This window comes from Lactuca serriola, chromosome 9, assembly GCF_051521515.1.
Source record: "Lactuca serriola cultivar US96UC23 chromosome 9, Lser_US96UC23_V15, whole genome shotgun sequence".
NCBI lineage: Eukaryota > Viridiplantae > Streptophyta > Magnoliopsida > Asterales > Asteraceae > Lactuca > Lactuca serriola.
The window spans coordinates 86,399,763-86,543,941 of record NC_136416.1 but is presented as its reverse complement, the minus strand read 5'-3'; the positions used below and the strand labels follow the sequence as shown (position 1 = coordinate 86,543,941).

The window sequence follows — 144,179 nt, the reverse complement described above, 5'->3', positions numbered from 1 at the left end:
ATCCCAAAATAACAATCACACACATAAAAGCACAAAGCCACCCAAGGTGGCGGCTGGTGGTAGCAAAATGGCGGTGTGAGGTGGCAACCACCACCTCACGGCGTTGATGGTTTGTTTTCTTTGATTATTCTGGCCATACAATGATACAACAACCATACAAAAATATCCAAAATAAACACTTAAAATAAATTACACACACAGCCGCCCTGTGGCGGCAGACGGTGGTCAGGGGTGCTTGCCACCACCATATGGTGGTGGTGGTGGCCCTCTTGTGATTCCATCCAAGTAACCACACCCACACACGTTGTCTTGTTCGTAAATGAGTCCAGCCACCCACATGGTGGCGTACGACGGCGGTGATGGAACGAAATGATGGCAACAACGACAGTCGATTTGCAACAACATCATCATCGATGAAACACCGCATGGCAGCGACGGCAACGTTGAAACCCAACAGCAGCAGGTTTGACTGGTCCTTCCCACGACCACTACGGCCACCACTGTCGTCTGCCTTAGATCTCCAAAGCTGAATGATGATGGGTGGTGGCTTTCGTCTTCGTCAGCAGCAACCACGACGGCATCAGCTATAGGTCGGGAAGGAACGTCAGCCGCAACAGTTGCTCGGAATGGCAACGATGGTGATCGTGCAACGGAAGAAGAAGATAGAGAAGAGTAATGTTGTTTTTCCGGTTAATGGGGCAACGGTGTTCGCCGGTCCCTGCGGTTCATAGCTTTGATGGCAGCGGACAGCGGCGGCAATGCACGGATCAGCTGGAAGCTTACTATGTCGATTAGGAGGTGGCAATGGTGACTAACGGTTAGAGGGGTGAAAGGGTGGCAGCACATGAAATAGGCGGAAGGAAGGTGGTGGCTGGTGTATGATGCTAAGGTTAGGGTTACGGACGGATCGACGGGTTATATACCATGTTCATACAAACTTCAACCTATAATGATGGAAATGGTCCTTCCTTCTCCATTTTCTTTCAAAACGGATCCTTAATTTACCCTTTTAACCCCAACCATCCAAAATCCTTTCAACTGAAGTCCTTATGTTACCAAATGGCCCCTCCTTTACAAAAACCTTTTTCAGCTTAGGTCCATAATTTACTCTTTAACCCCTGCTTCCATAAATCCTTTCATATTAAGTCCAAATGATACCAAATACCCCCTTACTGCTGAAACTCTTTACAAAATTAGTCTTGAAATTACACTTTAACCCCCAAAACTCCAAATCATGTCATTTGGTTTCGTGAAACCAACACCCCGCTAATTATTATTTGATTTTGGGTTGTATTAATATAAAATAATAATAAAAATTACCTCTTCGGGTTTTGGGTTTATTATTTACTTATTCTGTTTTAAACGAAATATTACAACTCTCCCCCACTTAAATTAGATTTCGTCCTCGAAATCATTTCTTAACATTCCTGACATGCGAAATAACTTGAGCAACATGACCACAGCTACAGGCATACCCCAGCCTTTCCAAGGCAACCATAACCAACCCTCGCAGGGTTCTGAAACCTAAAGATAAATGAATTCAATATGATCACCATTACTTAATCTAAAATCTATAGTCTCGAGATGGTCTGACTCCCTGACAAGTCGCTCATACCAAGTCATTATTGTTGAATCCAGTTCGCTTATCTCTCAACTAATTATTCAACTTTTGATAACTGGGGGTGTCATCCTTCTTCTTGACAAAAAGGATTGGTGCTCCCCACGACGAGCTACTCGGCCTAATAATACCCTTCCCCAGCAGCTCCTATAGCTGCGAGCATAACTCCTGGATCTCGGGCAGCGCAAGGCGATAAGGTTCCTTGGCAATAAGCACTACACCCGGAATCAAATTGATCTGGAACACCACCTGCCTCTCCGGAGGCACACCAGGAAATTCCTCGGGGAAAACATCTGGAAACTCATACATAACCGGAACATCGAAGATAGAACTCGGCCTCTCAGTGGTAACTCTTGTATCCATCACTTATGCTAAATAACCCATGTATCCCTGCTATAAACTCTGTCTCGCCCTGGCGGCAAAGCAGAAAACTGATCTAGATCTGGTCCCCTCGCCATAAACAATAAGTACTCCCCCACTACGGTTTCGTATAGTCACTATCTGATGCTCACAGTCAATCACAGCTCCAAACCGCCTCAACCAATCCATGCCCACTATGATAAAGACATCACTCATCGCTATTGGCACCAAATCTATTGGGAACTCAACACCGAAAATATCTAATACACATCCCCGGAATACATCAGTGGCAAAAATAACGTGCTCATTGGCTATAGAAATCCTCAGTGGTCGACTTAACGCCTCTTGTCTAACACTAATGTGACGACTTAAGGATAAGGACGCGAAAGATCGACTCGCACCCGAGTCATATAACACCAAGGCAGAAACAGAACTCACAAGAAAAGTACCTATGAGCAACACAGTATAAGCATAAACAAATCTTAAAAAATATAAATAATGAGATACGTACCAGCAACAACATCAGGTGTGGCGCAGACCTCCTCCGTAGTCAGCTGGAATGCTCTCCCACAAGCTCTCAGAGTCTCGACCTTCACTAGTCGGCCATCAGTAATGCACAAAGCAGTAGGAGCAGAAGCCTGGGCTGATCCCTGTGTAAGCTGAGGACACTCGGCCTTTCAGTTGTCGGTCTGGTTGTAATGAAAGAAAACCGCAAATCCCTTGGGGCAGTCCTTCGCCATTTGACCCTCCTTGCCCCATTTGTAGCAAATCCTTGATCGACAAGATCCCTCATGACCTTTGTGGCACTTGCCACAAGTAAGGCCCTTCTAGCCTCCGGTTCTCGAATCAGCAGGCTTAGCCCGCTTGGTCGCTGGTTGCGACTACACTGGTCTCCTGTCTCTACCCTGAGACTCATCCCCCTATATACTCTGAAACTCCAGCTCAATCTCCCTCCTCCTGGCATTGTTCTGTAACTCAGCCAATGTACGATACGAATAGTTTGCCACAAACTCCTGAATATCTCGTCTCAGTATGCTCAAGTACCGGCTCACACGTGTCTGCTCTGTAGACACGTGCTCAAGGAAAAACAACGTCCTCTCATGAAACATCCTCGTAATCTCCGTCACGGTTTATATCTTCTTCTTGAGAGACAGAAACTCCTGGGCCAACCGCTCTATCTCCACCTGGGGGATGTACTCATCTCGGAATAGATGTGTGGACCTCATCCAAGTAACTGTTGCATGGTCCGCAGGAGAAATATCAATCGTCACGAATCTCCACCAGCCCTTCACTCCCAAGCAAAGCTGGTTCAACGCAAATCGAACCTTCAGGTCCTCCGAGCATGAACAAGTATAGAAACATCCCTCAATATCAGAAATTCATCTCATAGCAACAATCGGGTCCTGGGTCCCATCGAACTCCGGTGGCTTTGTGTTGCTGAACTCCCGAAGCAACAACGAATCACTCCTTTGAGGCGTCACGACAGCTAAGGTTGCGGTGGATGCGACGGCAGCAGCCTCTGTGACAGCAGCGTATCGCTCATCAAAATTCTCAATAAGTGTGGTCTTAATAGACCTAAACATCTCTAGTGTAGCCTCTCTGATAGTTGCGTCCACCTCTTCATGAATAATCCTGCAGATCTTCTCGACACTAGTATCATTGCTCCTGGGGTTGTTGCGGGTAATCATCATAGTGTCTTTGAAACGCAAACACAAAACCATTAGAGACTAGATTAAACACTCACACACTCGATTACCCACACCTACATGCTCCTTAGCATCCTATGGTTCTTACTTGGGCCGCATACAGATCCGGTGCTTTCAGTAGTACGGGCCCAATACTACCTTCCACACCAACCTGTAGTTGTCCCAAGTCCTCCTCCCAGGATCCTAATTCACAAGTACTCTACCCCTCACGGATATCAAAATGCTCTCTCGGTAGATTCCTTAATGCTCATCTAGGTATCTCTCCTAGATTACTCAAAGATTTCTCTAAAACATTCTTGCTAGGTACTCCTACTCAGCAAATAGCAGATAATATTAATCAATACATTCCCCTAGGCTAAGGCATCATGAATCATGCATCTTTGGTCCTAATTTTCAAAATACCAAGCCTATCCTCTAGCATGTAACTCTAATATCTCGTAAATATCTCATAATGTAAACAAATAATGGTATCTTGGGAAATCACCGCTCGGGCTCTGTCTGATAGTACACATTGTTCTGTCTCGTTTTCTCTTTAATTCTTACTCATTTTAGAAAATCATTTCTTTTTAGAAAATTTTCTCAAATCCTCAGTTTTAGTCCAGATATACCCGATAGTACATCCGAATCCCTTAAACCAAGGCTCTGATACCAACTTGTAACACTGTAAATTTTCAAATAATTTTTTCATTTTTAAAATCGCATAACTCAATATCACATTTCCAAAAAGACCACAAAATGTATAAGTTTTCAAAACACAATTCAATAAATGTTTATTAAAATCCCAAAATCCTCAAAAATCAAAATCTCTAACTGGTGTGTACAATCAAGTTGGAGCCTTCCTGGGATCCTGAGAAGTACATGAAACACATATCACACAACACGATAAGCACGAAGCTTAGTAAGTTCCCCAAAATACCACATGCAAATATTTAGCCTCTCATGGCTATATCTCTAATGAGATCCTCCAATCCATGTGTCTAACTGAGGACCCTCTGGTCTCACAACTCGGGTTGGACACTCCGGTCCTAACCAAAAAAGCATAAAATAATATACAACATATATCAAAAAGACAAATGCATAATATCACATAGCTCAGCATAAGCATATACAACCCTCCGGTCATATTGTATCACCACTCGGGTAAGTATAGTGAGAAGACTCACCTCGTAAGTAAAGCAAATATGTCTCGTACTCGAACCACCAGTCTAGCCTCAGCCTAACACATATCGTAATTAACTCTAATTAATAAACAAACCCTAAAGATGTTAGGCTAAACCCTCTACTAATTCTCAGAAGGATAAAAGACCATTTTACCCTTCCATGGCCTCCAAAGTCCACAGTTTGACCAAACCCTAAATTCAACAAAAGTCAACACCAACTCGTACACTATAATCTCATATCTGGACTCCCTAAAGGCTAATACTCCATAACGTTTGTGACTTTAAGCCTTAGCATGGCTGAGCAAGTCTAAAACTCATAAACTCTCACTCGTTACTCACAAAAGTTCTCATACATCATGCATGGGGAGATCTTAACGTCCAACATCCCATTTTTATGAGTACACTCAACTAGAGTCACTTAAAGGGACAAGTATTATGCTCTGGAGTCCAACAAACTTATAAAGCTTCAAGCTTTGGGACATAAACCCTAAAATGAACCATAATATGCATAGATCAAAACAATGAGAAAGCTTTGAGCTTGATACCTCCAAATGATGCACCAACCACAAGAAAACTCAAATCCAAAGCTTGGACTCCAACTCTACTCTCTTCAAAGCTCCTTATTCATCCAAAGAATCCACAAAGATCGCTCAAAAGCTTCAAGTGGTCACTCAAGCTAAGAAAACGGAAATTAGGGTTTTGAGGGGAGTTGAAGACTAGAAATGGTAGCTGGAAATGAGGCCATCATGTTCCTTAAATAGGGACACACCACACAATTAGGGTTTTCAGTATTAGCCTACTACACTCAGCGTACCCTCTGGTACGCCCAACGTACTAGGTGGCCTCCGCGTCCATAATACGCACATGAGTACGCTGAGCGTACACACGCGTACTCCCCGCGTACTTTTTTGCCACCTTTTGTCAATCAAGGGCTAGCTTTGATAATTCATTAAAAAGTAAGGGTTATCAAAACATACCTTATTTCGGGGTGTTAGACACATGTTAATATCAAGTAAGAAACAAGTTGGTTGCCAAAAAAACAAATTTTCTATATCTAAAAAACATGAAATCGAATTTTATTTCATACCAAAATTAATGGGCACACACAAACCATAACAAAAGTTTTGTGTACTTGAAAAGGGAAAAAAGTAAAAAATTGTGTGCTTTTGATAAAAACTATCTCTTAGTTTCTTCCTTTGTATTGAAAGCATATACTACATAATTATAAAATCAAGTTAATATTAATTATAAAATAAAATTAATATTAATATTAAAATAAAATTAAATTAATTATAAAATCAAGTTAATATTTAATATTAACTATAAAATAAAGTTAATATTATTATTAAAATTAAATTAAATAAAAAAATTAAACTAATAACAAAAAATATTAAATTAATTAGAAAATCAAATTAAGTTAATTTTCAAGTCAAATTAAATTAATTAAAAATTCAAATTAATATTAATTATAAAATCAAATTAAATTAATTTAAAAAATTAAACTAATAACAAAAAGGAAAATATTAAATTATTTACAAAGTCAAACTAAGTTAATTTTCATTTCAAATTAAATTAATTATAAAATCAAATTAATATTAATATTAAAATAAAATAAAATTATTTATAAAATCAAATTAAATTAATTTAAAAAAATTAAACCCAAATGGTGTGATGCTTCATTACACTAAACCGATTCTTTATAATTATACATATATTATATTTTATAATTGTTAAGATATTGTGGAAATAAAAGAATCGAAGATGATAAAAACTTGTGTTGTAATAAACTTAAACATATATGCAGTAACGTGGTATTTTAGTTTTAAAATTATTATAATAATAAACTATTTTGTAAAACTATTTAATTAAATTTTCTATTATTAATTTAGATATTAAATATAGTTATAAGAAATAATATAATGATTATGTTATTATAATATTAAAATATGTTTTCGGTGTAAGTTTTTAGTGTGTGGTTGGAATTGAAAAATGTTTTGGTGTAAAATTTACACAAAAATAATGTAGAACATAGTGTTAAGGTTGGAGTTGCTCTTATAAAATCAAATTAAATTAAATATAAAATCAAAATAAACGGTATATTTTTTAAACCATAATATTATGTAATATAATATTAAAAGTATGATGTTATAATAGAAAATAAACAAAAGTATGATGCTATAGTTAACAAAATTATGATACTTTTGTTAATTATAACATTATGCTTTTGTTTATTTTCTATCATAACCTCGTACTTTTAAAATTATGGTTTAAATAATGTACCATATAATATGATTTTCTTATTTAAATATGTTGAATCATTGATTTTTAGTTTAAGTTTCTTCTTCATAATCATTGAGAGCCTAGAAATACCCGCCTGAAATTGATTTAGAAATTAATTTCGGGTTGTCCCCGTTTTGGGACTGCTTTTTGAGTTCTTTATCTCATTTAGGATGTGAACATGTATTACATGATTGTTTGTTTAAGAAAGATTTAGTTTTCATTTTCTCTTTGCTCCTCGGGTATGTGTGTGTGTGTATATATATATATATATATATATATATATATATATATATATATATATATATATATATATATATACTTGGGAGCTAAGGGTAAATGCTGCCGAATTTTTCTTAAACATACAATCATGTAATACACGTTCACATATGAGATAAGGTATTCAAAAGGTGGGTTTAGAAGACTACCTTTGTGAATACTCTATCCATTTCTGATTATTTGTTCATGTGTTACCGTGTTGGGGATACTTTTTGAATCATCGACTTTATGAATGCTCTACTTGATTTTTGTTTCTAGTAGAGTAAACCTTAAACACTAAACAATGTTTTGGTTGCGTCATGTTTATTGATAAAAGTTGGACTACTAATCCACATCGTCAATCTACCGAGTTCCAGCTACGACTCGACTTTTTTGTCAAGAGATCCATGTTACACCTAGATTGTAAAAGTGAAACCAGATGTCCGTGTGAGCAATGTGATAATTGTTACTTCATGGATTTGAAAGCAATGAGATGTCATGTTCGTATATATGGTTTCAGTCGATCATACAAAACATAGATATATCACAGTGAACCTTTAGTACCTCTGGTTGTTGATGGTGTATCGCCATGTAACGAGATGACTGATGTTATTGACGATGTTATGTAGGAGTCGAGAGAAAATGATACCAACTCGATGAAGGAACCTTGAATACAGAGGGTAGCGGTGTCGATGATGATTTTGAACAGTTGTTAGAGGCAGTCGAAACCAAGCTATATTCTGGTTGTACGTTTTCCTTCCTTGATTTGTTAGCAAAGTTGATGCATATTAAGGTCAACAAAAAATGGACTGATAGTTCATTTGATCAACTCCTTGAGTTATTGCATTCAACATTTCCAAAAGACAACAAGGTTCCCCATTCATATTATCTAGCCAAAAAGAAATTGAAGAAGATAGGTTTGGGGTATATTTGGGGACTAAAAACCGTCATTCGTGAATTTGTAGAAATTCAGAAACCAGGTACCTTCCAGTTTGTTGTAGATGTCGCGGAAGGTCGAGAATGCGAAAAGAATCGTCAAGGTGAGAATAAGGATTCAGGAAAAAGGAAGTTGGAAATTTCAAATAAAGACTCAAAGAAAGGCAAGACTTCTAGTTTAGATCGTAACTATGAGCAATAGTATGGGATAGAACAATGTACTATATGCAAACAATTCCATAAAGGGGAGTGTAATATGAACAAAAGAACTTGCTACAAATGTGGAAAGATAGGACATATCACTTCAAATTGTAAAGTAAAGAAAGTATGATGTGGGTGTGGGTCCCCAGATCACATTAGGTCAAACTATCCTCAAAATAAGGGTAACAATAACCAATGCATGATGACAGAGAAAGGGAATAGGTTGGGAGATGAAAAGGCAAAAACGACAAGAACAAAAGGAAAAGCTTTCCATATGACAGCTCGTGAAGCTCAGGATACCCCGATATATTGGCATATACTTTCTTAGTAAACTCTATATTATGGGTGCTATTGGATGTGGATGCAAACATTTTTTTTTTCATTACTTTTTGTAAGTGCCTAAATATGAATGCAAAAGCTTGTAGCAATAAAGATTAATGATGATCATTGTGTAGTCATAAGAATGAAATTTAATGATTTCTTCAATGAAATAAACAATTATTTAGCATCATTAAATTTATTACGCACACCACTATAAGATTTTGATATTGTGATAGGAATGGATTGGTTTTCGAAAACCAAGCTAACATAGATTGTAATAAGAAAGCTATTTAGGTGTGGGTACAAAATAAGAGAACATGATATGACATATATACCATTTATAAGGGAGTTCTCAAGATTCCTATTGGTTAGCATCAACAACAATGAAAGAAATTATTTAGCAATTGCAGGACTTGCTTGATAAGGTTCTTATTCGACATAGTACATCATTGTGGTGGACCCCAATGTTGTTTGCCAAGAAAAGGATGTGATGATGTAGATGTGCATGGATTACTAAGACTCAAAGAAGGTGTAAGATCTTTACTAATTAAGGAAGGTCAACGTTGTCACTTATACACTAAGTCATAGGTAAAGGAAGGAATTAAAATTCAGATGATGAGAATTAATGTAACCGTCAGTTTATTGGGTGAACTGAAGAAGAGTCAGAAAGACTCCTTGATAGAGGAGAATCGAAAAGTTTTAGATTGTGTAGATGACACATTTAATAGGGCCATGGGTGTATAATAGCTGGAAACATGACATGTATGTTATGACCAGTGGGAGATATGATTTGATACGTTACTCATTTCCTTAGATATTTAAATGCTTGAGCATAATTGACCGGTTATGCCAAGTGGGAAGGGAAGTAGACCACTGGTTCTTTATCTGGATATATAAAATCCCCCCTTAAATTATGTCATCGGGTGAAATATATATTTGTTGGAAAAGTTAGTTAAGTTGTATATTGATAAGATCGTCCAATTATCTAATTTTGATCGGAACCTTCGTTTATGCCATTAATTTGGAAGATTTTCCAACGAGAAATAGCTTATTTGGTCAAGTATGAAACTTTATATGATAGAACATATACCACTATGTTGTAATGAGGTAGGAAGAAAAAGACAACAAATGGTTAGACTCGAGCTTATTCAACAAAGCACTGATAAAATGTAGTAAATTACGGATAAGTGGAGGATGCACAGGAACAACCAAAAGTTTAGGTGGTTAAACGTAGGAAGCTAAAAGTGTTTCAGGTGGAGATAAAGTCATATGAAAGGATTCTCATGGAAAGACATGGTGTGGTTTTGAAAAGGTAGATTAAGTCTCCGACCTATTGGACCTTCTTAAAGATCGATTTGGGGGTTGTCTTATTGACTGGAGATACCAAGGGATCGAATGCAACATTAGAAAGCGGACGAGATATGAAGATCAAATATCCATATTTGTTTACTAAATTTAAATTTCGAAGACGAAATTTTTCAAAGGGGGGAAGTTTATCATAATTCAAATTAATCTAAATCTAAATATAGACAAAACTGCAAAAATGGTCCCTGTGGTATGTATTTTTTTGGGGTTTTATTCCAAAACATGACTTTTTTGGATTGGTGGTCCTTTTGAGCTAGTTCTATTGCGTTTTTGGTCCCTCGATAAACTGAAATGACTTTAATACCCTTAGGTATTTATTTTCTATTTTTAAATTCATTTTTTTACTTTAATTTTTATTTATTCATTTTAATTATTAAAAAAATTAGAGTGCCTCTCTCGCTCTTTCTCTCTCTCTCTCTCTCTCTCTCGTCTCTTAACCTCTAGCCAAAGAAGAAGAAAAACCGGTGACCTTCACCAGCGATGGCAACCCTCCTCCCCTTCCCTTCAATTTCATCAACTCCAGCTACCAAACACCTCCTGTCCGGCGCAACTACTGTTGCTCTGCTTCCCTGCGTTTGTGATTACCGGAGAAGAGAAAAAGGACCCACAAGGGTTGTCGAAAAAGGGCAATAATCTTATGCCGGCTAAGCCCTCCTCACGACTGATTAAACACCACCGCAATCACCTTGTATGGCAGTTGCACCATCAAAGGTTGGAGTACCGAGAGAAGGAGCTCACTAGAAGAACCGACTGCTCTTCCTTCTTCCACCGATTGCAGTCAACCTCTCACTATTTGTTGCCATTCTGTTCTGCTTCCCCTTAATTGGACCATCAATGACGAACAAATAGACCAAGGAGGAGCTTGCCAGAGCTCCTTATCCTTTTTCCTCTTTATTTGCTCACTATTTACTGTCGTTTCACTTTCTGAAAACCTAATTTTGACAATTACGATGCACATGACTTGATATAAACATATCTGAGACTTGTTGAATCCATCGATCGTGAGTCTCACAGAGTTGATTTCTTCACCTAGGGCTTAATATGAACATATATGAGAAGGGTTTCAGATGACGACAAAGATGGATATGTTTAATCAGATTCTTCGAAGACTTGATTTCATCATTGAAGAATGGCAAAAAAAAATTGACATCAAGAATCAGAGTGGGTTTTGGGGGTGAAGACACCATTGAAGCACTATCTGTTAGTGAGGTAAATTGTGGGGGATGGTGAGACGAAGGTGATGATTAAAATAGAGAGAGAGAGAGAGAGAGAGAGAGAGACCCTTTTATTTTTTTTTAATTATTAAAATAAGTAAATTAGTATTGGATTTAAAATAAAGGAAAGAAAAATGGAAAATAAATATCCCAAGGGTATTAAATTCATTTCACTATTCAGAAGGACCAAAAATGCAACAGAACTAGCTCAAAAAGACCAGCAATCCAAAAAAGTCATGGTTTGGACTAAAACCCTAAAAAAAATACATACCATAAGGACCATTTTTGTCATTTTGTCCTATATATATATATATATATATATATATATATATATATATATATATATATATATATATATATATATATATATATACTAGCCATTTACCCGCGCTAAGCGACGGGTGTGAATTGTTTTTTCAGAAATTAATTTCTAGACACGATTAGTTCTTTTGCTCAATGAACGTTTAGAAAACATTTAGAAAATAATGAACTCTTTATTTTTAATGACATCTAAAGGATTAATAAATTTTCTATAAAAATAATCCATAAATACACTAAGTTAGGTTAAAATACAACCAAATTCAACCTCAAACATAGTAAATAATAACATCATGAATCAGAGTTCGTTGTAGTCTTTTGGTGGATTATTTTGTGCAAGATAGATTTTTCTGGAAAATAATTACTGAGTGGCGATTGATTTTCTTGTGGCAGCCTATTTCGAATTAAAATCAAGTGTATGTTGGGTTTTGGGTTAGAAAGTATGTTTTCATCCAACAATTTGTTTGGTGTGCGTTCAATCCCCTTCTATTTTTTTTCTTTAGAAATTGAAAATCTCATTTCGTTTTGTTTGTTAAGATCAAGTGGATAATAAAGATTATCTAACTGTGTATTTAAAGTTTTAAACTGCATTTTTATATGTTTGTTCTTAAAAACTGAAAATTCTAAAAAAAAATGACAAAAATTCAAGTAAGAAATAATGTGATTCTCTTGATACGGTTTGAGATTAAAATCGTTGCCTCGAATAATCGATCGGAAATTTTGCACACAAGTTAAAATGAACATGCGATCATGATGTGAAATTTTGTTGTTTCACCAAAGTCTATCTCAATAATTTAACATACGACATTCCAAAATTAAACACGTACATATAAAAAATATTTAATCATCATACAATATGGTTCTTTTGTCATATTTATATTTTTAGCGTTATAATATTAGTAAAAATAGATTATATTCGATTTTTATTCATTATTTTTATTTTATTTAGTAAACTCTAATCTGTCGAAAGATAAAAAATATAAAATTTTGTGTAATTCAAAAGCATATTTAAGTTTTACTTTAATTCTTTGAACTACATAATTTTCAATAGCTTTTTGGCTGATTATTATAGGTAAAATAAGATATATTTAGCATCTCCATTAAGTCAATCATAAAGACCATCTTTTAATGTAAGACCAGGTTTTTATCTGAAAAAATACTAACTTGTTTGCCATAAGTTATAGATGTGAATTATCGCTAGTTTTTGCTTTTTAATCTATGTGACGTTTAGATAAAAAAAAATAATACATAAAAACCTTGACCTTCCCATGTGATACAACGTCATGACTAATGACCATTTGACCATTAATTGCATTGACCAATTGACCGTTAATTGCTTTTATTTTTTTAAATCCATCTACTTTCACAAATATATATATAAAAAAAATCAAGGTATTACGAGATGAAGCATTTTTATAAACATAAATTTATCCATGCAAATGAGTTTCATCATTTTTCCACCAAGTGTTGCAGGCTATTTTGGTGGAATCCATCTCATATTGTCCATAGTACAATTTATTTAATAAATAAATGATTTGAACAACTAACGCCTCATATATATTTACTATCCGGCCAAGAACAATGAAATGATTTTAATAAAACACCTAGCCAACACAAACAAAGTGTCAGTGTACATCCAACTTATCTATTTCCAAACACAACTCCAAAATCCTTCAAGCCACATTAAATCCTTACCATAGCCAGTCTTTAACCCTTCAACATTCTTCAAATCCTTCATAAGTCTTCTAATTTCACAGTACATCAACTTCAAACTGAACATCATTCCATCTCTTTTATCCATTATCTATACAACATTTAATATCACATCTTTTTTCAGATCTAACAGTAAAACAAAAAACCTAAACTCTTCATAACTCCCTGGAATACTTTAAGAAATTTAGCGATGAAGCTACAAATCATATCAACTGTTGAATGCCTACAATTTTCTTAAATTACCTTACCTCATTCAACAGCAAATAGCAAGTCCAAGTGCTTCTATTGTCTAACAGTTATCAAAAATTCATGCCAACATCATCGATCTTGTTTTTAGCAAGTACCAAGTCCAAATACTTCAATGTGCCTTACAATGTGATGCTTGATGGATAAATAATCAACTTTAGTAGCACTTATTGTCCAATCTCAAATGGTCATTTGCTTTTCTTTATAAGTCCAATAGTTACAACTCCCAATTTATAACTTCAAATAATCAGTTATGATTTCGATTTATAATGATTCTCAAATAAACAGCCATTGGATATTCATAATCACTTTTGAATAGAAGGGCAAAATGGTCATTTACTTTTGAATACAGGGCAAAATCCATTACATTATCTTCGATTAGACACAATTCCAAGCTAACAATTTGTGGCTACTACTTGAAGTCATAAGATGAAAAATAATACCTTTTTGCTTACTACATCAGGCGATCTAACAAAGATGATTCTGTCAACAGAGGACACCAACGCATTTCCTGTCCTACCATCTTACCCATCTTAGTGGCTTCCCTTTTTACCGGAAAAGTCCAACCAAAGTCCAATCCACCCAAACTCACCATTATTAACTGTAAATTTTGAAAGAAAAATGACATCAAATTACTTGTTAGCATAATGACCAAAACTTGCAAATGAAAACATCATACACCAACCATTCCATAGAATCAAGCCTATGTGTTTTAAGTATTATTAATGTTCAAGCCGAAGAAAACGTAGAAGGATATCCAAGGTGCATTTCTCTTTATTCAATAACCATCAGTTCCTCTCTTCATCATCGCTTTCTTTTCCTGCAACCAATAAATCCCATGTTAGCTTGTAGCTACAAATCTTCATTCCAGACATAAAGATGAACAAAAAGAATTGATATTTAATTATGAACAAACAAAAGACCCTTTATCGGTTTGATAAAACGTTTGAAAACTGATAACTCAAATTGCATTCAAATAGACATATGTTCAACATCCAAAGCTGCAACAAATGAAAAAAGATCACAAAAAAACCATTTACAGGGTTAGTAAATAAAACCAGATCGACAAATCAACATACAAACACACCCCAACACACACCGTTAAACCAACATCAATCTTATCGAAGGATAGAAAGACAAACCTTGATGATGTGGAAATTCGTTTAGGGGTTTTATGGAGAGAAAAAAAAAGGATTGCGGGTGGATTTGGTGTGCAATCGAAAACAGGAAGATCGTGGACCAAATTTATGGAATACTCCTTAACGCCAATCAATACAACAAAAAAATACCTTTAGGTTTAGTACCCAGGCTTTCTTTTCTTTCCTTAGTGTCCTCTTAACCTCAAATCACAATAGCCAAAAAAAAATATAAAGAAACACATGTAAACATAAAACACATTGAAACACACAAACACGTCTAAAGTTAGAGAGAGAGAGAGAGAGAGAGAGAGAGAGAGAGAGAGAGAGAGAGAGACTTCGGTGGTGCGAAGATGGTGCTGTGGATCCATATCCATGACTAAAAACATGTAAAAAGAAAATAAGAATATGAATTACTTCCAGTGACAATAAAATGACGACGGGAACAAAAACTTCAAAATTACTAACCCAAAAATAAAGATGATAAATCGGATCAACATACATTCTCAAACAGTGGTGGTGAATGTCGTTAGTAAGGGAAAGGAAGGTGGAGGGGAAATAGTTCTGACGACGGTGATTAGTGGTGAGAAAGGGTTTCTAGATCCAATCTACAGTGGTGAAGATCGTGGAGGCGATAAAGAGTAGAAGGCGAAAGGAGACAGAGCCAATGTGGTGGTGGTCGGAATTCCATAGTTGGGGTTTCTTTGACTGATAGAGAGATAGAGAGAATGAATCCAAATATAAATCATATTTAGTGTTGTGTTGGCCAATTCAATAGCCCGAAGACAAGGGATGACCCATTGAGTTTGTTCACTTTGTTTAGTGTTTATTTGACTTTTTCAAGATCGGATAAGATCTAATTTTTATGGAATGCATGAAGTTGTTGTATATGATGTTTTAAAAATTATACTTCTTAAAATTCAGCATTTAGGGCTAAATGATTATTAAGGTATATATATATATATATATATATATATATATATATATATATATATATATATATATATATATATATAATTAAACTGATTATTAAAATAATATAATGGGTGATTAATTATGAGTAATTATGTTTAATTAGGAAAAATAATGAGCTTTAAACCCTAAATCGTCATCCATGATTAGGTCATAAATTTGAGCAATTGAGGGGATACTAACCGATGAAACCTTAGGCAATATATAGAACTCGAAATTTCTAGTGGAAATCCCACTAGAATTGTGAAGAAAGGTTGAGAAACAAGGGAGAAATCGGGGCTAGAATTTCTTGAGGATTTTTAGTCTTTTGCTAGAAATTAAGGTATGATTCTTCGATTTAAGCTCGGTTAGGTTGGTTAATTATGTTTGTACACATCTATACATATTTTGGTTCTATCCCGTGCTACCGTCCGGCCAAGAAATGAACGAATTTTGTGAAAATTGAATGAATAAAATTTTGGGTATAAAATGTTTGAATACATCTTAATGTTAGCTTAGTGCTGGAAATTATTTACGGAGATATGCTAGTAAGAATTGGAGATATTTAAAGGTAGTTTTATATATTAATTTGGCATGACTTTTGAAGAACAAACAAATGAAATTTAGATAAAAAAGAAGATATATTTGGATAACTTTGTTTTATGGGTATTTGAATAAAAAAAATTAAAAAGAAATAAAGGTTGCCACCACAATTGTGGGAATTTCATTTATGAACGTGGAGCCTTGGATCGACACCCTTTCATATCTTTTTAGACAAAACTGCAAAAATGGTCCCTGTGGTATGTATTTTTTCTGAGATTTTGTTCAAACCTTGATTTTTTTGGATCGGTGGTCCTTTTGAGCTACTTTGGTTGTGGTTTTGGTCCCTGGTTATACTGAAATGACTAATATGCCCTCCTAGTATTTATTTTAATCTTTTTTCTATTTAATTTAATGTTTTATTAAATTAAAATATAGGGCTCTCTCTCTCTCTCTCTCTCTCTCTCTCTCTCTCTCTCCAACTATCCATCTTCTTCCTACGAATTAGTCCTAGATGAAGAAAAAACCCAGATGAACAAAAAAACACCCATGACAAATTGCCCATGTTGTTTTCTTTTTAAATCAGATTCGTGTTTCCAGAAATAGGATTGTGTGGCAATGGCGATGGTGAATGATAAGGAAAAAGAAAAATCAAACCTGAGGACCACTAGATACTCGATTCAACCAGAAAAAGAAGAAGATGATTTCAATATTTAACTTCAACTAGAAAACCAAACCTGCGATGGTGGGTTGTATTTGAACTTATGAAATCGAAAATCAACTTCAACTAGAGAATCGAACATTCAGCTTCAACCAGAAAATCAATTTTAAAAATCAAAAATCAAGTTCTGAAATTAAAAATCAACCAGGAAGCAAATATTCATATTCAAGCAGAAAATCAAACCAGAAAACAAAACTATAAAATCAACCAAAAATTCACGTTTTAAGGAGTTGTGTTTGTACATCTGAGGTGACTCATTTCTGGAATTAATCAAGGGTTTTAACAATTTCTGGGTTCGAGTGGGTCCATGGTTCGACTTGCAAATAGAGACAAATCAAGCCTCGATTTGGAACCTAGGTAAATAGAGAAGAAATGGGAGGGTTATCAGCTCTGATTTTGTTTTGAAAATCTTTGTCTTCGTCACCACCTATTCGCCCTGGAAAGCTTCGTCTTATTTAAAGCTCACAGAAGACCAAACTAACATGATTTGAACTTTGAAGCTTCTGATAGTATCAAGTTGGTCTCCTTATTTCTTGAATCTCATAACTATCAACTTCAAACTCACCATTTTCGATCTTGATTGCGAACCATAAAATCAACGACCAATTTTGAACAGTTTCGCATCGTAACGGTGGAATTAGGATCGTCATGTTGAAAAAAACATAAATAATCAGGGGAGAAGGTGGAGATCGAAAAGAAGAGTGAAGGTTCATCTGTAGGGAGAGAGAGAGAGAGAGAGAGAGAAAGAGAGAGAGAGAGAGAGAGTGTGTGTGTGTGTGTGTAGCACCTGGTTCCCGGTACGTACTTCTTGTAATTTAAAATTCTTAATTCTTGCATTTTTGCCTTGGACTCGGCGAGTTGAAGGACCGACTCGCCAAGTAGGAGCGGGTTGAGATGCGGGGTCCGAGCCTTGGACTCGGCGAGTCTGTCTCCCGACTCGGCGAGTAGGCCATGTTTGGGCAAAAACCCTAATCCGAGTATTGTCACCCTATTTAAGCACATTAACTTGGCCCTTAGTCATTAACACTTCCAGAGAGCTGTAGTGAGACTCCCTAGTCCCCCATATTATGCATGTGAGTGAGTTCTTGCTTGGTGAAGGGAATTGGAGCTTAGAAGAAGAAAAGAAGAGATTGAAGAGTGCAAGAGAGGGAGTAGATCCGAAATCTACATTGGGAGAAGCTTCCATTCAGGTAGTAAAGCCTCTACCTTGATCTTTAGTTCATTAGATCCCATTTTGTCCCAATTTGGTGGTTTTCAAGCCCTAAAACACCAAACTCCATGTGTTTGTGCTTAATGATCCGAAGGGACTTCAGATCTAGACCTTATGGACGGGTTAGAAGCATAAAGTTGTTGTGGTTGAAGTGATCGAGGACCCCATGGAGTGCATGACCTCTTAAAGAGCTTGGAATTGCATTTTTGAGCTTATGGGGCCATGCATGCACGTAAAGTTTGCAACTTTACATGTTAGGCATGCCCTAAGAACATAGATCTGTGGTTTTGAAGAGTTGCATGTCTCAGATTTGGCTCATATGGGAAATGGGTCAAGGGACTCGGCAAGTCCCAAAGTGGAACTCGGCGAGTTCTATGAAGATGGCCTTAGACTCGGCGAGTTGGATGAACAACTCGGCGAGTCCTATGAAGATTGCCTGGAACTCGACGAGTTGTTCTTCAAACTCGGCGAGTTGTATGAACTGTTACTGTGTACGAAGGGTTTAAGTGTCAGAAGTCCAACCCTTCGTGTTTGCACGTAGAATTAGCAATCTAACGTGTTCCGATAGTCCCAGAAACCCAAATTCTCATGAAGGATGTTCGAATGAGGATCTGGAAGCGAGTGGGAAGCCTGCTCGCATGGACTCGGCGAGTTGTTCCTGGACTCGGCAAGTCGAATCGCGAGCCGGTCCTGTCATCCCGAGTAGTGAGTTAAGGACGACTCAGTGAGTGGGAAGAAGGGACTTGTAGAGTGGGACCGGGTTAGTGGGAGAAGGACTCCGCGAGTCGGTGCCATGACTCGGCGAGTCCAGTCAACTGGAAGTTGACCTTGACCAAGGAGTTGACCTTGGACTAAGGGTGGGTCAGTCATCTGACCTAAGGGTATGTATGAGAGGCTAATCTATGTTTATGATTTATAGCCGGAGGATTTCCGATTCAGCAAGCAGACATCAGCAGCCACTTTCGAGGTGAGTTACCTTCCACTAGCGGTGGGTCTACGGCCACAATGTCGGCGCACAAGTAGGAGTTGTATGATAGATGATTGACGTTGTGATATTCATCTAGGGTTGCTACCACCTGTGTTATGTATATGTGCTAGTATGATATGATGCTATGTGATATGTGTTACGTGGTAGCAGTAGGGGTGAAATAGTCCCTAGTATCCGGTTGTGATGACCGAAGGGGTAGGTCGGGCACCCAGATATGCCCGGCAGTATCCGGTCGTGAGGACCGAAGGGGAGGCCAACACCCAGATATGCTAGGCAGTATCCGGTCGAGAGGACGGAAGGGGTAGGTCGGGCACCCAGATATGCCCGACAGTATATGTATGTTATGTGATTATATGGTATGTGGTACAGTGGGGGAACTCACTAAGCTTCGTGCTTACAGTTTCAGTTTTGGTTTCAGGTACCTCTTCTTCGAAGGGGAAGGAGCTGGCGCGGTAGCGGACCATCACACACATGCCTTGTATTCTGCACTATGAGATCTTCCTGGGGATTTGTACTCTGACATTATTACGTTTTATAAAATGTTTTTTTTCAGACATACGATATCTTTAATGAAATGATATGATCGGAGAACGTTTTATTTCTAACGTTTTGCTAAGTGCATGTTTTAAAAATGAAATTTTTGGCTCTTATTTTTGGGACGTTGCAAGTGTGTATTAGAGCCATGGTTTGAGGGATTCGGACACACCTTCGGGGGTGTCTGAACTCAAATCGAGGGATTAAAAGATTTTAAAGAAGAAAATATTTTCTCAAAAAAGCTAAGTAAAGAGTTTTAAGAAGGAACGAAGTGTGTGATGTGCGCGACCGGCCGAGCTCAAGTAAGTATTCCCCAAAGTACCCATACAAGCTTATGTTATGTTTATCAGTTTCAGTAGAACAGCATGCTAGAATAGGACTAAGGATCTAGGAGTGATGCCTTATGTGCCTGCTTTATGTGCTTCAGTGTATGAAAATTGCATGCTAGAGTTAAGTAGACGACAATAGGACAGCATGTTTAGGTCATGCCTAATAGTATGAGTTTAGCATTGTATGCTAGTCAGTTTCTCTTATGAGGACGGATTTTCTTGAGATTGTTTCCTGTTGTCTGAATGCTGCTTGCTTTGTGCTTCGTGGGACTCTGAGTGATGGGAGTCAGACATTAGGTGAATACGTCACGTCACATGTGATCAGGGTTGAATGATCTTAGAGTGATGGATTTGGCTCTATTGCGCAACTCTTGTTTGAGTCTAACCATTATAGAGCCGAGCATGTTACTCGAATGATTATCTGAGCCACACCACATGTGATGGTATTCAGGTAATGGCTAACTGGCATTGCAAGGAGGCCTTCAGCAGCTGAGGACCGGGTAGGGTGGAGTTAGATATTTTCCTAGGGCAAGCATGGGATGAGTATAACAGTGATCAGCGGTAGTGAAAGAGACCTGGTGGAGTCAAGGCAGTCCTTGGAAAAGGTACGGATAGATGTGGAAGGTAGTATGGGCCCGTACTACTGAAAGCAGAGGATCCATACCCAAACCAAGGAAGGCCAAGATAAGACCAGGGAACTTGTAGTAGGTGTGATCCCTCCAGAGGTATCAGTATCGCTAACAATTATTATTTATGTATTTCAGAATGGTGGTACTACGCTCGAGGCCAGCAGTTGGCAGTACAGGAGAGGGATCAGGTTTCGAGCCAGTGGATGAGGGACTACGCGAGTTCATCGCGTCAGAGATCACCAGAGGCATCCTTGAGTCGACCCCCATTATCTTCGGGTCGATCAAGGAAGGGATATTGGAGTTGATGGAGGATCGCCTCAGGGCATTCAGGAGCGACATGGCATCTGGCCAGTCAAGATCTCGCACACTGTCCTTCAAGGACTTCCGGGGCAGTGGTGCGCCGGATTTTCACTGGGCGAAGGACCCCATAGCTGCCAGACGATGGATTGCAGACATTGAGTCGGCACAGATGATTAGCTTCTACCCTGAGGGGTTGAAGGTGAGGTTCGTGGCAAGGTGTTTACGAGATTGAGCTAGGGATTGGTGGGAGTCCGTGGGTGACTCGTTGGGAGCCTCGGCTGTCGAGGCTATGACTTGGTCGGACTTCGCGACCAGGTTCAGGGCAGAGTTCGAGCCGGCTGTCGAGCTTCAGCAGCTGGCCAGGGAGTTCTTGGATATGAGACAGACGACGGAGACTGTGGAGGAGATCACCGCCAAGTTCCGGGAGAGGGCGTTACTGGTGCCCCAGTACGCGGGTGATGAGGATATGAGGAGGACCCGCTATCATGACATGCTACGAGCTGATATTCGGGAGCATGTCAGTTTTTCATCTTGCCCTACCCTGGACTCTATGATTGCTAGGGCAAGGGAGAGGGAGATAGATCTGGAGCACATCCGGAAGAGGAAGCCGGAAGAGGGGCATGTTATGGGGGCTTCGGGGAAGAAGCCCAAGGGATCGGATGCGGGGCCGAAATGCCAATAGGGGCGGGGACGCTGCAAGAAATGCGGCAGAGCGCACGAGGGAGTGTGCAAGATGGGATCGTCAGGCTGCTACAAGTGCGGCAAGTCAGAGCACTTCAGTCGGGATTGTACCGCCCCTGCACCTGTGATACAGACGTCTGAGTTTCTGAGTTTCCACTACAACCAAAGGGGCCACAACAAGGCCAATTGCCCCCAGTTGACATCAGCAGCGCCAGTAAAGGCGCCAGCTCCAGCGACCATGCGGATCACTGATGGCCGGCAGGGCAAGGCAGAGGCTCTAGTGGTGAGGAGTCGGGCATTTCAGCTGACTACCGAGGAGGCTCGCGCCGCACCCGATGTGGTGACGGGTATGATTCTTTCCCTCTATTCTTATTTTTATGATGTTATGATATTGATATGTGCTCTGTGTATATGCGTTAGGATCGTTCCATGTGAACGGTATCCCTGTTCAGGTGTTGTTTGACTCGGGTGCCACCCGATCATTTGTTTCCCTTGCGCTTAGCAAGAGGTTTGCTGAGTCTTCGGGCATGTTGGATTGCCCTTTAGAGGTAGAGATTGCCGATGATCGATCGGTGCGAGCGTCAGCAGTATTCATAGATTGTGTTCTAAGGTTATTTGAGGAGCGCTATTTGGTGGATTTGGTTCCCATCCCATTGCAGGGGAACAATGTGAATATAGGCATGGATTGGTTGAGCCCTAATGGGGCGGTGATAGATTGCGCACAGCAGCTAGTGAGGATCATGATCCCAAGTGGGGGAGAGTTGGTGATCCACAGCGAGAGGCCACAGTGTGGACCCACAGTATGTTCAGCAGCGAGAGCTAGGCGCTACCTTCAGCAGGTTGTGCGGGATATGTCGTGTACGTTATGGATACCCGGGAGATGGGCAAGGCGACGGTGAGCGAGGTTCTAGTGGTGCAAGACTACGCTGATGTGTTCCCGGAGGAGCTTCCTGGGATACCTCCGGAGCGTCAGGTAGAGTTCAGGATCGACCTAGTTCCTGGTCCGGCTCCGATAGCCAAGGCATCCTATCGGTTGGCTCCTCCCGAGATGCAGGAGTTGTCTACACAGCTGCAGGAGCTGCTAGACAAGGGATTTATTCGACCGAGCAGTTCACCCTAGGGATCCCCGATCTTGTTTGTGAAGAAGAAGGACGGGTCGCATCAGATGTGTATCGATTACCGGGAGCTGAATAAGGTCACGGTGAAGAACCGTTACCCACTCCCGAGGATTGATGACCTCTTTGATCAGTTGCAGGGAGCATCTTGGTTCTCCAAGATCGATTTGCGTTCAGGTTATCATCAAATGAGGGTCAGAGAGGAGGATGTGCAGAAGACCGCATTTCGGACGCGTTATGGCCATTATGAGTTCGTGGTGATGTCGTTTGGGCTCACCAATGCTCCTGCCGCGTTCATGGACCTCATGAACTGCGTGTGTAGACCGATGTTGGATCGGTCTGTGATAGTTTTCATTGATGACATCTTGGTTTATTCCAAGACGCAGGAGGAGCACGAGGAGCATCTGAGAGAGGTTTTGGAGACCTTGAGGAGGGAGAGCTTGTACGCCAAGTTCTCCAAATGTGAGTTTTGGTTGCGCGAGGTGCGGTTTCTTAGGCACCCCGTCAACCAGAACGGGATTTCAGTAGACCCGGCCAAGGTGGAGGCCGTGATGAGATGGGAGGTTCCGAAGTCTCCATCCGAGATTCGAAGTTTCCTAGGATTAGCAGGCTACTATCAGAGATTCATTCAGGATTTCTCCAAGATAGCCGTACCCCTGACACGGTTGGCTAGGAAAGTTGTGGTCTTTCGATGGGGGCCTGAGCAGCAGGCAGCGTTCGAGATTCTGAGGCAGAGATTATGCGAGGTGCCAATCTTAGCCCTGCCCGAGGGCGTAGAGGATTTTGTGGTATACTGTGATGCGTCTATCTCGGGCTTAGGCGCAATATTGATGCAGAGGGGACATGTCATTGCTTATGCCTCGAGGCAGCTGAAGCCTCATGAGGCGAACTACCCGACGCATGATTTAGAGTTGGGGGCGGTGGTCTTCGCCCTCAAGATTTGTCGGCAATACCTCTACGGGGTTTGATGTACCATTTACACGGACCACAAGAGTTTGAGGTACCTCATGGATCAGCCGAATCTGAACATGAGGCAGCGCTGGTGGTTGGACGTGGTGAAGGATTATGATTGCGAGATCCTTTATCACCCGGGGAAGGCCAAATTGGTGGCCGATGTGCTTAGCCGTAAGGCGGCACCGATCAGGGATGTGTGTATGAGGATGACGGTGGTGACTCCACTGTTAGAGCAGATTCGGGAAGCTCAGCAGGAGGCTATGAAGGAGGAGCATCGGAAGAGCGAGCGAATAGTGGGTCAAGTCGCCTCCTTCAATTATGATAGTCGAGGATTATTGACACTACACCGTAGGGTGTGGTTGCCGTATCACGGAGGCGTGCGCCTGGTCATGATGGAGGAGGCGCACAAATCCCGATTCTCTATTCATCAAGGGGCGACGAAGATGTATTGGGATCTTCATCTAGACTATTGGTGGCCCTGCATGAAGCGGGATGTTGCGTGGTATGTCGAGCGGTGTTTGACCAGCAGGAAGGTCAAGGCCGAGCATCAGAGACCGCACGGCAAGATGCAGCCGTTGGAAATCCCGTTGTGGAAATGGGAAGATATTACAATGGATTTTATCACAAAGCTTCCCCGGACGGCGCGAGGAGTAGATTCGATTTGGGTCATCGTGGATCGGTTGACCAAGAGCGCCCATTTTATTCCGATTCAGGAGAGTATCTCGGCCGAAAAGTTGGCCGATATCTATATCAGGGAGATAGTGGCGCGGCACGGGGTGCCAGTGTCAGTGATATCGGATCGAGATGTGTGGTTCACTTCCAAGTGTTGGAAGAAGTTTCATGATGCGTTGGGCACTCGTTTGCATTTTAGCACCGCCTTTCACCCACAGACGGATGGTCAGAGCGAACGGACTATCCAGACGTTGGAGGATATGTTGTGGGCATGTGTGCTAGACTTCGGTGGTAGTTGGGATACCTATCTTCCCTTGGTTGAGTTCTCATACAACAACAACTACCACGCGAGTATTGACTGTCCCCTATTTGAGACGTTGTACGGACGGAGGTGCAGGACCCTGATATGTTGGGGTGAAGTTGGCCAAAGGGTCATGGGGAGCACCGAGGTGGTGCTCAAGACGACCGAGAGAATCCAGCAGGTTCGAAGCAGGCTTCAGACTGTTCAGAGTCGGTAGAAAAGTTATGTCGACAAGCGTCGATCAGACCTGGAGTTCCAGGTCGGGGATATGGTTCTCCTGAAAGTGTCGCCTTGGAAAGGCGTCATTCAATTCAGGAAGCGGGGCAAGTTGGGCCCGAGATTCATTGATCCATTCAGGGTTGTAGCCCGGGTGGCAAGGTGGCATATAGGCTGGATCTGCCAGCCGAGATCAGTCAGATCCACAGCACCTTCCATGTCTCCTAGCGGCGGAAGTGCCTAGTGGATGATTCAGCGGTGGTGCCGCTAGAGGATATACAGTTTGATGAAAGCCTGAATTACATTAAGCGCCCAGTCGCAATCCTCGACCGGAAGTCGAAGGATCTGAGGAACAAGAGGTTGGAACTCGTAAAGGTGCAATGGCAACATCGGAAGGGATCGGAGTGGACTTGGGAACCGGTGGAAAAGATGATGGAGTGCTACCCCGAGCTATTTCAGGATCGAGCAGTACATTTCGAGGACGAAGTCTAAAATAAGTGGGGGAGATTTGTAGCACCTGGGTCCCGGTACGTATTTCTTGTAATTTAAAATTCTTAATTCTTGCATTTTTTCTTAGACTCGGCGAGTTGAAGGACGGACTCGGCGAGTAGGAGCGGGTTGAGATGCGGGGTCCGAGCCTTGGACTCGACGAGTCGATCTCCAGACTCGGCGAGTAGGCCCTGTTTGGGCAAAAACCCTAACCCGAGTATTGTCACCCTATTTAAGCACATTAACTCGGCCCCTTGTCCTTAACACTTCTAGAGAGCTGTAGTGAGAGTCCCTAGTCCCCCATATTGTGCTTGTGAGTGAGTTCTTGCTTGGTGAAGGGAATTGGAGCTTAGAAGAAGAAAAGAAGAGATTGAAGAGTGCAAGAGAGGGAGTAGATCCGAAATCTACATTGGGAGAAGCTTCCATTCAGGTAGTAAAGCCTCTACCTTGATCTTTAGTTCATTAGATCCCATTTTGTCCCAATTTGGTGGTTTTCAAGCCCTAAAACACCAAACTCCATGTGTTTGTGCTTAATGATCCGAAGGGACTTCAGATCTAGACCTTATGGACGGGTTAGAAGCATAAAGTTGTTGTGGTTGAAGTGATCGAGGACCCCATGGAGTGCATGACCTCCTAAAGAGCTTGGAATTGCATTTTTGAGTTTATGGGGCCATGCATGCACGTAAAGTTTGCAACTTTACGTGTTAGGCATGCCCTAGGAACATAGATCTGTGGTTTTGAAGAGTTGCATGTCTCAGATTTGGCTCATATGGGAAATGGGTCAAGGGACTCGACGAGTCCCAAAGTGGAACTCGGCGAGTTCTATGAAGATGGCCTTAGACTCGGCGAGTTGGATGAACAACTTGGCGAGTCCTATGAAGATTGCCTGGAACTCGACGAGTTGTTCTTCAAACTCGGCGAGTTGTATGAACTGTTACTGTGTACGAAGGGTTTAAGTGTCAGAAGTCCAACCCTTCGTGTTTGCACGTAGAATTAGCAATCTAACGTGCTCCGATAGTCCCAGAAACCCAAATTCTCATGAAGGATGTTCGGATGAGGATCTGGAAGCGAGTGGGAAGCCTGCTCGCATGGACTCGGCGAGTCGGATCGCGAGCCGGTCCTGTCATCCCGAGTAGTGAGTTAAGGACGAATCAGTGAGTGGGAAGAAGGGACTTGTAGAGTGGGACCGGGTTAGTGGGAGAAGGACTCCGCGAGTCGGTGCCACGACTCGGCGAGTCCAGTCAACTGGAAGTTGACCTTGACCAAGGAGTTGACCTTGGACTAAGGGTGGGACAGTCATCTGACCTAAGGGTATGTATGAGAGGCTAATCCATGTTTATGATTTATAGCCGGAGGATTTCCGATTCAGCAGTCAGGCGCTTAGCAAGCAGACATCAGCAGCCACTTTCGAGGTGAGTTACCTTCCAGTAGCGGTGGGTCTACGGCCACAATGTCGGCCCACCAGTAGGAGTTGTATGATAGATGATTGACGTTGTGATATTCATCTAGGGTTGCTACCACCTGTGTTATGTATATGTGCTAGTATGATATGATGCTATGTGATACGTGTCATGTGGTAGCAGTAGGGGTGAAGTAGTCCTCAATATCCGATCGTGAGGACCGAAGGGGTAGGTCGGGCACCCAGATATGCTCGACAGTATCCGGTCGTGAGGACTGAAGGGGAGGCCAGCACCCAGATATGCTAGGCAGTATCCGGTCGAGAGGACCGAAGGGGTAGGTCGGGCACTCAGATATGCCCAACAGTATATGTATGTTATGTGATTATATGGTATGTGGTACAGTGGGGGAACTCACTAAGCTTCGTGCTTACAGTTTCAGTTTTGGTTTCAGGTACCTCTTCTTCGAAGGGGAAGGAGCTGGCGCGTTAGCGGCCCATCACACACATGCCTTGTATTCCGCACTATGAGATCTTCCTGGGGATTTGTACTCTGACATTATTACGTTTTATAAAATGTTTTTTTTCAGACATACGATATCTTTTATGAAATGATATGATCGGAGAACATTTTATTTCTAACGTTTTGCTAAGTGCATGTTTTAAAAATGAAATTTTTTGCTCTTATTTTTGGGACGTTACAGAGAGATATGTGTGCCCAAATTAATTAACTATTTTATTTTTCCTTTTTTTCCTTTAAATTAAAATGAAAAAACATAAAAGTATATCAGAAAATGCATTTTAGTCTTTTCAATTTTTCGAGGGACCAAAATCACAAGCAAACATGATCAAAAGGACCACGTAACCAAAAAAATCGGGGTTTGGACTAAACCCCCCAAAAAAATACATACCACAGGGATCATTTTTGCAATTTTGTCTTTGTGAAAATCGAAAGATGCATAATAGTTTGCAATCGATTCTAGTTTAGTCATTATTTGTAGTTAAGTGAGATGCAAACAACAAATAGATTTCACCACACTACAAATTGGTGTGTGTGTGTGTATATATATATATATATATATATATATATATATATATATATATATATATATATATATTCAAAAAATGAATCACATAACCAAACAAATATATATTATAAAGACATGATAAAGATTTTGGTTAAGGTTATCATTTGGTTGGGGCAAACTCCAACATGATTAGTCTTTGTGGTTTATGTCCAAATTCGAGATGGATGCCCATAGCCACAAGGGTTTGTATCATCAAATATCTTATGTGTCTTTAAAATATGTGAGATTGAGTTGAAGATCGTCAATTTAGAAGAAGAGGAATCAGAGGAGAAGAAGTCATTCGTTCATGAAAAAACCTTAAATCGATTTATTAATGAGGAATATATCAGTTAATGTCTTGTCACTAATTATTGTGTCATGTCATAATCGTTAGGCCAAGCTATCCTTTAACCTACAAGATCCGGTTATGAGTGGCTAATATTTGAACCAAACATATAGTTTTTTTGTACAAAAACATTATTTGGATGGTGTTTTCTTAACATTCCAAACTTAGATGGTTTTTTGAACGATTTTGAAATATAATTACCTTTTTGAGTCATTTCCTCTTGTTTTTTTCCTTTAATTATTCTTACGGGTAATTGTGGATTACCATAAGGTAAAATTTGAACAAATTAGGTGGTTGGTGTTTTTTATAGAAAGACTTTACTTTAATGATATTTTTTTAAACATATAAAACTTAAATGGTGTTTTTTGAATGATTTTAAAATACAATTACCCTTGTCAATCATTTTCCCAAAGTTTGAAAAACATGGTAGCCTCTCACTACACTTGCAAGAAATATTTGATTCCTCTTAAATAGCAATAGCACGTTAAATTTATTCTCCATATATTGTCATATCTCTGGAAGAAAATTAAAATAAAATAAAATAAAATAAAAAAGGTTGCGAGAGGTAACACGGAAATTTGTGTAAGAACTACAAATTTTTTAATAGCCTTTTTTATCGGATTGGACCGTTCATCATTTCCTTGGATTGTTTATTATTTAATTGTTTTTTATTTCTCAAAAACAGTTATAAAGAAAACAATTCCTAATCTGATCTAATGGACCTAAGGCTATCCGGAATGGGATAGAAACCCACACTTTGAAGGCTTATGTAGCATGCAAAAGAATGTGAATACCATCCCAAAGGCCGGTGGCTTGGATGCAAAGACACATCAAGACAGTCAATAATAAATAAGGAGCACAACAAATGTCGCTTTAACCGATTTTCTCTTTTATTGAAGTTACACATATGGTCCTTAAAAATCTTTTTTTTTATCTCATTATACCTTTATATTTATCTTTAAATTAAATTAAACCTCAGCCAAACATATATATATATATATATATATATATATATATATATATATATATATGTTATAAATTATGTTTTCTAGTTAATTTAATGCTAAAAAAAATAAAAAAAATAATAAGAAAAAGGAATACTGTGGAGTGGTAACTGTTTCCAATATCTAGTGCGTTAGTGGTGGTTTGGTGATGAAGCTGACGTGGCGCAGAGGTGACCACTCCCCACAATAACACTCAAAAATGCATTTATGATTTCAACTGATAATTCAAATGATATGTTTACGTTGTCTTGTATTGTTTTTATAAAATAAAGTACTTTTTTTCTTTTATATTTTATTAGCACCCATCAATGAAGAAACCCATAGTATATATTGTAAACTAACAAGACATAGAACAGTTAGGGTTTCATATTATTATCAAATGAGAAATATAAAATATAATGAAAGAAAAAGATATAATATATAGACTAGTTGATTAGGTTTTCCTAGATAATTGGCCAATATAAAACACAATACAAAATAAAGCCCAAAATCTTCTTTGGCTAACATCACCCTCAAACTCACAATACAGCAACAATAAGTATTGAGAGATTGTTAGACAAAAGATAAAATCGAGGAGCAGTCAAAGGCTTTGTAAGAATATCAGCAATCTGCAAGGTGGAAGGTGGAAGGAACATAAGAAACGGAGATAATGCCCTTCTAGAGATGATGCTATATGAAATAACAATCAATCCCAATGTGTTTTGTGCGCTCATGAAACACTAAATTCTTGGCAATCATTATTGCATTCTCGTTGTCACAATACAAAGGGGTGGGTTAAGAGATGTGAACACCCATATCTACAAGAACCCATTTCAACCAAACAATCTCACAAGTGTTGATAGCCATGGCTCGATACTCGGATTTTGAAGAAGAATGAGAGGCAACATCTTGTCTCTTACTCTTCCATGATATCAATGAATCTCTAGGAAAAGCACAATACCCAGTAGTGAACTTACAATCATAAATATCACTACCCTAATTAGCATCACTATATACATGCAGCTCAAGAGATAATGTAGATGGAAACACAAGTGTACAGAACTGAGTACCATGAAGATATCTCAAAATATGAAGAACAACTCCCCAATGAACAGTAGAAGGGTGAGTGAAAAACTGGCAACCCACATGAATTGTATGAACAATATCTGGTCTAATGACAGTCAGGAAAACCAAACTCTCTACAATGGTAAGATAAAGGCATGGATCTGATAAGGTGAAACCATAAGTTGGAGAATACTTTGCATTACTCTCTATAGACATATCAATTGTCTGATTATCTATGATTTATGCGCATTCCAACAAATCTGAAATATACTTTGTTTGAGATAAAACATAACCCTTTGGAGACCGAGCAACTTTAATCCCCAAGAACTAACGTAGTAAACTCAAGTCTTTCATAGCAAAACGGTGAACCAAATCACGCTTTAAAGACTCTATATCATCATGATCATCACCAATAATAATCATGCCATCGACATATAAGGAATGAATAATCCGACATACACTCGTACATCAAACAAATAGATCCGATTCATGATTACCTGATTTAAAATCAAGCGAAGTAATCACCATAGAAAATTTCTCAAACCAAGCATGAGGGGCTTCTTTGAGGCCATATAGTGCCTTCCGAAGTCAACAAAATTCACATAGTTGGTGAGAAATACTAGGAGAGGTGACATGTATACTTCCTCATGAAGATCACCATTTAAGAACGCATTCTTGACAACCATCTGATAAATCTTCCATCGGCAAATGGAAGAAATTGCAATCAAGGTGCGAACAGTCAACATTTTTGCAATAGGAGCAAAAGTTTCCTCATAATCCACACCATAGTTTTGTGAGTACCTTTTCACAATAAATCTAGTTTTATAGCGCTCAACGGATCCATCAGACTTTGTCTTGATTGCATATACCCAACGCAAACCAATTGTGTGCTTTCCGGGCGTAAGCGGAATCAGATCCCACGTATGAGTCTGATAAAGAGTTGCAAGTTCTTCAGTCATAGCAGTCTGCCAAAGAGGATCACAAACGGCCTCTTTGTAGGATGATGGATTAGAGAGACGATGTACATTAGCAATAAAGGTGGCAAATAGTGATGAGTAAGAGGAATAGACAAAGTCAGGAAGCTTTGTAGAATTCTTATTACGATAAGGCCTCGATGGTGGGGAATCCTGATTATCTATATGTAGAGGATCAACGATAGATGGTGGATCGTAGTAGGTGGTGGATCATCAATGTTAATTCTAAACGGATCAATAGTACGAAAATCCTCTCAAGTTGCATCATGTGACTGAACATGAGTGTGATAGAACGGAATGTGCTCCAAAAAAGTGACATTCATATAGTTTATTATTTGATGGATCATAACGCTGATAACCTTTCTGACCAATACTGTATCCCAAAAGTACATAAAGGGCTAATTTTGAAAACAACTTATCTCTCTCTCTCTCTATCTCTATCTCTATCTCTATCTATCTCTCTCTATCTCTTTACATGAGGCTTCAAGAAAAAATAGGTACACCCAAAAACTTCTAATGATGAATAATCTAGAAGTTGCCCAACCAACATTTCATAAGGAGACTTCCCCAAAGTGTCGCAGTAGGAATGTGATGAATAACATAAGTGGTGGTATGAGCAGCTTCTCCCCAAAACATATTGGGAACATGAGTAGAGAGTAGCAAGGATCTTGTAGTTTCTAGGAGATGTCGATGTTTCCTTTCTGCAACACCATTTTGTTGAGGGGTGTCTGTACAAGATGAATGACGCACTGTGTCATTAGATGCCAATAACTGTTTAAAATCAATGGAGGTACATTCCCCTCCTAAATCAAACCGAAGACATTTATGACAGCAGAGTGTTGAGTCTTGACAAGAGCTCTGAAGTCACTATATATGGTGAAAATTCCGGACATGCCCTTCATAAAATAAACCCACGTGTAGCGAGTGTAACCATCAATGAATGAAACATAATAGTTAGCTCCCAATTTAGAGGTGATCGGAGATGGACCCCACACATCAGAATGAACAATATCAAAGGGAGAAACAGAAAAAGTGACGCTTTTATTAAATGGTAAAGAAAAAAAAATTCCCCAGTTTACAACGACAACAATCAGAAATATCATCATTTTTTCAAAGAACCTAACACACCAATGGAAATCAAAAACTCTAAAAGAGACGCTGACACATGTCCCAAACGAGAATGCCCAATAAAAATAGACGACAAAGGATATAAATGAAAACACGACAAATAGACACTACATGCAACAACATTAACAACATGTAGCTGCTCCAAAACACAAAACTCCCCAAGTTGACGGCCTATCCCAATCACCCTATGAGATCGAATGACTTATACATAGTAGAATGAATCTAAAAAAAAACTCAACAACCAGACTTACACAACTGACTGACTGAAGCAGGATTCAAAGCAAGTGGGGGGATGTAATAGAAATTTGTTAAAGATATATAAGGAGTAACAATAGAACAAACACCCTCTACTGACTTAGGTGTAGCACTAGCAAACATAATAGAGACTGCTTGCAAAGTTAGACTGAGTTAGGTGTAATAGACATTTGTTAAAGATATATAAGGAGTAACAATAGAACAAACACCCTCTACTGACTTAGGTGTAGCACTAGCAAACATAACACTGAGATTGTTTTGTTGGAGGGCTTGCATATCAAACTCTAACTGATATTGCTTGCAAAGTTAGACCGAGTATACAACCTAGCTAAGTGATCCCAAATGTCCTTTGATGTATCATACTTCGCCAATTGAGTACCAATAAACTGGATAACATAATTATTAATCCAAGTAATGATCTTGGAGTTATCAATCTCTCATGAATCCAGTAAGGCTACATAATTCGTAGCCTTTTCATCTATTGGTTCCTTCTTGTCACCTATAAAAATTCCCCACATAGTCTTGTCTTGCAAGAAATTCTTCATAACATAACTCCAATAGGCATAGTTCTTGTCATCAAGTTGGATACTAATGGACTGAAAAAAATCATCTCTCGGGGCTATATTTCAATATCAGTCAAACGAGAATAACCAAAACAGTAGTAAATACGAATAACAACAACAACAATCAATAGCGTGAAATTAACAAAACCAACAAACGAAACAAAACCCTCAAAATCGACGAAATGAGCAAATCATATCACACGAAATACAGAGACGAATAGGAAAACCATACCTAAAATTGCGAAAATTTTCAATGTAAACTAATAAGACATAGAACGGCTAGGGTTTCGTATTATTATCAAATGAGTTTGCTATAACTTGCCCCCAAAAACAAAAATACAGATAATGAACCGAGTTGTGATACCATGTAAACTAACAAGACATACAACAGCTAGGGTTTCGTATTATTATCAAATGAGAAGTACAAGATACAATGAAAACAAAAGACATAATATATAGACTAACTAATACGAAACCCTATATAAAACCCAATACAAAATAAGACTCATATAAACCCAATACAAAATAAAGTCCAAGATCTTATTAGGCTCACATATATAAAATTAAAAAAACCAAAGAAGTCCAAAAGGACCGGTTTGTTTTTTTCAAGTAAAAAACCGAACCGATACCATATGGGATTTGTTTTGGGTATTGTTGTGGTATGGATGTAAACAAAAATGTCGTTTGATATTTGGGTTCTTCAAAATGTTGTCTAACAATTAGTAAAAGAACATCGTCACGTTATCAATCTTTTTGCAGTTAAGCTAGTTTGGTATTCACTTTTCTACTCATCCACATAAACAACTCAAGCTTTTCTAAAGTTTTCTGATGTATGTTCGATTCAGATGAAATCTAGTAGTATTCAAGGTAAAGTGCACCCTCTTCTTGATACGATGAAAATCGATCGAAATGTATCGCTGTGATGCATGACGTACAAGTCACTGCATGTTGCAGGATTGCTCTGTTTTCACTGTCCCAATTAGATTTCTGGTTTTTGTGCATCTATGAACCACAATAGGCGTAAGATGACGTTCTTCGTTTGAAAATGCTAGTATGGTCAAAATGAATAGGAAGGTATATCTTTCACTGCATGATGTGTACAACAGTACAGGCCTGTAGATTAGTCCGATTTCAACATTTTTTAAATACTTTCTAGTTTTTGTACACATATATAGGTAAAAGTTTCTAACTAGGACTGAGAAAAATTGAGAAAGAAGATACAACTTCTCTGAGTAGTAGTTGCTTGCCGTAGCTTCCAAAATACGCATGCACTTACTATTTCAAGTATAAGCTTTTTCTTTGCCTTTACTTCTCTTAAATTAGTATATCTATTTTTGAAAATTGGTTACATTTTACAAAATTATCAACTTTTAAGAAGACATTTATTATGGCTATTACTATGATTGTGATGATGTTTACTTAGAATATTATTAAAATATGGAAATTATTCACATTTTACAAAATAATTATCTAAAGTATTAAAAACCAAAGTCTTAGAAGTTGGGGGGGGACATCCTTCAACTTCATAAATAACACTTTTCATTCATCTATTTTTTTAAAATATTTTATGAATCATATTTTTCATACTTTTTCACTGCTAACTTTAAAATATCATTTTCACCATTGAATTTCTAAAGTATTGTATTTTTGTTCTTATTATATATAATCTGATTTTCTTTAAAAACTTTTATATATTAACTTAAAAATAAAAAAATTTAAAAAAAATTTAAAAAAAAATAAAAAAAATAACTTTTTGCGTTCATATTTGTATATATGAGTAGATATAAATTCAATGTGGTCAACATTTTTGTGTAAATTTAGAAAATTTGTTCGCTAAACTTAATTGTTTTTTATGTACGCATCGGTATAAATTCGAGTTTGTCTACGTACGTTTCGATATAATTTTTTATGTTTTCGTATTTATTTTTATGTACACTTCGTCGCTTCCAATATATAAGTCGGGTCATATATAATAAGGTTTTTATTATTAGAACTTTCGTTCATTAAAACAAATCTTATTTGCTTTTATGTTAGACGGTGCTTGCGACCTTCAATGGATGGTGGACAACCTTTAACTTTGTGAGATGGTATTTTTCATCCATTTTCTTTATAAAATGTCACTTTTAGTCCTCAACTTATAACTTTTTAAAATGTCATTTTCAACTCTTCATTTTCTAAACTTTCATGGTTAACCCGTATAGTGTATATAATATGATTTTCCTATAGTTACCACCCTCATAGTATATATATATATATATATATATATATATATATATATATATATATATATATATATATATATATATATATATATATGATTTTTGTGTTTGACCCCCTTGGCTTTGAACTTTATACAATGTCACTTTCACCCCTCAAATTTCTAAACTTTCATGTTTACCCCATCCAACGACAGTTCTTTCAATGGTGCCGGCCTTTTATATTTATCTATCAATAAATGCAAAATACCTGACTTTTATCAATTTAATTATCAAAATTCAATTTACAAAACACATTGATGTCACCTCAACGCACACCTGGTAAAAAGCTAGTTGCAAATAATTTACGGTTTTATGTGTATTTTGTAAAGGTATGTTTTTTAGAAATTTATCATGCAAAATAAATAGTAAATGAAATGCATATGCATATGCAGTGGGAATTGTTGAAAAAGTATTCTGATAAGCCAAAATTTGTTTTATAAAAATCTAAATCTGTATTGTATAATTAATGATTATTTTATGATGGTACTGCTCATCAGATTATATTTGCATGTGTTTTTTAATCTAAATTCATGCTTTGCAATCATATATATATATATATATATATATATATATATATATATATTAAAAGGGAGCATGTTCACTGACAGAGCTGGTTACTGTTCATTAGCTGTCAGCTAGAATCTAGAGTTGTCTATATTTACACCTTCCACCTCCCTTCACTAACTCTGTAAGACAATAAGAATAGGATTTATAATAACCAAATAAAAACAGTAAATAAACATGATGTTGCTGAAACATAATTTCGGGTTTAGAGTTTACTCTACGAAAAATAAAAATCATATAGAGTATTCATAAAGTAGATGATTGAAAAAGTATCCCTTGAAACGGAGACAACAATTCGGAAATATATAGAGTATTGACAAAGGTAGGCTTCTAAACCCACTTTTTGAATACCTTATCTCATATGTGAACATCCATTTATATATATATATATATATATATATATATATATATATATATATATATATATATATATATATATATACCCGAAGAGCAAAGAAAAAATGACAACCAAATCTGTCTTAAACAGACAATCGTGTAATATATTTTCACATCCTAGACAAGATAAATACTCAAAAAGTAGTCCTAAAACGGAGACAACATGAAATTAAATTCTAAATCCATTTCAGGCAGGTATCTATAGTTCATGATGATTACAAAGAAGACACAAACGAATAGAATTTGGAAGATTTTTGTGGTCATTTATAGCACCTTACTTTTGTATATTTTTATTATTTATGATATTTGATTTTGTTTTAAGATTTCTATAACAAAAAAATAGGATGCTATATATAGCATCCTACTTTTTTTTAATTAAACCATTGTATTTTAAATGACATTGTACATTATATCATCCTACTTTTTTGTATTTTTTTCTATTATAGCATCGATTACTAAATGACATTACAAATTACAATTCATAATGTCATGTAAAGTACAATGTTATAATTGAAAAAAAAGTAGGATGCTATAATTCAAAATGTCATTTAAAGTACAATGTTATAATTAAAAAAAGATAGGATGCTATATACAATTCATATTTTTTTTGTGGTTATTATAGCACCTTGCTTTTGTATATTTTTGTTATTTATGGTATTTGATTTTGTTTTAAGTTTTCTATATCATCCAACTTTTTTTAATTATAGCATTATACTTTAAATAACATTGTGACTTATATAATCTTATTTTTTTTTTCCTTTTTCAATTATAGTATTATACTTTACAAGGCATTATAAAATAACAACCTACTTTTTTTAAATGAAATTAGTAGTTATAGAATCCTACTTTTTTTGGTTTTTAATTATAGCATTGTAATTTTAAGTTTTGCCTAATTAAATCATAACCCTATACACACATACATTTTTGTTTGCATATAAATAAACATATATATATATATATATATATATATATATATATATATATATATATATCATACATATACATATATACACAAATACACAATATATACAGATACACATATGCATACATTATAGCACATACATTATAGATTGCATACCAAAAACTACACATACATTGAACACATAAACATATAAAATAAACTCCTAAACATTCAAAAACCCAATTAGACATATAAACATGCATATACAAATTAAATACAATCACTAACTTGAAATTAGAACACGCTTTTTATGTGCATCATAAAGACTTTTTTACCATAATTAAATACACATAGTTTCATATACTTACACCACATATAAATACTTTCATATATATATATATATATATATATATATATATATATATATATATATATATATATATATATATATACACATAATAGCATTCTATTATCACAAAATACACATGTTTTCATATACATATTATACACGCATAGATACACCAAATACACGTATTTCACATACATACATCAAATACACCAAAAAAATACTTGATGATGAAAAAATACACTATTTATACACATATATTCCAAATTCCACATAATATATACAAACACGCATATTTTGCAATAAAATCTCGAAATTCAAAGTAAAAAAGAACATGTGGTGGCTGGAATTTAAGAGATTATGTAGTGGTTGGCAGTGGTTCTCGGTAGTCACACTATATCCGACAATGACCAAGACAAAAAGACCAAAAAAAACTGAAATTGACAAGTATTTTGCAATTAATCACAAGATTGAGCTAGAAATTGATGTTATAAGAGAAAGAGAAATCAGAAGTTGAAGCTACCTTTTACCGGAGATACACGATTGTTGTCGGTCAACAACGTTGAACAGTGCCAATTCTGGAGGGAATGTTACCGCGTCTTTTTTTATTCCACCTTTAGCGGCGACAAATTGTCACCGGTATTGACTTAGTATGACAATGAACCCCATTCATTGGATTAGATCATCGATCGAACAAAAGGGACATATGTCATCGGTACAGACACATCAATGCCAACAACATATCGTCTTCAAAGGGTCGCTAGGATTGATTTTCGAGAAAAATAGTTTTATTCTAAACATATTCCGACGATTTATCGTCGGGAAAGGTGCAAGCAATACAGACGACATGTCGTCGGGAAAAGTGAAAGCAATACCGGCGACTTGTAGCTGGGAAAAGTGGGTGGCAGAGAACTTCTGTTCTAGTAATAGAGACGATTTGCCGTCAATTTATGTGAAACCTTTTTATAGTTATAAAGCTATACCGATGACATGTCGTCGGTATAACTTTTTTTAAAAAAAATATTTTTCACAGATTTTGTTATATATACCAAATCTATTTTTTATATGTAGAATAATATCAAATACTTAATAAGCATAACATACATTAAAATTCCAATTCAAATTCTACTACATAACAAAATGTCAAAAATAAATAAATAAATCTTCAAAAAACATTGTTCTCGTTGTCATTCTAGTTCTCCTCAACCTCCTCCTCGAGCTTGTTGGTTGTTTTGGGGGTATTTTGCGAAAACATATTGGAATTAAATTGGAATTGTGGCATTGGTTGTGGTTGGAAGTTAGGAATGATGGACGCGAAAGTGTTATTATACATTTGTTGCATTTTTAGCATGTGTTGTTGCATGTATTGCATTTGTTGGGTTAATGTAACAACTTGGGCATTATCTGAAGATTGGGATGTAGAAGCTTTGGAACGTTTGGTACGTTCATTTGGAAATAAATTATTGTTGATGTTTGGTTTCCTTCCAACTTCGTGAATATGTCAGCGTCTCTCACCGAGGGCACGAGTGAGACAATGTTCTTCATTTAACTTTTCGTTTTCTCCGAGCTTTGCTTCCATCAACATCTTCTCTCATTGAATATTCTCCTAAAATAAAGAAAACAATAAACATACATTAATTAAAACAAATAACTAAATTTATACACTAAAATAATAATAATAATATAACTTAAAATAACTATAATAGTAATAATAATAACATATTTATCAAATAACGTATTAACCTTTGTTTATTAGTTACCCAAGCTACTTCTTCTTGCGGTGTATACCAACTCCGGCTTTCTTTAAATCGCATTTTTCTCCAATCGTCAAATTTCTCTATCAATTCCATTACCTTATCCTTAGTCATGAGGTTCCAACATTTTTCCTGAATTTTTGTAGGAGTTGTTCCTGGGTATATTAAAAAAAAGGTTCTTATACACCCAACCCCGTCCCTTGGAAAGAACCCTACTACATCTGCCTTTATTATATTTACTATATTTCGTACGTTTCGGATATAACACGTCCCCTTTCTTTTTTACTATATGAATTCCACACATTGACACCTGAGATTCCGTAACGAGTAGATACTTCTGCAGGAGCATAATCTATGTTGCGTGTCTTGTCCCTTTTCTTTCTATAATAATCCAAAAACAAATAATATATTTATATAAGTGTTAATAAAAAATTTATATAATAGAAATAAATTTAATTAGCTCCTCATGTCGTCTGATTACATATGTTCTACTTCCATAAGAACTCGTATATGGAAGTTTGGACCTACTTTCTTTACCTTTTTCGCACTGATTCCTATCACCGTCGTCCAAAAAAAGAAGATCAATCATGTCATCTCATGCTTGGTCATCCATATCTTCTGGTGGACATTGTCTTGCACCTTCCACATCATCATATCCGCCAACGTCATCAAAATATCTTTTCACAATATGTTTATGTTCTTTATAAGCTCTTTGACAGTCGCTCTGTACAGCCGCTCGAACAGCTTCCCACATACATGTACCCCAATACATATCAAGATCAAAAAAATGTCTGTAATAAAAAAAACAAAATTAATTAGTATAAAAAATATTTAAAAAGTACAAAAATTTTCACATATAAAAAGTATTGTGTACTTACTTCTATCTCAGGATACATAACTTCATAGAATTGGAAAGAAACACACCTCCAATCCTATAATAGAGTGGTACATGATCTGCCACATAATTTGAGATAAACCTTGTCAACAATTTTCCATTATCATTTATGAATTTATAGGTTCCCCGTCGCTATCAACTTCCACGAGTAAAGGTTTGTTACCGCCGGCCTTGAACTTCTTTCGCATACTTAAACTTCTTCCCTTTCCACGTCGGCACGTCAGGTTTGCTACATTGAATATAGAATTGAAAATTTAGAAATTTAAAACTTTATAAATATATTTCATGTAACTTACAATAATGACAATCTGTCGGTATCTTGCCTACGCACCCATGTGGAGGTCGGTCCCCGCCGTCTCCTCCATGCCCCCTTGCAACATATGTAGCCATATTTTTAACAAATATTAGAAAATATACTAAACATACTTTAAAAAAACTAATAAAACATTTTAAGCAATCAAAATGTATAACAACCATAAATCAGAATCATCACAAGAACAATATACATGTACAACATTATCATTAATGAATTTGTCATCATTTATGAAATCATCATCATTATCTAAAGAGTACGTATCACCACTGTCATCGTCATCATTTATGAAACTGTCATCGTTTAAAGTAGGAGCCACGCTTAATTCACCATCATCATCATGATCTAAAGAGTACATATCATCACAGTCATCAGAGTACGTATCATCATCATCACCTAAGTCGACAACCAAGGAAAAATAATTTGATCAAGTGTCATTCACCACATCTTTCTCATTAACACCGATACTTGGATGAACCCAAATTTTTCGATGATGAACATCTTTCACAACTCTCTAGTTATTATTTCGGGTAAGATCTTGGAGATAAAACACTTATTTAGCTTAAGTGGCTAAGATGTATTGTTGATCATCATACCATGTTTTACCGACATACCATTAATGAATGGTATCGATAACAACCATATTCTTTTTAGTAATGACACATACATTACTTAATGATGCATTGAACCATTTAACACAAAAGAGTACAACTAAGTAACCATGTAAATAGTGAAACTCTATGATGTCCGTTAGTTGACCATAGAATGGTATACTGTCTACTCCTAATGTAAGAATACCATCATTGTGAGTAGTGAGTTGGAGATCATGACTAAGCACAACAAATCAAACACCATTTACTATGCAGCCAGTGTAAGAAGTTGCATCCAACTGACCATATGCCAACACCTTTAATTCGGTAGTAAAGTCCAAAGGCGATTCTCTTTCAAGACGATAAATATGTAAGGTTATATAATATTGTATGTTTAAGTAATAATATAAAATAGTTTTATATTATAAATTAGAATATAAGGCATTTACCTTTATTTTAAACCATGGAAGAAATTCTGTTTTCAAGTCACTTTCCGGCAATTCTTATTTGAATTTGTTGGATGTGAGACAAAACAATTAGAATAGTTTGAAGATATCATAACACTATCGAAAAAGGAGTTAATAGATCACAAAACTTACGATATGTAGCCTTTCAGCTCATCCTCGTCACAGTTGTTTAGTACAAACCAATGCAATGATTTTTTTTTTGCCTCTTTACAAAGTTCAGCGAGCTTCTTAGTAGACATCGGTCGATATTGTGATGAGAACACAAAAAATTGCCATTTTGGAAGGTCATGATCCTCATTTCTATCAACACAAAACAAAGCCAAGCTATTGAGCCTTCTAGCTTGGCTTTGTTTCTGACATAATTTTTAAGTGTTTTAATGTATCTTTTCAAAGGGATACATCCATCTCATGTGTACAGGCCGTCTAATAATGGCTTCATTAGGTAAATGAAGAATTAGATGAATCATGATGTTAAAAAATGTTGGACGATATATCAACTCAAGATTGCATAAAATCTTCACCAATTCTATGTTGGCATTTCTCATGTCGTTAGTATCTAATGACCATGCACAATTTTTTTTAAAGAATGTACATAAGTCAATGATTTTTGTTAAAACATTTTATGGGAGAAATGTTTGATCCCATAGGCAGCAATCGGTGCATGAGGATGTGATGATCGTGAGACTTTAGCCCAACCAAATTTGATGCGGTATCATTCACCTTCTTCTTAAAGTTCGCTCCAAAACCATCAGGTAGCCTCAATCCTTTAATAAATTGACAGAAACGTTGTCGATCAATTGGGTTCAAAGAGTAATCACATGTTGTAGTATTACTTTCTTCTTGTTGTTGTCTTCATTCTTCTTGTTCACTTTCTTCTTCTTGTTGACTTTCCTTTTTAGCCATTGATCTGGCCGAATACCCATATTTTTCAAGTCTTCTCTTGCTTATTTTTTGTCTTTAATTTTTTCATTCATCAGTGCGATATTTAAAACACTTTCATCCACATTTTTCTCCATATGCATAAAATCTATATTGTGTTTTAGCTCGAGGAAAGACCAATACTCAAGCAAAAAAAAAGATATTATGTTTCGTCCAATTCAACTCTCTTTTTCTTGTTCATCATCGCCCCTTCTTTTTGCACCCCCATTGTAACGCCCATGTTTCTGGGCTAAGCATTAAATACGATGTAATAGTCCAAGTCAACTATTGTAACGTGTTTTAAAGTAATAATAATAAATTGTGTGAATTTATGTGTTTTCTACTTAATTATTATGATTTAATAAATTAAGGATAAAAATAAGCGTAAAAAATAAATATTAGATAAACCCGATATTTATGAAGAAAGTTGTAGTGGTTGAAACAAGGATTCCGGAGATATAAAGAATACCAAAATCCGAGTTATAACGAAGAAGTTATGACCTGTCAAAGTTTCGTGACAGAACCGACACGACGTTGTGTGACGTAAAAAGTGAATTTATGATAAAGTGTTTTTTAGCCTTAATGATCTAAATGAAAGTCGTAGTATACATTAAATCGAGAGTGTGCATAAAAAGAACGCCTAAATCTAACTTCGTATGAGGAAGTTATGATTTTTCTAAGTTTCAGCTTAACAATATGCAGCCCGAAACTCAAATTTTAGATCGAGTGATATTTATCCGAGCAACCTAAATGAAAATCGAAAATCTTGTTGATAGTAGTTCAACGGTAAAAAGACAGACGAAAATGGACGTCAGATAAAGAAGTTATGAATTTTTAACGGACTTTTTCTGTCCCGGCCTGTTAAAAATATAACTTTAAAAATAAATTCAAAATTAGCCGACAGAGTCTAAACAAAAGTTGTAGAGCACAGTCTCACCTACATGTGGATATAAAGAACATAAAAACGGAGCTCATATGCGAAAGTTACAAATTTTTGAAGTTTGAAAATTCGGAGTACACCCAGCGTACTCGTGTAAGTGTCCCGGAGCCAGTCACCCTCCCTACTTCTTCGCATGAGAGACATGTGTCATAGCCTTGACGTGGCCGATATGATACCCTCGTACGCCCAGCATACTGGTTGAAGAAGGAGTACGCCCAGCGTACTCTAAAGTTATGCTCGGCGTAACTCGAGTGTTCAGCCCCTATAAATAGTGATCGAGGCCAACTGATTTTCGGTTACAAAATTTCACTCCTCTCACCTTATACTTTCCTTTTTTACAATACATACCCCCAATCCAATTATATCATCCTATCACTATAAGCAAGTCCCGGAGAGCCCGAAGATCCCGAGAAAAAGAGTTTTCGAGCCGAAACCCTGTCCGCGTGAATCTCAGTTTTGAGGATACATTTAGGTTTCATCGAAAAAGATTGTTCTAAGGGAAGAAGTGTTGTCCAATCACTTTCTTATCAAGTGAGTGTATAGTCACTTTCATCTTACACAGATATGAAGTATTTTATATAAAGTATGTGTTATGTGAATATATATATATATATATATATATATATATATATATATATTGTTTATTTGAGATGGACGTTGAATGAATGATTTATACAGGTTTTAAATGATTTAAATTGTATATGTATTTTATATCTACAAAAATGTTGGGTAAAACATAGGTAGATGTAATAGTTGGTATGTGATGAAAGATGAGTTGGATAAATGAGATGATCGGTGATATAGATCATGAGATGAGGGTGAAGGGTTGAATATGAGAGAAGCCCTTACCCAAACATTGGCCCCCATCATTGAACAGAGTATGGATGACAACCATGGACTATTCTAGACGGTCCGTGGAACACTAGCAGGCCCGCAACCTGTAGGTGTTGTGAACTATATGTTCATCAGATGTACTCTAAAAACTCATTGACATGTATTGCAGGTGGATTCCCGTGAATAATACTTTCGATAAATGAGAGCTATGGACTTAGCATATGTTGTATAAACTCTGGTAGCTACGGACTTAGTGTCTGTTGTATAAACCCTGACAGCTATGGATTTAGTGCCTCTTATATAAACCCTGGCGACGATGTACTTCATGTTTATTCCTTAGGATGAATCCTTAGGAATGAGTGATAGATGATTCTTAGGTTAAATCCTTAAGAAATAACCAAGACAATGGGGATGGGTAATTGGGTTAATTGTTTGATGATAAAACACATTAACTTTATTATTGTGGTTTGAAAACCCTATGTACTCACCAGGTTTCCCAACCTAACCCACTCAAGTTATTTTTATCACATGTGTCTATACGAAGCTACGTTACACTGCGAGATTAAAGGAGATGTAAAATCACTAATGTAAATGAATGTAAGTTCTATTTACGCTTATGTTTTTGTATTGACGATGACATACCAAAGTTTTCAAATGAATAAAATACATTTCCTCAGAAATGATTTGATAATATATTTATCATGTTTTTGGGAACAAATTCCTCAACGTATTTCTTTAAAAGATACTTTGATTTTTAAAATCAAGCATAAACAAATCGGTCTTTTCTGGCCAAGAAATTTGGGGATGTCACACCCATGCTCAAGATGTTTCCTTGGAATAAGATTAGGGAGACAAGCAAGTTGCTCTAATATAGTTGTATTACTGAATCGTCTTGGATGTGGTCTTCTCTTGGGTTGACCATTAAGCAATAAACTTTGCCTCCACCTATGGTTTATATGCAAGAATCGTCTATGACCAACATAAGACATCTTGTTGGTCACATGAATGGAAGATATGTCTGCGTTCCAAGTAGAGCATGCTAAATAACCTTAACCACTCCATCCAGACAAACTGCCACGTGCTAGAAAATCATTGATTGTCCATAACAACATCGCATACATGTTGAATAAGTTGTTGGTTGATACATCTCTCATCTGGACTCCATGGTGGTGTATTGTAGGTAGCCAATATAACCAACCAACTTATAAGTATTATTAAAGTTTCCTAATGGATTGAAGCCAACATCAACCAAACCTAGATGAACATTTATAGGTTCTTTAGCAAAATATGATATCTCTGATCAAAATCTTGTCATGACTTCCCATCAAGCAGATGATACATCATACCATCTATTGAGCGTCCCGGACCCGAAAACTAAAAATTGGGCCGTTTTTTGGTGTATCGGTTTTGGGTTTGGTCCGGTCCGGTTCCGGGTACTAAACCGGGTTTCGGGCTTTGGACCGAATTAACATTTAGAAAACATAAAAAATACACTTTTTAACAAAAAAGCACTTTTTATTAAAAAAAAAAAGCATGCATGTATAAATAAAAGGCAGCACTATTAATAAAAAAATGCACTTTAACAGCTTTTATTTGTAAAAAAAAAGCACCATCTATAATACGAACTGCAATTTTTCTAAACAACTGCATGCTTTTACAAAAAAAAACAGCACTATTAATAAAAATAACTACATGTTTAAATAAAAACAACACTATTAATAAAAAATTACACTTTAATAGCTTTTATTTGTAATAAAAAAATATTAAAAAAAACTGCAATTTCTAAAAAAGTGTATGTTTTTACAAAAAAACAGCATTGTTAATTTGTAAAAAATTGCACCATATATAAAACAATGCACTTTTTATTTAAAAATAATTGCATTTTATAACAAAAAATCACTTAATAAGAAAAACTATACTTTTATTTATAAAAAACAGCAACATAAAATATATTTTCCGATCTGGTCCGGTACGGTCCAACGGGTGATATTTTTGTTAATTATAACATCATGCTTTTATTTATTTTCTATTATAGCATCATACTTTTTGTATTATATTATATTCACATGTATATAAAGAAACATAGCTCTTTAGTTCTTTACTTTTTCTAAATACAAGCACTTTAACCTATCAATTAAGAACTTTATCAATTCATGTGACACAATAATCCCAATTTTATAACATACAATTCTATACATCAATTCCATTCTATACAAGTATACAACAATTCCAATTTCATACAAGTATACTACAATTCCAATTCATACAATTTTATACACTCAAACTATTAAACCTATATATATATATATATATATATATATATATATATATATATATATATATATATATATATATATATATATATATTCCAATACCACTTTCATATTCCAAGCATAGAATCACTCAAATATCCTATTAAAGTCATACTTCAAGCAAGCACATCAACATCAAAATATAGAAGCACTCAAAATCAAGACATATACCAAATTTCAGTTTCAAACATCTAAACATAAAAACAAACAACTTATACCACAATTTCAGACGATTACCGAACAGTTTTTACCATTTTCATACAATCAATTTCAAACAACTATACAAATCATCATATATAGTAGGCCTACAAGATATCACAATTTCATAAGATTATCCAACCAAAATTTAAAATTAAAAAAAAAAAAAAAAAAAACCTTGTTTTGTGGCAATGGTAGCAGGATTTCTCTCGGGTTGACTTCAACGGTGGTCCTCCGATGGTGGCTGGTGGTCACTGGAAAACAACATATCAGCAAAAAAAAAACAAATCAGACATCCTTACTTGGGCAGTGGTAGTTGTTCGTCGGGGTATGCTTCAAAGGTGGTCAACCAGTGGTGGCTGGTGGTCACCCAAAAACAGAAATCAGTAAAAAGAAAAAAATCAAACATCTTACCTGCTGTCGACGGTTAGAGAGAGGTTGGAAGGAGAGTGAAGTTGGCAATGGTCCTCCGGTGAGACCCTAATTGGAAAACAAAGGAAAAATGTGGTACACTAGGCACCCAAATAAAAATTAAACCTCAAAAAGACGAGAAATTTGGAATTATATATGGAGTGAGTTTACCTATACCGATGGTCGGAGGTGAAGTAGGCGGCCGGATTTCTTGTCTGCAGGTGGGATTGTGAGATACAATGGCTGCAAATGTGGGAGACGAACAAGACTATTGGGGTTAAAACCCTATACCGATGACATATCGTCAGTATAGGCATTAAGTTATACGACGTTGTATCCTTTTCTTGCAACTAATAAAAAAAAAATAGGAAACTATACTGACGACTACAGAGTTCACGCGGATCACCATTTATTTACAGACGACTTGTCGTTGGGCAAAGTTACACGAAAACGACGTCAGTTTTATTTACTAAAACACAAATTATAAGAAAATTGGAAATTACAATTTTCGTTATCTATACCAACGACATATATTGTCGGCATAGTTTTCAGATAACCGCAAAAAAGTTTTCATTCCCACCTACCCTATTGAGACGATATGCTGTCGGCATAAAGTTCCAGGTCAAAGAAAGTTAACTCTGTACCGACGACATGTTGTCATGACCTTTACCGACGACATATGTCATCTGTATAGATGTCGTTGGTGCAGGTGGTTATTCTTGTAGTGAGTGTTAGTGCGGATTTGGCCTCAAGGCATTACCGGCGACGTTATTAGCAGCGACACTAGCTTTTAGCTGTGACTCTAGCTAGAATTGCTGCTAAAAGCTAGTGTCACCGCTAATAACGTCACCGATAATGATCTTGTTTCTTGTAGTGATTACACCTGAATATGTCGATGTGTGACTTTGTTGATGTAGGTAACTTCTGTGTTTTTACTCCATGATATCATTATTAAAATATTTGACATGTTTCTTTGGTAATTGCAGGTCAACAGTCTTTATTGGGTGGTTATTGCCCCTACTTTGTATTGTGTTTTGATGCTTCGTCTATACAAAGTAACAGTAACTTGAGGTGATGTCTGTAATAAAGAATGGTTTGGCGAGATCTACAAAAAGCGCCACTCCCATCTTCACTGCCGTCAACAATCGAATGTAGGTAAGACCACAAAGCCCCTAATTTCTAATTTTTATACTTGGGATGATGAAAGAGTATCTTTGGAAGGATTGCACTTGGAAAACTCTAAATATTCCAAATTTAGGCTTATGTTTCTCCTGGAACGTGGGGTTGACACTCATTGATCATTATTCTCATTAGGCAATTTTTGTGCCCTTATTTAATAACAATAAAATGTACTTTAATGAGAGAGCAAGTTACACGCCATAAAATATTTATTTACTTGGAGCAAAAGTTATTCTATTTATTTACTTGGAGCAAAAGTTATTGGCAGATATATAATGTAGAATGTGATACAAAAATTTGTAATTCTCGTATTTGTGTTTGGTTAGGTACACTGAGCTTGAAGTAGTTGTACCAAAAAATAGTATTGTGGGTTTACATGCTTGATAATTTGATGATTGAGAATGTGCCGGTGGAGGATGCCCAGTAAGGTTTGAAATATTCCCTCACTACCAACAAATGGACAGTGATGACAGATGGTGTTCCATTTCTTCAGCTATATGTTTCATATCTTTAAAAATTAGTCTTAAATTTGTTGATTATGTGCTCTAATGAGCAGCCAGAACAGATCGTGCATGAGAATGGTACGCAAACACGAACACAAACATCTGGTGAAGGTGAATCCAAGCAAACTGTGAAACCGATCCATGTTGACTCTTGCCTAGAGAAGATAGAAACAAGAATACATATTGAAAAAGATAAAGTAATTTTTGTTTAATATCTTGAAATCACCTAAATTTGATCTTAGTAAATTGTTATCACTTTTTTGTATGGATTTATTTCCGAACTAAGTGTAAGACTTATGTATTACATGGGTTAATTAAAAAAAAAATTAAATATAGAGGTATAAATACTCAAGAACTTTGGATTTATAAAAAAAATAAGAAAAATAATGAATTATTAAAATTGTTTTTTTTATCTTTTGAATTTAAATAAATAAACAAAATAAACTAATGAGCTTTAATTTAGAATTTTGAAATAAGAAGATAAGTTCATTAATGAAATTGATATTTACTTATTACTATATTTATTGTAATTATTACATTAAAGTATTATGTGAAATTTATTAAAATAGAAAAACTCATAAAATAGCATGTGGAAAAGAAATTAATCCAATATAGCCACAAAACGGCATTTGGCAAATTGAATGAGAATGTGATATGTGGCAAAAAAAAAACTTCATATATTAGAGTAGATGATAATCGGCCAGTTTTTTTTAAAGAACTTTAAAAAATTTCCAACTCATGCGAAGTCGAATTAATAATATATTTAAATCTTTGAAAAATATTATTATTTTAAAATTAAATTATAGTTTTAAATAATGTATTTGAACTACACAAAGTAGTAATAATAATAATAATAATAATAATAATAATAATAATAATAATAATAATAATAATAATAATAAACAAATCTGAAATAAATAAATAAATAAAATAAAATAAAAAAATAATGTATGGTGCTAAAAACCCCTCTTCAGAGGACTCAATGTCGATGTGGGAATCTCAGTAGGGAGCTACGGTAAGCATGATACCGAAAGGAATATTGCCCTCGCCGGGGACGGACCCAAAAAAATTCGAAGAGCGGGCAAAAAATAATCTAATTTCTTTTACGGATGCAAAAAAATTAAAGAGTCAAAAATATGTTATTTTGAAAGGGTAAAAAAAAAACTACTTTTTGATTAACTTTTTTTTGTTGTGGGGGCAGATGCCCCCATTATAAGTCCGCCCATGGCCCCGGGTGGTGCGGTACCACTCCAGTGCAACCACCTCTTCCCAACTCACTTCATGCGAACGTTACCAACGGTTGAATCCCCCTCCCTACCGTACAAATGATGGAGTGTGTGGCTTAATTCAAGGAAAATAATAATAATAAAATAACAAATAAATAAACAAAAAAACAAAACAAAACAAACTGACATAACCTGACATGCCACGGATCCTCTTTAAAAAAAAGATACCTTCGGAAACGCAGACATAAATAATGCATGGTTGTCGTTAGCACGAATGGTAGGGTGTTTAATTAAGTCTCACAACAAGCATAACCCTCGTGTTTAATTTCCATCACCGAGTTTGGAACCCCAATCATTGGTGATAGTTGGGTGGTGGTGGATGATGGGGTTGGTGGTAGACGGTGTTGGTAATGTTGGTGCACAGTGGTGATAATGGTGGAAGCGCTTTTTTATTTAATAAAAAAACAAATATTAATATAATTCTAAATTAGTTAGAAAGAAAATTATAATTAAAAGAATTATATATATATATATATATATATATATATATATATATATATATATATGTGTGTGTGTGTGTGTGTGTGTGGCATGGAAAAAACATAATAGGAATTGAAACCACATTTTTCTATGACATAAAGAGAAGGGTAAATTACACTAACCGTCTATCGTGCACATGTCAGAAAGCATATTTAGTTCTTATTTTCAAAAATTAACTCGGACCATCCCTCGTTTGTTTAAAACTTGTACATTTCATCCCTCTAGACATAAAAAGACCATGTTGCCCTAAAAAAAATTAATTTTCTTTTATTGTTTTATCATTTTAAATTTATATATATATATATATATATATATATATATATATATATATATCAAGTACCCACCCTCCCTCTTCCCTTTCCCAATGCTCTTTCCTCTCAATAGAAACCTCCACATTTCCGATCAAACTACTCAGGCGAATCACTGGCGGATTTTCCACCACCGCTTCATTTTGGTTTTAGATTCGTCTCACCGCCTATTCTCCTCCTCTTGACTCGACTCAAAATCGGTCTCACACACATGATGTACAACCTCCTTTTCACCATCTAACAACCTCTTGAATCTACCGGTCAGAATCTAACTGTGGTTGCAACGCAATATAGAAGAAGAGATTATTAGTGGCGATGATGCTCGATCTGAAACTCTAAAGTGAAATCTGTCATGAAACGCCCAAAGTTCTTGATCTGAAACCACACATTTCCCTGTATATGAATCTGAAACCCTAGGCGCACAGGTAAAGAAGGAGATCGTCGATCGAAAAAAGAGGAGGGGAGAGATCTAGTACAAGTGATGGCGCACAGGTAGAGATGGAGATCATCGATCTCAAAACCCTAGGCGGCGATTCGAAACCCTGATATGTGTTCTTGGCTATTGAAGGTCGTTGACGGGACAAGAGTTATGCTTGGTGGGTGAAGGTGGCTCACAATGAACAGGATGGTTGAATGGTGGAGAAGATTACAAGATGATGAGTGGAGAATGAGGAATATCCAATCAGAAAAGGAGGATGAGAGAGATGTTGTAACATTCAAAACCTTGAAAAGAAATTGTTAAAAATAACACTATTTCTAGGTCAACTCGACGAGTTTGAGGGACCAACTCGTCGTGTTGAAGATGGATCTTACACACTATTTAAAATCCTTAAGTCCTTTTTTAGGCCTCCTTATCAGCCTCCATTGTTGTTCAAACCCTAAATCGAGTTGTAGCCTCCATTATCAAGTTTTTGGAGCCTTAGAAGGAAGTTTGGTGTTCTTTTTCTGCATTGTGAAGGAATTAGAAGATCTTGAAGTTTCTAGCTTAGAGAAGGAAGTATTGGATCCATAATCACTCCATTTCTTTCAGTCACTTTAAGGTATCAAGTGTTGGATTAGTGTCTAAGTCCATAACTATAATTGGTATGACTTGACCCGACTCGGCATTGTCCATTTGGGTTGCACTTCACCGGAACAATTTGTATGGATAGACTTATGAGAAAAAGGATATTTATGATTTATTAAGATATTATAAGTTATAATATACTAATATGAAATCATATTATTTAATTAGTATTGATCAAGAATTAATTTGGAATTAATTTAGTGATCAAAAGAGGCTAATTAAATATGGACTCTTATATATATATATATATATATATATATATATATATATATATATATATGGAATGGGCCAAGGTTTATTTAGGATGGGCTAAAAGTGTTTGGAAGTCCATGGGTAGTCCATGGAGCTTTTAACCCATGGATCCTATGTAAATGAAAGGTCATGGGTATTAGGGTTTACATGGATGTAATCCTAATCCTCCATAATATATGAAGGGGTCCTTGGCTCACAAAATTGGCACTAGTGTGTGTGAAAGAAAAGGTGGTCGATTTTAGTGAGCTCCATATTCTCTCAAGTTCTTCCAAGTTGTTGATGGTGATTTGTGATTCCACTAGAAGCTTCCACACTATTGGGGCTAAGCTCTTAAGGCTAGATACATCAAGACTTCAATCTCCACTATAAGGTATGTTATCCTAACTAGTTTCATTTGTGGTATATGCCAATTGTATGCTAGTCATAGGTTTAATACCTTGGAAACACCATTGCATGTATAATTAGTGAAAACATAGATCCAAGGTATTTAGGGTTGCATGAACACCTTAGGAGTGTAAGAATGCTCAAAACCCAACATCAAGTTCATACGTTGACTTATGGATGATTAGATCTCCTTATTTTGAGTTTTGTTGTGTTTTGGCCTCTTTTTGGGGATGATGATGGAGTAAAGTCATTTTAGGGGTTGTTCCTTTATATCTGAGTTGGTTTTGGTACCCTTGAGCTTAAAGGTGCAAACTTTATGAGGATTTTGGTGTCATGAATTCATTAAGTCAATTATTAAATCCATTACAAGCTTAAGAGCTTCATTTAGACATGCATGAACGTAAAGTTGGCAACTTTATGTGGTTTTCCAGCTCAGGGAATTCAGATCTACATTTTGGAGTCATGTCCTCATGGATTAAGTGCCTAATGTGTTAAGAGGTGGGTTTCTGGTGAACTCGACAAGTTTGTAGGATAAACTCGGCGAGTTGACTCACTTTCCCCAGCATTTTCAGATTGATAGAGGAACTCGGTGAGTTGGTGGGTCAACTCGGTGAGTTGACTTGGTTTTTCCCGATCTGTGCAGATTGATGGAGAAATTCGACGATTTAAAGGACAACTCGGCAAGTTGGGTCAACTTGGACCGTTGACTTTAACTTTTGATTTATGTCTTTGACCAAGTTTTTCCTAAGAGGTGCTTGAAGTAATTTGAATTGTAATAAGGAAAATTATGGGCTTAGGATAAGGCCCATATGGGGTTGGGCCTAATTTAGAAAATTTGGCCATTAGTAGGCCTTTGTGGATCTTTTGGTTTTGGGCCTCAGTTTTGGTTCATGTTGGGTCACGGGTAAAACGGTCATTTTATCCCAAGTATGGATTATGGATTATAGCTCTAAACCCAATTGATAATTGGGTGTGTTGTTTGTATTAATAGCTCGGCAAGCTGGCATGGCAGCAACTAAGGATTTTCTTTCGGGGAGCTACTGCATTCGATGTGAGTTTTCCTCATAGTACATTCGGGTCGAAGGAACCAAGGCCGGCCCATTGTTTGATATCCTGTTATTTGCTGATATGTCGAGTATGGAATAGATATGCATGAGTATGCTAGTCTGGTAGATCTGTAGGACTAGTTATGATTTTATCTACATGATTATCTGTGCATGTGGTTATGTATCAACATATTATGTTAGGTTGAGGTTGTATTGCTTCGTGTTGTAGCCAACAAACCCTGGGGCATTCCAGATACGAGCTGAGGAGCCGGTTGGTTTGACAGACTCGTACTGAGGGCTTGAGGGTATTGGAGCAATCCAAATACAAGTTATCAAAAGAAATCAAGACACACAAAATCACAACATCATTAGTTCTTTTTATTAAGAACCAGAAGGTTTTCATCAAACTTACATATAAAACCTCACTACAATATTCACTCTTCTCTCTACAAAGAATCCTCACTACAAAACTCTCACCTAATCTACACTCTATTACATGAGATTAGAAAGAACCAATAAACTCTAAGAACAAACCCTAGAGAGAAAAGAGACGAAGAAGATGAAGAAACAAATCTGATCTGTATGTTGTAAATGTTACGCACACACATAGACAAATATATACCCTAGACTAGTCAACCGGGTCATCAATGGATCAAATACAACCCGCGTGTTTTACATTTCAACCAAACCACATCTTCAGTCCAATATTCCTACAAAAACACACAACATACCCTTCTATACAAAAACATAACACAATAACAATAATAAACAAAAAAATACAAATATTAAAGGATACATAAAAGGATATAAATGAATTATAAGTTTGTATTATAATATCTTGATAATTTAACACCCCTCCTCAAACTTATAATTCAACTCAATCAACACTGGTCCTGAAAAGGATCAACCAGACCTAAACCTTTGCAAATCCATTCATGTTGTCCAACTCCTAATGGTTTAGTAAAAATGTCTGCTAGATTATACTCTGAACTCACTTTATGAACTTCAACAATCCCTTTTGAAACTATATCTCTTATAAAATGAGTATCATCATCAAAATGTTTAGTTTTCTCATGAAATACTGGATTATGAACCAATTTTATAGCTGACTCATTATCACAAAAGATAGAAACAGGTGTTAAATCTTTCAAACCAACATCAAACAACAATTTTAAAATCCACATTATTTCACAGGAAATAACACCAAGTGCCCTGTATTCTGATTCTGTAGAGGACCGAGAAACTGTATCCTATTTCTTACTTTTCCAGGACACAATGGTATTACCAAGAAAAATAACATATCCTGTTACTGATTTTCTGGACATCAAACACTTAGCCCAATCAGCATCAACAAAGCCTTTTAAAACCAGATTACCTTTAGTAATAGAAAAACCCATTCCAGGATTTAACTTCAAATATCTAAGTAAACTAACAGCAACATTAAAATGAGATTTTCTTGGAGAATGCATAAATTGACTCAATACTTGAACAACATATGAAATATCTGGTCGAGTAATGGTCAAATAAATGAGTTTTCCAACTAACTTTTGAAAAAGAACAACATTATGAACAAGTGAATCATTAACATCAATACCTTCTTTTCTAATTACCACATTACAATCAAGAGGAGTCTTAACTGGTTTACAACCTAACATTCCAAATTCATGCAACAGTTCCATACAATATTTCCTCTGACACAAACAAACACCTTCATTTATATCTATAACTTCAATACCTACAAAAAAAACTTTAATTTTCCCAAATCTTTAATTAAAAATTTGGATTTCAAAAAATCTTTAACTTTGTTAATTTCATTATCACAATTCCCACTCAAAATTATGTCATCAACATATACAAGTAGTATAACAATATTACCACCAGAGCTCTTAACAAACAGTGAAAAATCATTCACACTTTGAACAAAACCAAAATCAAGTAAAAAACCACACAACTTTTCATTCCATTTCCTAGGAGCCTGCTTCAGCCCATATAAAGATTTCAATAGCTTACAAACTTTATTATTATCTTTATTATTATATCCAAGGGGTAAAGTCATATAAACAACTTCATCCAACTCACCATACAGAAAATCATTATTAATATCCAATTGAAATAAATTCCAATTAGAATTAACTGCAAGTGAAATAACCAATCTAATAGAAACCATTTTTGCAACAAGTGAAAAAGTTTCATCAAAATCTATACCTTCCCTCTGATTATACCCCTTAGCTACAAGCCTTGACTTAAATATTTCTATTTCACCATTGGATTTATACTTTATTTTATATACCCATTTACAACCAATGGGTTTCCTGTCAGGAGGTAAATCACAAATCTCCCATGTATTATTTCTATATAATGCTTCAATTTCCTCATTCATAGCATTTACCCAATTAGGATCCAATGATGCTTGGTAATAAGTTTGTGGTTCAACTAATTTATTTAAATTTGTTGCAAAACATTTATTTTCAAAACTAAGAAAAGAATAATTAACTGACCGTTCAATTCCAAATTTATATTTTCCTTCTACAATAAAATCATTAAATTTTTGAGGAAATTTAGACTCACGATTAGATTTTCTAAAAACAAGTTGTTGAGAATCAGTATGACTAAGACTTTCCTCAGAACTATTAGTGGAGTCTGATGCAACAACCTCAGGTTGCGAAAAAGAAGTATCACTACCACGTATACCTTCCTGATTAGATATTGTTGCATTTAAAGGAGAACTACCATCAATAACAAAATCAGTTGCACCAGATGGTTGATTAACAACTGAGTCACCATCCTGATTATTACTCTCAGACTCTCTACTATTTTGATCATCATTAATATTTCCAGAGACCAAAAGTTCATCATAGGAAAATGGATCCCAAGAACCCTTAGCATGTGAAAAAGTTGACTCAAGAGACTCAGAAAATTCAATAGATTTAGAAGCCAACTTAAAAGGAAACACAGTTTCATAAAATTTCACATCCCTGGAAAAGAAACAATAACCATTGTTAAGACTAAATAACTTGTAACCTTTTTTAACACTTGAATATCCAATCAGAACACACTTCTCAGATCTTTCAGAAAATTTATCAGTATTGTTTAACTTTGTAGCAAAAACTAAGCACCCAAAAACACGAATATTATCATAAGTTGGAACACGATTATAAACCAATTCAAATGGTGTTTTCCCATTTAAAACAGAGGATGGAGTTCTATTTATTAAAAAAACTGCAGTCAGAATAGAATCTCCCCAGAACCTTTTCGGCAAACCAGCTTGAAACAACAAAGACTTAGCAACATTTAATAAATGTCTATGTTTCCGTTCAACCACTCCATTTTGTTGTGGTGTGTGAACACATGATGTTTGATGTATAACTCCTTTAATTTCAAGGAAACTTGTCATTTTTATATTAACAAATTTTGTTCCATTATCTTATCTAATAATCTTTAAATTGACATTAAACTGATTTTCTAATAACATAACAAATTCATGAAAACAGTTAAACACTTCATCTTTAGACTTCATCAAATAAACCCATGTTGATCTAGTATAATCATCTACAATAGTAAGAAAAAATCTAAAACCACCAATGGATGTAACTCTATAAGGACCCTAAACATCTAAATGAACAAGTTCCCCAAGACTAACTGACTTGTGTTCACTCAAAGGAAAAGGCTCTCTAGTTTGTTTGGCTTTATGACAAACATCACATGGCATAACTGGATCATTTTCAAAATTCAAAAAAGGTTTTAAACAATTAAGTGCCTTATCAGTTGGATGTCCCATTCTATTATGCCAGGTCAATTTTGAAACAAAACATTTATGATTATTAAACACTGAGTTTGACCTACCTAGCAATTGATTTTCCAAATAATAAAGACCTCCAAACTCTTGACCAGTCTTCACAGTCTCCATTGACAGTGAATCCTGAATAAAACAATTATTTTCATCAAAAATGACTTTACACTTATTCTCTTTACAAATCTTATGAACTGACAAAAGACCAACATGAAATTCTGGAATAACAAAAACATCAGACAAACCAATAGAATTGGACAGATTAATATTTCCAATCTTATCTATTTTAGTAGTTGAACCATTAGGATGATCAACTCTCAGATTAAGTTTGGAAACATCAACCAAATCAGAAAGATGTGATTCAGAAGCAGTCATATGTTAACTAGCTCCTGAATCAATAATCCATTTCTCTTTATTAAAGAAAACATTATTACAAGACATACCTGCCATATTAGCATTAACAGGTACTCCTTCAGATAATTCCTTTTCATGAAGAAGAGACATTAACTTTGTATATTGATCATTTGTTAGAAAATGATGATCAGACTTATCAAAAGAAACAGCAGAAACATTAGCACCATCACTAATATGAGGAGACACAGTAGACACAGTAGAAGATTTATTAAACTCTAATTTGGGTTTAAAACCCTTAGGATACCCAATAAGCTTATAACATTTTTCAATAGTGTGTCCTTTAATCCCACAATTCTTACAGATTAAATTCTGATTTCTTCCTTTAAATTTATTATTATCAGAAAATTTACCAGCAAAAGCAGAAGAGTGTTGATTTTTATTAGACAGAACTGAAACATTTCCATGTTTCTGATTAGACTCTTCTCTAGAAATAATAGAAAAAGCAGTTCTTACATTAGGCAATGGTTCCATTATTAGAATATGACTTTTAACCTGGTTATATGAGTCATCAAGACCACTAAGAAACTGCATAAGCTTCATTAGTTTAGAGTGATTTTTAGTACGAGTAGCTGTTTCACAAGTTCAATCAGGACACTTTGTTAAGCCATCAAACTCTTTCCATAGTCCATCCAACTTATTAAAATAATCAGACACTGACAGAGTACCTTGTGTGAGACTATTAATTTGTTGGTGAACATTGAAAACAACTGACCCATCAGCCTTATAATAGGTTTCACAAAGTTCATTCCAAACATCCAAAGCAAATTCAGAACATGCATGTCCAATATAAATGGATTCAGAAAGAGAGTTAAGAATCCATGAACAAACTATAGCATTAACCCTGTCCCACTTAAGAGATTTAGCGGTATCTGTTTTATCCTTTAATTCAGTTCCTTCAATAAAACCTTGTTTATTTCTGGCTTTAAGAGCCCTAGTCATAGAACTTTTCCAAACACGAAAATTTTCAGTACCAAGAAGTTTGAAGCTTATAATAGTTGTTACAGAATGATCAGAAGGATGCAGATAAAGAGGGTCATCAAAATTTATAGCATCTATTTTTGTAGATGACTCAGGTGGTGTATCAGTCATGATTATAAAACCAATCAAGACACCAGACAACCAAGAACAAGAATTAAAGAAAAAAGTGTGCGATACTTACAAAGATCCTCTATAAACTGCTCAGCAAGCAGCAATGTAGTTCCGATGAATCTCTATCACAGATTCACCGCTAAAAACCAACTTGGGCATTCAAATGTTAGAACCAATCTGATTTTAGAACCTTGTTTGCACGATCTTAACGTTGACCGTTGAGATAGCGTTGACCGTTAGGATTAACCCTAAGCGTTTACAACTATCACGAACATTTACTCTTAAGACATGACAAGAGAACAACCAGATTGATGATCACCTCACAATCTCAACAGATCGTAACAGCTCTACCAGATCACAAGATCCCAGGAGTAAAAGAAGAAAAACAAAGAATCAGAACCAGATCTAGACACAAGACCTGAAACCCTAACTCGAATCTAGTTAGAAAACCAGAACAAAAACAGCCGCAACTTGGCTCTGATACCATCAAAAGAAATCAAGACACACAAAATCACAACATCATCAGTTCTTTTTATTAAGAACCAGAAGGTTTTCATCAAACTTACATATAAAACCTCACTACAATATTCACTCTTCTCTCTACAAAGAATCCTCACTACAAAACACTCACCTAATCTACACTCTATTACACGAGATTAGAAAGAACCAATAAATTCTAAGAACAAACCCTAGAGAGAAAAGAGACGAAGAAGATGAAGAAACAAATCTGATTTGTATGTTGTAAATGCTATGCACACACAGACAAATATATACCCTAGACTAGTCAACCGGGTCATCAATGGATCAAATACAACCCGCGTGTTTTACATTTCAACCAAACCACATCTTCAGTCCAATATTCCTGCAAAAACACACAACATACCCTTCTATACAAAAACATAACACAATAACAATAATAAACAAAAAATACAAATATTAAAGGATACATAAAAGGATATAAATGAATTATAAGTTTGTATTATAATATCTTGATAATTCAACAAGTTAAGGGTTGGGTAGGGCATTCCAGACTCATACTGAGGGCTCAATAGCATTCCAGATACGAGCTGAGGACCGGGTTGGTATGCCAGACTCGTATTGAGGATTGAACATTAACATTTCAGTTAGATGACTGATCGGTACAAGAAGCAAGTCAGACATAAGCTGTGGGCCCTGAGGGAAAGCCAAACTTATGTTGTAGGCTCAGGAGCAAGCCAGATGTGAGTTGTGGACCCAATAGACAAGCCAGACTCATACTGTGGGCTCAGGGGTAATCTAGTATTTTAGATGTGGACCCATTGCATGTTGTTATTTGTTTATGTTATCTGTTTAGGTGTTGGTATTTTGGGGGGGAACTCACTAAGCTTCATGCTTACAGTTTTGTTTTATGTTTTAGGTACTTCAGTGGACCGTGTCATGGTGAAGGCATGACCGTACACATCCTTGCGTTTTGGACTTATGATTTCTGGGAAACTTTGATAATGTGAATGTTATGAAACTATATTGAAAGAGATTCTGATTTTTAAATAACATTTTGGAAACATTGGTTTTTGTAAACACTTCTTTAGATAAAAGGTTGTTTTGAAAAGTTTAAATTTTATGAAATTTTGTGGATGTTACAGATGTCATGGTTCTGGACAATAATAATGGTGGTGAGGGGTGGACGGACAATGGTGGCGGGCAGTTTTCTGGGGATGGTGGTAGTCGGTGGTCCGACGATGGTGGTTTGCCCAGAAAGAAAATGATGGTGTTTGTGATTTTTATGTGAGGGTGAGGTTTCGGAAATAAATAAGGAGATATACATTTTTCTAAATCTTAATCTATAACTAATATCAATAAAAAAAATAATAAATAATGGGAAATTAAATAAAAAATGGCATTATGGTCATTTCAGTTTGACATGGACTAAATTCGCAATAAAATTTCATATCAGGGACGAACCGTTAAACAAACGAGAGACGACCCGCGTTAATTTTTGAAAATAGGAACTAAACACGTTTTTTGGCATATACACAAAGGACGATTGGTATAATTTACCCTAGATCATATTTCCGGAATAGATTAGCTATCAATTATAAATAAAAAACTTATTATTACTTCCATTAAGATAAATAAACAAACTAAAATGTTTTTCCTCTCCTGAAAATCGAGTTAACTTCGTCATTTTGAAGATCCTTTTTATGAATAACGTCCACCAACGTACAATTCTGTTGTGGATACTATAAGATTAATAATGTCTATTACAATCGTAAACATGTTAGCAGGATGTTCAACAACATTAATATTTATTACAACCGGCATATATATAATTGATTTATTTAATATGTTTCTTGATTTTGTTTCATTTAAAAAAATATATATTTAATATAAAATCTTGAGTAAATGACACAAATGGGCCTTATGATTTGGAGTAATTTGCACGTTTGGTCTTTAACTTATTTTTTTTCACTCGGAAAATTGCTACAGTTTGTTTTTATTGCGCATTTGGTGTCTGACTTACTTAAAAACATTATTTTGCCGTTGATTTGTTAATTTATTTAAATAAAGTGGGATAGATAAGGTCAGTGGCGAACCCTCGTAGGGGTCTTTTAATACGTGTATCTATATTACCCAATTGAAAATTTAACTGGAATCATATCTTTGCCCCCTCGTTTCCACATCATGACATATACATAACATCTTAAAATATGCAAATCTAAGATAGGAATAACCGGAATCAAAATTTGAGGAAGATCAATAAGAAAATCAAAACAAACCTCGTTTCTTTAGAAATTTATAAAATAAGGAAACTAAATATCTATTAAAATCTATAAAAACCCCAAAATCTTGTCAAATTTACAACAATTTAACCCAAGTTTGAGTTTAAGAAAACTGATAATTGTAAACCTAAAATCCAAAATCTAATCCGGCCGTCAGGAAATTACTTCTCAAAACTCACCAGAAGAACGCCAGCGGTTAAGACAGTTGTCTTGTTCACTTTTCCGGTCGCCGGATTGTTGACCTCCGCTGACCACCGTGTGCTTGAGTGTTCAGCCGATGCTGCCTCCCCTAAGGTTTCTTCGCCTGTTCTTCATCTCCGCTCTTATTTCTTAAGGTATATGGCTTCTCTCTCTTATTATTTATATTTCTATTTAATGCATTTTCTCTCACACTCACTTAGTCAATAAAGTAGAAATTGATACTGTTCATACACACAAGCTCTATAAGTCTATGACATAATGACAGATAATATTTGTTGAATTAAAGAAATATATATATTGCACTTAGAGTATGTTATTCACTTTAAATGGGTTGATTTATTTGCATAGGAACGATAATATATATATATATATATATATATATATATATATATATATATATATATATAAAGTATTTTATAATTGATTTATTAACATATAAATTTTGTGGAATCGATGACATGTATATATATCATATATTTTTGTATGTATATTTGTCACTTATTATGATATTTAACTAATTAAAATTATATGTATTTTATATTATTATTTTTTTTAAAAAAAAAACTTTATTTGTTTATTGCTATTTGTTAATTGTTTGTAAATTTGATTGTGTAGTTTATATGAACATGAAAAAACAATCTACTATTGATGGATTTTTCAAAAGAAAACAGTCAGGTTCTACTCAAGATTCTGAAAACCCACCAAAGATTGTTTTGGATGAAGATACCCCCACGCCTGATGTTCCTATTACTGAAAACCGTTTCAAAAAACCTCATCTTGAAAATAATGAAATTGATCTTAATACACTAGAACGAGATCCTGGTTTGCGTAAGCAAATTTATGATTATCCAATTAATCAACGAGATACTATTATACGAGCATATATTAATCATGGTCCCTTTCAACAAACACTTTCTGTATATCCAAAATCTAGACCAAAAACCCATAAACGTAGTTTTCAAGCTTCTTGGTTTAAGCTATATCATTGGCTTGAATATTCAAAGAGCGTAGATGTTGCGTTTTGTTTTCCATGTTTTCTATTCAACAAGCCTTCTGGAATGGGACACTACGGCCAACGAGCATTTACTATAGATGGATTTCATAACTGGAAGAAAGTTGGTGAAAAAAATTGCTCCTTTTTGAATCACATAGGGACTGAGTGTACATCTTTTCACAATGTTGCACAAAAATCATGTGATGATTTGTTAAATGAGGCGCAAAATATACGAAATGTGTTTGAGGCATTTACAGAAGAGGAGCGTAAAAATAATAGATTGAGATTGAAGGCTATTATTTATACAGTCCGTTTATGTGCATTTCAAGGAATTGCATATAGAGGCCACGATGAAGGATCAGATTCCATAAACAGAGGAAATTTTCGTGAAATATTGAAGGCACTTGGCGTTTTTAATATAGAGATGGAAGAATTGTTCCGTACTGCTCCTAAACATGCATTATATACATCACCATCAATTCAAAAAGAGATTTTAAACCTTATCTCAACTAGGGTGAGGAGGATGATTTGTGAGGAGATTAATGGAGGAAAATTTTGTTTAGTTGTTGATGAAGCACGTGATCAGTCTAATAAAGAACAAATGTCAATTGTTTTGAGATTCTTAAATAAAGATGGCTTCATTATGGAGCGTTTCTTTGGGCTTGTTCATGTACCTGACACTACATCACAAACTCTTAAGAATGCAATTTATTCTGTATTGTCACATAACAATCTTGATCTTAAGTCAATTCGTGGTCAAGGCTATGATGGTGCAAGTAATATGCGAGGTCATTTCAAGGGTTTGCAAGCATTGATTTCAAATGATTGTCCATATGCATATTATGTTCATTGTTTTGCACATCGATTACAATTAGCATTAATGGCTACTTCCCAAGGAGTTGTTGCATTACAGAAGTTTTTTACTCGATTATCTTTTGTTATCAATGTTGTTGGTGCTTCCTCCAAGCATACCGACCAACTTAGAGATGCACAAGCTGAGGAAATTGCATATAAGATTTCTATTGATGAGTCAGAGACAGGTAGAGGTCTTAATCAAATTGGTACATTACAACGAGCTGGCGATACTAGATGGAGTTCTCACCTCAAATCAGTTTCGAGCTTAATTAAAATGTTTAGTCCAACTTGTGAGGTTTTACTTAAAATTATTAAAGATGGCACCGATCCAATCAAAGGCGACATAGATTCTGCATATGAGGCTATTACTACATTTGAGTACATTTTTGTTCTTCATCTCGAGAAAGAAATAATGGAGATTACCGATTTACTTTGTCAAGCTTTACAAAGACAATCTCAAGATATTTGTAATGCATTGAGGCTAGTTGCATCCACCAAATTGTTATTGCAAAAAATGAAAGATGAAAGATGGGACGGTTTGCTGTCTCTTGTTATGTCGTTTTGTCAGGAACGCAACATTGATATCCCTGATATGTCTTCTCCATACTTTAGTAGAGGGGCTCGAGCACGTAAGGAGCATAGTGATCATACACTTGAGCATCATTACCGGGTGGATATATTTTATGAAGCAATTAATTGTCAATTAATGGAACTAAATCATCGATTCAATGATAGATCAACGGAGTTGCTTCGACTTTCAACAACTTTAGATCCTAAAAGTGTCGTTGAGCCTTTTCGAAGTGGAGATGTGATTAAGTTAGTAGAGAAGTTTTATCCCGAAGATTTCAATGAACAAGAGAAAGTAGTTTTGAAGATACAACTTCAACATTATCAGATTGATGTCGTTCAACATGTAGATTATAAACTATTGACATCTATATCAGAATTGTGTCAATGGTTGATAAAGACAAAAAGAGTGGCGAACTTTCATCTTATTTATCGAGTAGCGAGTCTCATACTTACTCTTCCAGTTTCTACTGCTACAACGGAGAGGTCATTTTCGGCAATGAACCTCATTAAAACAAGGTTACGGAATAAAATGGAAGACGAGTTTTTGAATGACTCATTGGTTTTGCACTTCGAACAAGAACTTGCTGAAAAGATTAGTTTAGACACAATTATACAAGACTTTAAAAATGCAAAAGATTGTCACGTTCCACTTTGAAAAACGATGTAACAGTATTTATATTAGTTTTCATGTTTACAATTTTAATATGTCATAGTTTTGCACAAAATAAAACTTGCATATATATTTTAATTATGAAGTTTTGGTTCCGGCCCCCCTACCTGTAGTGTTTGTGTTCCGCCCCTGGGTAAGGTAAAGTAATATGAAATGGAAGTGGGGTTGGGATTGAGGTTGAGGTTGAGGTATGTTTATTTATATAAATTAAAAGATTAATAATAAAATAGTTTTTTTTAGGTAAGACAGTGATCAGGAATGCAACAAAAACAAACTATAGGGACCTTCAGAATTAAAACAATAAGTTAGAAACCAAACGTGCAAATTATCACAAACTACAGGGACCATTCGTGTAATTTACTCTAAAATCTTTATTAAACTATATTTCAGACAAAAGATCGTGGCTTGTTGAAGGAGGTCTTTAACACAAAAAAGACAAAACACAATTAGAAATTTTCCATTTATTCTGAAACAAGAGTACCTCTCATCACCGGCTGTGAAAAGGATCCATGACGCCCACTTCCCACGACCCTTTCTTCTCACTCCTCCTCCTCCTCCTCTTTCTCTCTCTAAAACCAGAAATGGATATTCAAGAAAGTTGTTAGAACAGTGGAATTTTTTAAGCAAAATCCTCAAAAAACCAACACTTCATCCACCAATTCAATATAGACAATCACCTTTCACCAAATTCATCCTCAATTTCCCCATAAATGTCGCTCTTTTTGTTCCTCTCTACATCTTCAACATCTTCTCTCTCTCCTCCGTCGGAAAATCCCTCTCTTTCTCTTTCCCTACACCGCCGCCATGAACTACCGGAAAAATAACCACCTCTCTGTTTCCGCCGTCCTCCTCTCTGTTTTCCTCATCGGAATCATCTTCTACAACGAAGACGTTAAATCACTAACAAAATTCCCGTTCTATACACTCCAGTTTCAGAAAATCACTCCCCATGAAAACCCACTTCCGAATGAGCAACAGACCACCAACTTGACGGCGGAAGACGACGAATTTCCACCGGAAAGCTGCGATATTTTCGATGGGAAATGGGTTTTTGACGATTTGACACATCCTTTGTATAAAGAAGAGGAGTGTGAATTTCTGACTGAACAGGTTACGTGTATGAAAAATGGGAGACAAGATTCTATGTATCAGAAGTGGAGGTGGCAGCCTAAAGACTGTAATTTGCCAAAGTAAGCTTACTCTGTTCTTCCACTTTTTTAAAATTGAATTAATTGCTGAATTCTTGATGATTTTAATTGTGTGTTTTGGGGGAAATGAAATGAAGGTTTAGAGGGAAATTGTTGGTGGAGAAATTGAAGAACAAGAGGCTTATGTTCGTTGGAGATTCGTTGAATAGAAATCAATGGGAATCAATGGTGTGTATGGTTCAATCGGTTGTTAGTTCAGGAAGAAAGAGTTTGATCAAAACAGGGTCTCTCTCCATTTTCAGAATCGAGGTTTCTTTCTTCTTCTTCTCTCTAAGAATTATTCAATATTCGTATTCAAAAAGTAAAAGTTCTAGGAATTGATATAATAATATAATATGAAGTTTAGGAATTTGTCCAATGCAAAGAGTTTCATAGTAAATTAGAAATATTCCAACTTATCTTTACAAAATGTTTAATCATTCATAGTAAATTAGTTGTTACATTATAAAATACAAATAGTTACATCAAATGATAAAATAATGGTTAAATTTTTGATAAAATAGTGAAAAGTTGATGGTATGTTACATTATCTAGTTTATAATATTATGTTACGTGAACTATTAAAAAAAATAAAATCATCTTGTATTTTATCATCAAACCCAATAATTTAACGACATAGCATTACTCCAACATGGAGGGAATTAAAGGGTACTTTTGTTGGGTGTAATTGTTTAATAACCTTAATGTACTTATATTGCATACTATAAATTTAGTGGAATATCCTTAAATAAAAGATTAATAATGTCCTTAGATGGATAGTTGACTATTTGTTTGTTTTTTTCAGAAATCACTTATTGCTTAAAAAATACCATCGGAATGTAAGCAATAATAATGGTCTACTCATTAAATATCTTTATTTTAATGTTATTTTTTGAATAAAACATTCAAGTTGCTTATACTTTGATGTCACATTTTTTTAAAAACAATGATAGTTTTTGATTATTTCTTATTATGACTCTGATTATTTATTATTTATTACTCTCTGATTATTTATTATTTATTATGCTTTTTGATGTCTTACTTTTATAATACGACTTAATTACCTTTATAAATGATAGCCAATTTAAACTGAAATTTCTTCAAGCTTTTGAAGGGAAAAAACTTTTGTAGTCATTTTTCATAATGATGTCTTTAGCATTTAATGAAAGTAAAGCAAATGGTCCTACAAAGATTCCTCCATGGATTTACAAAAAAGGTTAAATTACTAAACAACTTACTTTAAGTTGTTTTTTATATTTAAATAATGTTTCTTTTTGTTGCTTATTTTAGATATATTAGCTAAAGTGAAATTGACCTATATTAGTTTCATATTATATGTACTTCAACTTAACAATAAATGAATTTAGATAGTTTATGAAAAAAAAAACGTATTATTATTCTTAAGATTGTGACATTGATTGAGAGGTTTTGTTATGGTATGTTTCATGTATTTAATTATTCTTCATGTAGTTTTGATCAAATTATGCATGAAATTTAAAAAAAAAAATGTTAGCAAAAATCTACCGTTAAGTTTTACTCTATACTTTTGAGGGTTTTTATACAAATCTTGTAAATATTAAAACTTGCAAAATTGGTACTTGCTTTAGGACATAATTCTACGGAAATCTAAATGTTGTTTTCATTTTGGGGTTGCTGACTTGTTTCAATAGAAAGAGTAAATTACAATTTTGGTCCCCAAGTATAGCTGTTTTTTGCAATTTGGTCCCAAAAAGTTTCTTTTGAAATTATGGTCCTCATCACGCTGCTTGAAATGTTTTTAGTCATTCTTCCAAATAAAACGACTGTTTTTGCTCCCTGATTCGAGCTTATTTTTGCAATTTTGTTCCAAAAATCATAATTATTTTGTTGGTATAGGGACCAAAAACGTAACAAAAACCTAAAACAATGACCAAATTTACAAGAGAAATTTTATTTTGGATAAAAATTGAAAAAAAAAATCATATTAGTTTGGGGTCAAAAATATAATTTACCCCAAATGAAATAACTTGCTTTCTTTTCAAAAACTCTAATCCAAAAATTTCAAATTGTGAATCAATAATCATAACAGATATTAGCAAGATTAATTATATTTAACTGAGAATTTAAAGTATTTGATTATTATAACTTTGAATGTTGAATTTTATTAATTATTTCAGGATTATAATGCCACCGTGGAATTTTACTGGGCCCCATTTTTGGTCCAATCAAACTCTGATGATCCAGAGATACACAGCATATTAGACAGAATCATCATGCCTGAATCAATTAATAGCCATGGTCAAAATTGGAAAAATGTTGACTATTTGGTCTTTAACACATATATTTGGTGGATGAACACAAGAAACATGAAAGTGCTGTAAGCTTCATTTTTCATTTTCTCACCTTTTTTTTCAACTTACATTTTCCCCATTTTAATTTATTTTATTTGCAAATAAATTATCATAAATTTGATGAAACAGGAGAGGATCATTTGATGAAGGAGCAACAGAATACGATGAAATCGAGAGGCCTTTAGCATATGCACGAGTGTTGAAAACATGGGGCGAATGGGTTGATAAAAACATAAACCCTAATCGCACCATGGTCTTTTTCAATAGCATGTCTCCTATCCATATAAAGTAAGTTCACAATTTTATTAATATAATTCATTCCCAATAACATGTTACGTTAAAATAACGTAATGTTATTTTTATAGAAAAAATAGTACTCACATGGCATGCAATATTTAACCTATTTCATCTAAGAATTGACATCTTTAAGTTAGAAAATTTGCTCTAATTGTTTGAAAGGTTATAAGTAGAACTCTTCAATTACAACATTATATGTTAAAAACTATATTCAATGGTAGCAATGTCATCTAAACACATCAATTTTCATTGCTACAATAAAATAGATATTTTTTAAGTACAATGTTTTATTAAGAAAATCCTTGAAATTACAATGTTGTAATAGAAATAAATGAAAGTATGTTGCTTTTATAAATAAATAAATGATGTTATGTTGTTATTTCTTGCATCTGACCTTTATTTTAATAAGTAAATGGTAGTTTAGGTGGATTTGGTTGCTTTGAATCTATTAGTAACGTATTAATTAGCTAAACATGAGTTGTAATCACACCCTTTATGGTAAACCCACAACACGTTGCGACACTTCAACTATACATATGTCCCCACATGTTCGTCCTAATGATACAGAGTTTAGAATACGAATTCGACTTCAAGTTTTTTTTTTTTTTTTTTTTTTTTTTTTTTTTCACTTCAGCTATGTGGCAAAATCCGAGATAAAAACTATTTACATTTAATATCTTATCAATTTGGTCATTTAACTATTCCTTATTAATTAAACCATTATATTCGTTTGACTATTAAAATAAACATTGTTCTGATATTAGGAAAAAATACAAAAGAAAAAAAAAATCATATATTTTCATAATTTATTGATTTAGCCACACTGGAATGTTATTTCGTTTATCGAATTAACCATCAAACAATTATTATAACAATCAAGAAAATTATCCAGCTAAATTGATAAAAATATATAAAGCACGTTGACTTTTTCACTATTTCTTTTTTCCTTTCGGTAGCCAAGATAACTGATTTTGGTTGAATCACTACAAAAAGTTGTTAAATAGCTAAATGGATAAAAAAAATTGTAGTTTGTCAAACTATCATTAGTTCTAAGAAATAAATAGTTAGTAGTCACTAAATATTATATATTTAAGGCTTATTATAAGTTATTTCAACCTTATGATAACAAATAAAAAATATTTAGGAGCTTGGACTGGAATAACCCTGAGGGCATCAAATGCGCGAAGGAGACAAGTCCGATCCTAAACGTGACCGCACCGCCAAACGTGGGCACGGACCGTCGACTTTTTACGGTTGCAACCGATGTGATTCAATCAATGAAAGTTCCAGTGAATTTCATCAACATAACTACTCTTTCGGAGTATCGAAAAGATGCACACACCTCAATCTATACCATTCGTCAGGGCAAATTATTAACCGCAGACCAAAAAGCAGATCCTGCCATTTATGCAGATTGTATTCATTGGTGCTTACCTGGATTACCTGACACGTGGAATGAGTTTCTTTACACACGTATCATTTCTCACTTGTGACACATAGTGACTATTTTGGGGTTTTTGTATATTGTTTCCCTTTTTTTGTAACTTTTTTGAATGCTATTATTTTTCATGTATATTTCGTTTTTGGAAAGTTTTGGTTTTTAGAAAGGTTTTTTTGGACATGTTTTGTTTTGTCTCTTTTTGCTGACAATAACCGCATAGCCTTCGAACAACGAGCATTTAATGTATGTTTGTTGCAGTTTAATACCTTAAAGAGAAAGATATTGAATTGATGGAAGGTTGTAAGTAGTGTTTTAAAAACCGGCCGGTCGAACAGGTTGAACTGAGAACCGGAGAATTGAGCGGTTCAACTAGCACCAGTTTTATGTATGTTTCTGAACCGGAATGAACTGGCCGGTTTTTACAAAAACTCGGTTGAACCAATTAAATTAAATAAAAACACATGAAAATGGATCGTTTTGCATAACAAACTTTGTTGTTTTTTTTCACTTCTATTTGGATTTCTTTGAATATAACACATGGTATTGTTCAAGGGTTTTTTAACACGTTTGTATTCATCTAAAACTATATTTTGTTTTTTTATTGTACTTTATTTTTCTTTTTGATATACGTGGATTGATGTAAAATTTATGGTTATGTGGTTTTTAATGTATTTTGATTGACTTACGACTTGTATTTATATATATTTTTAATGTTAAACATGTGGATGTCTATGTGTGTAGGAAAATAAAATAAAAAGTTAAAAAAAAGATGAAAATTATAGAAACTGGTTGAACTGGCGATTGAACCGGTTAAACCGTAAACCGATCATCATATCGGTTCAAATAAAAAAACTGATTTTTAAAACATTTGTTGTAAGCTATTCGATATTTGGTTAGTATGGTTAATGTGAGTGCTACGCTTGAACTGCTCTTTGTTGTAGTCACATAGAGAACGCCTTGTCCTATATTCCCCCATCATTCATAGGAGATACTTTGGAACTAGTTACAATACAAATATAAAGATCAGGAAGAAGAATAAATAGTTGGTTTTAAATATCTATATTTTCATATTGTTGATGAGAAACCATTCCTCGAGAAAATACATTTGTAACACTATAGCATCTTGAATGTTTTTGGTTAATACATCTAATAATTATAACACATCAACCAACAACATTCTAAGTATTATAATGAATCATGGAGGAAAGATACCTATCATAGAGTGCATAGGATGTTATGTCATCAAATCAGTATCCACAGAATACATATGTTGATATGTAATTTACGAAAAGAGTATCTTTAATATCATGTACACAAGTATACCAAAAATACATTTCCCAAATCTTATTTCACCTAGGACCACACATACCTTGTTCTTTAATCTTGTTCTTTAATCAGGTTCCTTTAGTGCTACATTAAATGTATGATCGACAAGTATAACCTTAAAGCTTAGTTAGTCTACAAGTTTACATAACATAACACAATTTGAACATCGGAGAAAAAAATCCCACTACACGAAAATTTTGAAAAATTGTTAGAAAATAGGGTAGAAACAAAATATGGTGATCATTAGATTTCTTCAATGATCTTGTCGATTTAGTGCATGTGGCATTTAATTATATTCGAGAGGTAGTTAGAAGGTATTAGAGGGAATCTCTTCTGCAGTTGGCAGAGAGTGATGTGGAGGGAAGCTGTAACATCCCGATGTCAAGGTAATTTCGATTTCAACCCTATGTTTGATTAATATTATATTTTATCCCTTGTGATTGAAAGGGATTATGAAATGGCCCATAGTGGAAATTTGGTAAATTCTGTCCAGAAGTAGTACGTTGAGCGTATGCTAAGCGTACTAGGCGTACTAGGGAACGCCCTAGTACACTGGGGGTACACCTCGTACACGAGGGAGTATATGAGGAAAGTGCAAACCCTAATTTTTAGGGTTTGGTCCATATATAAACCCCATTATAGCCTCATGTCTCAATTCTTCTTCAGCCTCCCTCTGTGAAAAACGCTCCCAAGAAAACTCTAAGTGAGAAGAGTGCATTTTAAGCCCTTTGGAGTGTTTTGGAGGTGTTCTTGTGGAAGAAGAAGGACGTGAGAAGAGCTTAGAGCTTGGAAGCATCTTGGATCTGGGATTTCCTTCTTGTTAGCAACCTCCAAGAGGTATAAAGTTTGCAAGTTGATCACTCCATCTTGTAGATCTCTACATTTCTTCCTTTAAGACATTTTTTGTCCCAAATATGGTTATTCTTGAGCATGGCATGTTCTTGCCCCAGTAAGTCGTCCTTTCAGACCTTCTGAGGGGTCTCCAATCATAAAAATGTGGTCTTAAGGGTTAGTTTCTTTCCATACATTAGGATGTGGAGATTTTGTGTTTTAAGCACTCAATAGACATGCAAAGTCATAAAGTTAGAAAATTTATGACTCTTAGTGGTATTTTGGCATTGGATCTGAAAGTTGGACGTGAGAGCTTAAGGCATTAAGCTCCTATTGAAGATTTAGGAAGTCTGGGTGTACGCCCTGCGTAACCTGGATTACACAGCGTGTATGTGGTTAACCATCCCGACTGCGGTCAAGGATCGGGTACGCCTCGCGTACAAAGCCTGAGTCGACTCAGTTGAGTTGACTCGGCTGTGTTGACTCAGTTGACTTGTTAATTTTGTCTACTTTTTACTAAGGGTATTTTGGGAAAATGTTATTAATTTAGAATGGGTAATGTTTTAGCATTTATGGTTTGGGTGAGTCTGTCACACCCCCGGCCGAGGCGGCAGAATACGCTGGGCTGTGTGACTTAGTTCATGGATCACAAGCAAATTGAATATACATCACAAGTTACAACAATAACAACATAACAATTACATTCCAATTTAAAGTTCGAATACATGGTTCATACATATAATAATAATAGCAGATTCATAAATTTGCCATAACTAGTAGGCTGGCATAACAAAAACTAAATAAGACTAGATTGCCCGAAAATCCATGAACAAATCTTCTGTTAAAGGCTGGTTCACTGATCTCCTGAGAATATATGTGATTTGAGGGTCAACACAAAGGTTGGTGAGAGTTATAGGTTTTCTGCTAACCGCAGTAATGATATTTTATAAATCTAAAAAGTATTTCTTTTGTGGTTAAAACCATGTTTGATAAAGGGTTAAATCACAAGTATATATATATACTTGAAATATTTGTTAAAGAAATAAATCATAAGTAAATTCATACTTAAAATGTTTGATAAAGTGATAAACCATAAGTAAACCCATACTATAAATGCTTGATAAATAGATAAACCATAATAAATCCATACTTAAAATGCTTGGTAAAGAGTTAAACCATAAGTAAATACATACTTAAAATGCTTGATAAAGAGTTAAACCATAAGTAAATTCATACTTAAAATGCTTGATAAAGAATTAAACCATAAGTAAGTCCATACTTAAAATGCTTGATAAAGAGTTAAACCATAAGTAAGTCCATACTTAAAATGCTTGATAAAGAGTTAAACCATAAGTAAGTACATACTTAAAATGTTTGATAAACTGAGAAACCGGATCTGTGGTTTCTAGTTAAAGGGTCTGGTTAATGCCTATAGTGAGTCCTATAACTGAGCTATGTGACCCGTTATAATCCCTGCACAACACTTCATTAGACGTCATAGTTATACTAAAGATATTTATCACCCGCTTCGATTGATCAGTCGAGGTTGTAGCTAGCAACCGCAGGTGGGGGTGTCAACCCGTATAGATCTATACATGCATATCTCGCTCCGAGGATTAACCGTTATAGTTTAAACGGGAATACTAAGTGGTTAAACTTAGGTAATGAATATTGTCTCACTATAGAGGCCATTAACTAGGTTATATGGTAAAGCTTCACTGTAAAAGCCGAGTAAGTTCGATAAATCCGTAAAAATGTATGTCACTCGCTTAAATAAATAAAATGTTTCTTCACATGCATGAATGATTTCCAAGATATAGTTGTTATAATTTGTACATATATAATTAATAAATATGTTTGTACATGATCGAAGCAAGTGAAAAAAAAAATTATGCACAAGACTAATAATATTTTTAAACCCATGTATGTCGTAATGAAATCGGTTTATAATACATTATTTTAACAATAATAAGTATTAAAACTAGATATATGTTTTATATGCGTATTCCATAGCCGATATATAGATTTATGATGTTTATAAACACATTTCATAACTGAAAAATATATTTATATATATTTCACATGTATCCCCCCAAAAATAATAAAACATAAAAAGGAGCCGTAACACTCACCCTTGAAGCGTGAACAAGGCTCGAGAGTGAATTTGTCGTGAAAGTCGTTTCGTGACGTTTCATGCCCTTAAAACGAATCACCGAGTCTATTTGTATTACCTAATAAACCAAAAAAGGGTAGTTTTGTATTAATTATTAAGTATAGGGTGGTCTTGGTTTAAATAATTAAACTCTAGGGATTGATTTTGTCAAAATCATACACTAAGGACTGATCTTGCAAATGATTCTCAAAACCAGGAGCTAAATGGCTCGTTTGAAACTGATTTGGGGTTTTGGGACTTGATTTGTTATGGTTCCTGGTGGAGGGGCCAATCCTGATTAATATAAAAGTAAGTCTGGCCTTTATTGCTAACTTATGTCACAGGAGGGGCTAAAGCCGTAAGTTTCACTAAACTTAGGGTTTTATTTAATTAAAACTAATCAGCGTTTGTACAACAGTCGTCTTTTACGTTGCGTCTCGTTGCAGTTCGAATAGAGGGGGAAAACGATCGCAATCAGTTTCGGTTGTGTTCAATTGAAGCCTTAGGACATAAATCACGACTTGCGGCGGTGGAGAGGGAGACTTACAGCGAGGTTCGGTGGTAAGGAGGGAAGAAATCGATGGCGGCATGGCGGCGGTGAGAAGGTGGTTGTGGCGGCAGGAGGCTGCTCCGACGGCCTTCTGCTGCTTCGTTTTGGATTACGGTCTACGTGAATGACACGAGGGAGGGAGGAGGAGTTGATGATGATCAGAAAACAGTCGAGTTTGTGAATGAAAAGCAGCAGGGGCAACGGCTCCGGTGTTGGCGGTGGCAGCCGGAACTCTACAGCAACGGCGACGGTAGATGGTCGTGGTTGGCAGCCCTTAGTGGTTCTTGTATCTTTCTTCGTTTTATGAACAACATGTCATCGAGAGGGAGAGAGTAGGAGGTAGGATCAGGTTGGATAGTGTTTGTTGGTGCAACACGGTGGTTCAAGACCACTGGTGCTGGTTCTTGATGGATGTGACAACGGTTCTCGGCCACCCTCAGTGGTGGTGCCATCTTGTTTTTTTTTCTTGGACAGTGAAACCAAAACGAAGACAGTAGGGGTGATTGGAGGGTGGGTTTGATTGAACACTCGATGGGTCGCTGGGTTGTGGTGGTGGAGGGAGGAGCTCCTGCAGTGGCAGTGGGGTGGGGATGGCGGTTTCTAGCAGGGGAGAAACAGTAAGGGTAGTGTGGTGGTTCTTGGTGGTGAAGTTCCAATGCCGACAAATTCCTCTTAATAGTCTTAACACCCCGCTCCTGAGTTCAACTTAAAGAGAGAAAAGAAAGGAAATGGGAGGAAATGAGAGGAAAGTGAGTGAGAATGGTGCTCCCGAGTTTCATTAAAGGAAAGAAGTGGAAGGAAATGGAAGGAAAACTTTCCCTCCTAACTTTCCTCCCAATTTGGGAGGATTTGAAAAGAAAGAACAAAATGTTTAACTTTCCTTCAATTTCTCTCCAACTCGGGAGCACAAATGACAATTTCTTTTTCCTTTCTTTTCTCTTCTTTTCTCTCTTTATTTTATTTTCTCTTCTCTTCTTTTCTTTGCTACAACTCGGGAGCAGGGTGTAAATCTGGGATTTCCAGTCAAAAGGATTTGAAAGAGACTCATCAATTTAGTCTCAATTTAGTCAAAGCTCATCTTTGAGAAATTTGGATCACTTCCTTTCCAAGATTCGTTTTTGTATCAGTTCTAATGGGGGAAGAAGAGGACAAACGAGACCTACACCTGGTGAAGGGGGAAGAAGACACAGTCTTTCTAGTTTTGGCACAAATGGTCCCTGTTATTTTGCAAACTAACTAACTCCACCCTAATGTCGTATATTGTGACTAAATTAGTTTCAGGAAATTGCAAATCTGCCCCTAGACTAATATGCATTCATTTAAAATGAATAGATTTAATTAAATGAAAATCCAACTATTACTTTAATTGTATTTTCATTTATTTATTTGTACTTTTTATGTTTTTTTAAATCAATTAAATGAGTACTTGACGAGCAATAGTTTTAAATTCAATGGTTTCAAAGGGAATCTAAACAGATTAATTTTTCGATTTGTAGAACTCTGGGAATCCGTGTTTGAAGTTTCACGTCTAATTGGTTTGGAACGTCTGATTTTTCGGACTTTTACATAGATATTTTTACTATAATATGTATTAAAATTCGATCGATTGGGATACGAAAAGGTTTGCGGTGACCTGACCGTTTACAGATTCAGCCCTAAATTCTGGGATGTCACAGAGTCGGTATTTGGGAGCAGAGTATTGATCAACTATTCGTCAGACTCTGAGGTGAGTCTTCCTCACTGTACTTACCGGTCGAAGGCACCAAGGTCGGTCTATTGGATTGGATATCCTATTATATGATAGTGTGTTAGTATGTTGTAGAGATCTTTTAGACCGGTATCCTACTATGTAGGATGTTAGCATGCGGTAGTGATCTATCGATATGCCTGTTTGTCTGTTGACTTTGTCTGTTGACTGTGATATGATTATATGTTATGTATATGTCGACATGTTATGTTTGGTTAGGGTGAGGCAATCCTGCTTTATGCTGAATGCCAAGATACTCGGGGCGGTCCGGATAGACTGTAGGCCCTGCTATAGCGTCCGTGTTTCTAGGCTAGGCATTAAAAATGAAGTAATACTATAGGTCAACTTTTGTAACTCGTTTTGAAATAATAAGAATAAATTATGTGAATTTATGTGTTTTATACTTAATTATTATGATTTAATAAATTAAGGATAAAAATAAGCGTCGAAAATAAATTTTAGATAAACCCGATATCTATGAAGAAAGTTGTAGTGGTTGAAACAAGTATTTCGGAGATATAAAGAATACCGAAATCCGAGTTATAACGAAGAAGTTATGACATGTCGAAGTTTCGCGACATAACTGGCACGACGCTGTGTGACGTAAAAAATGAGTTTACGATAAAGTGATTTTTAGCCTTAGCGATCTAAATGAAAGTCGTAGTACACGTTAAACCGAGAGTGTGCATAAAAAGAATGTTCAAATCTGTCTTCGTATGAGGAAGTTATAAATTTTCTAAGATTTGACATAGCAGTGTGCAATCTGAAACTCGAATTATAGATCAAGCAATTTTTAGACAACACAACCTAAACAAGAATTGAAGATATTGTCGATAGTAGTTTAACAGTAAAAAGATAGAAGAAAACAGACGTCGAATGAAGAAGTTATGAATTTTTAATGGAGTTTTCCTATCCCGGCCTGTTAAAATATAACTTTAAAAATAAATTCAAAATTAACCGACGGAGTCTAAACAAAAGTTGTAGAGCATAATTCCACCTACGTGTGGATATAAAGAACGTCAAAAACGGAGCCCGTATGAAGAAAAATATGAATTTTTGAAGTTTCATGCACAAACTTCGAGGCTGGAAGTACGCCCAACGTACTTATGTGTTCACGGTCCGAGATTGGCCACTTTGCCTTCTCCTTTGCATGGCACACACGTGTTCGTAGCTTTGACGCGTCCGAGATGATCCCTTCCTACGCCCAACATACTCAATGTACGCCCAGCGTAGTGGCTGGTGAAGTAGTACGCCCCGCGTACCATGATGTTACGCCCAACATAATCAGGAGCTTCGGCCTCCTATAAAAGGGGTGTGAGGCTGCCCTGAAATTGTTTACAAAAATTACCCATTTTCACCTTCTACTTTCTTTTTGCCTACACTAAATACCCCTAAGCCTAGAATACCTTTCAAGGATCATAAGAAAGCCCCGGAGAGCCCGAAGTCTCCAAGAAAAAGAGTTTTTGAGTCGAAACTCTGCCCGCGTAAAGCCCGGTTTTTGAGAAAACATCTCGGTTTTCATCAAAAAAGATTGTTTTAAGGGACAAAGTGTTGTCCAATCACCGTAAAATCAGGTGAGTGTGTAGTCACTTTCATCTTACACATAGATATGAAGTATTTTATATAAAATACGTGTTGTGTGTATATATATTGTTTGTTTATTTGAGATGGATGTTGAATGAAGTTTTTATACATGTTTAGAATGATTTAAACTGCATACATACCGGTGGTAGCCAGGAATTTTCAAACATAACATATTATACATACTGATGGTAATCAGGGTTTTCAAATAGAACATAGTAACGAACATATATGTTAGAAAATATTGGATTTTCTTGGGAAGCATATAAACATTTTTACCGATTCCATTACAGGTTTTCATTGCAAAAACGTTTTTATGAACTCACCAGCTTTATGCTGATACTCTTTCAAAATCACTTATATTCTCAGGAAATCAGTAAACAGGTACTCCCACGGGCTTTTGAGAAGACAGAGCGTTTAGAGTCGCGTCTTTGATATTTGGATATACTTTTGATGTACTCAAACTATGAAACGAACATATGTAAATATTCATATCTTAATGTAATGGTTGTGTTTACTTTGATTACTATGATGCAATTGTGGTGATATTGTACATGACATCCTCCACCCCCGAACGTTTCCGCCGTTTCGATTTGGGGGTGTGACACCAACCAAGATAGTAGATTCACCTCACGGTTCTGGCAGTCGCTACAAAATTCCTTGTGGACCAAACTCAATATGAGTCCAGCCTACCATCCTCAAACAGATGGTCAAAGTTAAAGGACCATACAGACGCAAGAGGACATGCTAAAAGCTTTGTGTAATAAACTTTGGTAAAGCCTGGGATACGCACTTACCACTCGTAGAATTCTCCTACAGTAACAACTATCACACTAGCATCAAGGTCGCACCATTCGAAGCACTCTACAGATGCAAGTGTAGATCCCCTCTGTGCTGGGCTGAAGTGGGTGACACACAACTAGCAAAGAGGCAAGTGCTGATAGCACACTCACTGGCCCAAAGATCATATGAGAAACTACGGAAAAGATCGTTCTGATCTGTGAACGGTTAAAGGCATCCCGGTATCGGCAGAAGAGCTACGCTGATAAGCGATGAAAACCCTTAGAATTCTAGGTTGGTGATCGTGTTCTATTGAAGGTCTCGCCCTGGAAAGGAATGATATGTTTTGGCAAACGTGGAAAGCTAAATCCAAGGTACATCGGGCCATTCGAGATACTTGCCAGAATCAACCCAGTGGCTTACAAGCTACGTCTACCATAGGAACTCAATAATGTACATCTCGTCTTCCACGTGACCAACCTAAAGAAGTCTCTGTCCGACGAAACTCTTGTAGTCCCACTCGACGAAATCGAGGTAAACGAGAGTCTACACTTCGTAGAGGAACCTGTAGAGATCATGGACAAGGAGGTCAAGAGGACGAAACAAAGCCGCATACCCATAGTAAAGGTCCGTTGGAACGCCAAGCGAGGGTCTGAATTCACTTGGGAACGAGAGGACCAAATGAAGCAGAAGTACACACATCTTTTCCCTTGCTCATGAATACCCACTCTAGAACTAATTTCAGGACGAAATTCCTTCTAACGGGGGGATGATGTGACAACTACAAATTTTGGAGTCAACAAAAGTCAACTCGACCTATATTTAAAATTTTAGTTGAATCTTGATGTCCTTAAATGTACAATTTCCATGTATTTATGTGAAATTCCCTTCGTTTCGCCGATTATTAAAATCAAAGCCCTATTTTTGACTTATAACGTTAATTTTAATAATACCAATACATATTATGTTAGTAAAAATAATGCTTTCAACACACTAAGTTATTATCATTATTAATAATGATCTTTTCCTTTATAATTAGAATTGTATAATTCAAATTTAGTAAGTATATATATTTTATACTACTTTTTAAAAAAAACTAATATTTTTTATAAAAATACAACATTTTTATAAAAAGGTGGAGAGTTGACCAAATGACAAGAAGTTTGCATCATTTCCGATAAATGCTTTTATCCAACATATTTCCATGCTATTACCAAATATGTAACCATGCACATCACCTCACCCCACCCCTCCCCCCTCCTCCTTTAACTTGCGGCCGAGAGGGTTATTCCCTCCCATCATCTTCACATTTTTTCAATATTCTCTCAAGAACATCTTCAAATCCTTCCAAGATATTCACCTTCAAGTTGGTCCTCCATATCTTTGGTAAGTGATTCTTGTTCATCTAGTGATTATACACATTTTATGCTACATTCATCTCCTTTAGACACATTATTATGTGTTATATTCTTCAACCATCTTCGAAGTTCTCTAAGTTTGAAGATCTTCACCATCATCTCCTTATCCCACCACAAACCAACTCAAGGTGTGATTCATACCCCTATTTTTTTTCGAGATTTTCATGCTTTTTAGGTTGGGGGTGAGAGGGGGGGGGAATACAAATCAAAAGTTGTTTATTCTACAATACTTGCATGTTTCATCCTTTTGTTTAAGTAGACATCATTATTTGCACAAAACATGAATATCACTAACTTTTATGCATTTACTTGTGATATGTGAGTTTAGTCATGCAAAGTTAAAAAGAAAACAAACATATTCTATTATACAAAAATCATAAGAAAAATTATGAGTTGTAAAACTACCGGTTTTTCTTTTGTTGGAAATATTTTTACTAAAAGGTTGTTTTTCTAACAAAAAGGAGGATACACAATACTAGCTCTAATATTTTGGTGGATTACAACCCAAAATATCATATTTGACCTTATTTTATGACAATAAAGGAAATAACAACTTTATTTTATATAAATAATATCAACAAGTAAACCAAATAAACTATAATTTGTATAGTTAGGAGCCACAAATTACACTATCATTTCATATGACTCAAATAATTATTTAAAGGCATAATTATTTTCATTTACAAGAAAAAGGAGTTTTCATTTCACGTAAATCGACTGATACAATTTTGTGAGACAGTTAGCTTCACCGTACCTACAAGAGTACACGTTAAAGTCCTGAATTATAACCAACGTCTCTTGTAGGGAGAGTGTGACACTCGTGTATATATCTATACGGGATTGACAACCCCGCACCTAAATTGTTAGCTACAATTAGGTCGGCAGGTCTGGGGTGACAAATGTCATAACAGTTCCGACGCATGAAGAACGTCGTTCAGGCCACTAGTCGTATTAGTATGGTTATCATAACTCACATAGAGTATCGACAACACATTTGATTTACAGGCTAATATACATTCAAGTGATTTTATATAAAATGATAAAATTTCATAACACTATTTTCAGTACAACATTACTTACATTTTTAGTCTTTGGGTTGAGACTTACAGCTCATCTATAAGAAAATATTACACTACAATTTTACACGAAACAGTTATAAACTCCTTCGCATACAAAAACGTTTATGAACTCACCAACTTAATTGTTGACACTTTTCAAAATCACTTGTATTCTCAGGAAACCAATAAATAGGTAACCACAAGGATTTTTGGTGGATGGGACGCTATCGCATCTCGTTTATTCATTTTTATTATACCTTTTTATTATCATGTAAACAATGCTTTTGGTGAACAAAAATGTAAACTTATTTAGTATTCAATGTAATGGTTCTAATGCTTTGGTATCTATTATTCAATTGTTATGATACTGTCCAATGACGTCCTCTGCCCCCGGACGTTTCCGTCGTTCCGGTTTAGGGGTGTGAAACCTTTGTTAAAAACAACATTAAGATGACTTATTGATTCTAACGAGATGGTTGAGGAAGTGTGACAAATCGTTTCTGATCAAAACTCAAAGTTTATGATAACCTAAAAAAACCCCTAATTTTGATGCCCAACAAACATTGGTGATGGTGCGATGGTGTTGACAAAGGTGTTTAAGGTGGTCGTGGTGCGATGATTATGGCGAGAGACTGGGGATGGTGATGTTGAGGTTTCTTGCGAGAAAGAGTGACAAAGGTTTTCAAATTTTGAAAATTTCAAATCGGAAGTATGAAATTGCGCATATCTTTGGGTTTGGATTGAATAATAAGCAAATGTTTCTTTGAATCCTCAAGGAAGAATAGTGCAAGAAAGAGAGAATGATAGAAGGTTTCGTGTTTCAACATGAACTTCCCTTGTCTTCAGGCCCGTACCACCAACTCTGTTTTTGTGAGACGTTAAGAACAATAGATAGTATAATAGAATGAAACAGTGTTTCACTTTAAAACACAATATTACACACTGTAGATTGATTCGCTCTTATCTACAATGTAATAACATTTGACAAATGTTAAAGTTTATAATAATTCAAGAATATTGAAGCTAATATTTTACTACCAAGAAGCTCGTAGCCTAATAAAATCTAGTGTTTGAAAATATTTTGCTTCACATAAGATAAGGCTATCATGAGTACACATCACCAATGTTTTAAAAACCGGTTTTTTAGTTGAACATGTATGATGACCAGTTCCCGGTTCAAATGGTTTAACCGGTTCGATTGTCGGTTCAATTGGTTTCTATAATTTTGTTTTATCTTTTGTCCTATTTTTCTACACACACATAGACATCCACAAGTTTAAACATTATATATATATATATATATATATATATATATATATATATATATATATAGGGGAGGGTTCATGCGAAAATGCAATTAATTTGCGAAAACGCGAAAACAAGAAAAACCTATGATATTGTGTCACCTCAACATTATATTTTGGAAAATAATTCATCCAAACTTTGAAATACATGATGATAATCGATGATAGATGAGAAATTATTTCATATTAGCAAAGTATGATTTTTAACATTTTTATTATAAAAACATGAATTTAAAAATAATTAAGGACGTCAAAAAATTATTAAAACCGTCTTTAAATCTATATTACCATAACACCACCCAATGTAAACTTACTATCTTTAATTTATTGCTAATAAATTTATTTTTTTATAGTACATGTGTTTAATTTTCATAAGATAAAATATGTTTTTGCGTTTTCACATGATATTTATATTTTCGCATAAACCTACTTATATATATATATATATATATATATATATATATATATATATATATATAAGTACAAGTTGAAGATCAATCCAGATACATTAAAAACACATAACCGTAAGTTTTACATCAATCCATGTACATAAAAATAAAATAAAATATAATACGGAAACAAAATATAGTTTTAGATGAATACAAATGCATTAAAAAAACTTTAGAACATTTCTTATATGTTTTTATTCGAAAAAATCTAAATAAATGTGAAAAAAAAAACAAAGTTTGTTATGAAAATGATTCATTTCCACGTGTTTTTATTTAATATAACTAGTTCAACCGGTTTAATTTAACCGGTTCAACTAGATTTTTGTAAAAATCGGTCGGTTCATTCCGATTCAAAAATAAACATAAAACTTGTGCTAATTAAACCGTTCATTTTTTCAATTCCCGGTTCGATCGGCCGAGTCAAACCGGTTTTTAAAACATTGCACACCACGCCTTAGACGTAGTGCTGACACAGTTAGCGTGAACACCACCCCGAGTGGATGACGTTGGTGGGTGTGGTTAGAAACACACACACTCTCTCTAGCATCAAGACAGGCTCTTCTCCGACTCTTCTCCGACGGAAACATGGTTGATGGTGACTTGGTCTAGAGACCACGCCATTTTCCTTTGTGACCACTCTGCATAATTTAATGATTAAGATTCAAGTCTCTCATTGTTTATGATGGAGTTTAAAAAATGGTTGTACACTTTACTAATTCCTTTTCAAGAAATTTTCTATATTAGTCTTAGGTAAAAAAAAACATTTAATGAAACATATCTATAAGACTATAAATATAAATTTATCCACACATCAGCATTAAAAACAATAGCACCAAAATTTAATTATTAAAAGATCTCGCTATCATCTTTCTCGCAAAACAGTCAAACATTATTAGGCCTCTTTTTGCTCCATTTTCTTCTTGGGGCTGATAATAACCACCACCGACATGTATAACCGCAAAAATAACCACCTCTCTGTTTCCATCGTCCTCCTCTCTCTCTTCCTCATCGGAATCATCTTCTACGATGAAGATATCAAATCCTTAACACAATTCCCCTTCTCTACCCCTAATTCTCAGAAAATCCAATCACATGAAAACCCACTTCCAGAGTCGAACATCAATGAGCAACAGAGCTCAAAACTGTCGGCAATGGTGGAAGACGATGAAGACATGGAATTCCCACCAGAAAGCTGCGATATTTTCGATGGGAATTGGGTTTTTGATGATTTGACACGCCCTTTGTATAGAGAAGAGGAGTGTGAGTTTCTGACTGAACAGGTTACGTGTTTGAAAAATGGGAGACAAGAATCTATGTATCAGAAGTGGAGGTGGCAACCTAAAGACTGTAATTTGCCAAAGTTAGCACACTCTGTTCTTTAATTTTGACTTCAGTTAAATTGCTGAAATTCTTGATGATTTTAATTGTGTGTTTTGGGGGAAATGAAATGAAGGTTTAGAGGGAAATTGTTGGTGGAGAAATTGAAGAACAAGAGGCTTATGTTCGTTGGAGATTCGTTGAATAGAAATCAATGGGAATCAATGGTGTGCATGGTTCAATCGGTTGTTAGTTCAGGAAGCAAAAGCTTGATCAGAACTGGGTCTTTCTCCATTTTCAGAATCGAGGTTTCTTTTTTCTTCTTCTTCTTCTTCTTCTTCTTCTTCTTCTTCTTCTTCCTCTCTCTCTCTCTCTCTCTCTCTCTCTCTCTCTCTCTCTCTCTCTCTCTCTCTCACACACACACACACACACACACACACACACACACACACACACACACACACACACACACACACACTGTTAATAATTTTCCACATCAATCTTCAACAGCCAAGAATTCTTCAATGCTGATTTAAAGATATAATTTTGATCTAAATGAATTAAAACAAAAAATTCCACTATACTTGTATCATTTTATTAATTTATACAATATTTTCTTAATTGTTCAATATGATAAATTTTTATTTTTTCTCATTTCAAACATTTAAACAGCTATGATAAAAGAAAATTTTGTAAGTTTAATATATTTAGACGATTAAATTATACTCTACATAAATGATAAGAGTAATCGTATTTATATTAAACGGGGTAAAATATTGTATGGATATCGTTATTCAGTTATTTGCCTAAAGTTCCCTGAAAATGTATGGACTTAACTACACTGGTTTACGTTAGCATTTAGTGCTATAAAAGCATATGGTCCATCCAACGATTTTTTAGTAAGGGGCCAGATAGATCTACCTAATAAAGTTATTTTTTTATTTATTTTTATGGGTTAACAAGTCATATAGTAAACGATTTTTTAGACTTCAGTTAAAGAAAAATATAAATCACAGACTCTATTAAATATGAAATTTGTGATAGCCACATTCAATTTTGTTTGTTATTTTATTTTTATAACTATAATAATACATAATTTTTATAATTTTTTTTAAATTGAAACGGTTACTCTTTTAGTATTGTTTTTTGTTGCATTTTATATTATTGTTAAGTATGTTTTTTATAATGATTTCTTATTATTAAAAATTAATAAATTAGATGAAGAAACTTTACAAACAATGACAAAGGCGTTGGTTTGTTTTTGCCTCAAAGACCATGACTTTTAGACTGAACGGTGTAGTACTAACGACACCACACTTCTATCTTATTGATGTTGATAAGTTTGTCATTTTTACCATTTTTACAAGAGGTTATGGGGTAGTGTTCTTAGCAAAAGAGGGTAGAAACTAGAAAGAGGTGGGAGAAGTGGAGGTTTTAGATGGAAAAAGAAGAGAGACAACGGTAAACTATTAACGTCGGCATATTACCGTCAGCAAAAAAAAGAAACAAAGGGCGGTGTTTGGTAGCACCTGCCATATCAGATTACCGACGGTAAAAAAATGGTATGACACTATTTAGCCTTAGAAGTGGAAGTTGGCCTTTAAAGATGGTCGGACACCGATGGGGGTGTAGAATCAGGTAAAATAAAGGAAGAGCCCAAGAAGAATGGTTATTTGAAATTACTTTTCCTCCATCCTCCGCCAAGCATGATTTTTTAAAATTTTTTTTAATCATAATAAAGATTGTTAGTGTATAGAGATGATGTATACTTAGGCTTTGATATCGGTAATACAATAGGGTTTTTCAATGGATGGAATATAAGGTCGGGAGGAGGACTTGCCATTGCCCATAAGAGGTGTTGATCGACAAAAAGAAGATCAATGAATAGGAGGCTGAAGAGGGTAACACGGGTTTCATTGGAAATTAGGGTTTAGGGAGATTTCCCTCTCACACCATATTAGAGAATAGAGATAGTAATTTAGTGATGAGCAATATACATATAAAACAACATTGACGACTCTTGTAAATGAACATATTTTCTTACTAGCTAATATATATCATAAACTATTTTAAAATATGTATATGCTATGTTTCGTAAAACTAGTCGATAGCTAGAAACTCTGGCTTGTATTTATGTAAAAATGTTTGTAAAAAGTAGCTATAAACTTTTGAAAGATGGAAAATAACATAAACTATAAAAATAAAAGTTAAAAGTTCTAATAAAACTACTGAAGTAGCTTTTAAATTATGAACTTTTTGTTTAAAATAAAACTTTAAGCTCGTACTCACGAACGAAAGTTAAACACATGCAATTCAAATGACAAAACATACAACTTCTCAATCATTGTCGATTTATATTTTAGTTTAATTACATATAAGAGCCGCCCATTTTCCATTTTATATAGATAACTTTTATCCTTAAAAGAAACAAAAAGTATCTTGTCGAAAATGAATTAAAAAAATCATCATCCAAAAAAAAAACACATTATAGGTATATTCAACAACAAGGGTTTGAAGCTTTCAAGGGATTTAAGAAAAATAAAGTCGACATTCGTGAGTACCAGCTTAACATGTTAATTTGAATTGTATATGTTTAATTAGTAGTTAAACATTAATTGAACAATAAGTCAAATTAAATTTTAGTTACCAACAATCCAATTTACATTTACATTTTTACCATATGCTTTTGACAATTTCTAAATAATTATGAATTTGAAAGACAACTTGCTTTGTATTTTTGCAGGATTATAATGCCACGGTGGAATTTTACTGGGCCCCATTTCTGGTAGAATCAAACTCGGATGATCCAAGGAAACATAGCATATTAGACAGAATCATCATGCCTAAATCAATCAATATCCATGGTCAAAATTGGAAAAATGTTGACTATTTGGTCTTCAACACATATATTTGGTGGATGAACACAAGAAACATGAAAGTGTTGTAAGCTTCATTTCTTACTTTTTGTCAATTTACATTTCCCCTATATTAATTTATTTTATTTGCAAATAAATTATCATAAATTTGATGAAACAGGAGAGGATCGTTTGATGAAGGAGCAATTGAGTATGATGAAATCCAGAGGCCTTTAGCATATGCACGAGTGTTGAAGACATGGGCCGAATGGATTGATAAAAACATAAACCCTAATCGTACAACAATCTTCTTCAATAGCATGTCCCCTATCCATATGAGGTAAGTTTCAATTTAGAGTCATCTAACATATCTTTTATAGAATAATTAATTAATTTACTTTACAATATTCACATAGCACGTGAAAACAACAAATACCCATGAATGAATGTAGCCTTAGTTGTTATATCAAGTTTTTTAAACGATGTCAAAATAGTTACAAAGTAATAAAAATACGAGTGTTTTTTTTTGGTATGTTTTTCAACAATTTACATTAATATTATTTCTACCAATATGAAAACTAGTAACTATATTTTATATTGATTGCTCACTACTAAATATTTCTATTTTAACTAATTTTAATAAACAAAATTTACATTGTAGTTTGGACTGGGACAACCCTCATGACACCAATTGTGCAAAAGAAACGAGTCCGATCTTAAACGTGTCCACGCCACCAAACGTAGGCACAGACCGCCGACTTTTTACTGTTACAACCGATGTGATTCAATCAATGAAACTCCCGGTGAACCTCATCAACATAACTACTCTTTCAGAGTATCGAAAAGATGCACACACCTCAATCTACACCATACGCCAAGGAAAATTATTAACCCCGGAACAAAAAGCAAATCCTGATGTTTATGCAGACTGTATCCATTGGTGCTTACCTGGATTACCTGACACGTGGAATGAGTTTCTTTACACACTTATCATTTCTCACTTGTGACCCATATGAACATTGTATTTCTTGTATATGTTTTTCTTTTAACTATTTCTTTTGGTTACTATCGATGGGTGCAGGCCGGTCCAGACGGTGGGCAACCCGGGAGACCGTCCAGAGCCCACATCTCCAGGGGCCCAAATTTTATGGGCTATATGGTTTATATATATAAAATAAAGTTATTGTCTAAATGATTCTTAAGGCCTAAAGTTGGTTCAAACTAAAATTAGCTCAAAAGATAAATAATTTGGATTGTTTGTTATTGCTAATTGAATAAATGATTCTTTTTTTTAATCTTTATTATATTTGTCTTTGAGGGCCATTTTTTTTTCTTTTAACCCAGACCCCATATACGTGTGGACCGACCTTGGATGGGTGAAGCCATTAATCTTCTTCTTCATTGTAGATCTCTTTTTGGAATGTTAGTGTTGTAAGTATATGATCTCTTTTTTTTCTCTCGATATGTTATGTTTTGTCTTTTTTTTGTTACAATAACTAAATAACCTTCTATTTTTGGCTATTTTATGTATGTTTTGGTCGTATTAATTACCTTAAAAAGAAAGATACAAAGACGGGAGGTTGTAAGTTCTAGTATTTTATTAGTATGGTCAATGTGAGATTAATTTGATAAATGGATATATTTTACATCGGGGCCAAAGAGAGTTGATTTGTGATTTTGAGAAACAGTGAATTATATGCATAGAAGATTACATGGTCTGTCTTTTCTATTGCATTCAAATACCAAGAAGAGCCAATCCTTTTCGACCCCTTTATCCTTAACTGAGCCTACTCTTCTTCCAACTTGCCCTTTTTGTGAATCGTTTATGTAAAGTTTTAGTTACTCTATTTTTCATATATTCTTGATACCTCTGTCAGCAATTTCTTTAATAGAGCATAAGTCATTAAGCCAAAATTAAGAGATGTGAAGCCACATGTAGATAACATAATACTAAACACTATAACACATGAATAATTGATTACCCAGATGAAACGAGGCCTTTTCCATAACTATACAGGCATCATACATTACCAGGTGTTCAACTCCCCTATAAAAAAATACACACACAAAATGTATCTTTTATGAGAATCATATGGAAAAGGCTCTCAAGCACCAAGAGTCAGCACCAAAATGCACATTGACCTTATCCACCCGGTATATTGATTTTAAAGGTTACGTGCGGAAAATGAAAATGGACCCCTAAAATTTTGGATTAACGACAGATAACAATGGATAGGAACAAATAGCTACGGATAGCTATAGATTATGACGAATTTGCGACATATTAACAACGAATTAGGTATGGATTAGTGACAGATTGACGATGGATTAGCGGCAAACTTATGGTGGATTAAAATTTCAGTTAGGCCGGTCCAAAGATATAGTGGGTCCATGGAAAAAAGAAAAAAAAATGGGTCCCAAAAGGCATAAATATAATAAAAATTAAATTGAAAATAGACACAATGTAATAAAATTTACAAAGTTCACTATTATATATATATATATATATATATATATATATATATATATATATATATATATATAGAGAGAGAGAGAGAGAGAGAGAGATATGTTCAAATGTTTTTAGCAAATATTGTCTGCCTAAATGCACCAATCACAAATTAGCAATTAATTTACTAAATAAATAAGGGTATGATAGTAATCTTGACTAGAATTAATTATGGTAAAGATTTAAAACATTTAATATCCTTTAAAAATTAGAGAAATCAATTTAAAAACCCTTTTAGCCGTCGACCTCCCTCATCACGTTCTTCATCATCACCTACATCATATCACCATTGTCGCTTCTTCCTCCCCCTTCTCCACCGTCGGACATTGTTATTCATTGTCAGAATAGGTCCGCCGTTGTTGTCTTACACTAACACCACAACTGTCGGATGATGAAGAAGGAGTTTCATTTCAAATCGTAGCCCTGGTATGTGTTTTTTATTCAATTTCTGATTTCATTATATTTGCTAATGTGAAACGCATGAAATCAAGATTATAAATCAATTGTGTGTTTTCTTAGTATTGTCGACAAATAAAATATTGGTATCATTCGTTCATCATAATTGTGGCATAAAAAGAAGCTTTTAATTTATGCTTATTTATCTCTTGCATGTTCCATATCTAATTATATTAAGTATTGACTGCTATCTAATTTTTTATTTTTTGAATTTTATGTGCCAATGTACAACCCTTTTGATGTACCTTTTTGATATATTGGGATTCTTAGGTTTAGACTGTTGTCATCCCTGATTTCATATAGGTTTGTTATACATTTCATTTTGCTTAGAATTGTTATTTAATCTCCTTATTCATCAATGTATTCTAACAAAATAACTATGTTTTAAAAAAATTAAATACAAAATATAGTATATTCTAAAAGTACAAAGTTATATCTTTTAATGTTAATATATGGTATATTGTTTCATAATTATATGTATTTCATGAGATTTTGCATAATTTTTCTGCACTCTAAATGATCGATGAAATGCTTATAAGATCACATCTTTTTTCATTGCGGTTTTTAGGATTACATTCTATTAGAACAAGTTACAATTCTTTAATGTGTACTACATTCTGTTAGAATTCACAGTTTTTATTCTTTTAGAATGCACTGAACTTTTTAATATTTAAAAGTTGATTATGTTTTCATTGTTGATTTAGGTTTTGAAGAGGCTGTCATTTACGTGGAAAAGGAAGGAAATATAGAGAACCAACGTGTATTCTAGCAGAATGTATTATGTCATAACATACAAAACGTTTCTTAAGAATAATATTCTTTCAGAATTGATTAGTGTTTTTGTTAGATTTTAATGTTTTTTTTAATCATTCTTAGTTTTAATATTTAAGAATAATGTAATTCTTAAACCATTATTAGTCATATTTTTTTTTTCAGAATGAATATAATAATTGTTTATAGTCTTATTCTTTACGAATTTATATTATTCTTGATAATGTGTTGTATAATTCAATAAGAGTATTAAATATAAAAAAATATCTTGAATGAAACCATATTCTGCAAGAATAAAATCGAAAATATAGTTCATATTTTATGGTTGACATTCTGTCATTCTAACAGAATAAAATCGGATTTATAATTTTGAATTAATTTAAAATATTTAGATTTTTAAAAATAAGAGAATAATTATCCCTAGAAATCTGAAAATTTTCCTTTTTTTAATATAGGTTAATTGACTAAAATGCCCTTATGCTGAAATTTGTGTGATTATATGGTACATGTTACCCTATTGTAATATCATAGACCCTCAGATCATAACATTTGATATTATTCCATCCGATGGTCTAGATCTGTGCATTCTGGCATACAATAGTTAGTAAAAACAAAATAACCTAAGCATATATATATATATATATATATATATATATATATATATATATATATATATATGTCCACAACATCACAAAAATAATTAATTTAAAAAAAATATATGTCTCCTAACATTTTTAGATATGTTAATCTCTCTCTCTCTCTCTCTCTCTATATATATATATATATATATATATATATATATATATATATATCATTTTTTAGAACGACAAAATATACTCTACTCCTAAACTACTCCTAATTCCACCTATGTCTCCAATGAGACTTGAACCCTCAACCTCTAAGAGGGAGGGCAACACCTGACACCCGGTACCGTTGGGCCCTTTAGAGACATGAGCCCTAGGTGACCGCCTAGTTGCCTATTGTGTGGGTCGGGCCTGATTCCAGCCCCCGTCATGAAATGAGCCATGTGTGGTTACACACCTTTGGCACCTACTCAAGCCCGACTCTGACCCACCCCCAAACCTAGTAATTTGGATAGTTCACCAAATTAGTATGTTGGCTTTGCCATGTAGTAATTTGTTTCACACAGGTTGTGCTTCTAATCGGAAGAATCTAGTTTTCAACCTCATCCCATGCCTAAGTGCATCTTATAGTGAAAATCTTTGAGGGAGCCATTGCCCACTCCCATCTGTGAAGTTTGCTCGAGAATAACAAGCTATATATATATATATATATATATATATATATATATATATATATATCTTTCTCAATAAAATATCATTTATATCTTCAAGCATTCTTCTTCCCCAGGATCCTTAGTCCATTCCCATGAGAAAACAACCCCATTACCATCACATCCAACACCAGCTCTATTATTGACAAAGTATTATGAGTTTTCATATATGGTGTAAACTCTTGGGAATGACTCACCAGAGAAAAGTTTCCACACTAGCTGTTAGTCTAAAACTTTGTAAAATTCCACGACCTAATCTTTTTGATAAAGTGTTCTTTTAAGTAACATTATTAGTCGACAAAGGACCATTAGTTTGGGCAATGGATTCCCATACACTACCTCCAAAAATTTACCCATTGTCTATTCCTAATTTCCCTTATGTATCATAAAGAGCAGTGATAACATTTTTCTATAAAGAGCCTTATCACGTGGGAAGAGTACCACCACTTTTCCATCAATTTCATATTCATAGCCTTTATGAATCGTATAGACATAACAAACAAGGTGAATAGGTGAATTGATCTATATTCTCTAAGTGAAAGTGGCTAGCTCTTCCACCTTAGGAACCAATGTTATGAACCGTGAATTGGATCGCTTGTCAATATAAGAATGTCTTTGACGTGTGTTTTTTTTTATATATTTTAATTACTCAAGTTTTAAATTTATAAAATTGATTTTATCTCAACCGGACTAATAAACACACTAGGTAGTGTGCCTAGTCGTGTTATAGTATAGTTGTGGTAAGACCATGTGTCGAACACAAGGGGAACGGTGGTGAATTAATTTTAAAATGTTTGATTATAGGTTACACAAAACATACAAAAGCAATAAGAAGGGTTTTATTAAAACTCAAATAACACTTCACATCAAATATCGATAAACTGACTGGAAGACAAATTTCTATAGGTACTTTGGTCTATATAAATTGCATCTCAAAATAATGGCTAACTACTAATACAATGGATATCTATTCATTATTCATCGATTCCTAATATGACTAGCATCATGGTCACGCCACTATTCCTTTGATTTCAACATAACTATTAATTCATTGATCAAGTGAACAAACAATCATGCAAATCAGTATTTAGTTCGTATTAAGCAATACTTGATCTTATTTAACCCTAATGATCATAGGAGTTAAATCATGCATAGAATCGTCGTCTACTCATGCACACACATTTAAGTTCACCACTTTCTTTCCTAACCCTAGTTTTTGGTCCAACTTTAGTCATAATCATCAATGGTTACTGGACAACTATGATTCAAATTAACACAGTCAGATGGTCATCTAAACTCTATTAATTCAACAATAGGGAACATATTAACAATCATTAACACATATGGGTCTTTTAGTCAAACTTGAAAAAATAAATTGAATAAGAATAAACAATCCAAATAGCAATTAAACCATAAACTCAAAGACTCATTCAATCATAAACACAAAGTAAAAGGTTTTAACACCCAAATCAGAAAGTAACACATAATGGAATCACAATGAAATGCTAATCATGGTCAAAACAACAAACCACATGATCTCCGATATGAATCCGCTCCCTAATCCATCAAATCTTTGCTCTTGTCAGCTTAAGGGCCTTTCGGCCGTCTTCTAGATCCTCAAAACAACTTCTCCGAGGTTTATTGTCGACCAAGGATCAATATAAAGTCGTAAATCCCTCCTAAAAATCGTCCATATGTTTGAAATATAAAGATTCCTAAAAATCTGATCACCATGATGTGGTAATGGCACCACGCCATGGTCCTCGTGTATATCCCGTATTCTCCAAGTTAATCTCAATGATCGCAAAGTTTTGATTTACCACGCCGTGGTGGTGTCACCACGTCGTCGTAATTGAGAATCAGCATTTTCTCAGAACACGAAAGTCGTCCAAAAATTTGTCTAGTTTTGAAATAATTTTGAATCTCATCAATCGGAGTTATGATTTATGAGATATGGCCAAAACACTGACGAGGGGTCAAGCTGTCCAACAACATCCTTTTTGCGTCTTTTTAGCTCCTTTCTCCTCATTTTGCATCCCAACTCCCATTTTAACTATAGTTGAACATTTCAAAACATATTAAGTATCAACATAAAAACATAGTATAAAATAATAAGAAAACGTCATAAAGATATGCATAAAATAGATGTTATCAGTCTCTCAAAATAACAAATAACGAGGAAGATACATATCAAATTTATATATGTTATTGTGTATAATTTCCCATGAAAAATTTAATTAAAATTCCACTAATATATATATATATATATATATATATATACACACACACACGCGCGCGCATATAATGTATGGGTAAATGGCTAACTATAAGGATGCATATTGGGCCACATAAACAATATAAAATACACAACTAAATAATACGACTAACATCCCCATGCAATCAGAACGAGAGGTCTTGAACAAACATTCATACTGGATTTGCTATCAAGAAATAAAGTTGAAGGTAGCCCTTTAGTAAATATATCAGCATACTAAGATGATGATGCAACATGTAAAACATGAATATGTCCTATGGGAACCTTGTCGCACACAAAATAAATGTTGATCTCTATGTTTTTGGTATGTGTAACACTCGATTCAAGATACTTTTCATTTTTTACCCTTTGTGTTTAAATAGTTTGCAAATTTGTTCCATATGGGGCATTGTTTCCATTTTCGGAAAACTTCTTGTATGCTCGGCGTACGCACCCAAGGGACAAACCCTAAATTTTAGGGTTTGGACCCTATTTAAGCAACATTATGACCCATTATCCGCTTATTTCTCAGCCTCCATTACCCTTTGAGCCTCATTTCGAAACCATATCCCCTTTAGAGAAGATTTTACCTTATTTGTGTGTGTTTTAGTGTGTGTTGGTGAGCTTTGAGGAAGAATAGTTTGAAGAAGGAGCTTTGATGAAGGGGGAGCTTGTAGATCTAGATTCTACTCATCATTTCCAACTTCTTTGAGGTATAAAGTTTAGAACTTGCTCATTATATGCTTAGATCTAGTCTTTATGAATTTTTTGTCACTTTTGTTCCCATGAATGAGATCTAGTGGGAATTCTTCCACTCTAGAAGTTAGGAGTTGCTTCTCTTGATGTTTCTAAGGTCCATAGTCCATAAAGTTAACATCTTTATGGTTGTGGATCAACTATGCATTTGTTTTGTCCATTTGGGGAAAGTAGAATGCTAAATCTAGGGTTTAAGTTCATTTGAGACATGAAAAGGCTCCAAGTTAATGACTTTATGGATTAAGACGTTCCCCAAGGCTTGGATTTGAAGTTTGGATGTCTGGTTGTAAGCATTAAGTGCTTAATGGAAAAAATCTTAATGGGTGCGTACACATTCGAGTCCCCGATCAGCCAAGCCACCGAATACGTCGAGCGTACTTCTGGTATGCGTAGCGTATTAGGTCTGGTCACAGGCTTTTGTGGTTTGGCCCATATTTTGACTATTAGGGTTTTGGGCTTTGATGAGCCACTAGCCTTTCTAACTTTGGGTCATTGTTAGGCTTTGGGCCTTTTGGATTTGGGATCATATTGGCTTTGGGTGTCCTTTAGGAATTGGGCTGCAATTGGGCTTTTAATGCCATTTGTAACATTCAGTTTCCTGCTATTTTTGGGTCGTGGATCGGAAATTGATTTTGTAAAGCTTTGACCATCAAGGAGGCAAAGTTTAGTCCTTGTGGAAGGAGATAATGTTAGTTAATAAATTTAACCTTGAATTGTGTTTTGGGCCGAATGGTAGAAAGGGAAAAGTCATAGGTCGGGTTCTTTCATGAAATATGGATTTTTCTTGGGATGGTTTTTATGAACAATGTTTTTATGTGAATTTTAATATGAAATTTTTGGTTTGAAAATTTGGATGTTACATATAATATTGGTAAGACTGTGTGTCAAACTCTAGGGAAACATAGTGAATTAGTATTAAAATGTCTAATTATTAGTTAAACTAAAGAAGACAAAATAGAAAAGGAATTTTTCAAACTAGGAAACAAAAACGAACAAAAAATAAAAACAAGATGGAAAATTGATTCAGAAACACATAGCTAAATGTAATTATACTTAAACTTGATTACACGCTTCAATTATGGTTGATATTTATGTCGTGCAATATATATTTGTTGTTATTTATCGATTCCTAAGTTGATTTGTCCCCTTGGTCGGTTCACGAATCCTAATGATGATAAGGACAATTAACACAATAATCATGTAATTAATTAATCCCTAAAATCATTATTTAGTTCGTATCATGAAAAATTTGATCAGTTAATTGATCTTCAATGGTCATGTAAATCAGTGCACAAAATGGCCATAAAAAACTATGATTTAAGTCTACACAATTAGATTGGTCCTCTAAATCATGTAAGATCAGAAAAAGACAATAAAGATACAAGCTTCAACACATATGAATCTTTGATCAAACAAACAAGATAAATCAAATAACTTGCAACTTCTAAATAGAAATCAAACCAAAATATCTAGGGTTAATCTACATCTAAGCATAAAAGAAAAAGGGTATTAAGTCCCATATAAGAAGTAGAAAACATAAATTAATCAGATTAGAATGCTAAACATAGTTAGAAAAGTAAACCAAATGAAATCCTAATAATTATGCTCCTATATCAACCTTCCGACCTTGAAATAGACATTTGGATTCCTAAAATCGCACCTATGATGTGTATGCTATAATATATCTACATTAGGTTAAACATAATGCCCTTTAAATATATTTTTTTTGCTGACGTAAAACACGACGGGTACGTCTTATGGACATGCGTGCAACTTTGCTTCCCCAACAAGTCAACATCTTTAAGGTATCTCCATATGAGTCTTCTTCGTCGTTCAATGCATCACATAATGGATTGGAACACAACGTTCGTCACAAAATTGCCATTTTCCCCTTCTTTCATTCCAACCCAAATTCCAGCTTTGTTTTGCTCCTTTTGTTCCCAACAACTTATTTATCTAAAAAAAAGTTAAAAATATCAATTTAAAGCATTACAAACATCTTTGATCTTAATTAACATCAAAATACATCATAAAATATAAAGATACTGCACGAAATAATGGTTTAAAATAAGCGATATATGATTAAAATTTGAAATGGGTGTTGTCCTATTAGTCTTGAAAAAATAGATTAGAAGATTGGAAACATAATACACATATTAACGAATTAGAAGAGATAATCTTTGATGAATGTTGCGCCTTTCACCTAAAGTTTAATGGTTTGTTGGGTTTATACAAACGAATTATGGTCTTTTTAGTGGGTGTTTGTGATAGCTTTTTAACATAAAAAATATTTTTTGACAAAATCATTTTTTTCAAAAGGAGTTTTTAAAATGTGTTTGGATTGAGAGGACAAAAGCCAAAAAACCAAAATTTACCAAAACTCATTAATTCATGACTTCTAAAACAATTCATTTTTCTTCTTGCCAAAAAATCAATCTAAAAAGACTTTTAGAATTGCCAAACATCCTTTTAAAATTTTAATTTTTTGAACAAACTAAAAATTTAAAAAGTAATCCCAAACCCCATCTTACTTTATGTTTCAAAGAAAATTGATGGCTAGAGTAAATCTCTAACTCATAAAAAGAAAATTGATCGCTAGAGTAAATCTCTAACTCATAAACTATAAATCTCTAAAGAAAAGTCGTGTTGCTAAAAAATTGGTCTTTTATGTTTATCTTCTAAAATTAGTTGTATTTGTGTGATTATCCGTTTCTCTGTTCTAATAAAAACCTCTCTAAGGTTTAGACACATGCGTGGTATTTTCTAAGACTTTATTAGTTTTTTTTCCCGCTCATCGATTTTCCTCCTCAATCGGATGTTTCAATCAATCCAAAAAATCAGGAATTAATCTTCAAAATCTTCAATCAAATCTTGCCCCAAATTTCGATCATTTGAATCGGTCTACAATTTAATTTCAAAATCCCTTAGAACCTACTTTTTCTCCATCTCCATCTCGGTTGCTGCAACATTCAAGGCAAACCAGTTTCCCGTGGCGGGTCCTTCCCTTCCCTTCACATTCACCGTAACCTTCATTCAGGTATGATTCATGGTCAATAACCCTAAGTTACCATCTACGAATGTTGCTTCATCCTCATTGTTTCTTTGAAATGAATCTGACATTGAAATTGAAATTTTGAAACCATTTTCATATTTTCTCTCTCTTAAAACCTATACATATTTTGATTCTTGGTTACATCCATTGATACCTGTTAACTTTTCATTCATAATATCAACAGAGGACGATTTTTGAAAGAAAAAAATGTTCGATTTCCTCTATAAATCAGAAACTATATGAGAAAATTAATAAGACAATATATCAATCAAATCGATTAATTAGGAATCATCGATCTTAACTTCATCTTCTTCATATCTTCCCTGTCAGTTAATTCCTTACACGATATCTTTTCCTTCATTTTTTCGCTGATGAAGATTGATACAATAAATTGTAAAACAAAAAGAGCTAAATGTATACATCCGCTTCAAATTGACTTTGTTCCTGTTTTAGGTTTTACTACAACAAAAAATCCGTAAATCAAAAGACAGAGAACATTGACATTCAACACAAAGCCTAATGGTATGTCGATTTTATTTATAGGTTTCAACTTTAAGATTCAAGTCATCATTTTCTGATGTATTATTGTGGTAACCATTATGTCTCAAATTGTCACGATTTCAGTGTTTCTTTACGTCTATCCTTGCTCTTCTTTTTCAATATGTTGATCATCCAAGTTTCTTCTTTAATCTGTTATTCTTATATTATATTTTTTTGTTTTCAACATTTGATTATCATTACTGGATGTATGGTATTTGATTGTGATAATCCAATGATATTCAAAAACCATTTGTACATGATTTGGTGATAGGAAAACTTGAATTTGATTTTGCACTCTATGTGTTTGATAAAATGCCCATGAGAAGTTGTTTTCTATATCAAAAAAATTTACACGGTATATTGTGTGTGTGTTTGTGTTACTTGCTTTGCTCCTTCATAAATTTCCAAAAAATCCATGACTTTGTATTATTCTTTTATCTATCAAGTTTTAATGCAAGTAACTAGCATCGGAATTTCATGTAGAGAAAGTAACTCGGTGATTATCTTTTGTCGATAAATACAGTGAAGACATAAGGATATGTTGAAAGATTAAAGAGTTTGAACTCCATCTCAAAATTTTGTGCATGTTTCTACCGGAAGATCACAACCGGTAGCTATCATGGCTGCTTCAACAAGAGTACATGTAAAGGTAATTCTTTTTTTTTCCCCCTTTTTGTAACTTCTGAATTTAATAAATTTGTATCCATAAGCATCTATATACTTTTATAGTAAACTAACCATCTTTTAAAGTCTCTTATTATGTGATCATGTCATGGTGCTGTTCAAGGATTTGCTGTCTCACATTGTAAAACGAATAGTAGCCAACATGTGTTAGAAAAAATGCCACAAACAATAAGTACATAATGATAGCATTGATTTTAATTTTAGAAAGTTTTCTATTAGATTAACCAGCTTATTTGCCTATTATTCTTAAACAATGTGTTGCTGAAATATTTCAATTTATATATGTTGGAGTAACATCGTATAGAAGTTTGAATATGATATATTGAAATAGATTTATATTTGCAGTCATAATAGTTAGCTGGTGATTTGTTTCATGTTTTTGGGTTAAGAAGTTGTTTTTTAGATCTAAGAAACAATGACACATATGTATAATTTGGAGATTGTAGCACGATGGTTAATTTTATCGTCAAGTTGGGAACTTGATGCTTTTTAGAATGAAAGCTAAGGGTTAACTTTTTAAATGACTTTTGACTTTATCTTTTAGAAAAAATCCCAAAAGATGTTTGGCAAAGGGAAAAGGACTTTTGTAAATGACTTTTCCCATAGAGTAATTTCAGTCTTTTTGAAAAGTCACGATTACCTGACTTTTCCCAACTTTTCACCAGCTAAAAATATTAAATTACCAATATACCCCTCATCTACCCTAAACATGTCCTTTTTTGTCATTTTACATGTAAAAATTAAACTAAACACTTTAATTTTTAACTTTTTCCCTTCAAAAGCTAATCCAAACACATTTTAAAAAATAACTTTTGTAAAAAGTCCTTTTACAAAAAGGACTTTTGCCCCACAAAAGCTAAGCCAAACACCCCCTAAGATTAAGTTAATTCCAGCTTGGTTGTTGCTGACGAATAAATTATCTAATTAAGGCTGGTTAAGCTACAAAAACATCGATTGTTACGTTTCTATTTTATCCCATGATACCATCACTATACTTAATTGTTCTATATTCTTTTAGTTAGGAGTAGATTGATTTTGACCTATTAACATACTATAATGGAGAAATCCATAAGTTATTATTAGTTGTAGGCATTCAAACTTGAAATTATTTTCTGCTGCAGATTAGCTTTTTAATACATAATGTTGATTAGCATACTATACAGGGGAAGATGAACCGCTGGCATTATTCTGTAACAAAAACGGTATATAATATTTATGTTTGTAGAAACCTATTTTTGTATTAAGTTTTTATATGATAGTAACGTGGTTAATAGAACAATTATAATTTTTTTGGGGGGTTCTTTTTTTTTTGGAACGACATTTTTTTTGGGTATTATAAAATCATATTTCTTATTACTCAAACAGATTTCTTACTCTCTATCTATATATTTGTTCACTACTAACCATTTATTTTCTGTCAAGCAGGATATTGAATTTGGGTTGTAGGGTGCTGGAAAATCTATTATTATGAGTTTCTTGGATTTTGGTCTTTTGATGGATTCTAATATAATATATATGAATTTTTCCATTACTATATAACATCCTTCCATATTATTTTTGTTTAATATAGATTAATGGGAACCCCAACAGAAGGTACATGGCCTAGAGTAAGATCTCTACCTAATCATGTCTTGTAATTAGCAATGTTTATTTGTTTCAACAATCATTCAAGTCTGATATGAATTCATATTTTATCTTTGTTATAATGTGCTTCATGGTTATAATTAGCTAGATATTCCAAAATATAACGATTTAATAAGAAATTTATGTGGGTTATAGTGATCTAATTACTTATTGTCGCTTTTGATTAATATGTAGGTTAATACCAAATTACTTTCTTTCATTTTGATTTTGGGAAGAGTATAAATGGTAAATTGACGGTTTGTGTGACGGACTATTAGTGTAATACAATAACTTTGTAATTTTCATTTTTAATATTATTTTTGTATTTTCTTAATTGATTTTAACATTAATCATAACAATTTTTTTATCTCTTATTTTACTTTGTTATCCGTGTATTACACGGGTTATAACCTAGTTATCAAATATATTCGAAAGTCTTAAACTAAGAAACTAGAGGCTGCTGCACTAGGATCCAAGGCTCGACTAAGCGGCTAAATTAAAAAGACCAGCGAAACATGGTCAATAAATGAATGGATCAAGTGCGCAGATCGCACCACGCCATTCTTATTTATTCCAGCGCACGTCTTTTTCATTGGTTGTTTAATCACCAAATTGCAAAACAAAAGATAACATAATCACTCCTTACATTTTTTTAATACTTTTAATTTACCCCTTACTATTCTATTATTGGCATTAAACCCACAAGTAATTTCTATTGGAAACCAAAATATTAATTTTTGAACCACAAAAGCAAATTAATTTTGGATGTCAATATAAAACATAAATGTATGAATTAACCTTATATGGAAAATATTTTAAAATAATTTTTACAACTAATAGAAGCAAATAAGTTACATATTAATTAATATCAATCTCAACTAGATGTGAAGCCGTCATGCCATCAAATATGATGGCTGTTTGCAATGCAAAACATATTCATATCTCAAACTCGCATATGAATGAAAACATGGTAGATTTTTATCAGTCTATCTAGTTTTATCTTTTATATAATGATCATGAGGTAACATAAGTTCACAATATAAAAACTACCTGTTAAATCTTGACTAGATGTGAAACCATCACGCCATAAAAATGGTGGTTGTTTGCAATGCAAAACATGTTCATATCTCAAAATTGCATAAAAATGAAAGCATGATATATTTCTACAAATCTTTATTAGTTGTCTTTTATATAATGAACACGAGGTAACATAAGATCACGATATAAAAACTATAATGTTATCTTTTAGTGCAATTATGACTCCAAATTGCACTACATATCATTTGAGAAATATACATAATCTTTATTTAAAATTTCTCATGATGTTGCTACTACTTATATTTAATCTTTGGAAATTGATACCTAAAGATTGGGTAAAGCAGAATACGACCAATAATGAAATAAAAATGAATGCGGTATACATGATAATACAAATATAACACATACAATAAATGAACAAATTATGTGTAAGTATTATGATAAAACCTACTTCAAACCTAACGAGCTTTGTGATTGTGAATATAACTATTTATTAGATATTATGATATTTTGATTCATATAGTTAACTAGTAATTGAGCTCGCGTGTTGCAGCGGGTTGTTACGTGTTTTCTTGCATATTAGGAATCATAATTGATTAAACCACCACAACTTTTTTGCATTATCATATGTATAAGATAATTAGAAAAACTACTTCATAAGATATACACATATGTAAAAGTAACCCATATGACATTAACTGATTTGAAGCAACAGTGACCCGGTAGCGCTTCGACGTGTTTCACAAAAGTTTTGTAAAAAGCTTGGAAATAAATGCTGAAATATTTTAAAAAGATTAGTGTTCCGACAAAAAACCATAAACAAACAAAAAAAGTCAATTAACATTTAAGTGAGAAATGTAATAAAAAATAATAATATAAAACTAAAACTAAAGTAAAAAACACCAAAAATTTAAAAGAAAGTAAGCATAGGGTGGCTTCTATAAAAAAAGAAAAGAATGTAGAAATCATTTTATAAATTAGATGACTAATGAATAAAGAAGGAGAATATAAAAGCCATTTTCGTTACTATAAATTCAATTCAAAAACTGGAATTTAACACTTAAACATATACACATATTATAGCGAACCAATTATGGTGTGTGCAAAACAGTATAACCTATGTAATAAAAAAATGAATGATATATATATATATATATATATATATATATATATATATATATATATATATATATATATATATATATATATATATATATATATATATATAAAGGGGATTGTATAATGTGCATTAAAAACCATACTTTTAGCTATAATAATTTATAGAGTGAATGTAGTTTACATTTTGTATATATTTACATTTTATTTTACAAACCAAATAAACTTTGTATCTTATTAACAGCCAATATGATTAATTAAAAGCATATTGCCCTTGTCTAAATCTACTTCAATTGAACTACTAAATTTAGGCATAGAAAAAAGTTTTGGGGATCTTTCTGTAAATTTAGCATAAAACAAGGTTGTTTGTATAATTTTCTGTGAAGAAAAAGAGAAGAAAAAACCGAAATGCATTTCTATTTCTCCATCGAAGGCATCTTCACTGTCGCGGTGTATTTCTGCAAGTGTTTTGCCTTCAAGAATTCCCACTATACATACTCCCCACTCTGCTCCCTTCTCCCTCTTTCCTTCTCTCTCTAGATCTCTCACTTCCGAGAGATCATCTAGAGTTCTTCTTCTACGGTGGGTTGGAAATTCTTACCCGGCGGCGAGTCAATCAAATCAAATCCCTAATAGATCATAAACGCATCTGATCCGTCGTCGTTTTGATCTATTCCGCCGTCACCATGGCGGCCGCTAACGCTCCGATCACTATGAAAGAGGCACTTACGGTAAACATATTTCTCTCTGTAAAGCATAGTTTCATCTTATACGAACAGATTGATAGATTCGCACTTTTACTGTTCGAAACCTAGCTCTGTTTACCCAATTTCGTCATTTCTATAGTATTTTGGACTTCTATCATGATGAATTAAGACGGCATAATCAGTTTTGAGCTTTTATTGCTCTCGAGTTGTTTAGATTTGTTAGATTAGCAGATGTGATGTATACGTCCACTGTATTTATTCTAAATCCTAGTCCTAAAATTGAATCACACTTCGATATTTCTGAACCTAGCTCAATTTGGTCAATTTCGTCTTTAGGAACCTCTTGGGTTTAATTAGGTTTAATCTGATTAGAAGTAATAGAATTTTCTAGCTTTTCCACTCTGTATCCTTTAGATTTGGGAGATAATGGAACTTCTGTGCTGTATATTTCCAGATCTATGGAAATTAAATGATTGATATGTTTCTGAAATCATGGTTCATAGTGATCTACTTGTGCACTGAATAATTGCATTGATTTTGAATTGTATGATGTTTCTGCAGTTGCCAAGTATAGGGATCAACCCACAGTTCATTACATTTACCAATGTAACGATGGAGTCAGATAAGTTTATATGTGTTCGTGAAACATCACCTCAAAATAGTGTGGTGATCATCGACATGAGCATGCCAAATCAGCCATTAAGGAGACCAATTACAGCTGATTCGGCTCTCATGAATCCAGTTTCCAGGATTCTTGCTCTAAAAGGTACAGTTTGTTCTTTACCATCACATACATTGTGAATGACTTGCTTGATTCACATTGTTTTTGACCTTTTTCAAATACAAACGGCTTACCCTTTGATACATAAAACAAGAAATTAGAATTCCCAGCCTTCCAACAACCAATAGTATGATACTACAACATAATGTACCAATCAATCTGCAACCCAAACACCCTTAGAGTAACAGTAAGGTCAATTTTAGCTATATGGCTAATCAACAGTGTAATTTTCTTGAAGCTCAACTTCCTGGAACAACTCAAGATCACCTACAGATATTTAATATTGAGATGAAAGCTAAGATGAAGTCTCATCAGATGCCTGAACAGGTCACAACTATAATATCATTCTGTGATTTGTAGTATTTCTACCTTTTCTTTGATAAAACTGACATTTTATGTGACTTCACTACTTCTTCAGGTTGTTTTCTGGAAGTGGATTACACCTAAAATGTTGGGCATGGTAACCCAAACATCAGTATATCATTGGTCAATTGAAGGTACCCTGCCTTTGTTTTCCCTGTAGTGACAAAACATGATGCTTTCTAGTTTCTTCCACTTTGTATTTCTTGGAGTAAACTCAGTCATTCAATATATTTGTATGCAGGTGATTCTGAACCTGTGAAGATGTTTGATAGGACAGCAAATTTATCAAACAATCAGATTATTAATTACAAATGTGATCCATCTGAGAAATGGTTGGTTTTGATTGGAATTGCACCTGGTTCACCTGAGGTTTGTTATCATTCTCTAGTTATATTCCATCATATCAAAATTTTATTTTTATCATTACAAGATTATATTATGAATTTTCCAGTTATAACCTCCCTATATATGTAATATCAACAGAGACCACAGCTAGTGAAAGGAAACATGCAGCTTTTTTCTGTTGATCAGCAGAGAAGTCAAGCTCTTGAAGCACATGCAGCATCATTTGCCTCATTCAAAGTGCGAATCTTTCCTTTCATTATATTATAAAACTGATGCTTCCTTTTCCTCAATATTTATAATGATCAATATTTGTCAAATATTGTTATATCTTATACAGGTTCAAGGCAATGAGAATCCTTCAATTCTTATTTCTTTTGCAACAAAGAGCTCTAATGCTGGACAGGTCACATCAAAGCTGCATGTCATTGAACTCGGTGCTCAGCCAGGTTTCATTTTTGACACTATCTTTTCATTTTTTAAATTTTTTTTAAAAGTTTCTTTTTAATCTGACATACTTTTATTTTTGCTTTCTCAATTGCAAATAATATGCAGGGAAACCAGCTTTTACTAAGAAACAAGCAGATCTGTTTTTCCCTCCTGACTTTGCCGATGATTTTCCAGTTGCTATGCAGGTACCTTTTGTCTTTTGAAATAATAAGCTTGCAATATTATATTATCTGACATATATATATTTATGAATTTGCAGATATCCCATAAATATGGTTTGATTTATGTCATTACCAAATTAGGGCTTCTATTTGTATACGATCTAGAAACTGCTACTGCAGTGTACAGAAACAGAATCAGTCCAGATCCAATTTTTCTGACATCAGAAGCTTCATCAGTTGGGGGGTTTTATGCTGTTAATAGACGTGGACAGGTGTTACTTGCCACTGTAAATGAATCAACAATTGTCCCTTTTGTTAGTGGACAGGTAAGTTTCCATTTTTTTAAAAAAAAAATCAGATATGTTAATTTTACTTTTGGAATATTAATTTCATGCTTTATTTCAGTTAAACAACTTGGAGCTTGCTGTTAATCTTGCCAAACGTGGAAATCTACCTGGTGCAGAGAATTTGGTGAACTTTCTTATTATTACATGTCACGATTTTTTTTTTTTTTTTTTTTTTAATATATATATATATATATATATATATATATATTTTTTTTTTTTTATTGACTAATTGAATTTTGTATATCTTAGGTTGTTCAACGTTTCCAAGAATTATTTGCTCAAACCAAATACAAAGAAGCTGCTGAGCTGGCAGCAGAATCTCCTCAAGGCATTCTTCGTACACCGGATACAGTTGCTAAATTTCAGGTATTTACTTTTGCTATTAGTACATTACAAAAATGGTCCCTGAGTATTGCTGTTTTTTGCAATATTGGTCCCTTTTCTAAACTGTGTTAGGCGTCACACATGCATTCGATACGAGGGTAAATTGGTCTTTCCTCACTGTATAGGGATCACCTATGAAAGTATAATGATAACAAAAAGTCGCGGTAACTTGTGAAGGGGTACGAGAGAGAATGGAAAAAGACCAATTTGCCCCCTTGTGCAATGCACATGCAACGTTTAACGAACGTAATATAACACCATCTGAAAAAGGGATCAAAGTTTATAGGAAACCACAAGATACGGACCAAAATTGAAAAAAAACAATGATACTCGAGGACCATTTTAGTAACTTTTTGTTTATTAAAACTTAAAAGTATTTTCCTAATGCTTAACCTTTGTGTATTTACTTGCAGAGTGTACCAGTGCAAGCAGGACAAACACCACCATTACTTCAGTACTTTGGAACCCTTTTGACAAAAGGAAAGCTGAATGCATTTGAATCATTGGAGCTATCTCGCTTAGTTGTCAATCAGAATAAAAAGAATCTTCTAGAGAATTGGTTAGCTGAAGACAAGTTGGAATGTAGTGAGGAACTTGGAGACCTTGTGAAGGTATGAATTGCACAAGTTTACAAGGTTTTGTGTGTTTACTAATTTTGACATTTGTGTTATCTTCTTTGAATTATAGACAGTGGACAATGATCTTGCATTGAAAATTTACATAAAAGCTAGAGCCACCCCCAAAGTTGTTGCAGCTTTTGCTGAAAGAAGAGAGTTTGATAAAATTCTGATTTACTCCAAGCAGGTATGCTGCATATCTTTAACTGCAGTAATCTACTAATTTCTCTACATTTAGTCTTCATCTTGCTTTAGATCCTTATAAAATTGTCTTTAATTCACGCAGGTTGGGTATTCACCTGATTATCTCTTCCTTCTGCAAACAATTCTTCGATCAGATCCTCAGGTATTAAACATCCATAAGAGGTTTCTTTTTTTTTTTTTTTTTTTTTTTTAATTAATAAACTGAAATTGGTAGGACCCATAAATAAGCTCAGTGATTTACTATAATAGAAATATGTTGAGGTTTTTGGGCTGTTGAGTTGGCGCTGATGTGGCACAAAAAATAGTGAAAAAGTTTTACTATTATAAATCCTCTATTCTCAATTTGGATGACATAAATATAGGTGCATGGAAGTTAGATCATTAACATAATTGTTTTTTGCAGGGTGCTGTAAATTTTGCTTTAATGATGTCCCAAATGGAAGGAGGTTGTCCTGTTGATTACAACACCATTACAGATCTTTTCCTTCAGGCATGTTAACAATCCTTATAACATTTCATAAACAGTTTTAAATATTTAAATAAATTACTTCTTAGTTAAACTAATTTTAAACTTTTTCTTCCATATCCTCAGAGGAACTTGATACGAGAGGCAACAGCTTTCCTCTTGGATGTTCTTAAACCCAATTTACCCGAACATGCTCACCTCCAAACCAAGGTTACATATATGATATATCCTCACACACAATTTATAATCACCTTTTCATTAAACCAACTTTAAATTCATTCTTCTTATTTTCCACAGGTCCTTGAAATCAACCTTGTAACATTCCCTAATGTTGCTGATGCCATATTAGCTAATGGGATGTTCAGTCACTATGATCGCCCTCGAATTGCTCAACTTTGTGAGAAAGCAGGTCTTTATGTCCGGGCCCTTCAGGTTGGTTAATGTCCAGAATTTACTTGTTCTTTATTTTACCTTAAAACCTCTATCACTTGTTTGATTTATTTATTTATTTATTTGCAGCATTACAGCGAGTTGCCAGATATCAAACGTGTCATTGTGAATACTCATGCAATAGAGCCACAGTCTCTTGTGGAATTTTTTGGGACTTTATCACGGGAATGGGCTCTGGAGTGCATGAAGGATCTTTTATTGGTCAATTTAAGAGGAAACCTTCAGATCATCGTCCAGGTAACAATGGATCTGATTTTTCTATGTTAATGGTTATTATTTGAACATCAGAGTTGAACCTATTTGGTACTGATACTATTGTTTGGAATGTAGGTTGCCAAGGAGTATTGTGAGCAGCTGGGTGTTGAATCATGCATTAAAATTTTCGAACAATTTAAATCATATGAAGGCCTTTACTTCTTCTTGGGGTCGTATTTGAGCTCAAGGTAATCTCTTTCTCTTCAGATAACTTGGATTTTGTCTTTCGTGCTTGCATACTTCCAATTTTACCAACACCAATCATTATCACAGTGAGGATCCTGACATACACTTCAAGTACATCGAGGCAGCTGCAAAGACAGGGCAAATCAAGGAGGTTGAACGAGTAACACGGGAATCAAATTTCTATGATGCTGAAAAGACCAAGAATTTCCTAATGGAAGCCAAGCTTCCTGATGCAAGGCCATTAATCAACGTGTGTGATCGCTTTGGCTTTGTTCCAGATCTCACTCACTACCTTTATACCAACAACATGCTTCGGTATATCGAAGGTTATGTTCAGAAGGTATAAAATATTAAAATATCACCACTCATTCAATTCCATCCAACAAAATCTCAGGTATATCTAAAGACTTATCTGTTATCTTTATAGGTCAACCCAGGGAACGCTCCCCTAGTTGTCGGACAACTCCTAGACGATGAATGCCCCGAGGATTTCATCAAAGGTTTAATCCTATCCGTTCGATCTCTTCTTCCAGTCGAGCCTCTCGTGGATGAGTGTGAAAAGAGGTTTGTTTTTCTTCTCTTACTTGTATTTATCCTCATACTGTTATTAACATATCAATTTGTTTTAAATCCTACAGGAACCGACTTCGTTTACTAACTCAATTTCTAGAACACCTAGTAAGTGAAGGAAGCCAAGACGTCCACGTCCACAACGCATTAGGCAAAATCATCATAGACAGCAACAACAACCCAGAACACTTCCTCACCACCAACCCCTACTACGACTCCCGCGTCGTCGGTAAATACTGCGAGAAACGCGATCCCACGCTCGCAGTCGTAGCATACCGCAGAGGCCAATGCGACGACGAACTCATCAACGTAACAAACAAAAACTCCCTCTTCAAACTCCAAGCCCGCTACGTCGTCGAACGCATGGACAGCGACCTCTGGGAAAAAGCCCTCAACCCAGAAAACGAATACAGACGCCAGCTCATCGACCAAGTCGTCTCCACCGCGTTACCCGAAAGCAAAAGCCCCGAACAAGTCTCTGCTGCTGTCAAAGCCTTCATGACTGCTGACCTCCCACATGAACTCATTGAACTCCTCGAAAAAATCGTCCTCCAAAACTCCGCCTTCAGCGGAAACTTCAACCTCCAAAACCTTCTCATCTTAACCGCAATCAAAGCCGACCAATCACGCGTCATGGATTATGTCAACCGGTTAGACAACTTCGACGGGCCCGCGGTTGGTGAGGTGGCGGTGGAAGCTCAGTTATACGAAGAAGCGTTCGCGATATTCAAAAAGTTTAATCTAAACGTTCAAGCTGTCAATGTTTTGTTGGATAATATACAAAGCATTCCACGCGCTGTTGAGTTTGCGTTTCGTGTTGAAGAGGATGCGGTTTGGAGTCAGGTGGCGAAAGCTCAGTTGAGAGACGGATTAGTGAGCGATGCGATTGAGTCGTTTATTCGTGCTGATGATGCGACACAGTTCTTGGATGTGATTCGGGCTTCCGAGGATACGGATTGTTACCATGATTTGGTTAAGTATCTGCTTATGGTTAGAGGAAAGGTTAAGGAGCCAAGGGTGGACAGTGAGCTGATTTACGCATATGCCAAGATTGAGAGGTTGAGTGATATCGAGGAGTTTATTTTGATGCCGAATGTTGCCAATTTACACAGTGTTGGTGATCGTTTGTTTGACGAAGCGTTGTATGAAGCTGCCAAGATTATATACGCTTTTATTTCAAACTGGGCTAAGCTTGCTGTGACACTTGTGAGGCTGCAACAGTTTCAAGGAGCAGTTGATGCAGCACGTAAAGCAAATAGCGCAAAGACTTGGAAAGAAGTTTGTTTTGCTTGTGTTGATGCTGAGGAGTTTCGTTTGGCTCAGATTTGTGGGCTTAATATTATCGTGCAGGTATCGTTTGTTCACCATTTATTCTCCTTTTCTGTTTTTCGAGTAGTATATAAATTTAAAGTTTTCATAAAATTTACAGGTGGACGATCTTGAAGAAGTGAGTGAATTCTACCAAAACCGTGGATGCTTCAACGAACTAATTCTCCTCATGGAAAGTGGTCTAGGCTTAGAGCGGGCCCACATGGGAATCTTCACCGAATTAGGCGTCCTCTACGCCAGATATCGCCACGAAAAACTAATGGAGCACATTAAACTCTTCTCAACACGTCTCAACATTCCAAAACTAATCCGTGCATGCGATGAACAACAACACTGGAAAGAACTCACGTATTTATACATCCAATACGATGAATTCGACAACGCTGCTACCACTGTCATGAATCATTCCCCAGAAGCTTGGGATCACATGCAATTCAAAGACATCGCTGTCAAAGTAGCAAACGTTGAGCTTTATTACAAAGCTGTTCATTTCTATCTGCAAGAACATCCGGATCTCATCAACGATGTTCTCAATGTCCTTGCGTTACGCGTTGACCACACACGCGTTGTTGACATCATGCGTAAGGCTGGTCAACTTCCTCTAGTGAAACCATACATGGTTGCAGTTCAAAGCAACAACGTATCTGCTGTCAACGAGGCTTTGAATGAAATATATGTCGAGGAAGAAGACTACGATAGATTACGTGAATCTATTGATTTACATGATAACTTTGACCAGATTGGTCTTGCACAAAAGGTGAGCGGCCAGTTCTTATTTTTACAGGGGTAGTTTGGTCATTTACTTGTTTCCAACATCCAAAATTTTGATTCATTGTAGATTGAGAAACACGAGCTTCTTGAGATGAGGCGTGTGGCTGCATATATTTACAAGAAGGCAGGTAGATGGAAGCAGTCTATTGCTTTGTCTAAGAAAGATAAAGTTTACAAAGATGCAATGGAGACTGCTTCACAATCCGGAGACCGTGAACTTGCTGAGGAGTTGCTTGTTTATTTCATTGAACAGGTAGACTTAAAAATAAAAATATAGTTTCTTTTATTTAAAAAATTTTAAAATTTGTTGGTTACAATCTCGTGTATCGCATGTGCAGGGTAAGAAGGAATGCTTCGCTTCCTGTCTGTTTGTTTGCTACGATCTGGTCCGTCCAGATGTGGCTCTTGAACTAGCCTGGTTAAACAACATGATCGATTTCGCCTTCCCATATCTACTTCAGGTAAAAATAAAAACCATCCACATCACATAAATAATATTTAATTACTGGTTTAAATTTTAATTTGTTTTCTTGTAGTTTATCCGTGAATATACTGGAAAAGTTGATGACCTAATCAAAGACAAAATCGAATCAATCAAGGAATCCAAGGCCAAAGAGAACGAGGAGCAAGATGTCATTAAACAACAGGTTTTGAACTGAACTTGTGATTTTGAGTAAAGTACAGGGATTAAATATGTAAATTACTTTAATTTGTAAGATGCTCATGTTTTCTTTTTCTTGTTTTGGCAGAATATGTATGCTCAACTACTCCCTCTTGCGCTACCTGCGCCACCTGGCATGGGCGGTGGATACGGTCCACCGCCACCAATGGGCGGCGGTGGGATGGGGATGCCGCCAATGCCGCCGTTCGGGATGCCGCCAATGGGATCTTATTGATTGATGTTGGATTGTGGGAGTTTAGTGAATAGTTGGTGGTTGTTTGTTGCGTATAATGTGTTTTTTTCTTTTTTAGTGTGTGGATATGTTTTTCTTGTAATATTCTTTTGGGTAGACAGACAGACAGACGGAGGCATTTTTTGCAGCAGCAAAATGAGTATTATTATAATGATGGTGAATTGTGTAATTTGTACTAAAACAAAGGGGGTTGGTTGTTTGATAGGATGGATTGGATAGGATCGATGGATGGGTATGCTACTTTTTTTTTTTTTTTTTTTACTTGTTTTATTTCAACATGTATTACATGGTCTTTGGATTTTGTTTTATTTTTGCTTCTTTTGATTAATTCTACTTTGATCTCATAATTCAACATTACAGTTGTAACGTTTTTAACTTATGTTTCTACTTTTCTGATGGGAATTTTACTTTTATTAAATGCCTGTCTGAATCTGTCTGGCAAAAAGAAAGAAAAAGGTTTGATTGAAAATAAAGTGAGAAAAGGTACACGAGAACCTGATTTTTTCTCCTAGGAAAATGTTATATTTTGGCAGTTTTCAGGTTTTTTACTGTTGTGGGAATGATATTCCAGTCGGTATGCAGACATGGCACATTTCTGCCGTTCAAATTCACTCACTCTCATCTCATTCTATCCTCTTTTGCCGAGGTTAGCCTTTCAACAACACATTCTAACTTCTGACAAGAATGTCAAGATCAATGAGGTGGAGTTTATGTGGATTGTGGTGCCGATCAGCCTTAGAGTTGTCCTGCTCACGTTTGTTCTTGTTGACCGCTTTTAAACTTGATATAACAGTGGTCACAGGAGAAAAATTCTTTCGAGTTTAGTCGTTTTAATGAAAATTTGATGTTAATTATTCTATTAAAGCCACTAAAATTCCACATTTTTTATCGTGACTGGTGGAATGTTCCTTGTAGGTCAAAGTTAGTATGATAAAAAACCGAAACCGAACCAAATGATGTTTCATCGGTTGATTTGTTTTGGTTAACCGAATAACAATACAATATTTGGTTTGGTTTTGGTTAAACCGAAAAAACCAAATAAGCTTAATTAATATATATTTTTATATTTTATATTTATAAATTAAATTTTATGTTTAAATTAATAGATTAACTACTAAAAAAAGATTTTTATAAATTGTTATTTAATTATTAACCATTATAAGTTTATGGTTTTTATATTTCGTATTAAAAAACAAAAACTAATTAACCAAATGTCAATTAATCTTCGGTCATTTCTTTTTTCTTCATATACGAATAAAATTATATTAATGTCTCTACAACATGTATGACTACATCGATATTTAAAAACAACAAATCGTGAAAAACCAAAAATAATATGTTATATATTAGTGCTTTTTTTTGGGTGAAAGTTTAGTAAAGTATTTTTTTTATTAATTTAATATTTATTTTTATGTGCGTATTTTTATTTGGTTTAACTGGTTAACGGAACTGAATAAACCGTAACTAAATTACCCAAGACATATTAAACCGAACCTTATGTGGTTTGATTATGGTTAATTTTAAGATGTAAGAAAACCAAAAAAATCGAACCGATTAAACCGAAAATCGAAAAAACTAACCGATAACAGCCCTACTCAAAGTGGTCAATTTTTTTTCAAACTTTGATAGCTTTCATTAATGGAGTTGTATTTTGATAAAAGTAAAACAAAATAGAGTGTAATTATGCAAGTTGAAAAACTTTTTTCTCTAATATATATATATATATATATATATATATATATATATATATATATATATATATATATATATTCAAATGTTTCTCTCTCTCTCTCTCTCTCTCTATATATATATATATATATATATATATATATATATATATATATATATATATATATATGTTCAAATGTTTCTCTTTATTTATTGTGTGTTAGAATGCACCAATAAGAATTAAGTAAAAATCAAATGCATATTAAATGATATCCATACTTATAATTCATTTTTATGGAAATTAATTAAATCCGTCATTAATATCAACAATAATATTCTTTCAGAATGAATTCGTATCTAGAATAAAGAGAGTGTATTCTTGCAGAATGAGAGTGTATTCTAGTAGAATACACTCTCATTCTTCATATTCGATGAAAATTAATTGTATTTTAACTGTCTGATTCCTAAAACAAAAAATGAACTCACATAAAACCTAGATGCGAATTCATTCTGAAAGAATGTTATTGCTAACATTAATGAAGAATAAATTTAGTTTCCATAAAAAGAGAATTATAATTACGAATATCATTTAATATACAAACAATTATGGAAATCATTTAATATCTATCTTTATTTAATTAAATAACTATTTAATTTTACTAAATTCATATTGGTGCATTTTAGCATACAATAAATGTAAGAAACACATTAACCTAACCCACATATATATATATATATATATATATATATATATATATATATATATATAGAGAGAGAGAGAGAGAGAGAGAGAGCTAGGTTCAAATGTGGATTGACATCTATTGTGCGGACGTGTAGATAGTGCTATTCTGTGAGAATGACAAAGAAAATAAGTTATTTGATAATGTGAATATGTTCGATCTTACATAATTATTGTCATTATCACGCATTCTCACAAATTAAATCGTTTATAAGGTTATTATAAACTTTTTTTTATTATTCTTATTCTGTCAGAATGTTTTCATGATGTTTATTGAGTCGTATTCTATAAGAATGAGAATAAGTGAACATCGATGCATGAGAACAAAAATGAATAAGAATTAGTAAGAATGCATGAAAATGACAATAATTGTGTGAGGTTGAACTTAGTCACATTACTAAATAACTTATTCTTTTAGTAATTCTCATAGAATATCATTGTCCACACGTCCGCACAATAGTTGTCCATCCACATTATAACCTAACCCTATATATATATATATATATATATATATATATATATATATATATATATATATATATATATCATTGTTGCAGAAATCGGCCTAATCGGTCGATTAATCGGCGATTAATCGCTAATCGGACCTCAACCGATGATATTTATTGCTAATCGGTCACTATAATCGGGTTTGGTCAATACAAGTCAAAGTCGGAATTAATCGGTCCTAATCGGACCTGATCGGACTTAATCGGGTTTGGTCAACGCAGGTTAAAGTCGGACCTAATAGCCGATTAATCACTTTTTTTGTAGGATTAAAATTAGATTTACAAATTTTTGAATAATTTTCTTAATAATTAATGGTCCCCGATTAATCCCCGCCTAGCCGATTAATCCCTAATCGCTAGTCCACCGATTAACGGTCGATTAGCGATTTCTGCAACCATGATATATATATATATATATATATATATATATATATATATATATATATATATATATATATATATATATATATATATATGATGGAGATTAGTGCCTATCGTCATAACAAACCCGGTAATATTACTATATATAATAACTAGTTTATAACCCGTGAGAACCACAATTATAAAATTAATTAAACTTTCATATAAAAAGTCAAAATTATTAATTAATTATTTTAAATAAATTATTATTTAAGAAACTTTTTTAGTTATATAAAATTTCAATCAAATGTTAGGGTTTGTATGTATTGGATTTCTATGTTTAATCAATTTAAATAGTATTGTAACACTCAGGTCAGGTGCACATTATTATTATTCTTATCGAGTTAAAAGTTTTCAATTTTGGCTCTTCTCACGAAGTGAGGAATGCTTGTCATGTCGTGAGGAGTAATTTTGACCCGCACATCATTTTGAGGCTCATGACGTGAGCAATCCAATGCTCACGACGTGAGCGGAGTCTGAGGACCAAAAACCCTAATTTTCGGTATTTAAAGGAAAGAGGGGGCTAGGGTTGTTCACCCTCTACCTCCCTCACACTCTAAGCCCCAAAGAACCCTGAGTTTTAATGTTTTATCATCCTTGAAGTTCATAGCCAATTTGGAGCCATTTCTAGCTTGAAGAAGGAGAGAAGAAGATGAAAGAAGTAATCTAGTGCTGGAGTGGAAAAAATATCAATATTATCATCACCTCTTCTTGCTGTTGGACCTTTGTAAGTATCAAAGATCCAAACTTTATTACATTTCATGGATATATCTAGGATTTTGTCCACTTTTCTTCATGTTTAGCATGATTGGGTGAAGTAAATCCATAAAGTTAGCAACTTTATGAATTCTAGGAGTTTCGTGATCATCATATTGTTAGATCTGGAAGTTGGTGAGGTATTAGAGGCATGCATGAGATTTTGAAGCATATTTCTTCACTTTTGACCTAGAATGGATTAGATCATGCATGGTGCAGGCATAGCCATAAAGGAAACATTTTTATGGACCTTAGGAGTCCCTTTTAACTTCTGGATGGGATGGATTCAAGGACTTAATGGAATAAAGACTTTGTTGGGCTGAAAAGAGTTTTGATGTTGCGTCTTTTGGGCTCGTTAGATTAGCCTTTTATTCTCCGGTTTGGGCCTGTCCAACCGAGAGCCTTTTATGTATTGTATATAAGTTAAATGCTTGCATGCATATTAGGTTAAAAAGATTCTAGAGATTATCGAAATAGCGATTAATCAAGAGTACAATATTTTCCAGTAATCGTTCTTGTAATCTTCCAATCCTTTACAGTTGATGTTCTTAATCGAGCTCTTCTAAGGATTTTATTTAATCATTCGACACGATTGATTCAAGCTGTTTTGTTCTTAATATTGCGTTCTACTTTGTTTTTAATATTGTGTTCTTGCTGTTTCATATTCATATACTTGTTCAAGATCTAATCGATCTTCATAGATTAAAAGTTGTTTTAATCCCATCAATTGGTATCAGAGCAGGAGGCTGTGTAATCGATACACATCTTTTCTGTGAAAAAGATTTCCATTAGGGTTTTCCGCAATCATCGATATTTATTGAGCCGTCATCTTAATTGACGTATCTTAGTATTTATTGTTTTGCCCTAATCTACTTTATTACAAGTCTGATCTTTGAACAGGTTATTACGATCATAATGGACGCGACGCAATCAAACCCTATTAATATTTCCAACAGCATCGGTTCGACAACAAAGATTCCAATCTTATACACCCATGACTATGAAGTATGGGCGCATCATTTTGAAGATTACGTGATTGGATCGGAGGACAATGGTTTTCTCATATGGGAAGCCATCATCAATGGACCGTTTTCTCATTCTGCTACATCCAGAATCATTAAGACGCAAAAAGAGTATAACGATCTGCTTAAGGACGTGACTAATATTGCGCAAGATGAAAAAGATAAATTTCAGTGCAATATTAAGGCACTAAGGTTGATCAGATTCGCCCTTCAGTCCGATACATTCAGACTGGTCAGCTCATGCACTACGGCGAAGGAAGTGTGGGACAGACTTCGCGAACTGTATTCCACAGACGAAGATCTTGAACATTCCATCCAAACCTTGCTTCTATCTGAATTTGGTGAATTCAGGCAAGGGGCCGAAGAAACTGTGACCCAGACGTTTGATCGCTTCAATCATCTTCTCAGCAAGATGATCAAACACGACATTGAAAGGAAGCTCATCAAACAAAAGGTTACTTTCTTGAACGGACTGCGATCTGAATGGAGAGCAGTTGTTTCCACAGTCAAAGCCCATGAACAGTTTAAATCATATTCTTTGGCGAAACTGGTGGGTATTCTAAAGTCCCAAGAGAAGATTGTGGTTCAAGAGAAGAATGTTGTTTCCAGTCTTGGTTCGTTGGCCCTCCTATCCAAAAGTAAAGCCGTGATGGAGGATGAAGAGCTCAACTTGGAAGAATATGACCTCTCAACTGAGGATTATGCCATGATGGTATCCAATCCTAAGAGGTTCATAAAGAAGAGATTCCCCAGCAACAAAAACCGAAACTGGCAGGGGAGTTACAACTCTGAAAAGGCGAACAATGAACCGAAGGCTGAGGAGCCCAAGAAGGAACCGAAAGCAGATGGCGATTTCGGAGTAAGCTGTTTCTATTGTGGTGGCAAGAACCACTACGCTAAGGACTGTGTTCTTAAGAAGATGGCTGAAAAGGACGATGGAAAGGATGAGGAAGCCGTGCTGCAGAAGAGATTGGATGAGTTGAGAAAGAAAAAGTCTACCGCTAACCCTTCTATTAATGCTCTTATTGTGCAGGGTTCGGTTAATGACGATGAGTTCGGTAGCACTGAAGTTTGGTCTACTGACTCAGAAGACGAAGAAGTGAGGAAGCCTACTCATGGAAAGGCATATGTGGCTAAGGAGGAATGCAGTGGTGGAAAATGCTTCATGGTGACTGAAGTGTCTCAAATGAGGGGATACAACACCGATGGAGGAAGCAATGGACCGAAGGTGCAGGAGGATATGTGCTTTACGGCCAAACCACTCAGCCAGCAGTTCAATGAACTCGATGAACTGATAAAGAAGGTACAATCTGCTTTTATTTCATCTAAAGTACCATCATCCTCATATGAGAAAGAACTAAAAAACGTTAACACAAGAATTTCTCATTTAGATAGTAGCTTAACTCAAACTCGAGTCACCAATTCTAACCTGACTGATCAATTAAGCAGGGTGGCGTCGAAGAGTGAGGAGCGGCGTATGTGGATTGAGTTAAAAGAGTCGGAATTAGTTAAAGTTAAAGACGAAAACATTTATTTACAGAGAGACAATTTGAAATTGTTGAAACAACGAAATGTTTTTTGTTTAATAGCTAAACGTTTATATTCCAATATTACTCAACTTCACTTGGACTGTGAGATAGGCCAAAAGATCCATCGTATGATTTTGCCCTTCCTAGAATTTAAGGAGGATGAAATCGATGCCGAAGCTTACAATTGTGAGAGCGTGATATCGTCTGATGATGTCAACCCAACTTATAAAATTGGACTGGACAAAATTGAGTCCTTCATTAAATCCAAAGACCACAAGGTCATGCTCAAAAATCTTTTGGATGAAAATGACAGACTTAAACTGAGAACCAAAACCATACAAAAGTTTGACTCTCTAAACGCCAAAGTAAGCTCAGAAAATAAAATCGATGTTGAAAATGCATCTGAGCTTAACGAGGACGAAAACATGAGTGAAATTTCTGTAGAGGATACGGTTGACTGCTCAGAATTTGTTAAAAGTGAAACTGAAAACCACAAAAATCTTATTTCTGAAAATTCTGTGGAATTCGCTAGATTGTCCCAACAAAAGTCCCCGAAATTAGTAGAAAAAGCTGTTGTGTATCAAAAGGTCAGGACCACTCCAAATCAAGGATACAAGGTGACTGGAGTAACCGAACATCAAACAGCTGAACTCACAGCTATTGTTAACGAAGACAATGCTGATGGCTGTGATGAGTATTTCTGGGAAGCTCCTATTGATAATGGAAACGAAACCGTTGGTCTTTCTGAAAGAACCTCCTGGATGAAGAAAGGGAGGTACATACCTGAACCCTTGAACAAGCCTGATAATTTTAGTGAACCAAGTACAAGTGGTACAAAAGATATTCCTCAAGAGGATGATCGTTTAGCAAAAGAAGACATTCTTTCAACACCTACAGCTCGAAGCGAAACTTCATCAGATACTCCTTCCACTTCCTCAGGGCAAACTGAATCTTCTTCAGATAATCCCTCTGCTCCCTCGGCTCAAAGAAAAACTCCTGAAGTTCAAAAGGAACCAACCAAGGTGACATCAAAAACAAGAGCGAACGTTCATCATCAACCTAAGCAGATGAGGGATAAAAAGATAGAAAGGAACCAAAGATACAGGAAAAATCTTTCTGAAAGGAAACAATTCTGGCACTCCCAGAACGCATACTATACACACAAGGACAAGAATCTGAAGTATGAAAACAATCCTGTACGAAAGCTTGAAAGTTCCTCCAACCGAAAGTCAAGGTTCGGTTCACAAGAAGATACCAACCGAAAGTCAAGGTTCGGTTCTGAAAAGGATTCCAACCGAAACCAAAGGTTCGGTTCCAAGAACAACTCCAACCGAATGCAGAGGTTCGGCTCTGAAGTCAAAAGAGAACAAGACTCGAAGGTCCGCCCCTCTAATGATCAAAAGCAAAAGAGTCACCTAGAGTCATCAGCAAGGAAGACTTCTCCATCCAAATCCAAATCCTCTCTTCCTAATTCTTCTCGTTCTTCTACTTCCACTCATTCATCTCCATCTAGTTCCAGAACTAATCTCGCTTGCCCTCAAAAACCTCATTCTTCAGCTGAACAGAAGGGAAAGCAGAAGGTCGATGAATCCAAATCTGAGTCCAAAACGAACATCCCTAATGTCAATAAAATAAAAGTCTTTACCATTAAAAAGAAAGATGAAACAACTCTAATTAAAAGAACATATCTAGTTGACATCTCTCTTACTATTCCTGTTCCCATGAAAAGCTCACATGGACCCAAGAAACTTTGGGTTCCTAAATCTGCTTAATTTTTGCAGGTTATAAGTGACGAGCAGTTTGACGAAGAATGGTACATCGACAGTGGCTGCTCGCGTCACATGACAGGGAGGAAAGAGGAGCTCAGGGAATACATATCGCTTGCAAATGGTGGCAACGTTAAGTTTGGAAATAACTCTTTCGGCACCATAAAGGGATATGGGATGATAACGAATGGTGATTTTACCATAAGGAAGGTGGCCTATGTGGAAGGACTTCAACACAACCCCATCAGTGTATCTCAGCTTGTTGGAGGTACAGGTCTCAAAGTTTCATTCGATGATGAAGGTTCTGAAATCATAGAGAAAAAGACAAAGAAAGTGATTCTGAAGTCAGAGCGAAAGGGTGAAATGTTTCCTCTGAACATGAAACCCATCAAAGGAAACCTAGCCATATGTCTGCTATCAAAAGCTCAATCCGACGAAAGCTGGTTGTGGCACAGAAGACTCTCTCATCTCAATTTCAAAGATATCAACCGACTTGTCACTGGAGGTCACGTTAGGGGTCTTCCATTGCTCAAGTTTGACAGAGAGCATTTATGTGCTGCATGCGAAATGGGAAAGCAGAGTCGTCAAAGTCACCCATCCGTAATTAACACAAAAATTGTTGAACCACTCGAATTGCTTCATATCGATTTGTGTGGTCCTTCATCTATTGAAAGCATCGGTGGTAGCAAGTACATTCTTGTTATCGTTGATGACTTCTCTCGATTTACATGGGTGTTCTTTCTAAAGCTCAAATCTGAAGCGACTCAAAAGCTGAAAGTGTTTATCAAGCAAATTGAAGTCCAGCTCAAGAAGGTCGTTCGCAACATCAGGAGCGACAATGGTCTCGAATTCAAGAACAGGGAGTTTGAAGAGTTTCTTGCAGAAAAGGGAATTAGCCATAATTTCTCAGCTCCCTACACACCACAGCAGAACGGGATAGTCGAAAGACGAAACCGATCTCTGTGTGAAGCTGCCCGAACTATGTTAAGTTTCGCTTCCTTACCTCTTTATTTTTGGGCTGACGCTATTTCTGCTGCTTGTTATACACAAAACAGGTCCTATCTCAACAAGCGATTCACGCTCACACCATATGAGATATTAAACAACAGGAAGCCCAGTGTGAAATTTTTCCACGTTTTTGGCTCAAGGTGTTTCATCTTTAACTCCAAAGAACACCGCAACAAGTTTGATGTCAAAGCTGACGAGGGAATCTTTCTGGGTTACTCACTCACATCCAAGGCGTACAGGATCCTAAACAAACGATCAAGAAGGATTGAAGAGACATACTATGTGACCTTCGACGATAACTACGTCAAGAAGCTACAGGCCATAGATGACACTGCCGGGGAAATATTTCCTCAAACTGGCCAAGTCACAGTCTCAATCGCCAATTTGTACGAGAAATTTCTGGAACTCTTTGATGAACCGGAAAAAGCTTCTCTCTCCGAAGCAGGTGCAGCTGACAACAAAATAGATCATATGAAGCAGATTGTCGAAGATGCTGCAAGAAGAATGCATGAAGGAGAATCGCCCACTGATGAATCTCCAACCAACAATGCTTTAGTCGAGGGGGAGCCAAGTTCTCATGTCGAGGGGGAGCAAAGCTCTACCACTTCACCCGAAGGTCCTTCACCAACCGAAGGTACCTCTCCAACCGAAGGTGCCCCTCCAAACGAAGGTGCTTCAACGCCTGAAAGTCCAGCACCGCAAGAAACCCCTGAACCTCATGTTTCTCAAGACTCATCAATTGAGGGGGAGCATGATGATATGATGCTTGATTTTGATAGTCAATCTGAGCCAGAAGAGATGATCAACGCTGAACTAGATCCAACCTTCGATCCGAATTACCCTCCTCTCACAAAATGGACCAGAGATCATCCTATCTCTCAAGTAGTTGGTGATGTATCTGAAAAGGTTCTGACCCGATCTCAACTGAAGGCAAAACAGACATCCTTATTCTCAAAGGTAGAGTTTTGTATGTTTAACTCATTTGTATCAAAAGTTGAACCGAAGACAGTTAACACTGCCCTCGATCACTCTGATTGGGTTCAAGCAATGCAAGACGAACTGAACGAGTTTGAAAGGAACAAAGTCTGGCGCCTCATTCCAACTCCTCCAGATGCTTCGGTTGTTGGTCTTAAATGGGTTTTCAGAAACAAAATGGACAAGGAAGGTAATGTCATAAGGAACAAGGCTCGTCTGGTTGTCAAGGGATACTGTCAGGAGGAAGGGATAGATTACGAAGAGACGTTCGCTCCAGTAGCTAGGCTAGAATCGGTTAGAATATTTCTGGCCTATGCTGCTCACAAAAACTTTGAGGTCTTCCAAATGGACGTCAAGTGTGCATTTCTCAATGGAGAACTTGAAGAAACTGTGTATGTGGAGCAACCTCCTAGGTTCATGAACGAAAAGTATCCAAATCATTGCTATATTCTGGATAAAGCTGTGTACGGCCTCAAACAAGCTCCGAGAGCCTGGTATGAAACGCTTACAAAATTTTTAAAGATGTCCAAATTCAAACAAGGTTCGGTTGACCCAACCTTCTTTCGCAAAAAGGAAGGTAACCACCTTATGATAGTTCAAATTTATGTCGATGACATCATCTTTGGCTCTACGAATCCCAGCTTAACAGCTGAATTCAGAAAGTTGATGGAGACTAAGTTTGAAATGAGCTCAATGGGTCCTATTAATTTTTTCCTTGGTTTAAATATAAGACAGGGACCCGAAGGCATCTTTATCAATCAGGAAGCTTACACAAAGACTCTCCTAGCAAAGTTTGGCATGATGGGAGACTCAAAAGTCAAAGTCCCAATGGCATTCGACACTAAGCTTACCCCTTCACTAGATAAACCGGCTGTCGACATCACGCTCTATCGTCAAATGATAGGCTCACTGATGTATCTAACTGCTAGCAGGCCTGATATCATGTTTTCTGTATGTTATTGTGCTCGATTTCAGGCTAACCCACGCGAACCTCACATGCTGGCAGTGAAGAACATCCTACGCTATCTCAAGCGAACCGCCTCCTTAGGTCTATGGTATCTATCCAATTCAGGCTTCTTCGTTCAAGCCTATTCTGATGCTGACCTTGGAGGATGTGGACTCGACCGCAAAAGCACAACTGGTGGCTGTCAATTTCTTGATGGGAAGTTGGTCAGCTGGCAATCCAAGAAACAAACATGTGTGTCGCTGTCTACTGCTGAAGCGGAATACATTGCCGCTGCATCCTGCACATCACAAGTGATTTGGATCCAGAGTCAACTTCGAGACTATGGACTCAATATGAAGAAGATCCCTCTATATTGTGACTCTGAAAGTGCAATTAGGATCTGTCATAACCCGGTGCAACACTCTAAAACCAAACACATAGCACTGAGGTAGCACTTCATCAAAGATCATGTGGAAGATGGAAATGTCGAAGTTCACTTCGTAAGAACCACTGATCAACTGGCTGACGTCTTTACCAAAGCTCTTCCAGAAGCATCGTTCAATAAAATATTGCAAGGGCTAGGAATGATGGAATCAGAGTCAGTACCTCACACTACCTCTCAATCTCAAACGTAAGAAGCGAAACCAACCGAACGTTCGGGTTCGGTTCAACCATTTCACTCGCTCATTACTTCAAAGGTAGTTTTTCTATGTTGTATATTTCTTGTGCAAAATTTGTTTTTCTTTATGTAAAAAGTTTTTTTCATATTGCATATGTAAATTCCTTGGTTTCTTAAAAATTTTCCAAAACCGAAACCTCCAGAAGGTTCGGGTTCGGTTTTTCAAAATTTTCAAGAACCGAAACCAACCGAAGGTTCGGGTTCGGTTTTTCAAAATTTTCCTGAACCGAAACCAACCGAAGGTTCGGGTTCGGTTTTTCAAAATTTTGTGCAACCGAAACCAACCGAACGTTCGGGTTCGGTTTTCCAAAATTTTCTACAACCAATTCCAACCGAACGTTCGGTTCGGTTTTTCTTTTTCACCAAAGTTTTTTTTATCGTATTTTTTTTCACTCTTTTATTTTTATTATCTATCACAAATCCAAAAATATTTTTTTTCTAATAATATCAAAAATCCAAAAATGTTTTTATTGTGTGCTAATTTGTTTATGGGAATATATTCGATGCCTTACTTAAGTGTCCCTAGAAGCATGCTGCTGTATGTGTCCCAAGCCTCATAAGATTTTGAATAATAGCCTTCATGACCTGGTATACACAAACCTTGTCTTCCCAATAAGGCTAACTCATTTATTCTAATTGTGAGCTACCTCACTCTTTTCTCACATGAGTTCAGAGTCTCCTGCTTGGTCCTTTTGTTCGCAGCAGAGGTACTATGTCTTCTTTCACCATCTCCATTACACTTCTCCATAACATTCGTTTCATCACTGTAACCCTTCAGACTCTCAGAAACTACCACTGAGGTTTATGGTTACACAACATCTGTGTTTGTGATCTTAGCTTCGTGCCACTACGAGCTGAGTGAAACCCAAAATTCAACACCAACGAATTGACGGTGACCAATTAACTTGATCAAGTTTTCACCAATGAATTGACGAATGTACCTTCATGAAATCTCAATTTCATTTCTTTTTGCGTGGTTCCAATGAAATTGTTACACACCATGACATTTCTTCCCAAGGGATCCAGTTTTAAATTTTTATCTGAGATTTCATATTAATCCAAACTACTACAAAATCATCTCAAACCTACTTGTTCAACAGACTACACTGGTCTCACAAGTACTTTGTTCACGTTCGTTCTTATATCAAGAATTGAACTGTTGAATCAAAGCGAAACCACCCTTAATTTGCCTTATTAAAAGAAGCCTTTCAACATTTCTTAATAAATGTTTGATCGTAATTCAACGGGATTCCACATTAACACTTTGAGGTTCTTCTGGACCTTGAAGGAAGAGATTCGTGCCCGGGATCATCAGTTTCGTGTCCTTATGGACATCACAGATTATCCTAAAAAGAGTTGCTTTATTTCTTTTTCTTTTACACTCTTTGCACGAAAATCCTAGATTTTCAAAAATTCCGTTACTAATTACTTTACAGGCTGGATTATTACTGAAGCGTTACTAATGAAGTTGAGGCCAAAAATCAGCCACGTGGGTCCTAAATTGAATACAGCTGATTAACAAGGGGAAAAGACAAAAAGTTGCTGACTCGGCGGGAGTTAAAAGGATAGAAATTCAAACGACGGTAAAAAGGAGGGCGCGTGAATTTGAAACGGCCGCGCTTTTTCTGACACTTGAGGACGCGTGTACAATGTCGAAGCGTCATATCTCTGAAGTTACAGGCGCGTGTGGAAATGGAAACGATTTCTTTCTCTGAACCGGCGCTTACTGGGCGGCGTGATCCTAGGTATCTGACACTCTCTCTCCTACGTGATCATCGCACGTCCCAACTGTCACCAATCAGTCACTCCAAAAAAACCCGTTTCGTATTTCCATAAGAGATTTGAAACGATTTTTCTCTCTCCTATCACCTACTATAAAAACCCATCAACACCACCTTTTACCTCTTTACTGCCCCATAATTTCCAAAGCAAAAATACTTCCAAACTCTCTCCCGGTTATCTTCTTCTCCAAACCTGCAACAATGGATGAATCCTCTTCCGTCCATGCTACTTCTCAGATTCTTCCAATCCGTCCTCAGCAATGCCTCGTGATTGATCTCAACCCACTGGCGTATGATTCTTATATGTCGCCGGTCATCGAATGTCTCAAATACTCCCAGCTTGCTCTTGCACTATCACGGATTGAAACGGTGCCAATGGTGGCCTTATCTCAGGTCTACGCAACGGCTTACTACGACAAGGCCGTCGACAGGGTCTTTTTCGAAGTGGCGGAACACAAGACGTCGATTTCTCGTCCCCGCTTCTGCACCATGCTTGGGTTTGCTGCTGACCCATCGCGTGTTCACCCGGAGACGATTCCGGTTGGTATGCTCTACAACATGTTCTACAACATGGGCTACACGGAAGTTCTTACCTCCGTCGCAAGGTTCAAGAAGTCCTGCCTACCGCCCCAGTGGAATGGGTTATTTACAGTTCTCTTCAAGGGACTGTCAGAAAGGAGCTCAGGATCGGACGGGGCCAGTCGTCTTTTCCTGTCAATCATGTATGGGGTGTACAACGGGATCAATCTGGACTATGGATTTGTCCTTTGGCAACAACTGATTCAGAGCCTCTCTTCCTCTTCCCGACACTCCGAGGTGTCGCTGGCCCGGTTCTGGATCTTGATCACCAGATGGGCTATGGACAAGTTTAACGTTCCCACAACCGACGGTGCACCGATGTCTTCTATTGGTACCTTTCATACCAAGAAGATCATCGTATCCGATGCATCGAAATTCTCCTTCATTGGCTCTATCCCGGAGTCGATGTATGCTGATGTGCCAGCAGATAGCAGATTGATCAGAACGATCAAGGAGTTTCGCCAAACTGGTCCGAGGGAACTGACACCGGACATGCTGCGATCAATTCATGATGCCGACAAACCGGTGGCCAGGGGCAAAAAGGGTGACAAGGGAAAGCAAGTGTCCAAAGCTCCAAAGGGACCTTCTCCAAAGAAGCGTAAACAACAGAAACCTGCTTCATCCCCACAACCGAAAAGGAGGAAGACCCAACCGAAACGAAAGTTCCTCATACCCTCCTCTTCAAGCGAATCCGAAGGTGGGAGTTCGGACTCTGAGGGCTCACAAGGAGACGACTCTCCACAACGAGGCAACACACCCCCTCGGTCCCCAACCCCGGAGATGGAACTTCACCAATCCCCAGTTCCTTCCCCTCCACCCACAATACCTATTTCCATTCCCACCATAAACCCTACTATACCACCAACCTCATTCCCTATACCCCCACCCATATTCACCACATCAACCGAAACACCACCTGTAACCGAAACCCCTCCCGTAACCGAACCTCCACAAACCGAAACCCATACACCACCACCACCCGAAACTAACCCCCCACCCACTCAACCTGAACCAACCAAACCCACAACACCCCCAGCTTCACCACCACCTCAATCTCCAGAAGACGCCTCCGATGGCGATGATCAATACCTTGGTGGTGATCACATGAACTTTGATTCGGTCTACTATAGTCCGTCTCAAGTTCAGAGTGATGAGGAGGATGATGCTCCAGTGACAAAGAAGCATCTCCGCGAGCTTAACGAGAAGGTTGATCAACTTCTCGCCTCCTCTTCCAACCAGCAGTCATCCTTATCTGAAGCTGCCCTTCAGAAGATAGTTGATGCCTTCTCCAGGGCTCAACATGATTCCATGGCCTCAGCTACTGCTGCGATAGACGCCTCCACCCGAGCCTGTGAGGCAGCGACCGAAAAAGTCGATAAACTATTCTCCGACGCTTCTGACCTGCTGAAGTCTCTGCAGGAAAGCGCCAATGCCACAAAGACAACTCTGGAACCGATTGTTCAGCAATTGGCCAAGTTCGTCTCGACGGAGTTGACTTCGTTCGCTACCCTCCGACAAAATATCAGCGACGACAACTCGGCACTCCGTGCCTCCATCGATGCCCGTCTGGCAAAACTACAAGAGGATCTTGCGGCAGAGAACTCTCTGATGGACGTTCTGGCGAGTAAAACAACTGCCCTAAAGGTCAAGAGCACGCAGCTTTCCAACTCCGAACAACAATTGGAAGCTCTTCGATCCGAGAGGGAAGTCATAAAGACGTGTGTTTCGGATGTCCACGCAGCTCTATCTAACATCCTGGAAGCACACGACCCCATCCTTAATCATTCGGTGAGGCGCACCCTCGCTGAAAAGCTCTCCCCGGCCATGGACCTCTTAAGCAAAATTGAAGGTCTGCCGAGTTTCGTGTCCATTCCGAAACAAGGGGGAGATGAGAAGAAAGGATCGAAACCACCTCCTTCCTCCAAAGCTACTCACACAACCGAACCACCCCCAACTGGTCATGCCTCGGGTTCGGGTGTGAAGAACAAGGGCAAAAACATAGCAGAGGGAGGAGATGAAGATGAAGATGAAGATGAAGACAAGGAGACCATTGCCGACTTGTTGAAACGGAAAAACAGTCGCAATGCTGAAGGTGATGCCAGTCGTGTGGCGCGTGAGGCTGAAGAAGCCGAACGAAAGCAAAAAGAAGCCCACGATCTCCTTGAGAGCAGAAAGTTGCTCTTCCCTGCCTGGACCAGGGATCGTTTGATAAAAGAGGCCATAGAGACTCCAAGTATACTGTGGCTCGAGCCGGTGATATCGTTCGACTGCAACAACACCATCGATTCGCAGTTCGATATGCCACTGACTCGAAAGGCGTTCATCTTCCACGCCTTCTCCAACATCTTTGAAGTCCCGCATCCGAACGATGAGCTTGACAGGGAGCTCATTGACTTCTACCTGGAGGCCGCTCGCCCTCAATACCTTACATGGAGCGCCCAGAAGATTGTCAATGTTCGGGTGATGAAGCCTTTTGCCGTGGGGAGATTTACAAACGTCAAGTTCAAGCTTATCCGAGGATCTGCAAGAACTGCTCACATGATCTCTCTGGCGGATCTGCCCAATCTGAACCCTCATGATTGGATAGTCTTGTACAATATCCTGCTGACAAACGAAGCCGAATATGGTCCCATCTTAGACCATGTCAAAAGGATGCTGGCATGCTATATCATGGAGGTGGCCCTAATGGATCAGGAGGTTGCCACAGTTTTTAAGAAGAAACCGAAAGTCAAGCCTGTGGGATCGGCCAGTGATCTGAATCAAATGCAAATGGGCAAGATAGATTCGAGACGAAACTCTGTGATGTTCACTAGAGCCGAAGGACAGAAATGTCTCTTCGCTTTAGCTGACAAACATCTTTACACTACAACTTGCTTGGAGCACATCTTATTCATCATCAAACAGTGTAAAGACAATTCGGCTGATGATATCAAGTACTTCAATGATATGATCAATTGGTACATCCGGTTTAGACAGACCATCCTTTCCATAACCAAGTGTCTGTTTAGTACCGTGAAGAAGAAGGTACCAGCTTTAGCCGCCGGCCCAAGTAGGAAGTGAAGGTCTCGCTCCAAATTGACGCAAAGGGGGAGATTGTTAGGCTGAAAAGAGTTTTGATGTTGCGTCTTTTGGGCTCGTTAGATTAGCCTTTTATTCTCCGGTTTGGGCCTGTCCAACCGAGAGCCTTTTATGTATTGTATATAAGTTAAATGCTTGCATGCATATTAGGTTAAAAAGATTCTAGAGATTATCGAAATAGCGATTAATCAAGAGTACAATATTTTCCAGTAATCGTTCTTGTAATCTTCCAATCCTTTACAGTTGATGTTCTTAATCGAGCTCTTCTAAGGATTTTATTTAATCATTCGACACGATTGATTCAAGCTGTTTTGTTCTTAATATTGCGTTCTACTTTGTTTTTAATATTGTGTTCTTGCTGTTTCATATTCATATACTTGTTCAAGATCTAATCGATCTTCATAGATTAAAAGTTGTTTTAATCCCATCAGACTTAAAATGGTGACTTTTAGCATCAGATGGTGCTCACGACGTGAGATTTGAATAACCTTCGTTTTCTATTAAGATCCTTGGAGCTCACGACGTGAGAGTAGGTGCTTATGGCGTAATGTTAGCTTAGGTGATTTCTTTGACTGAGTTTGCTAGGTTGGGTCGAGTCGAGATGGAATCAGACCGAGTAGACTATCACGACGTGACCAAGGTCTGGTCACAACATGAGGATGGATATTTGACATTAAGGGTTGTTGACTTTGACCAAGATTTTGACTAAGTTTGGCCTAAGGGTATTTTAGATATTTTGGATTATGTTTGAGAATTGGTCACTTTTGATGGATAGGTGATGGGTAGAGCGGAGATTTGGAGTCGAGACCTTATCAGCTATCGTTCAGACCATGAGGTGAGTTTCCTCACTGTTCTTGTGGGTCGAAGGCACCAATGCCAACCCCTTTAGTTATGTATCCTGGTATATAGGATGTTGCTATACAGTAGTGATTTGTAAATCTGTCTGCTAGTCTGTTAACTGGTTTATATGATTATCTGTTGCTGGTTATATGTTATTTGTTATGTATATGTCGACATGGTATGGTGGGTTTGACAATGGACTGCTTGGTGATGTAAGTCAACAGACCGAGGCATTCCAACCGAAAAGGTTGTGGGCCATGGCATTCCAACTAGAAGGTTGTGGGCCGGGGGTAATCCAACCAGGAGGTTGTGGACGTTATGTATTAGGCAAGCCAACCGAAAGGTTGTGGGCTGGGAAATTCCAACCGAAAGATTGTGGTCCAAGGGTAATCCAACCAAGAGGTTGTGGAACCGCTATCTGTTTGATTATATGTTTGTGTGGTGGTACTTTGGGGGAACTCACAAAGCTTTGGCTTACAATTTTAGTTTATGGTTTCAGGTACTTCCGAGGATCGTGGTAAGGCGAAGGCATGATCGTACACAACTTCCTGTTTTATGTATTTGGATCTTGGGGAAATCTCTGATTTGAAATGACACTTATGAAACAATGACTATTTTGTAAACAATGATGATGAATGGTTGAGTTTGAAAATTTTAAATTTATTGTGATTTTTGGAGTGTTACAAGTTGGTATCAATGCCTTGGTTTGAGTGACTTGGATGAGCCTTCGTGTAAATCTAGACTCAAACTAGGGAACTGAAAAAGTTTTAAAACTGATTTTCAAAAGTAAACAAGGAAGGATGTGATGTGTACAATCAACTGGAGCAAGAAAGTATACCCCAAATTACCCATACTGTTATTTGCGATTATGTTTATGATAGAACAACATGCTAGAGATAGGCTAAGGATATTCAGGAATTGCATGATAGAATTGCTTAATAATTGATGCCTGATAGCCTATGGTTTCTTTCTTGTATGGATTTGACATCATTACTGCAGTTGCTTAGTATATGCATCATAGTTGTACATAACTAAGATTTTATAGCCTGAGAATGTTTGGTTTAGCCTTATTTCATGTTCTTGTTTGATGAAGGTCTTAGGGTAGAATCAAGTATTCAACTGTCTATAGGATCCAGTGTTATGTATGATTAGCATACATGAGTGCCGCAGGGTTGGTGGAAGTTTCATGGATGAGTTATGTGGGGTCAGCCGTCTAGTTGGGGAATATCTAGCCTTTCTCTAGGAAGTGGGAATAGGGTGTATGCATATTCTAGTGTGTGATGTTAGGGTTGTTGTGATGATCTTATGAGACAAATATGGGTAGGTGCGGAAGGTAGTATGGGCCCGTACTACTGGAAGCACAGGAACTGTATGCGTAGCAGGGAAGTCACAACCCCTAGGGTCTTGTTGTTTGGAATACCTCATGTGGTATGAAATGCGCCTCATCTAATATTTTTTGGTTTATTTTCAGTATGATGGTTACAAGGAGATTTGATTCAGGAGCTAGGTCAAGTGGCTAGGATAGGCCAGGGCTGACCGAGGACCATGTTTGGGAGATGATTCATGTTAAGGTTGTTTCTATTGTCTGGGGGTAGATACCGGAGATATTTGGGTCTATCAAGACCGCCATGATGGAGTTCTTTGATGACCGATACGCTTCACTTTCTGAGGCTGTTGCTGCTGCAGTTACCGCAATTGTCGTTGCTGCGGGGATTGGCACGGATAGAGCCTTCTAGTACCGGGACTTCGACAATACGAAGTCTCGGTGTTTCATGGGGTTCAAGATCCGATCATTGCTATGAGGTGGCTGTCAGATGTTGAAGGATATTTCTTTACTTGCTCCTGCCCAACTAACTAGAAGGTCAAGTGCGCTCTGAACCTTCTTCGGTCTGGAGCGAAGGACTGGTGGAGGTTGGTGACTATCTCGTACACTCTGGAGTAGAGGGTTACGGTGTGTTGGAAGTAGTTTCTAATATGTTCTAATCGAGATATGTTCCATTGGAGGAGCGGGAGAGGCTGGCTCAGGAGTATTTGGACTTGAGACAGGGGACTGAGTCGGTGACTGAGATCACCAAGATGTTTACAGAGTGAGCTATGTTTTGTCCTGAGTTTGCTGCTTTTGAGCAAGCTTAGATTACCCAGTATTTGAGCATGCCTAAGAAGGATATCTGCCAATTTGTATCCAAACAACAATATGATATACTTGTGGACCTACAGGAGGCCGCGGGGAAGCGGGAGATTGAGATGGAGATCCAGGTGAGAGAGCGAAGGCAGGCTCCAGTTCAGACACAGCCTGTGGCGAAGCAGTTCAAGCCCGCTGATTTGAGGATTGGAGGGAAGAGGGGCCACACTTGTGGTAACTTCGATAAGGTTCATGAGCGTATTTGTCGATCATCATTTGGTTGCCAAAAATATGCCAAGGAGGGGCACTACGCCAAGGCTTGCCATCAGCAGGCTCTAGTATCGAGCACCGGGATTTGCTATCATTATGACCAAGTGGTCCATATGAAGGCGCAATGCCCATTGCTTACTACTAAACCGACGCATGCTCCAACAACGACTACTTTGAGGATCACTGATGGGAGCCAGGGCAAGATGGAGCCCCCGAGGGCTCGAGGTCGCACTTTTCAGGTCACAATAGAGGAGGCCAGGGTGGTGCCAGACGTCCTTACTAGTATGTTTCTATTTATCATTCTGTCGATTAGTTTATGGAGTGCTTATGTTTATGTTTCTAATAGGTACATTCTTAGTGAATTCTTTGCTTGATCTTGTGTTATTCGACTGGGGCACGAGTCGATCCTTTGTGTCTTGGTCTATTAGTAGGGATTTTGATCTGACCCTTAGCAAGTTGGAGGGTCTGTTGCGGGTTTCTATCGCCAACGAGCATGGGATTTCTGCATCTATAGTGTATCAGGGTTATGTAGTGGAGATCTTTGGGGTGCCTTATTCGATTGATTTGATTCCTATCCCCATGGGGGATGTATGCGTGACAGTAGGAATGGATTGGATGAGTAGGTTTAATGCTATGATTGACTCCAAGGGTCAGCGAGTGATAGTTCGAACCCCAAGTAGGGGAGAAATGATAATATATGGAGATGGTACTAGGATCAGATCATGGTTTTGTTCGGCGGCCAGGGCTCGACAATACGTTCAACATGGTTGTATGGGTTATCTCGCCTATGTGGTTGATACTTGGGTTGTGGATCAGGATAGTTTCAGATGTACCCGTTTTTAGGGAGTTTGCTGATGTGTTTTTGGAGGAGTTACCCGGTGTGCCTCCCGAGAGGCAGGTTGAGTTCAGGATTGAGCTAGTGCTAGGTGTCGCTCCGATTGACAAGGCGTTGTATTGTTTGGCACCACCCGAGATGCATGAGTTATCCTCTCAGCTTCAGTAGCTTTTAGGCAAGCAGTTCATCAGACCGAGTAGTTCGCCATGGGGAGAACCAATATTGTTCATCAAGAATAAGGATGGTTCATACCGGATGTGCATTGATTACTGGGAGTTGAACAAGTTGACGGTGAAGAACCGATATCCCCTTTCGTGGATTGACGACATCTTTGATCAGTTGCAGGGTGCATATTGGTTCTCCAAGATCAATCTGAGGTCGAGGTATCATCAGGTGATGGTTAGAGAAGAGGACATGTAGAAGACAACATTTCAGACTCATTATGGGTATTACAACTTCGCGGTGATGCCATTTGGGCTCACCAATGTGTTTGCGGTGTTTATGGGCTTGATGAATTGGTATGCATGCTGATGCTCGATCGATACATTATTGTTTTTATTGATGATATTTTGGTGTATTCTAGGACCGAAAAACCACACGAGGAGCACCTTCGAGAGCTTTTGGGAGTGTTGAGGTGAGAACGGTTGTACGCTAAGGTCTCAAAGTGTGAGTTTTGGTTACGAGAGGTTCAGTTCTTGGGGCATCTCATTAACTAAAATAGGATTTTGGTTAATTCGACCAAGATTGAGGCCGTGATGCAGTGGGAGGTTCCAAAGTCTGCCTCATAGATTAGGAGTTTCTTGGGTTTGGCGGGATATTCTCAAAGAATTATACAAGATTTTTCCAAGATTGTTGTACCCCTCACTCGTATGACGAGGAAGGGAGTGGATTTCCGATGGGGACCTGTGCATCAGACAACATTTGAGACACTTCGATAGAAGTTTTGTGAGGCTTCGGTGTTGAACTTTCTGGAGGGTGTCGAGGACTTCGTGGTATTTTGTGATGCATCCATCACTGGTTTGAGGGTGGTTCTTATGCAGAGGGGATGAGTGATTGCGTATGCTTCTCGGTAGCTGAAGTTGCATGAGGCACGATATCCTACTCAAGATCTGGAGTTGGGGGCACTGGTGTTTGCCCTCAAGATTTGGAGACATTATCTATATGGGGTCCATTATACTGTTTACAAGGATCACAAGATTTTGCGATATATTATAGACCAACTGAACTTGAACATGAGGTAGCGCAGGTGGCTTGATGTGGTTAAGGATTATGGTTGCGAGATTCTATACCATCCGGGTAAAGCAAATGTGGTCGCGGATGCTGTGAGATGTAAGTCGGATGGATCTTCAGTTGGAGATATGTGTATGAGGATATCCATTGATTATCCACTTTTGGATTTGATCAGAGGGGCACAGGCAGAATGAGTCAAGAAGGAGAACTAGAAACTGGAGAGGATCAGGGGCGAGATCGACAACTTTGTCACCGATAGTTGGGGATTGTTGACCCGATGTGGTTGGGTTTGGGTTCCAGTTTCTGGTAGGATCAGGCAGATAGTTTTAGACGAGGCACATAAGTCTCGCTTTTTGATACACCCAGGAGCCACCAAGATGTATTGGGATTTGAGACTAAGTTACTTGTGCCCGTGTATGAAAAGGGAGATAGTCTAGTACGTTAAGAGGTGCTTGATCTATAGGATGGTCAAGGCCGAGCATCAAAGGCTGCAGCCTTTGGAAGTTCCTATGTGGAAGTAAGAAAAGATCACCATGGAGTTTATCACCAAGCTACCGAAGACTGCCAAGGGTTTTGATGACATCTGGGTCATCGTGGATCGACTAACCGAGAGTGCCCACTTTTTTGGCCATCCGGGAGAGCTCCTCGGCCAAAAAGTTGGCCGATGTATGTTCGGGAGATTGTTGCTCGTTATGGGGTTGCAGTTTTTGTTGTAACAGACTGAGATGTTCGGTTCACTTCCCGATTCTGACATAAATTCCATGAGAAACTAGGTACAAGACTACATTTCAACACTGTTTATCATCCGCAGACTGATGGACAGAGTGAGCGGACCATCTAGACACTTAAGAATATGTTGTAGGCTTGTGTCATAGATTTTGGTGGGAGTTGGGATTCCTACCTACCTCTTGCAGAGTTATCCTACAACAACAACTATCAACATTGGTGAATCTCCCTTCGAGCTTCTGTATGGTTAGAGATATCAGACCCAATTTGTTATGGGGAAGTGGGTCATAGAGTCACGGGGAGGAGTGAGGTAGACCTCCATACTATAGAGCTCATCCACCAGGCTGGGAAGAGATTGCAGACAACTCAGAGTCGGCATAAGAGCTATACTGATCGGTGTTGATCAGAGTTAGAGTTCTAGGTCGGCGATATGGTGCTACTGAAGGTCTCACTCTGGAAGGGCGTGATACGCTTCTGGAAGAGTGGGAAGTTAGGTCTCCGATATATTGGACCGTTCCGTATGATCGCCAGGGTAGGCATGATGGCCTACTGTAACATCCCGAGTTCAGGAGCGCAAGTTTAGGGTTCAAAGTGAAAATGTGAATGGTCAACTCGGCGAGTCCATGGGTAGACTCGGCGAGTAGGATCGCGATTCTGGTCGTGTGTTAAGTGGCCAACTCGGCGAGTCGGTGGCTGGACTCGGCGAGTTGGTGCTGTGTGGAGAAAACCCTAATCCCAGGGGTTGAGCCCTATATAAAGAGCATAATACCGTCTCCCCAGCCTCTTTACTCTCCCTTGAAGTTCAGAAACCCTAATATTCGTTTGTGAGAGAATTAGAGAGCATTTGGACCTTGAAAGAGTGTTTGTTGAAGAGATCTTTGAAGATTGAGAGGCTTGGAGAAAGGGGCTTTGCAAGGTTTTGGCTTATTCTTCTGTTGGAGTCTCCTCTTGAGGTAATGATTCATTGCTTGGGCTGTTATCTATCTAGATCTATCAATTGTGGGATTTTTGGGAGTATATCTAGTGCTATCTTGAGTTTGGAGGTTGGATCTGAGGTTGCTACCTCAGATCTAGAGTAGTGATGATCCAAAAGAGCATAAAGTCCCTGTTCAAGAGTTGTTGAAGAAGCCTTTTAGTCCCAAAACCCTAGCCCTAGAATGTATTATGCTTGGATCTCCTTGGATTCATGTAAAGTTTGCCACTTTACATGATGGATGACTTGTATAAGAGTAGATCTATGGATTTGAGACCCTGCATGGCTTGGAAAGCCTCTGTATGGGTTAAGAGCTAGTGGTACTCGGCGAGTCACATGGGTGCACTCGGCGAGTTGCATGAAGATAGGCAGCAATTCGACGAGTTGGAAGAACAACTCGGCGAGTTGGTTGAAGATAGCCTTGGACTCGGCGAGTCTGGTCGTGAGATCCTAACCTTTCCTGGTTAAGCCGTGAATCGGTGAGTCAAGGGATGACTCAGTGGGTTGAGTGCGGTTAGACTCAGAGTTGTGGGACTCGGCGAGTCTTGGGGCGTCTCGGCAAGTCGAGTCGTGTTATGGGAGTTTCAGAGCATGGGGACTCAACGAGTCAGCGGGTTGACTCGACGAGTAGAGTCAATCAGGAGGGTTGACTTTGACTGAGGACTTTGACTTTGACCAAGAGTTGACTAGTTGACTTCCAGGGGTATTTTGGTAATTATTGGTATTTATTGAGTTCAGTCTTTTGGTGTTGATCAATGGAGGAGTTCGTGTCGGAGGTTGGAGCAGCGTGATCTTACTTATCTTTTCAGTCAACAGTTGCGAGGTGAGTTATCCTCACTATATCGACAGGGTCTACGGCACCAAGGCCGACCCTTTATCGGATTGTAATCCGGGTATCGTTGTTATGTTATTGTTTGCATCCTGGTAGTTAGGATGGTATATATTAGAGACCTGGTTAAGGTCGGTATCCTGGTATATAGGATGATGATATGTTAGAGACCGGTTAGGTCGGTATCCTGGTTAGAATGATATTATGTTATGCGATCTGCTAGGTCGGTTTGATTGCATGTGAATTTTTATATGATTAAATGTTTATGTGCACATGGTTGTTGGACTGGGGTTGGGTTGAGGCGGGCCCTCCTTCGTGCTGTAGGCCAACATACCCAGGGCGTTCCGGTTATCCCGTAGGCCCAACGAGCGGTCCGGATAGGCTGTAGGCCCCAAGAGGGCGGACCAGACGTGCCGAGGCTCAGAGAGTGGACCAGGCCGACTGAAGGCCCGGTGCGGGCGGACCAGTCATACTGTAGACTCAGAGAGTAGACCAGGTGGATTGAAGGCCCGGTGGGGGCGGACCAATCACACTGTAGACTCGACGGATATGGCTAGACTTGGAGGGTGGACCAGGTGGACTGAAGGCCCGGTACGGCGGACCAGTCACACAGTAGACCCGAAGTGCATGGCTGTTTTGTGTTCTGTTATGATATGGCATGTTATGTGTGGTTGGTATTTTGGGGGTATCTCACTAAGCTTTCGGGCTTACAGTTGTGGTTTAAATGTTTCAGGTACTTCAGGAGACCGTAGCAAGGCAAAGGCGTGATCGTACCGCTCCTCATGGTTATATTTTATGATATGGTTCTGGGAAGACTCTGATAAATAATTGTATTGAAAACCTTTTTGTTATAACTTAATGAAACTGGGTTGTTTTGAAAAGTTTAAATTGGTTGAAATTTTTAGAATGTTACAAGTTGGTATCAGAGCCTTGGTTTGAGTGAATTGGAGGAACATTCGTGTGAATCCAGTCTCAAATCAAGGAGAGTTTTCAAAAGAGAATTTAAAATGGTTTTAAAAATGAGTAAAAGAGTACACGGAGGTACGATCAGCCGGAGCCAGTAAGTAACCCCAAAATACCATACAAGATATTTGTTTTTGAGATATGATAGAACAACATGATAGTACTAGGCTAGGGATCTTCAGGAATTCCATGATAGAGTTGCCTAATTTATGATGCCTACTAGCCTAGGGTTTCTTCTGTATAAGATTTCCAGTGTTCCTCTAAGAGTGAGGGTTGAGTGCTTGTTATGTATGATCATCACTAGGGTGTTGTGGTGATACTTGATATAAATATGGGTAGGTGTGGAAGGTAGTATGGGCCCGTATTACTGAAAGCACAGGACCTATATGCGTATCGAGGAAGCCACAACCTCTAGGGTGGGGTTGGGAGTTGGTTCCCGGGGTTCTGGGAGAGCGTCTGATGTTTTGCGGTATTTTCAGTATGGTGGTTACGAGGCATGCTGGGAGCAGATCCGGATCAGGATCGGGAGCAAGAGAGGGCGGTCAGGGTGGGTCAGTACCGCCCGAGGTTGTTGGTCAGATGAGCACAGGTGAGTTGGATGCTAGGATTCGTGAGATCTTGCATGATGAGGTTGCTGCGTTGTTCCAGGCCGAGTTGCCGGAACTGTTTGGGTCGATCAAGACCGCCATGGTCGAGTATTTTGATGAGCGCTATGCAACTCTTACGGAGACGGCTGCCGCGGCGGCTACAGCGGCTGTAGCAGTGATATGAGGAGGAGCCGGTAGAGCTTTTTAGTATCGGGACTTCGATAATATGAAGCCCCCTACCTTCGATGGAGTTCAGGACCCGATTGTTGCTATGAGATGGTTGTCAGACGTGGAGGGGTGTTTCTTCACGTTTTCATCTCCTGCTGATTAGAGAGTGAGGTGTGCTCTGAACCTGTTGAAGCTCGGGGCGAAGGATTGGTGGAGATTGACTACGGGGTCATATTCGGACGCGCAAAGGGCTGCGGTTTCGTGGGATCAGTTTCGGAAGATGTTCAGTACCCGTTATGTCCCACGGGTTGAGAGGGAGAGGTTGGCTCAGGAGTTCCTGGAGCTGAAGCAGGATTCAGAGTCGGTGACGGAGATCACTAGGATGTTAATGGAAAGGGCGATGTTTTTCCCAGAGTTTGCTTCGAAGCAGGCTCAGATGTCCCGCTATCTGAGTATGCTCAAGAAAGATATCAGGCAGTTTGTGTCTACGCAGAGGTGCGAGACCTTGCTGGAGTTGCAGGAGGCCGCTCGGCGGCGTGAGTTGGAGATTGAGTTACAGTTGAGAGAGCAGAGGCAGGCCCCGGCACAGTCGCAACCAGCGCCGAAACGGTCCAAGACCGTTGATTCTAGATTTGGAGATCAGAGCATCCGCACTTGTGGGAAGTGTGGGAAGGGTCACACCGGAGTGTGTAGGTACGGTGGTGCATGCCGCAAGTGCAGAAAGGAAGGGCATTATGCGGGGGATTGTCGGCAGACATCCCCGGTTCAGGATTTGAGGATTTGTTATCACTGCCATCAGGTTGGACACTTGAGGGTCAACTGTCCACAGCTTGCTACAGGACCGGTGCAGGCTCCAGGACCGACCACTTTGAGGATTACGGGTGGAGGTCAGGGTGGAGCGGAGCCCCCGAGGGCTCAGGGTCGTGCTTTTCAGCTTACAACATAGGAGGTCAGGGCAGTGCCTGATGCAGCTGCGGGTATGTCTCCTTCTTGATATTTTTTTATCTTGTGATTGTTATGGAGTATTATATATCTGCTAGTCTCGTTGTGTGATTTTTGGTATTGTATTTGTTTGTTCCTTGAGGGTTATGGTATGGTTAAGGGTTTTGGTATTGGGAGTTTTGTTGGTTATCATCCATGGGAATTATTAGTGGAAAATCTGGCTTTTGGTCTGAATGTCGGGTAGCGTCTGTAGTTTGAGGAGCGGTTAGTTGAAGGTCGGGCTTCTTTCGAGTCCGATATGATCAATGTTGATATGTGATTTCGTGAAGGTTGCTCATTCTAGTGGGAATCAGTTCGCGTGTAAGGGAATGTGTTGTGATGGGTTGTTAAGGGAGGTCGGTTATGGCGACTGGTGGTGGACAGTCAGTGCTCTAAGTGGGGAGAATTGGAAAATTCTCCTGAAGATCGACAAGCATGAGAGGTTGATTAGCTGTTTGGGATTCAAAAGCGGTTCTGTCAGCCAAGAGCGTAGGCTGGTATGAGTAAGTGACAGGCAAACTGGGCGGGATACAGACTAAGGGTTTTGAAAAAAGGGCGATTGATTATGGAAGGCCTAGGATCAGGCCGGGATTGAGTATGTAGGATGGAGTTAGAGTTCGGAGCCCCTAGAGGGCTAGAACAGTATGCATGGGAGAGTTTTCTAGGAGGGATAATTCGGGATGATGAATGCTAGTAGAGCGGTCCGGATAGGCTGAAGGCCGGTGAGCATACCAGTTAGGCCTAAGGCTCGGAGGACGGTCCAGACAGGTTGAAGGCCCTAGAGGGCGGTCCAGACATGCTGAAGGTTCTAGGAATGGTCCAGATTGGCTGAAGGCCTGGTAAGGCGGTCCAGTCATGTTGAAGACTCTGCATGTGTTGATAGATCTGTATGAGGAGATGGAATGAGTATGTTGCGATGTGATAACATCAGAAGGTCTGGCCCCGGGTATTGATCATGATTAGTGGAAGGTAGTGCATGGAGTCGAGAGTCCTTGCGAGCATATTCAGAGCATGTGTGGTGCATGGGATAACGGTTATGCTATAAGGGAATGGCGTAGTGTTGGGTGAGCACCGTGGCACTTGTTGTAGTGACAAGGCGGCCAAGTAGATTTCCTTGGATAACGAAAGGGAAAGGTATGTAGCTCCGAGAGGGAGTGTAAGTTCACAGAAGTGAAAACAGTAGCGTGGAGGTATGATTGAGGCGTTCCAATTATGGTTTTGAGCAGAGTGTTTGTGCCAGTGGTATGGAGCACATCCGGGTTGGATGTCTGCTGAGGTCACAGAAGGAATTCCGAGGATGTAGAGCCGAAGAGGCTCAAAAGGGATGCAAGGAGGGAGCCTTGGATTCCCAGTTTGGTGTGAACAAGAGATTATATATGTAGTGGTAATTCATCATGGGGGATGTTTGGAGGTGTCGTCAATGTGTCGGGTCTTCCCAACCCGAGGATGCTAGAGCCAGTTCAGCATGTGTATGTGATTGTAGAGGAGAACTCATGGGAGATGCTCTGAAGCTGAAGGATGTGTCATCCTATCAGCTTAGAAGGGATAGAGTTGGACTCAGACAGGGAGCAGGTTAAGTCTCAGCAGTGAATTTGGTGAAGATATGTCTGACGAGGGAAATGATAGCAGTGTGGTACCGAGTCGGGATCCCGGTGGTTCAAGGTTATATGTAACTCATAAGGGGCAAGTGATTGTTGTGATATGGATCGAGTGAAGTATCATGGAGTGGTACCCGGTTGATAAGTGAGGTTATCAGAGGATGAGGCCGGTGGCCGGCTTGAGGCGGTGGTCAGGACATCGCAGGGGAAGAGTCGGGTTTTGGGTTTCGGTGGTAGTGTTTTGAGGAACCGGGTTGGGTTAATGCCAGGTGGTGCATTGAGAGAGTAGTATATGGAGTTGTGTTTCCGCAGGCTTAGAGGACGAAGCCTAATTTAAGTGGGGGAGAATTGTAACATCCCGAGTTCAGGTGCGCAAGTTTAGGGTTCAAAGTGAAAATGTGAATGGTCAACTTGGCGAGTCCATGGGTAGACTCGGCGAGTAGGATCGCGATTCTGGTCGCGTGTTAAGTGGCCAACTTGGCGAGTCGGTGGCTGGACTCGGCGAGTTGGTGATGTGTGGAGAAAACCCTAATCCCAGGGGTTGAGCCCTATATAAAGAACATAATACCCTCTCCCCAGCCTTTTTACTCTCCCTTGAAGTTCAGAAACCCTAATATTCGTTTGTGAGAGAATTAGAGAGCATTTGGACCTTGAAGGAGTGTTTGTTGAAGAGATCTTTGAAGATTGAGAGGCTTGGAACAAGGGGCTTTGCAAGGTTTTGGCTTATTCTTCTGTTGGAGTCTCCTCTTGAGGTAATGATTCGTTGCTTGGGCTGTTATCTATCTAGATCTATCAATTGTGGGATTTTTGGGAGTATATCTAGTGCTATCTTGAGTTTGGAGGTTGGATCTGAGGTTGCTACCTCAGATCTAGAGTAGTGATGATCCAAAAGAGCATAAAGTCCCTGTTCAAGAGTTGTTGAAGAACCCTTTTAGTTCCAAACCCTAGCCCTAGAGTGTATTATGCTTGGATCTCCTTAGATTCACGTAAAGTTTTCCACTTTACATGATAGACGGCTTGTATAAGAGTAGATCTATGGATTTGAGACCCTGCATGGCTTGAAAAGCCTCTGTATGGGTTAAGAGCTAATGGTACTCGGCGAGTCACATGGGTGCACTCGACGAGTTGCATGAAGATATGCAGCAACTCGACAAGTTGGAAGAACAACTCGACGAGTTGGTTGAAGATAGCCTTGGACTCGGTAAGTCTGTTCTTGGACTCAGTGAGTCTGGTCGTGAGGTCCTAACCTTTCCTGGTTAAGCCGTGAATCGGTGAGTCAAGGGATGACTCAGTGGGTTGAGTGCGGTTAGACTCAGAGTTGTGGGACTCGGCGAGTCTTGGGGTGTCTCGACGAGTTGAGTTGTGTTATGGGAGTTTCAGAGCATGGGGACTCGACGAGTCAGCGGGTTGACT

At 36.5% G+C, this 144,179-nt stretch overlaps 5 protein-coding genes and 3 long non-coding RNA genes across 17 annotated transcripts; 5 read left to right on the top strand and 3 right to left on the bottom strand.

The window, feature by feature from the left end:
* Nucleotides 1–13,268: 13,268 nt before the first annotated feature.
* On the bottom strand, nt 13,269–15,629 carry LOC145076749 (uncharacterized). 7 transcript variants are annotated; one of them, XR_013692791.1, is made up of 5 exons: nt 15,298–15,626; nt 14,379–15,208; nt 14,137–14,294; nt 13,430–13,538; nt 13,269–13,338 (listed from the first exon to the last, which is right to left on the bottom strand). It is a non-coding gene; the product is annotated as an uncharacterized LOC145076749 (long non-coding RNA). The 7 variants fall into 7 exon arrangements; XR_013692789.1 differs by having other exon boundaries at nt 13,269–14,294; nt 14,379–14,513; nt 14,617–15,208; nt 15,298–15,629; XR_013692788.1 differs by having other exon boundaries at nt 13,430–14,294; nt 15,298–15,628.
* Nucleotides 15,630–58,005: 42,376 nt separating this feature from the next.
* LOC145075913 (uncharacterized) lies at nt 58,006–59,130 on the bottom strand. The gene is made up of 2 exons (XM_079021983.1): nt 58,707–59,130; nt 58,006–58,610 (listed from the first exon to the last, which is right to left on the bottom strand). Exons 1-2 carry the CDS (start codon nt 59,128–59,130, stop codon nt 58,006–58,008), a joined length of 1,029 nt encoding a protein of 342 aa, XP_078878109.1.
* A 114-nt stretch (nt 59,131–59,244) lies between these two features.
* Nucleotides 59,245–65,164, top strand: LOC145075912 (uncharacterized). Its single transcript, XM_079021982.1, has 3 exons — nt 59,245–59,323; nt 60,753–60,854; nt 62,706–65,164. Exons 1-3 carry the CDS (start codon nt 59,245–59,247, stop codon nt 65,162–65,164), a joined length of 2,640 nt encoding a protein of 879 aa, XP_078878108.1.
* Nucleotides 65,165–65,626: 462 nt separating this feature from the next.
* On the top strand, nt 65,627–70,614 carry LOC145077061 (xylan O-acetyltransferase 1-like). Its single transcript, XM_079022838.1, has 5 exons — nt 65,627–66,369; nt 66,465–66,636; nt 68,523–68,722; nt 68,826–68,984; nt 70,138–70,614. Exons 1-5 carry the CDS (start codon nt 65,984–65,986, stop codon nt 70,484–70,486), a joined length of 1,266 nt encoding a protein of 421 aa, XP_078878964.1. The 5' UTR covers nt 65,627–65,983; the 3' UTR covers nt 70,487–70,614.
* Nucleotides 70,615–73,274: 2,660 nt separating this feature from the next.
* LOC145073164 (uncharacterized) lies at nt 73,275–74,822 on the bottom strand. Its single transcript, XR_013691263.1, has 2 exons — nt 74,724–74,822; nt 73,275–73,455 (listed from the first exon to the last, which is right to left on the bottom strand). It is a non-coding gene; the product is annotated as an uncharacterized LOC145073164 (long non-coding RNA).
* Nucleotides 74,823–84,493: 9,671 nt separating this feature from the next.
* LOC145077060 (xylan O-acetyltransferase 1-like) lies at nt 84,494–89,099 on the top strand. Its single transcript, XM_079022837.1, has 5 exons — nt 84,494–84,990; nt 85,084–85,255; nt 87,691–87,890; nt 87,984–88,142; nt 88,464–89,099. Exons 1-5 carry the CDS (start codon nt 84,578–84,580, stop codon nt 88,807–88,809), a joined length of 1,290 nt encoding a protein of 429 aa, XP_078878963.1. The 5' UTR covers nt 84,494–84,577; the 3' UTR covers nt 88,810–89,099.
* A 9,434-nt stretch (nt 89,100–98,533) lies between these two features.
* Nucleotides 98,534–102,075, top strand: LOC145077136 (uncharacterized). Of its 4 annotated transcripts, XR_013692967.1 has the most exons (6): nt 98,534–98,879; nt 99,348–99,416; nt 99,958–100,083; nt 101,240–101,320; nt 101,544–101,725; nt 101,937–102,075. It is a non-coding gene; the product is annotated as an uncharacterized LOC145077136 (long non-coding RNA). The 4 variants fall into 4 exon arrangements; XR_013692969.1 differs by lacking the exon at nt 101,937–102,075 and having other exon boundaries at nt 98,538–98,879; nt 101,282–101,320; nt 101,544–101,824; XR_013692966.1 differs by lacking the exon at nt 101,937–102,075 and having other exon boundaries at nt 98,538–98,879; nt 101,544–101,824.
* Nucleotides 102,076–104,311: 2,236 nt separating this feature from the next.
* Nucleotides 104,312–113,546, top strand: LOC145072255 (clathrin heavy chain 1-like). Its single transcript, XM_079018651.1, has 27 exons — nt 104,312–104,626; nt 105,164–105,368; nt 105,622–105,710; nt 105,802–105,880; nt 105,988–106,115; nt 106,230–106,328; nt 106,429–106,537; nt 106,644–106,723; nt 106,798–107,025; nt 107,105–107,170; nt 107,296–107,412; nt 107,844–108,041; nt 108,118–108,234; nt 108,334–108,393; nt 108,655–108,741; nt 108,844–108,927; nt 109,015–109,149; nt 109,237–109,404; nt 109,498–109,610; nt 109,696–109,948; nt 110,036–110,172; nt 110,247–111,528; nt 111,608–112,264; nt 112,346–112,531; nt 112,617–112,739; nt 112,815–112,925; nt 113,028–113,546. The coding sequence occupies exons 1-27, from the start codon at nt 104,582–104,584 to the stop codon at nt 113,172–113,174; spliced, it is 5,103 nt and encodes a 1,700-aa protein (XP_078874777.1). The 5' UTR covers nt 104,312–104,581; the 3' UTR covers nt 113,175–113,546.
* Nucleotides 113,547–144,179: the final 30,633 nt, after the last annotated feature.

Coding starts and splice junctions, on each gene's coding strand:
- LOC145072255 (XM_079018651.1), top strand. CDS start 104,582: ATGGCGGCCGCTAACGCTCCGATCACTATGAAAGAGGCACTTACG. Junction 109,611..109,695: donor GGGTCGTATTTGAGCTCAAG/GTAATCTCTTTC, acceptor TCATTATCACAG/TGAGGATCCTGACATACACT. Junction 112,532..112,616: donor TTGTTTATTTCATTGAACAG/GTAGACTTAAAA, acceptor TCGCATGTGCAG/GGTAAGAAGGAATGCTTCGC.
- LOC145075913 (XM_079021983.1), bottom strand. CDS start 59,130: ATGACTGATACACCACCTGAGTCATCTACAAAAATAGATGCTATAAAT. Junction 58,611..58,706: donor AATTAATAGTCTCACACAAG/GTACTCTGTCAG, acceptor CTTGTGAAACAG/CTACTCGTACTAAAAATCAC.
- LOC145077061 (XM_079022838.1), top strand. CDS start 65,984: ATGAACTACCGGAAAAATAACCACCTCTCTGTTTCCGCCGTCCTCCTC. Junction 66,370..66,464: donor AAAGACTGTAATTTGCCAAA/GTAAGCTTACTC, acceptor AATGAAATGAAG/GTTTAGAGGGAAATTGTTGG. Junction 68,985..70,137: donor ATGTCTCCTATCCATATAAA/GTAAGTTCACAA, acceptor AAAAATATTTAG/GAGCTTGGACTGGAATAACC.
- LOC145077060 (XM_079022837.1), top strand. CDS start 84,578: ATGTATAACCGCAAAAATAACCACCTCTCTGTTTCCATCGTCCTCCTC. Junction 85,256..87,690: donor TCTCCATTTTCAGAATCGAG/GTTTCTTTTTTC, acceptor GTATTTTTGCAG/GATTATAATGCCACGGTGGA. Junction 87,891..87,983: donor ACAAGAAACATGAAAGTGTT/GTAAGCTTCATT, acceptor TTGATGAAACAG/GAGAGGATCGTTTGATGAAG.
- LOC145075912 (XM_079021982.1), top strand. CDS start 59,245: ATGAATCTCTATCACAGATTCACCGCTAAAAACCAACTTGGGCATTCA. Junction 59,324..60,752: donor CAATCTGATTTTAGAACCTT/GTTTGCACGATC, acceptor TGGATGTTACAG/ATGTCATGGTTCTGGACAAT. Junction 60,855..62,705: donor TCGGTGGTCCGACGATGGTG/GTTTGCCCAGAA, acceptor TTGATTGTGTAG/TTTATATGAACATGAAAAAA.